The 142,151-nt window shown below is 46.3% G+C and overlaps 5 protein-coding genes and 1 pseudogene across 12 annotated transcripts in view; 3 read left to right on the top strand and 3 right to left on the bottom strand.

Annotated features, from left to right (window-relative positions):
• Positions 1 to 7,811: 7,811 nt before the first annotated feature.
• Positions 7,812 to 16,736, top strand: TSGA13 (testis specific 13). The gene is made up of 5 exons (XM_073332109.1): positions 7,812 to 7,865; positions 8,492 to 8,698; positions 10,074 to 10,183; positions 13,304 to 13,416; positions 16,540 to 16,736. The coding sequence occupies exons 1-5, from the start codon at positions 7,812 to 7,814 to the stop codon at positions 16,734 to 16,736; spliced, it is 681 nt and encodes a 226-aa protein (XP_073188210.1).
• A 1,461-nt stretch (positions 16,737 to 18,197) lies between these two features.
• Positions 18,198 to 18,982, bottom strand: LOC140911089 (tubulin alpha-3 chain-like; annotated as a pseudogene).
• A 3,833-nt stretch (positions 18,983 to 22,815) lies between these two features.
• COPG2 (COPI coat complex subunit gamma 2) lies at positions 22,816 to 62,294 on the top strand. Of its 3 annotated transcripts, none has more exons than XM_073328904.1 (25): positions 22,816 to 22,954; positions 27,123 to 27,175; positions 28,002 to 28,082; positions 31,981 to 32,052; positions 36,211 to 36,290; positions 37,184 to 37,259; positions 37,814 to 37,906; positions 39,336 to 39,422; positions 43,641 to 43,798; positions 44,578 to 44,711; positions 45,702 to 45,769; positions 46,564 to 46,752; positions 47,900 to 47,995; positions 48,183 to 48,344; positions 48,496 to 48,739; positions 50,841 to 50,916; positions 52,504 to 52,607; positions 53,557 to 53,682; positions 54,695 to 54,757; positions 55,255 to 55,394; positions 55,786 to 55,957; positions 58,864 to 58,961; positions 60,055 to 60,193; positions 60,653 to 60,751; positions 61,851 to 62,294. In XM_073328904.1, exons 1-25 carry the CDS (start codon positions 22,918 to 22,920, stop codon positions 61,979 to 61,981), a joined length of 2,778 nt encoding a protein of 925 aa, XP_073185005.1. In that variant the 5' UTR covers positions 22,816 to 22,917; the 3' UTR covers positions 61,982 to 62,294. The 3 variants fall into 3 exon arrangements, with proteins under 3 accessions (XP_073185005.1, XP_073185006.1, XP_073185008.1); XM_073328907.1 differs by having other exon boundaries at positions 22,851 to 22,915; XM_073328905.1 differs by lacking the exon at positions 48,183 to 48,344.
• On the bottom strand, positions 62,245 to 94,897 carry MEST (mesoderm specific transcript). Of its 5 annotated transcripts, none has more exons than XM_073328910.1 (12): positions 94,819 to 94,897; positions 88,401 to 88,555; positions 85,318 to 85,397; positions 83,705 to 83,782; positions 82,521 to 82,657; positions 81,086 to 81,144; positions 80,209 to 80,249; positions 78,428 to 78,498; positions 75,803 to 75,904; positions 68,244 to 68,320; positions 66,244 to 66,307; positions 62,245 to 63,803 (listed from the first exon to the last, which is right to left on the bottom strand). In XM_073328910.1, the coding sequence occupies exons 2-12, from the start codon at positions 88,552 to 88,554 to the stop codon at positions 63,686 to 63,688; spliced, it is 981 nt and encodes a 326-aa protein (XP_073185011.1). In that variant the 5' UTR covers position 88,555; positions 94,819 to 94,897; the 3' UTR covers positions 62,245 to 63,685. The 5 variants fall into 5 exon arrangements, 4 of the variants coding, with proteins under 4 accessions (XP_073185011.1, XP_073185010.1, XP_073185009.1 ...); XM_073328909.1 differs by lacking the exon at positions 82,521 to 82,657 and adding an exon at positions 91,248 to 91,452 and having other exon boundaries at positions 83,553 to 83,782; positions 94,819 to 94,881; XM_073328908.1 differs by lacking the exon at positions 82,521 to 82,657 and having other exon boundaries at positions 83,553 to 83,782.
• Positions 94,898 to 110,946: 16,049 nt separating this feature from the next.
• On the top strand, positions 110,947 to 136,526 carry CEP41 (centrosomal protein 41). 2 transcript variants are annotated; one of them, XM_073328912.1, is made up of 11 exons: positions 110,947 to 111,026; positions 111,858 to 111,921; positions 115,713 to 115,760; positions 121,129 to 121,190; positions 122,332 to 122,401; positions 124,042 to 124,186; positions 125,498 to 125,664; positions 126,136 to 126,203; positions 128,280 to 128,394; positions 129,677 to 129,892; positions 131,605 to 136,526. In XM_073328912.1, the coding sequence occupies exons 1-11, from the start codon at positions 110,994 to 110,996 to the stop codon at positions 131,748 to 131,750; spliced, it is 1,134 nt and encodes a 377-aa protein (XP_073185013.1). In that variant the 5' UTR covers positions 110,947 to 110,993; the 3' UTR covers positions 131,751 to 136,526. The 2 variants fall into 2 exon arrangements, with proteins under 2 accessions (XP_073185013.1, XP_073185014.1); XM_073328913.1 differs by lacking the exon at positions 115,713 to 115,760.
• Positions 136,527 to 139,140: 2,614 nt separating this feature from the next.
• LOC140911131 (carboxypeptidase A1-like) overlaps positions 139,141 to 142,151 on the bottom strand; it is a 19,041-nt gene continuing 16,030 nt past the window's right edge. The window contains exons 9-11 of the mRNA XM_073343561.1: positions 142,100 to 142,151; positions 140,839 to 140,923; positions 139,141 to 139,328 (exon numbers count right to left, since the gene is read on the bottom strand). The exon at positions 142,100 to 142,151 is cut by the window's right edge and continues 148 nt beyond it. Of these exons, the coding sequence (XP_073199662.1) occupies positions 139,141 to 139,328; positions 140,839 to 140,923; positions 142,100 to 142,151 (325 nt within the window). The remainder of the gene's footprint in view (positions 139,329 to 140,838; positions 140,924 to 142,099) is intronic.

Below are 142,151 nucleotides of genomic sequence, written 5' to 3' on the forward strand. Positions count from 1 at the left end.
GGATTTACAGAATGTAATATTAATAGAAATATTTTCATAGAATCATAGAAATGTAGGACTGGAAGGGACCTTGATAGGTCATCTAGTCCAGTCCCCTGCACTGAGGCAGGACTAAGTATTATCTAGATCATCCCTGACAGGTGTTTGTCCAACCTGCTCTTAAAAACCTCCATTGATGGAGATTCCACAACCTCTCTAGGTAATTTGTCCCAGTGCTTAACTACTCTGACAGTTTGGAAGCTTTTCCTAATGTCCAACTTAAATCTCCTTGCTGCAATTTAAGCCCATTACTTCTTGTCCTGTCCTCAGTGGATAAGGAGACTAATTTATCACCCTCCTCTTTGTAACAACTTTTTATGTACTTTGAAGACTGTTATCAGGTGTATCTCCCTCCCCCCATCAGTCTTCTTATCTCCAGACTAAAGAAGCCCAACTTTTTCAATCTGTCCTCGTAGGTCATGCTTTATAGACATTGTATCACTTTTGTTGCTCTCCTCTGGACTTTCTCTAGTTTGTCCATGTGATGGGATGTGCTCCCCACACTCACTCTGAAGGGGTTAACATAGGCCAGAGGCGCCAGTTAACCTGTTAGGCTTCAAACCAGGGAACATCTGAGCTAAGAGGAAAGTAAGGGAAGTTCCCTGTGCAGAAACAGGTGGGGCTTAATAAAACCAGAGAGCTGGTAGGAGAAAGGAGGTACTCTGTTTACAATGGCACCAGTGTCACCGTGGGGCTGGGCCCAGACTCAGAAGGGGCTCTGGCACCTGGACTGTGGTCTCACCCCTGCTCCGCTCATGTTCCGCCCTGAGACCTCCACCCCTGCTCAGCCTCTTCCCCCCCGTGAGGCCCTGCCCACCGCTCACTCCTCTCCACCCCATTTCCCCCTGCTTGCTCCTCTCTGCTTCCTCCCACCCCTTGTCAGTGCCGGGAAGGGCCTTGGGGAGAAGAGGCCAAGCATGGGTGGAGTAGGGTTGCCAGCTGTCTGGTTTTTGACCGGAATGCCCTGTCGAAAAGGGACCCTGGTGGCTCCGGTCAGCACCACTGACAGCTCCATTACAAGTCCAGTTGGCGGGGCTGGCAGGCTCCCTACCTGGCTCCGTGCAGCTCCCGGAAATGGCGACATGTCCCTCTGGCTCCCAGGTGGAGGGATGGCCAGAGGGGCTCTGCACATGCTGCCCCGGCCCCATGCACCAGTGCTGCAGCTCCCATTGGCTGGGAGCTGCGGGGTGGTGCCTGTAGGCAGAGGCAGTGCACACCATGCAGAGCTGCCTGGCCGCCCCTATGCCTAGGAGTCAAGGGACATGTTGCTGCTTCCAGGGAGCACCCTGAGGTAAGCGCCACCTGGAGCCTGCTCCCTGCATCCCCTCCCACACCCCAACCTCCTGTCCCAGCCCTGAGCCCCCTCCCACATCCAAACTCCCTCATGGAGCCCGCACCCCCTCCCACACACCATAAGAATGGACATACTAGGTTAGACCAAAGGTCCATCTAGCCCAGTATCCTGTCTAACAGTGGCTAATGCCAGGTGCCCTGGAGGGAAAGGACAGAACAGGTAATGCCCATTCCCAGCTCCTGGCAAACAGAAGCTAGGGACACTATCCCTGCCCATCCTGGCTAATAGCCATTGATGGACCTATCCTCCATGAATTTATCTAGTACCCCAATCCTCTGCCCCAGCCCTGAGCCCCCTCCCGCACACAAACTCCCTCCTGGAGCCCACACCCCCACCTCCTCCTGCACCCCAACCTCCTGCCCCAGCTTGGATCCCCCTTCTTAACCCTAATGCCGTCCCGGACCTTGCACTCCACACCCCCTCCTGCACGCCAACCCTCAGCCCTGAGCCCCCTCCAACACCCAAACTGCCTCCCATAGTCCATAAGAACACCGTAGTCTCTTTCTCTTCCTCTCCTAATCAAACATTCTTCAATACTGTCTATGAACCCCAATCAGGGCCCTACTGTGCTAGACACTGTACAAAAATACACATAAGACAGTTCATCAATACCTATTAGCCAGGATGGTCAGGGATGCAAACCCACGATTTGGTTGTCCCTAAACCTCTGACTGCCAGAAGGTGGGACTGTATGACAGGGATAGATCACTCAATTTCCCTGTTCTTTTTACTCCCTCTGAAGCATCTGGCACCGGCCACTGTCAGAAGACGGGATACTGGGCTAGAAGGACCACTGGTCTGACCCACTACAGACGTTCTTATCTTCTTATCTAAGCACTCCCAGGCCATAATCAATATCTACTATTTTTCCCCCATGAAAATGTGATGATGTAATGATCTGAAGCTGCTGGCTCCAGGACCTAGTCTCCTCCAAACTTCACAAGCTTTGTCCACAATTGCTATGGGTCAGTGTTATTTTGAATAGCAGGAAGCAACAAGTGTAGAGAATAAATACATAGGAATCCTTATGCCAGGATCAGGCAAAATTTTAATCCTAATCAGTGTCCCACACTGTTGTATCAAAGGCTGGAGCATCTGGGGAGATAGCAATTCATGAAGCCTAGGGTCCATTAGTGAGAAAATCTTGGCCTGGAAGCCAGCATGAAATAAACTGGTCACAACAATCTCTATATTCCGAGGTAAGGTTATTGGCATTTCACGCTAGGTCGGCCCAAGAGGAGCAAGCTTGGCTCAGAACCGCCCCCTGCAGGTGGGGCTTGAACTGTCACTTCCAACTGTCATAGAACCTTCTGGGCCCAACATTCAGCTTCTGAGTAAACAAGAGAGAGAGTCAAAACAAGCCCTCTCCCCCGCCCCCTCCGGGGCTCTGAGGTCTCTGCCTTGTGTAATAATATGATGCCCCAGGATGAGGTGCCAGAGGCAGGGATTGAACCTGGGACACCTGGATCAGAAAGGCTCTTTCCTCCCTCAGCTCACAGCCAGAATCAAATTCATAAACGTCCCTGTGCTCCAGACACTACTGGAAGTCAGAGAGGCACCAGTGACTTGTGTTACACCTGCATTACACACAAACAGGACAAATGCATGGGAGGATCTCAGTTCAATTGCCTCCAGCCACATGTCCACATCCCCAGCCCAATGGCAAATATCAGCAACACAACAGATGCTTTTTGGCCTCTTTAGTGGCTTTCCCAGCATAAAATCTGATGCCTAGTGTGAAATATTTCCTCCTCCCTAGAGGTTGGTTGGGGATAGTATGAAGAAGCTTGTACTGCTGTTTCCTGGGCCTGTCCATATTCCATGGACAAATATAGGACTTCAGAGCTGGCAGTCTGGTACTTTTCTTCAGTGTTTATTTCTACTTTAAAAATACAGGGATATGGAAGAGTTAAAAAAAAAAGCAAAGTTTATTTAAATGTGCCAGGAAAAATGAGTAAATCCAAGTAAGTATAATCTAATTCTGCTACCTTCATGTAACTGTTAACTTATGTGGGGTCTAAATTGAAGATCAAATTTGGCCCTCAGACATTTTTCTTTTTTTGTGTTCCCTCTTTTCCCTTGGTCTCCCACTGTATTTTCAAATCTCTCTCTGGGCTCTGCACCTTTTGTCATCCAATTGGTTTCTCAGCAACTGAGTTCTCTCTTTTTCTTATTTCCCCTCTGAATTCTTTCCCCCCCATGAACCTGTTTTTCTCTCTGGATCTTTTGCTCCTCCCTCTGTTGTCTGACCTGCTCAGCTGCTATTTCAAACTGTCATGGAATGAACTTTCAGACCCCAACAGTCCAGCTGCTTCTTTTTAAAGGGGCAACACCTGAAATACACCCTTGTTCGATGCCCATTCAGTGTTGTTTGACCAGCAGGTGAGGAGGAACATGTTACCTATTGTTAGAGAGAGGTGTATGGCCCCACCTACCTTGGCAACTGTAAATTACATGAATTACATCCAGCAGCTGGATTCACCCTGCGGGAAAGCAGGTAGTCTTGCACCTGTCCTCCCCCACGATTTAGTTGTCATTTGTGGTCTGGGCTCCCTGGGTCTTGCTGGTGGATGCTGCTGAGGTGATGTCCTGAACCTGCATGTTCTATGCTCTCACCCTAGCCAGTGTCCTCACTTTCTGGGTATTTCTGGCCTACTATTTGTGAGGAAGGTGCAGCTTCTTTCCACCAGGGAAAACCTTCTCCCTTGTGTTCACACTGGCAGAATCTAGCCCATCGGCACACACTTTAAACTTGCTTGAGGCCAGACCAGGTAATACCAAGGACTAGCTGGCTGGTTTGGACAAGGTCAAAGGCTGTTAAAATAGCTGTATTGTCCTTTGGTTGGAGCACCTGTACGAGACCCTAATGTGGCTAAAATTCAGTAGTTTTTGCCATTGCATGGTGTGCTGGACACTTTGTAAATGCAAAGGGGCCAGTCCCTCCCCATCCTTATTCAGGCATTTCAGCGGGTATTTTATGAACAGCCACTGGCCCCTGCAGCCACTATGCTAGAGCTCAGCCGTGCACCATTTGGAGGAGAGACGATGTTCTCTGGTGGTGGGGGAGACAGAAGAAGGGAGTGGACGAGTGTGAGAAACAGCCACTCTACAAGTAGTGTTTCACCTCCCTGAGAGCAGTGTAAAATAGTGCTACTGCCATGAGCAAGAGTAAGTCCTTGTCTGTCCTCCTCATTGTAGATGGCTCCCATTACCGTAGCATCTGAGCACCTCACACTCTTCAATGTATTTACCCTGAAACCACCTGTAGGGCAGTCCTATTTTCCCCCATTTCACAGATGGGAATCTGAGGCACAGAGACTCTAAGAATCACACAGGACATCTGTGGGAAGCAGGGAATTTAATACAGGCTTGCCGAGCCCTAAACTAGTGCCCTAATCACTGCGCCATCCTTCCTCTTCCAGAGTTTTTAGACACTGTGGTGATATACTGATGAAGGAAATAGGATTTAAGGCCAGTCCACGTCTCTATCCTTCACTCTCTGCCTGCAGGTTCACGTGTTCCAACTAGTCCTGCCATCAGTGCTTTACCAGTCGTAACTAATTACGACATCTTGGTGAGGTAGGTATTATTGTCATTTTACAGATGGAGATACGGTGGCAGAGAGGAGTTTGGTGACTTTATCCAAACCACTAGCAAAGCTGGAATAAGAATTCAGGAGTTCTTGGTTCTCACCACTAGCATATGTTACCTCACCACTGGCCTCAAGGTCCAAAGAAAAGATGGTACAGGAATGTCATAATCCCTGATTTAGAAATGGTACATGAGGGTAACCAAATGTTCCAAGTAACCCCCTGGCATCCAATCTGGATCAGGTTTAGCCATAAATATTTTCTAAATGGAGAAGCCACCAGCCATAAGGTCTTCTCATTCTCCTGGAACTATGCCATTCCCTGGATGTCCTCATAGGTATGTTATGCCAATGTCTTTTGGCTTTCTCAAAGACAATCATGTTTTTGTTAGAATTCAGTTAATATATGGAGAATTGTTATATTGTGGGAGTTAAAAGAAGTTTAATAAAATCTGAGTGGACTGGATAGCTCAAGGGATTTGTGATGATTACAGAATCGTTCACCTATAGCAGTTGACCCATTTAAGTCAATGAAAGTTTGTAATTGACTTCAGTATGCATAGAATCTAGCCTATAGATCACAAGTTTGAATGCAGCATGGGTCAATAGTGACTGAAAATTGCTGTTAAGGGACCCTGGGTAAAAGTTTTAAATGCCTAAGTAATTTAGGGTCCTAAATCCTATTTACTTTCAGTTATTTGTATGGCTCCTTCTAGCTTGCCAAACCAACTATAAACTACATCAATTACACTAACTTTCAATGGGATTAAGGCTCCTAAAACAGAGGCACTTTTGAAAATTTTAACCCTTATATGACATGAGATAAGTGATTCTCAGCTATGTTTGTTTCATCGCACCCTAAAGTGTGGTATGTGCTTCACAGACTTACAATTAGACAGTTTCCTGTCCTGAAGATCTTTAAATTTAATCAGTCAAAAAGGCAAAGGATGGAAGAGGAGATAGAAATATACAAGCAAGTGACTGAGGTGATATTGGGCACAACTCTTGTTAGGTCTACAATATTTTTTCTCCCTCCAGAACTATCTGCTTCCAGTTTCTACATATAGGGATTAATTCATTCATCCACCAATACATACCTTCCATAGGTGGGGTAAAACATCGCAACTCTTTAAAAGTGCACAACAGTTGTGATATATATTTTGTAACTAATTATTTTATTTGGATTTAGTCTGTTGGCCTTTTTGCAAAAGCATATACCTTGAAGCTGGTGTCCTGGCCAAAATTTCCAATTTGGGTAGTTACCATTAGCCTTCAGATATTCCTACTGCATTCTTCTATACTTACTGTCCTAAACTGCTATGTGCAGTTAAACGGCTACCACCTTACACCAGAGGTGGCCATACCTCCATGGTGAGAGAAATGATTGTGACATATACAGTTTGTGTAGTGATTTGAAATCCTTTGAGTTGAAAGATGCTATATAAAAGGTAAGATGATAATGTAATAGGCAGCAGTAGATGAAATGCAAAGAAACAAATATTCATTTCTATATAAATATGGTTTGTAAAATATGATGGGGAAAATATTAACTTTAGACAAAAGGTTTGATCACTTTATATTAAGTTTCCATTTCTAATAGTGTGTAAAGGGTTAATAAATGATTAATGCATATTTTAAAGTTTTGTACCAACATGAGTAGTGTGGGGGTGTGCATTAGATGGTTTTATACATATCAGTCAAAGGTGTTATAGAGGATATCTCCAAAAGAGGTAGGGAAGAGCTTAGAAGAGTGAAATAATTTAAATACCTAGGATCAACGGTTGCTGACAATAATGCCTTCCTTAGAGATGCCCGGCCTTGTACTAAAGCTGCTTGGTGAAAATGACTTGAGCTGATTCCAGTTCTGTGTGACAAAAATATGCCAATAAAGTTAAAAAAAGATAGAACGTATAAAACTGTAATTCGACCCATCCTAATATATGGAACAGAGACTCGGCCAGCCACAAAAGCAATCAATATGTTCTCCTCAGTTGAAATGGTCAAATGGTTGGCCACTCCATGATAGAAAACAAAATGAGGTTTGTAAGAGGCCTAATGCAGGTTGCTCCAACTGAAGGCAAGTTGAGGGAAGATAGGCTATGTTGGTATGGTCACATCCAGCAGAAACCCAAGAGCCGTATTGGTTGGATGGCTTTTGCAACATTTGTGGATAGAAGACAACCAAGGGGGAGACCAATGACTTAGTAGATGGACCAGATATAAATCAACCTCAGAGAGACCAATCTGGATGACAGTCTGGCATACAATCATAAATTTTGTAAGAAGGCTATAAAAGTCGCCAACTCCAGATAGGGAAGCAGAAAGAGTCAAAGGGTGTAAGCTGTGATTATAAGCAATCTATTGACCTGCTGGTCTCTCCGTATCAATTTATAGCAATTGATTAATCATTTAAGACCCATGTATAACCTACTTATTAATTGAACCATAATATAAAGGGTAACCAAAGGTTTTCTTAAACAGAAGAAAAATGTATTGACCATTGACAGTAATTTAGGTGGACATATTTACATTGCTAGCCTGGTCTGCTGAACATGTAGCCACAGAGGCTAGCATAGCCTACTGGTGAGTGTGTTACAGATCTCCCGCTGTGCCTGATCCACAGAGGATATAAATCATTGCAACTAGCAGCTATAAAAAATATAGACTATAGCTCAAGCTGTAGTCGCTCATGTTTTCTGTATCGGAGTCAGTGGTAAAATCCACTATCTGTTGGCTAAGACAGTGGCTATCATACTAGCACTGCTGGGAAAAGAGCTTTTGGGATCCAGATAATAAATATTATTTAATTTCAGTTTGATTTAGAAGAACATGAGCAAGTTTTTTCTACAAAATGAGGAGCAGTATTGTTACCATCCCAAACTGGTAAGTGAACCACTTTGTAACCAACACTACGGTCTACTGGAGCATTAAAATTCAAGCACTACAAGCCTACTGCTGTGAGTCCTATTCCCCCTGTGCAAGCGTTATCATGAATATCATCATCACTGTTGGTACTAAGTGGCCTCTTTGTTGGCATTTTTAGCCTAGGCTCCAAGTCCTGAGGGCTTATTTCATTGCTACTTCAGAGGTGTTCCTTCAGCTGTAAGACAGGGTTTGGGCAATGGAGGTAGCTCACACTGCCACTGCCCATGATATTCCTCTTCTGTGGATATTTGTCTAACCTGCTCTTAAAAATCTCCAATTAGGGAATTCCACACCTCCCTCAGCAATTTGTTCCAATGCTTAACTGTAGTTCTGAGGTTCAAACCCTGCTGATCCCACCCCTGATGTGGATGTTATTGTGGGTCATTACACACCCATAAGGAGGCAGTTAGTAGTTTGTGTGTGATGTTTGTATGTATTGCTATGGGTTCATTCTGTCCAGCAGAGGGAAGTGGGGAGCAATTTTTTCTGAAATGCCGTTTTCAGTGAGTTTAATAGCAATTATATCCTGGAATAAAATGGAGGTGGCACTTCTAACCCAGACATCCCACTTTACCCCTGTACAGGCAAAGTACTTTGTGCCACTGACCGATGCTAAATTTCAGGACTATCTCAATGGCCGCAAGAGATGTGCCAAACTTATGTGCAGATCTTCAGAGTTCAATCAAGACAAGACAACACTGATAGTGACTAATAATCCCCTTCCTGACCTGAATTCCAGTCAAAGAAAGGACACCCCCATGAAGTTTTTCTGCAAAGAGCACTTAAGAAGGGTAAAAACATTTCACTGCTAATTTTTAAACTGGGAAAGGACATGGCCCTTGTAATGCTGAGATTTACAGAGGTCCAGGGTTGCACCTTTGAGTTATGAGGAAGTAATATCCAATGATTAGAGCAGAGGATGAGTAGTCAGGGCTCTTGGGATCTAGTCTTACCAATACCACTAATTCCTGATGTGACTTTGGGCAAGTCACTTAATCTAATGTGCCTCATTTTCTCCATCTGTAAAATAGAGATATTGATATGTAGCTAAACATATCTAGATACTTATATGGCTCCCATCACCACAGAATCTGAGTGCTTCCCAAAAGTTAAGTGGTATGACAATATCCCCCATAACTCTTTCCCTTCTCCACCTCTAGGAGTAAAAATGTATACTGTGTGTGTGTATTTGCAAACACTCAGGTTCCAAGCACTTTTTCTCTCCCACCATATCTATGCTTGTTTTTATTTGCTGTTCATGAATATTGGCATGACCAGGTTTTTGTTCATGTACAAGTCCTGCCTGTTTGCATATAGTCTTCCAATCAGGGAGCAGAACCACCACCAGGTGATGTAGGTGAGCAGTCAAATACCACAATAGCAAATAGTCTAAGTGACCAGTTTGTGAACAAGACACAGGTTCAAATGTTTGCATGAACTGGTCATGGAGAGCAAATGAGTAAAACTGGTCATTTGTTTGGAGAGCATTGAGGCCCAGATCCTCAAAAGATACTTAGGTGCCTAACTCCTTTTGATTTCAATAGACATTAAATGCCTAAATACCTTTGAGGACTGGGCCTGAGATCCTTGTGTGAAAGGCACAGCAAAGGTGCCAGAAATTATTAATTGAGCATGTGGTGTTAGACTGCAATGTGGACAAGGAGTTGGAAGGAAATATCCTCAGTTTTGTCACGAGGATCACAATATTTGATTTTTTCTTAATGCCCCAGCTCCTCAATTTGTACAATTACATGATAATCTCAACTTTCATATTTCAAAATATAAGTTTCAAGTCCTCATAGATGCAAATTAAAACCTTAGAAACATGCAGCAAGTGTATCCCATAGGCTCAGAAACCAGAAGTCAGATTAAAGAGAATTTGACATTTATTTTTAAATCATGATTTTTGGCAACCTGACTTATTTTTGAGGTTGGCGTTAGCAATACACTATCTTTGTCTTTATAAGAATTCAGCCTCTTTTGCTCTCCATTCACTGTATTTGCTTTTACTTCCTCTGAGAGATTCCTGCTTATCCAAGCCTTCTCTTCCCTGGGTCATGACTAAGTTCTCCTTGCTGACTGCAAAGTCTTTGCCTTTCCTCTTAGGGGCCAATTTTTATGACTCCCCTTGCAACAGATCTGATTTCTTTTCCATTTCTCCCAAAGGGGATCGATGCCAGGAGTCAGCTTCATTTACCCCCGCTGAAGAGACAACAGCTGACTGAAGCAGGCATAAATTTTGATGAGGGAAAAGTTGGGAAATCACTCCAGTTCAGGTGAAGTCAGTGCCCCATTTCTTTGCTCGCTGGTCCTTATCAGTCCAGTGACATGGTATCACATGTTGGAGTGCAATCCAGACTAGTGAGAGGTTGTCTCTCCACCAGCCCTGTTCCCCTATCTGCTTTAAAATGCTCTGCTGCTGTAGCTCACTAGTCTGGATGCTCCCCACCAGAATACAAGCATGTGCTAAGTGTCTGAGACAAGCAGCCACGGTTCATTAATTTGGATCCCATCAGCATGCTTATTACACTACAGCCACATGTGGTCTCTGCCTACTACTAGCCAAGTGAACCTGTGGCGTAGCCAGGTGGAAAAAACAGGGGGAGCGGAGATTAAAAAGGGCGCCACACCCTGATACTCACCCAGCGGCGCTCCGGGTCTTCAGCAGCACTTTGGCGTTGGGTCCTTCACTCGCTCTGGTCTTTGGCACTGAAGGACAGCCCCCCCTCTCCCCCCGCCACCGCAATGCTGCGGCAGTACTCTCCGGTCTTCAGAAGTACTGCTGAAGACCCGGAGCACTGCTGGGTGAGTACCAGGAGATGGGGCTTTTTTTTTTTTTTTTTTTAATCTCCACTCCCCCTGACCCACCACCGAAGACCCGGAGCGCCGCCGGGTGAGTAAAAATTTAAAAGGCGCCAAAGAATTAAAAAGGCACCAGTTCTCCTCAGTGGGGGAGCAGTCGCTGCCCCACTCCCCCCAGCTACGCTACTGAAGTGAACCCTACACCCACCCACCTCCAGTCCTGAATTTCCCCAAATCCATCTACCCTGAAGTGTCCACACCTCTCCTCAACTACTCAAAGAAATAATACCGTTTGTTTGCTCCTTTAAGGAGACTATACCCAGCAGCTTGCCACATTAACTGGAGTTAACAATCACTTCAATTCAAACACAGTACTGGGTGTGGGGGGGGTTAAATTTATTTTAATCTATTAATGACAGGACATAGGTTGAATGATGCCAAATAAAAGAACTAAAAGTGAAAACCTGCATCTAATACAATCTAGCAAGGTACGGTCTTTGTTTAAAATGGTTTTGCTCATCACTTACTCTTGGTCCACCGTGGCTGACTATCCTTCAGTCAGGACCTTCCACAGAAGTACGAGGTGCTGATTTCCCTTGTCGTCTTAAGTGAAAAAACTTAGAGGTTCACTGCCCCTCTCTTTATAGTCCAGTAAAGCTTTGAAAAGCATCTCCTAAAGTTCATGAGACCCTGTTTCAAGAACCAGGAAGGCTTCCTCGGGGTGTGGTCTCCATCCCCCAGTGATAGCTAAATCATTACGTCCTCCCTTTAGCTTGATGGCTTTGTTTACCTTGTATGTAAATGTGCCTTCAATGTGTCTGCCTGATGCCCAGGCTGGTTAGCCAAGCAAATACACAATTCTTTATTATCTAGACATACTGACTCCCAAACCACCTCATGAGCTTTAATGGTTCTATTTACTGCCTATGTAAATTGTAATTCTATTGTTACTGGTCACATGGCTTCATTTGTATTCAAGACCTGGACAGTCCTGTTTCTACTGTCTTCAAATACAGACTTTAAAAACACAAAATCAGAGAACATCCATAACTCCATATGTAGCATAGTCACACATATCCCACAATGATATTATTGACCAGTGTGGTGTTAGTTTTCAAATGATACCTCACAAGGCACAGGTTGTACCAATATCATTGCAGTAGTGTGTAGGGTGTGAATACAGAGGTGCTTAGGGTCAAACATGGATCTTCTTAGACTGAAGAGTTACTTTATCTTCTTTGTTCCAGTGACTCATAGGTTGGAGGTGAGCCTGGCACAAGTAGCAAGACTATGAGCTGCCATGGGGGAGGGAGAAAGTGTTTTGAAGATGAAATCTGTGTATTAAATTTACTCACCAGTAAAAAATTATTTGCATGACTCAAGGTAGCAAAAGAGAACAATTCTGCACATTCTGCTTTAGCCCTGTTTTGTATGGTTTGTCATTATATCCAAGCTCTGCATTTTCATATCAGAGGGGCCTATAGGGTAACATCCAGTCCTTCACACCCTGGGCTAGTGTAGTATTGTTTTCTACAGCACAAATTCTGGTACTTACAATTTCTGTAGCGCAAGGCCCTCCCCAAGATGGGTTGTTAACACGGATTCCAGTAGGGACCTTCAGCACCACAGGCCCTTGAGCTAAAGGAATAACTCCATTCATAGGTGCCAACTCCGTGGTGCTCCAGGGCTGGAGCACCCACAGGGAAAAATTAGTGGGTGCTCTGCACCCACTGGCAACCAAGCTTCCCCCACCCCACGCCCCACCTCCTCCCTGAGAGCGTGCGTCCCAGCTCCTCCGCCTATCTCTCAGCGCTTCCTGCCTTGCCGCTGCTGGGAGGTGTTTGGCGGCATGCTGGGAGGGAGGGGGAGAAGCAGGGATGTGGCATGCTCAGGGGAGGAGGCAGGGAGAGGTGGGGCCAGGGCAGGGATTTGGGGAAGGAGTCAGAATAGGGGCATGGAGCGGGTGGGGACTTTGGGGAAGGGGTTGGAATGGGGGCAGGGCAAGGGCGGGAGTGGGCGAGGCAGGGGTGGAGGGGTCGAGCACCCACCGGCTGGAGCAGAAGTTGGTGCCTATGATTCCATTGGCTGGCAGCAGTAGGCGGCTGCTACCCCTTAATGCATTAAAGGAATTTTGCTTTGGGTTATGCTTCATCTTAAAGCAGCAGTCCCCAAAATTTGAGGATTGGACCCCCTTTTACTCCTGTCCACGCCCCTCCCCAGAGCTGGCATTGGGGCCGTGGCTCAGGGGGGAGGACACAGTCAGGGTCATGGGGCCAAGGCTGGGGCTGCAGCTGGAGGTGGGTCTGGGACCAGGAGTGGGACAGAGGCTGAAGGTGGGGATGTGAGCAGAGCTGGGGAGGGAAGGGCTGGGTGGTGCTCCCTCCCTGCCACAGTGAGGGCTGGCCCAGGCCCTGCCATGCCCCCCTCAAAGGTTTCTCCCCACCCCCTTAGAGGGCCTTGCCCCACACTCAGTGGACCTCTGTCTTAAAGCAATATCATTTACTGAGCCATGCAGCGTTTGGGCTTGCTACAGAGATCTTCAAGCATAAATTGGTGCAGCCCTTCTGAGTAAGTTTTTCCATTCCAAACTGCAGGTTTTCCACAGACAATGATTTCAAGATTGAAGGACAGTTTTCCAAAAGCTATGCTGAGAGGCGATTGCTAAAGCTATATCCCCATCTCCACTTTCAAGCTTTCCCTAGACTAGGTAAGAAGTTACCACACGTGCCCCCACCCAGAATTGCTACTTGGCTAGTATTGAGCTTACTCACACAGACTGAGCATGCTCAGTAGCATCTGCTGAAGCCACTGTCCTCCCTCCCCCTATTTGTAGGTATGGGTCATGTCTGGGTGGGAGGAGAGGGAAGTATGATAGATGCCCCCACCACCCAACCCTCCTCTGTTAAAAAGGGGGAAGAGATTACTGAATCATTACAGCAGGGTGATGCACTTGGCTTCCACAGAAACACAACCAGAGCTGAGTACCTGTGTACAGGATTTGTTCTTGGTGTTTACATTTTTCACAGGAGAAATGTATGGAGCTGATGTATCTAAGAACTGCTCTTGTTCTGGGTTTGTCCACAGTCCAGAAAGTAAACTGCCATGAGAAGAGCAGCCCTTGTGCTATCTCGGCCCTCTAAATAGTTCCTCAGATATTTAAAAAGCCAGTACAAAATGTCAGCACCAATGCCTGTGCATATGCGAGCCCCCTAGTAAGCATGTTACACAGGCTCACTTTTCCCCTTCCTTCCCTTAAATATACAGGGTTTGATAAGCTGCATCGCTCTTCAGCCGTGTGAGAAGTAGTCCAGTATATTATGTATTGCAGTAATGTCAATTTATTTGCAACATCAAGCTGATATGGCTGATTCCTCCTGAAGATGCCACTTCCCTCCCAGATCAGTTGCCACTCCTCCAACCTTCAAATAGTACTGCTCCCCAGAGGTTTTCCTTCCTTACCTATATCAAATTACTGTCCAAGTCAGTGGATGGGGAAGTTTTGGGCCTTGTAGCCTCCCTTGGCAAGTAAGTAGGCCCCTTGTCTCCATCTCACACCCGCCCTCCTCTGATTCTCCCCTCCTCAAATCCCAAACCCCTTATCTCAAAGCTCCCACTAGGTACCATTTGATCTCCCAAGCTCAGATCCCAACCTAAGTTCCTCAGAAGCACAACCCCATGCACCTAATAACCAGAACTCTTACCAAGAAAGGCCCCAAGGCCTACAACTTCCCCATCAACTGAAATATTGTCTAGGTGAAACACCAGCAGGGCTGTCTTCTTGACAATCCTCCTTCTGAAGGCAGCTGACCAGCAGGAATCCCTCTGCTGACCAGGGGGTCCTCTAGGAATACAAGCTTAATGGGCTTCCCCTCTCCCATGCCGTGGTGGCAAGTTTTCAGAGGTCAGCAAATCAGTAGGATTCTCCTCTGTAGCAGTTGGTGTTTGGAGACTCACTAACAGGGTCCCATGCACTAGAGCAGTGTTTCCTCAACAACTAGTTTTTCGACCAGTGCTGGTCCCCGAGATCTCCCTGTTGCAGTTTAGGGGGGCAACAAGCCAGTCCCTGGTATCAAAAAGGTTGAGAAACACTGCCCTAGGGCACTTTGTGCCCTATTCCATCAGAGCAGGAGGGAGCAGTGGGCAGTTCTTTGGGATTCTGCCCTAGCCTGAGAGGAGAGGACAGTCACTAAAGGACTGAGTTACTCAAAGGGAGGAGATAGAGGGGTGTGATGATTTGCGGGTTCTGTCTGTACAACTTAGGACTTCCGTGATACAGCAATTTTCATAGTAACAACTTCATATCATCCAGAATACCTCTAGCTGAATGTGGAAGCCACCTGGCAGGGATGTGTCATATCTTTGTCAGACCAGGGACGATGGTGGAACTCAATGACTGTCCCACAGTGCTGCACCCTGACAAGGCAATGGGCTAGCTGGGGGTTTGGACAGTGGAAATAATAAAGAGAAGAATGAAGAAACACAGGTGCAGAGCAGTTTATAAAAAGAGTCTTTGGGGAGAAGACTCCTGGAGAGATACATAGGAAGTTCTGGGCAGGAAGAAGGAAGGTGCTGGAGTGGCCAAGGTCAGAGGTAGTGAGCTATGGGGAGAAGACATGTGCTGGAGCCGAGGGGGCCACCCAGGGTCCTGACAGCTCGGACTCCCATCCCAAAGAATGCTCTGTAGTGGTGAGGAAACTGAGGCAGGGCAGGGTTTATTATTTATGTATAGATCTCTGTATTTCTCATGCAATTAAAGAGCAATAGGGTTTTACAACCCCCTGCAAAGCAGCTGTGTGTGTTAAGCATTAAACCTATCCCATGCCTCCTTGAAGTAACCCAGAGAGCTCACATCTTTGACTGGAGGTTTTTAAGGGGGGGCCAGAAAGCAGATCTGTGCCCTGAGAGGGTCCCCAGAGCTCTGAGGCCCTGGCAGTGCCTGGGCCCCATTTAGACTATGGGCTTAAAACACCTGGGGATTCAACAACTAGATCCCCTCTCAGCAGTCTGGTTAGTGATCAAGAGGGAGTGCTCTACTGGAGCTGTGACAAGGAGCTGCACCCAGTGCCATGCTGCCAGGATCAACCCCTTCAGAGCCTTCACAGGGGACGAACTGCTACAAGAGGCCACAGCATGATGTGCCAAGATCCTAAACCGAGAGTTGGATCATCCTTCCTCTCTGACTAGTGCCCAGGCAACTGGGAGACCCAAGTTCAGGTCCCTAGCAAATTACTTAGTTGCTCTGTGCCTCAATTCCCCATAGGTTGTGAGGATAACTACACTGAAGACTGAGAGGCACTCATATTTTAATGGGGGTCATAAGTACCTAAGATAGATGGAATAGTAGAAAAGAGACTTGAACACTCACTGGTAGCATGGGAACATGGCCAAAAACAGTTGTATGCTACTTTGATGCTAGCTCTGTGTGTTACCTAGCCTTGCCAAGTTCAACTCACCCACTCTGAATTTGTCTCTTTGAACCAAGGAAAGAACACCTTTGTTCCCACTGCCTTCCCCAGACGGCACAGTAGAAGGTGGGAAGTAGAGTTTGAACTTGGGCTGGTAAATGCTGATTAGAATTTTGCGAGGCTCGTATAAATGTATGTTCCCAAACATTATTGGTTCGTATATTTAAGCAACTCCGGTTAGTCTGTTTACAGCAAGCTCTTGACTCCTGTTGTAACCTACTCCTTCTGAGGTTTATTTGAGGGGAGGAGGAGAGGGATTAAAAAGGTATTTACCTCTGAATAATTTGGAGAAGAGAGGAGCCACTCTGTATATCAGCCTTTCCTGTGCTCTGTCTCCCTCTGACACACCCTGTGCTTTGTTGTAGCTACAGAGGATGTGCAATCCCTTCCAAGAAAGGATAGCAAGCCCACAAGAGAAACAAGCTGCCAGTGGGAACCATTAACTCTTTCCTCCCTTTTTGAGGCAAAGCCCACTGTCAATGCACCAGGGAAAAACGGCTTCCGGTGTGGGAAAGTCTCGCAGTGGGTAGTAAGCAGTTCTTTTGTAGATAGTTCCAAATAAAGCTTTCCATTGAGTCACTGCTATTTGGATGAATGCAGCCATCAGACCACTAAACGTTCTGGAGCCCAAAAAGCTCAGCTGGCCCCTGCAAAGACACTTTTAACAGAGGTTGCATGATTTGGGGTTTACTGTGGAGAATGATGCTGCAGTGAACGTTTGGGGGACCAAGAACAAGGGTCGTTAACAAAATATTAGTTTTTGGGCTATGAACGTTGCCTTAGAAGGGGACACGGTCAGCTCCATCTTTAGCGTTATGGCAGCAGTCAGCCATTAGGATTACACTGAATTCTTTAGCCAAGTGAACTCCCATGCCTGGCAGAGCTCCCAATAGCATCTCACATTCTTTATAAGAAAGAGCACCTACCCCAGAGCACTTATTCTGGTTCCAGTTTCATAAACTAGCTCTAGTCCTCCAAGGCTTTGCTTGTGGCTGGGGAGAAGTACATCAAAAAGCAGCAACACTGGGAGTTAACACATTTCCCCCTTATTTACAGAGGAGATCTTAACATAAATACCTACATGGGGAACAAAAGTTTGAGCAGGGGGCAATCTAGCAGCCAAAGATAGAAAATCCAATGCATGTTTGATGTTGAAGCTAGTTAAATTCAGCCTAGGAAGACAATTTAAAATATAACCCTGATTGTTTAACCATTGAAACAATTTTCATGGGGGTGTTTTGGATTCTCCATTGGTGGAAACTTAAATCAAGACTGGCAGTTTTTCTAAATTATATGGTCTAGATCAATGGGAATTAGTTCAAGAACATCCTTTGGCATGTGTTACGCAGGAAGTTAGACTAGATCACAATGATCCCTTCTGGCCTTGGAATCTATGAATGTGAGAGTTTGAATAATACCCCTCACTTCTTCCCCCTGCCCTCCCACCCCCAAAACACAGTATGGAAATACTACATTTGATTCAAGAATTTTGAAAGCATTACATCTTTTCCAATGGTAAATTGCAAGAAGATACAAGGCTTAAGATGTCTTACAGACCGCATGCTTAACTTTAGTCATAACACAGGGAAGGCCTGCGGTAGATTAGAGGTTTGACAAGATCTTAGTGTCTTAACTGACTCCACCAAGAGCATGCTGTTGGGAAGGTGGGATGGGTTGTTGGGTTAAAGAGTGAACAACAAGAGGCCAAACAGTGAACTCCTCAGGAGAAGTAAGCTGTGTTAAGCAGACACTGTTAGTATGTCATTCTCCTGTGTATGCAGTGTAGCTGTAGCTGTGTCGGAACCAGGATATTTGAGAGACAAGGTGGGTGAGGTCATATCTTTTACTGGCCCAACATCTGTTGGTGAGAGAGACAAGCTCTCGAGTCACACAGAGCTCTTCTTCGGATCTGAGAAAGATACTCAGAGCATCTGTCCCATCTTGCATTTAGCTGTGATGCTTGGAGTACCTTTCCCAAACCTGAAAGAAGAGCTGAACTTTAGCCAGGTCTCCCACAACTACATCACTGGTAGTTGATAACAACCTTAAACTCATTTGGGCACCAGTCCACAAACTAGTTGGACCTCCTGGTTTTGATGGTTGATATATAGCTGCATTCACATCCTTGGGCACCTGGTACAGCAGGCAGAAAGCCATGTGTTTGCTTTGATGAGGGTCACATTGCACCATCTGGTTGGAGAACTCAAAGCAAGCGTTGGTGATTTCAGGCACTGAGAGCTGCTCATTCTAAGCTTTTTCTGCCAAAATTATGGGCACATAGGTAGTGATGGAGAAGTGCATCCAGGGATAAGGTACCAAGTTAATTTGGAATTCAGCAAGATCCACATTCAAAGGACCATCAAACCTCAGGGAAGCAGTGATAGACGACACTATCTGGGCTATTAGCCTGTTCAAGTTAGGGTAGGAGGGACACTCGATATTGAGGTTATGGTTGCAGATGGTGTAAATGACCCCATGAAAGAACAGTCAGAATGCTCCAGCATGATATGGTAGGTTAGAATGGAATTGTAAGTTCTCCCACTGCAGTGGAGACCTGTAGGCAGGATACACCAAGAACTCCATGTTGGATTTCTTACCAAAGTCTACTGAGAGTTGTTCCATCAGGAGGAATGTGAATCCAGAGCCGGTGCCACCTTCAAAGCTGTGGAAGACTAGGAACCCTTGAATGCCCCTAGATTTCCACGTGGCTTTATCCAAAGTACTGGCAAGAGAGAAGCACTCTTTTTGGGCAGCAACGAAAGGTCTTAGTCTGTCATTTAAGGCCTCTTCAATTCCTTTCTCATCCATAGTCACTAGATGCATAGGAAATGCCTAGAAGAATTTACTGCTTTCAAAGCACAGGCCTTGCAAGTGACAGTTCATGGGAGAATGCTCCTGGGTCTATGCCCTTTAAATAGAAGATTCATTGGGATTGTAAAATTCACTTTTTAGTTTTAAGATGTGTTCATGAATGTCACCCCCATTCACGCCAGCGTTTTCAATCAGCAAAAATTAAACATCAACCTCGAGTCAGCAATTGTTAGCTAATAACCGATATGGTGCCAACATGCAGCTATGTATAATCATTTGCAGGACTGGGGTCACAGTTAAGCGGAAGTCTTTAAGAATGCAGACTAGGAAAAGAAAAGGTGTATCAGCACCTTAGCTAACACCTCATAAAATCCTAGTGTTAACAACACAGTAGCATCTTAACACATAGCAAGTCAACATAAACATTAACTTGTTGGCCGGCCACTAGTGTTAACCTGAACCAGATAATACATGTTAGAACTAAAATTGTTTTGTCCATACTAGGTTTCCACCACAAGCTAATCATCAATCCATGTGATAGTCAACATGTGGTAAAACACCACACTTTTTCCCTAGTGAAGACAAAGCCCCAAATTAGTCAGACATCAAGTAGGTCTTATTAGTACACCATGCCAATACCTCCCTTAGTTGCACCAAATCCACAAAGTTATTTAGGCTTCTATAGCATGGCTGATGCACCTTTCCTCCTCCATGGGGTGATGGGGGTGTATCACAGCCCCACAGTCAAGTTGAAAGGGCTGCCCCACATGTTGGGCAGCACAGCTTTGTAGCCTTAGTCCTTAATATGATCCTTGCTCTCAGGGCAGTGCAACCCAATGGCCAGTCAGTACTATAGCCCTCATTCTCAGGGCAGTGCAACCTAGCGGCCAGAGTCCATAATACTGGTGAGTGGGGCCACTACCCTGGGGTGGATGGTGGCCAGAACAGGGGAGGACTCAGGCCCACCCTCTCCACTGGGTCCCAACCCAGGGACCTATCGGTGGCAGGGTTGCCCACCACCAGCTTGGTGGGGCTCCAACCAAAACACACTGAGCCTTGGTCTGGTTCTGTAACCATTTCCCCCCAATACTTCCCTGGGTTACTTCCTACCCAAGTCTCTGGGGTTCTCCATCTCTGGGATTCTCCAGCCTCTCCACGACATCCCATGCCGTGCGTCAGGGTCCATCTCCGACAGCCTAGCTTCAGCATCTTGGGGTGCAGGTACTCCTCCCTCAGGTACTAGCAACACACCTCCTTCCTCACAGGTAGTCAGCCCAGACTGAGCTGCTCTGCAGGCTTTTATATCCTGCTTCCAGCTTGTGGGGGGAGGCCTCCCAGGCTAAGAGAGAAGGGTTAACCCCTGCTGTACCAGTGTGGGGCTGATACACCCCATCACAGCTTCTAACTGCCATAGGAAACAATCTTAGTGGATTTGGACCCAAGTAACTAGCATGCTTAATGCCAAGAGATTATTTAATGATGCATTAGTAATTTGACAGGGATGATTTGCACAACTGGAATGGTTTATAACTTATTTAGGGAGGATCAAGCGGGCAAAAAGGAAGGAGAGTGGCACTCTATGTCAAAAATGGCATCACCTGTTTCTGAGTCAGCGAAAACCCAGAAGAGAATGATCTGGAATGCTTATGGATCAATGTCCTAACTGATAAAGCACAAGAAGGGGTTTTAGCTACTGTCTATTACCGACCACCAGATCACTCCAGAGAACAAGATTGACCGCCTCCTTAAGCACTTATTTATAATGTGTAGGGGAAATAAACTGTGTGATCTTGGGGGACTTCAATTTGAGTGACATACGCTGGAGGTCTCATGCTGCCAGTGCTAAAACATACTTCAAATTTCTAAACATTATATATGACCATTTCCTAACTCAAAAGGTATTGCAGCCAAGATGGGGAAATTCTATATTAGACCTTGTCCTAACAGATAAAGAGGAACTGATCACAGAACTAAAAGTTAATAATTTAGGTACAAGTGATCATGACTGACCACATTGATCATGTGCAAGCAGAATAAAGTCCAGACCAGCAATATATATACTTGGTTCTTTAATAGGAATAATTTCACAAAGCTGAAAACAATTATGAGCCAAATCAGCTAGGAGGAAGAATTTAATCAGAAAAATGTGAATGATAATTGAGAATAATTTAAGAACACCTTACTAGATGCTCAAAAAGCCACAGTCCTACAGTTGATCTAGTGGAGTGGGTGGGGCTCAGCAGAACGGTCTGACTGCAGGGAGCTCTGGATGCAGGGAGTGAGACTCAGCAGGGTGGGGGGACTCTGTGCAGGGTCTGGGTATGGGGGGGTCTGGATGCACAGGGGTTGGTAGACAGGGGAACAGCTTCCCCATAAAGTGCCCCCTCCCTCTGTGGCTGAGGAGCGATGGAGGCAGAAGCAGGGATGTGTGTTTGGAGCCTCCTACAGCCAGAGGAAGTTTCTGGGGATGGGTTTGACCCTGCCCTGGGCCCGGCCCTGGCAACTCCTTACAGGGGAAGAACAAGTCCCATCCTCCTCCACCCCCAGCCCAGCCAGGACTAGCAGCTGAACCTGGTGCAGGGTAGAAGCCACCAGTGGGGATGTCCCCAGCCCCCACAGTGATTTACCTGTCTGCTGACTACTTTGGGCACCTGAAATGATGCACCAGAGTATCTGGGGAGGGGCACATGATTGCTCTTCCAGCTTCCCTTTGCTTCCCCATCAGAAAGTCATTTTTCTGTGGGGAAGCAAAGAAATCTGAGGGGCACATGAATTCTGTGCACAGAATTCCCCAAGGAGTAACATCTAGGAACAAAGAATGTAGACCATACTTACAGGATAGGTAGCTCTATCCTGAGAAGAAGCAACTCTGGAAGAGATTTTGGGAGTCATGATGGATAATCAGCTGAACATGAACTCCCAGTATGACTCTGTGGCCAAAAGAGCTAATGCAATCCTAGAATGCATAAACAGGGGAATCTCAAGTAGGAGTAGAGAAGTTATTTCACTTGTGTATTTGGCACTGGAGTGACCGCTGCTGGACAACAGTGTCCCATTCTGGCACCCACAATTTAATAAGGATGTTGATAAATTTGAGAGGGTTGAAAGAAGAGCCAAGAAAATGATTAAGGATTAGAAAACTTGCCTTGTAGTGATAGATTCAAGGAGCTCAATCTATTTAGCTTAACAAAGAGAACGTTAAGGGGCGGCTTAATTACAGTCTATAAGTATTTTCGTGGGGAACAAATATTTAATAGTGGGCTCTGCAATCCAGCAGAGAAAGATATACCAGGATCCAATGGTTGAAAATTGAAGCTAGACAAATTCAGACGAGAAATAAGGTGTAATTTCTTAACAGGCAGAGTAATTAACCATTGGAACAACTTGCCAGCCTTCATGGTGGATTCTCTATCCTGACAATTTTTAGATGAAGACTGGATATTTTTCTAAAAGGCATGCTCTAGGAATTATTTTGGGGGAGTTCTATGGCCTGTGCTATATAGGAGATTAGACAAGAATCTTCTGTATTTTCCACAGTAGGCATCCGATGAAGTGAACTGTAGCTCATGAAAGCTTATGCTCAAATAAATTGGTTAGTCTCTAAGGTGCCACAAGTCCTCCTTTTCTTTTTGTGAATACAGACTAACAGGGCTGTTACTCAGAAACCTGTCCTAAATATGGGCTCTGTCCCTTTAAATGGGAACTCCCCCGCCCCCTCTTTCCTGAGACACCCGGAGAGCGAAGGGGGCGTGTCCCGGACATGGTTTGTTGCTGCCAGCCTGGGAGGGGGCGTGGCTCCATGGTGACTGGCCGCTCCGCGGGCCAGTCATGTGGCGCGTAGCCGGGTTTGGAGGCGGGCCTTCCGGCGGGCGCTCCTTCCCGGCTCCGGCGGCTGCTCACGGCTCTGAGGGAGGCGAGCGCGCGGGCCCGGTATGATTAAGAAGTTCGACAAGAAGGACGAGGAGACCGGTACGGGGGAGGGGCCGCGGCCTGGGCGGGCAGGGGGCGCGTGTCCAGCCGGCGGCGGCTGAGAGGCCCGCCCGGCTCCGCTCCCGCCGCCCCTTCCCCGCTCCCGGCGGCCCCGGCCGGGTCCTCCTGGAGCGCCCGCGGGGGGCGGCAAACCGGGACCCGGCGCCTCAGCTGCCCCCGTGGGCGGCCCGCACGGGGGCCTAACTAGCTCTGCCGGGCTCCGTGGCGCGGCCACGGGGAGGGCGGGTCTTTCCCCCCGGCCCGGGCGCGCTGCCGGGGAGGCCACGGCGGTTAACGCTCCGCCCTGCGCCGGGCGGGGCCGCGGGGCCGCCGCGGGCTTGGCTCAGGCCGCTAATCCGGAGTGCGCCGGGCGGCTGCGTGGTGCCCGGTTTATCCCCGTCTCCCCGGGCTTCGCAGGACAGTGGTTTCGGAGGGCGTTTTTCCCAACCCGAGCCCCGCCCCCCGGGGCCGGAGCCCGCTGAGCGCGCACCGTGACCCCGGGTGTCTGCAGAGCCCCCCAGGGGGCTGCCTGGGGCAGGCTGCTGATCCCCGGGTAAGGCCGGCCTGTCGGCGGGCAGGGTCGCACCGGGGACTTCCGGGGCTTCGTGCAGGAGCCTCCACCGCATGAGCGAGAAGCCACCTGGCTGTTAGCAAAGGCTGTGGAGCGGACTCACTAATCTCTCTCTCTCTCTCTAAATGGTCTGGGTGCCACTAGATGGGGCAGAGCATCACATCCCTGCAGACACCAGGGCAGCCAGGAGCAGCAGCTGGGCACCGCTGGGATGGGCCGCTGCTGCTCCCCTGCCCTCCAGCCTCCACCCAGGAGGCTGTTGTGGCCCCGGAAAAATCCCCTGGTGTCCAGTGCAGCCACTGTGGCCGCATGCGAGAAACGCTACAATACCATGTGTGGAAGAGGCTGGTGGCAGCTGGGATGTTCTCCATAGCCAAAGAGAAATATGAACCAGTAGGGCTCATTTCTAGTGAGGTGTGCTGTCAAATTAATGCTGCTAAACAACCCAATGCTTTTGGAGTTCCTAAGCCTGGGACGACCGGATGCTGGGGACTGGAAACGGTGGGAAATAATTGCCCTGTTCTGTTCATTCCCTCTGAAGCATCTGGCGCTGGCCACTGATGGAAGACAGGATGCTGGGCTAGCTGTACCAATGGTCAGACCCAATATGGCCATTCTTACGTCCTAACCTATCAGTGTGTTGGGCTGGAGGAACTGTGCTGTTTAAACTGTTTCATAGTGAATTTAAAATACCGTTCATTGTTCCGAATAAAGCTGTTGTCACTTTCATGGTTTGGTCTCACTTCTACTGGGCAGGTATGCAGTGTAGTTGTAGCTGTGTCGGTCCCGAGATATTAGAGAGATAAGGTAAGAGACGCAAGCTTTTGAGCCACACACAGCTCTTCTTTAGGTCTGGGAAAGGTATTCAGTGTCACATCTGTTCCACCTTGTATTTAGCTGTGACACTGGGAGTATCTTTCCCAGACCTGAAGAAGAGCTCTATGTGGCTCAAAAACTTGTCTATCTCACCAGCAGAAAAGGATCCAATAAATGATATTCTTGTCCACTTTGTGTCTCTGCTGGGCAGGGGTCAACATCATAAAAATAAAACATAGCAAGAGTGGCAACTGCAGTCAGTCTTGGTGGCAGCCCCTCAGCGGTGAGGCCAAGAAGGAAATGAGTTTGGGGTCCAAATTACCTTGTCCATCTATTACCACACTCGCTGTAGTAATTAAAGTACACTGTCTATTCTGTGCTCATTACCATGGTAACTTGCATATGCTACACAGATCATTCAGTTGGTGGTGTAAAATTCTTTGTGGTCTAGTAGACATGTAGACAATTATGCTAGGGTTTGGAAAATAAATCTACTCACATGTGGGAAGCTTTCATGGGTGGCTAGGGGGAGCTAAGTCAGGAGTTTTTTCAGAATTTAAATTTAAATTTAGCAAATTCTTCTAGACCCTCTAGTTTTTAAGATAATCTTCCAACAGGGAATTGTCATTTCTTAAGTCTGCAGACACCGTTCCATTGCCACTTTTGTTCCTCTGAGCTTTGCTGAGAAACAGAAGAGTAGAATTAACAAGACTGCACAATTTTACTTCTGCTTTTCATAACCCTTTATACACCAATGAAACTGTTGAGAGTCTTATCAGTTGCCTGCTACTCTTGGTGTCAAGTATCATGTCTACACTGCAGTTAGACACCTGCAGCTGGCCCCTGCCAGCTGACTTGGGCTCACTGGGCTCAGGCTAAGGGGCTGTTTAATTGCTATGTAGCCATTTGGGCTCGGGCTGGAGCCCAGGCTCTAGGACCCTGGGAGGTGGGAGGGTCCCAGAGCTTAGGCTGCAGCCTAAGTCACAATGGGTATATCTATAGTGCACTTAAAAACCCACACCCGGCCAGCTGGCTCGGGCTTGGGTTTACTGGGGCTGCAGGGCTGTTTCATTGCAGTGTAGACTTCCAGGCTCAGGTCTGGGACCTTCCCACCTCACAGCCTGAGCCCAGAAGTCTACAGTGCAGTGAAACAGCTCTGCAACCTGAGCCCCACAAGCCCAAGTCAGCTGGCATGGGCCAGCTGCAGGTTTTTGATTGCAGTGTAGACATACCCAATGTCTACACCGCAGTTAAATAGCCCCTTAGCCCAAGTCCTGCAAGCCTGACTCAGCAGGCACAGGCCAACCATGGGTATCTAATTGCAGTGTAGACATACCCTTAGTAGCTGTAGAGCACAGTTAATCAATTATCTTTTGTCAAGGTCCAAATTTCTTGGTCAAGGTCCAGACTCCAGCGAAAATAATACAAAAATAACAATAATAATGATGATAAGTAGAAAAAAGATTTCGGAGTCCGTTCAAAAGCATCTGATGGTCTGGATTTGGCCCACGGTCCTCCTAGTGACTACCCCTGCTATGGAGGCAGGAACTGGGATTATTAGCTAGAGAAGATGATCTAAAAGTCAGAGGTTAAGAGTGCCTATAAGCAGTATTCAGGGACAAGCACCCATGGTAGAAATGCAAGCACCTTTACCCTTCCTAGAGCTGGAGGTGACACTAGGGCTGGATTTTTCAATCAGATCGTTGTCCTTTGATCTTGCTGCTGGAGTTCCTCTTCCAATTTTTCATACTTACCTGTGGCTGGTAGGTTTAGTCTTCTGGTCAGTAGGTATCTGGTAACTTTTCAAGGACTAGGCATGTGCTATGGAATGTAAGTTTTAATTTTCTAAGGGCAGGTTTTTTTTTTATCATGCCCTATATTAATGTTTTGCTAAAGCTGCCCAGTGTTAGTGATTATTCCAGGTGTGGCCAAACCGAGGCGCATGAGCTCTTTTACAGTTGAAGTGTGGCTTGCAGAGCCCCCCACTATTCTCCAACTACCAGACTTGGGGAGAGGGAACTTGGGGCTTCTGCCCTGTGGTGGGGCTAGAGGCTTCTGGGGTCTTGGGGCTTTAGCTCCGTGCCCCAGCAGGAGCCCCCCTGTAGGGCAGATTGTGCCTGTCTTTTGGCTCTCGAACTTCTGAAGATTTTCATATGTGGCTCAGAGGGTCAGTAAGTTTGGCCACCCCTGGATTATAGCGTTGTAGTGGCAGTGCTATTTTGGCAGGTTACAAGTTTGTGTGAGTGAGGGGTAATGTATCAACCAATATGTGAGTGTTTCCAATGGCAAGAAGCAGCCTTATCCTAAGGTATTCCCTCCTTGTTACATCTAAGGCACATAAAGCAGTTGGGGTGGGAAGAAAGGGAGCTAGCAGCCTCACTTGGCGCTGATGCTGTGATAACTTCACCAATTAGCTAGCTGGAGACACTGTATTGAAAAATTTCAGAGTAACAGCCATGTTAGTCTGTATTTGCAAAAAGAAGAGGAGTACTTGTGGCACCTTAGAGACTAACCAATTTATTTGAGCATAAGTTTTCGTGAGCTACAGCTCACTTCATCGGATGCTGTAGCTCATGAAAGCTTATGCTCAAATAAATTGGTTAGTCTCTAAGGTGCCACAAGTCCTCCTTTTCTTTTTGCGAATACAGACTAACATGGCTGTTATTCTGAAACAGTTCATAGTGAGATAGCTTATGGAAGTGTAAGAGTTGGCATTCTGTGCATTCAGTTCCATGGCGTCTAGCACGTGGGTAACCATCTATGATTTGTTTTATTATTTAGGTAGTGGCTCCAATCCTTTCCAGCATTTGGAGAAGAGTGCTGTCCTTCAAGAGGTATGAACAGAAAGTTTATTATGTAAGTTGCTATAGCTTTGGGCTGGATGCTCTAGTGACCTAAGCAACAGATTTGAAATACCTGGACTTTGTGCAGCCAGTGGTTAAAAGTGATGCACGGTCAATTAATCCTTCCAGGATAGATACAGTAAATTGAGTGCACATGCAGTTTACTGTGTGGGGATCTTTCAGGAAGACAGAGGACCTGTTTAATTTGCATGGACACTAAAGATCCAATGGCCCTTACTGAAGAGGCTTTTTTTCTGTGTCCCTATTGTCATGCCATGCAGCATGCTTTTCAGTAGTTCTTCGCCTGGCTACATCTGTGCGCCTGAGAGGTGGCTAGCTGTATGTCACTGCAGTTATATGTATAAGGTCTGTGAAGTGTTTGGGGCTCTTTTTGGATGCAAAGAGCTATAAATGTGAAAACAGATTTGTTAATTTCACTTTCAGGTTCCCTTGCACTAGTACAATGCTTCTGAGTTTGGTTGCAGATGCTGGAAAGGAAACTTTTAAAATCTAAACTAAACTGGCATACAGAAAACACAAAGACTTCCAGTATTGCCCAAGCTTTACCACTGATTGGCTATATGATTAGAACCTAGGAACCTGAGATCCAGTCCCTGGTTCAAATCACTTCAAAGCCATCTGTCTAAAACTGAGTCCATTTTTCAGCTAAGTGCTTTTACTAATTGGCATTCATGTTAAGGTGCAGTATACAGTAAGACTGTTTGGGTGAAATGAGTTATCCTGATCCCATGGGATGAGTGGGTAAATTGTTACCAATGAGTTATGCAATAATGCAATTTTTCTGCTGTGTCTGCAGGCTCGTATCTTTAATGAGACTCCCATAAATCCACGAAGATGTCTGCATATACTTACCAGGATCCTTTACTTACTGAACCAGGTAAGTGGATCTTCCTAACCCAAACGATCCTCTACAGCAAACAGGGAAAGATTAAGAATGAGCTCTCAAAAATGGATACTCTCATAAAGAACCAACCTTCCACACAAACTTCCTCGTGGCTGGATTTTACTAAAACTAGACAAGCCATTTACAACGCACACTTTGCTTCTCTACAAAAGAAAAAAGACACTAAACTTTCTAAACTACTACATGCTACAAGGGGCCACAGCAATGGTTCCCTCACCCCACCTAGCAATATTGTTAACCTATCCAACTATACTCTCAGCCCAGCAGAAGCAGCTGTTCTATCTCGGGGCCTCTCCTTCTGCCCCTCCACCCCCACGAACATGATACAGTTCTGTGGTGACCTAGAATCCTATTTTCGACGTCTCCGTCTCAAGGAATATTTCCAAAATACCTCTGAACAACATACTAATCCACAGAGGTCTCCCTGCCAACACTACAGAAAGAGGGATTCTAGATGGACTCCTCCTGAAGGTCGAAACAGCAGACTGGACTTCTACATAGAGTGCTTCCGCCGACGTGCACGGGCTGAAATTGTGGAAAAGCAGCATCACTTGCCCCATAACCTCAGCCATGCGGAACGCAATGCCATCCACAGCCTCAGAAACAACTCTGACATCATAATCAAAAAGGCTGACAAAGGAGGTGCTGTTGTCATCATGAATAGGTCGGAATATGAACAAGAGGCTGCTCGGCAGCTCTCCAACACGAGTTTCTACAAGCCATTACCCTATGATCCCACTGAGAGTTACCAAAAGCAACTACAGCATTTGCTCAAGAAACTTCCTGAAAAAGCACAAGATCAAATCCGCACAGACACACCCCTGGAACCCCGACCTGGGATATTCTATCTACTACCCAAGATCCATAAACCTGGAAATCCTGGGCGCCCCATCATCTCAGGCATTGGCACCCTGACAGCAGGATTGTCTGGCTATGTAGACTCCCTCCTCAGGCCCTACGCTACCAGCACTCCCAGCTACCTTCGAGACACCACTGACTTCCTGAGGAAACTTCAATCCATCGGTGATCTTCCTGATAACACCATCCTGGCTACTATGGATGTAGAAGCCCTCTACACCAACATTCCACACAAAGATGGACTACAAGCCGTCAAGAACACTATCCCCGATAATGTCACGGCTAACCTGGTGGCTGAACTTTGTGACTTTGTCCTTACCCATAACTATTTCACATTTGGGGACAATGTATACCTTCAGATCAGCGGCACTGCTATGGGTACCCGCATGGCCCCACAGTATGCCAACATTTTTATGGCTGATTTAGAACAACGCTTCCTCAGCTCTCGTCCCCTAAAGCCCCTACTCTACTTGCGCTATATTGATGACATCTTCATCATCTGGACCCATGGAAAAGAAGCCCTTGAGGAATTCCACCATGATTTCAACAATTTCCATCCCACCACCAACCTCAGCCTGGTCCAGTCCACACAAGAGATCCACTTCCTGGACACTACAGTGCTAATAAACAATGGCCACATAAACACCACCCTATACCGTAAACCTACTGACCGCTATTCCTACCTGCATGCCTCCAGCTTTCACCCTGACCACACCACACGATCCATCGTCTACAGCCAAGCTCTGCGATACAACCGCATTTGCTCCAACCCCTCAGACAGAGACAAACACCTACAAGATCTCTGTCAAGCTTTCTTACAACTACAATACCCACCTGCAGAAGTAAAGAAACAGATTGATAGAGCCAGAAGAGTTCCCAGAAGTTACCTACTACAGGACAGGCCTAACAAAGAAAATAACAGAACGCCACTAGCCGTCACCTTCAGCCCCCAACTAAAACCCCTCCAACGCATTATTAAGGATCTACAACCTATCCTAAAGGATGACCCAACACTCTCACAAGTCTTGGGAGACAGGCCAGTCCTTGCCTACAGACAGCCCCGCAACCTGAAGCAAATACTCACCAACAACCACATACCACACAACAGAACCACTAACCCAGGAACTTATCCTTGCAACAAAGCCCGTTGCCAATTGTGCCCACATATCTATTCAGGGGACACCATCACAGGGCCTAATCACATCAGCCACACTATCAGAGGCTCGTTCACCTGCACATCCACCAATGTGATCTATGCCATCATGTGCCAGCAATGCCCCTCTGCCATGTACATTGGTCAAACTGGACAGTCTCTACGTAAAAGAATAAATGGACACAAATCAGATGTCAAGAATTATAACATTCATAAACCAGTCGGAGAACACTTCAATCTCTCTGGTCACGCAATCACAGACATGAAGGTCGCTATCTTAAAACAAAAAAACTTCAAATCCAGACTCCAGCGAGAAACTGCTGAATTGGAATTCATTTGCAAATTGGATACTATTAATTTAGGCTTAAATAGAGACTGGGAGTGGCTAAGTCATTATGCAAGGTAGCCTGTTTCCTCTTGTTTTTTCCTACCCCCCCCCCCCAGATGTTCTGGTTTAACTTGGATTTAAACCTGGAGAATGGTCAGTTTAGATGAGCTATTACCAGCAGGAGAGTGAGTTTGTGTGTGTATGGGGGTGGGGGGGATGTGAGAAAACCTTGATCTATGCAGGAAATAGCCCGACTTGATTATGTAAAGAGTTGTCACTTTGGATGGGCTAGCACCAGCAGGAGAGTGAATTTGTGTGGGGGGGTGGAGGGTGAGAAAACCTGGATTTGTGCTGGAAATGGCCCACCTGTTGATCACTTTAGATAAGCTATTACCAGCAGGACAGTGGGGTGGGAGGAGGTATTGTTTCATGATTTCTGTGTGTATATAAAGTCTGCTGCAGTTTCCACGGTAAACATCTGATGAAGTGAGCTGTAGCTCACGAAAGCTCATGCTCAAATAAATTGGTTAGTCTCTAAGGTGCCACAAGTACTCCTTTTCTTTTTGCGAATACAGACTAACACGGCTGTTCCTCTGACACCTAGGATTAGTCTTTTCTGATAAAAAGTTTAGCATGAAAGAATTACTGTACTTAAGGATAGTAAAACAACTTGTACTTTATGCTGTCAGTCTAGAGGGCAGCTTATTAAGGGTAACAGAAATTGAACCCTATTATATAATGTTATGATCTTAGTTTTGATTTTCAGCTTTCCTTGGTGGAGATGAGACACAGCTCACTGAAGCTTTTAAGACTTTTTATGATAGACTTCTGGGAGCTGCATCCCATTTATTCCTGTTCTCAGTGATGCCGTATTAGCCAGAACCAGCCTTCTCTATATTGTAGAAATAGCCATGTTTAAACAAGAGTTTGAATGGTAAAATGGTTGGGTAATGATTGTCACATGGTTCTTTCTTTGCCTATGTAGAGAACAGGACTCCATGTTGAGGAACTATGTTTAGCTTAGATACCTAAATGTCTGTGAGTACATGAAATATGGCCTGACGGGGCAATATTTAATACTCGGGTGTGACCAGCAGGGATTACAAGGTCCAACACATTCTGCTGTATCTGAATCAGCACAGGTTTTGTGTTGGGGAAATCCTAGGAGACTCTTCTTCTCAGTTGACGAAAACTTAAAACAAAAACCATAACCCCTGCTGCTGTAAAGGCAGCAGAGGGAGCACAGGTTAATTAACAAACCCTGTTCCTGTTACTTTGCTGGTATCATGGATGATGCTCCTGTTGAAACAAGCTACGTAAAAAGTGTAATTAGATTGTCGTGTGCTCTATAAGAAACACAAGGTGAAGAAGGGAGTGTTTCTAAAAAAGATTTTAAAAAAGAAAAAGGTTTAGAGGCAGAGGATGGAGTCCAAGGATCTAAGTGGGCATTATAGACGAGAGAGAATTAAAAAGAGAAAGCTACTGGACTTTTGATTGGTCTCTAACGTCTGCTGCTTGCATGTTATCCTTAGGGTGAACATTTCGGAACTACTGAAGCCACAGAAGCCTTCTTTGCAATGACCAGATTATTTCAGTCTAATGACGTAAGTCTCTGTATTTAAGGAAAAATGTTTCACGTGCTGCATTGTACTCTCAGTGGGATCTTTGTGAACCCTCTGATAGTAGCAGAAATTGTGAAGTGTTCATATATGGTCCCATTGCTCTGATATAAGTAGCTTAGATAGAGGAATGTGCTCAATTTGAAAGCACCATATGGGCCTTAGTTTCTTGCCTCTCAAAATTAAGAAAGTGTTGTTTACAGACTAGAGCTCCAGCATTCCTTAGAAAGGCGTTTGACTCAACCTGCTAGAAGTAAAGGGATTAGAATGTTCTCAAAGCAATGGGTTAAGTCTTTGGCTAAGATGTATGTAGTATCCATTTAATATGTGATATGTTCTTCTTCGAGTGTTTCCTCATGACCATTCCAACATAGGCATGTGCTCACCCCGAGCACGGCCACAGGAAAATTTTTCCCTCGGTAGTATATGTCAGTTCAGCTCTGGTGCCCCTGGAGTCACATGCTCGTAGCGCCGGTATAAAGGGCCCTGCTGACTTGCCACCCCCTTAGTTCCTTCTTTCAGCCCATGACGGTTGCTGGAACTGTGTTTCGTTCTTGCTTCTGCAAGTACTCCCCAGTAGAATATCTCTACTCTTGGTGTATATAATTTGTTGTAGTTTAGCAGTAAGTTTCAGTTATTAGTTAGTTAACCCTGCTAAGTGGGGTTAACCACCCCTGAGCACCGGGGCATGCCTTGGTCTCTGGGCTTTAAGCCTTGTGATTCTTGTCATAAGCCTATACTTGTGAGTGACCCCCATTCCAGCTGTCTTAAGTGCCTAGGGGAAGCTTATGTGCGGGAGCAGTGCAAGATTTGTAGGGAATTTAAGCCTTGCACCAAGAAGGATAGGGACACTAGACTTCGCTCTGTCCTCCTGGAGACAGTGCTCCAACCTCCAGCACACTCGGACTCAGCACCTACTACCTCAGCCTAGGTGAGGAGCACCCTGGGTTCACTTCGAGACACCTGGTGTCATTCCTCATCTCTGGTTCCGAGGAGAGACACTCCGACTTCATCTAAGGAACCCCAGCACTGACAAGCATTTCCAGGGCCCAAGAAAGATGCGCCGGCAAGAGACACTAGGCGCTCTTCAACATCGCCAGTGCCTCAGTGTCAGGCCGATCACCAACACTGAGATCGGTGCCACAGAGGGATACTGTCAGGGTACGACCCAGGTCGGGCCACCCTGTGGCATTGGCATGGCATCCCATGCCATGCCATTGATTCCAGTCCTGGAACGGGAGCTGTTGAGTCCAGCACGGATAGACTCGCCATTGCGAGAGAGGCACCAGAGCCCCATGATCCTACCGGTGTGGTTGACAGTGCAGGCCTTCATGGCAGCAAGGGACTTACTGGTGCTACTGGTACAGTCGTCCCCAGCCATACGGGAACTGTTGAGGGCAGCACCGACAGGGCAGACCTCTGCAGTCTCGAGGCCAAGGATAGTTTTGAAGGGAAAACCAGCCATGATGGCTCAGTCCCTGTCCCCTTCCTCCTGGCACCGTTCACCGGCACCGGTCAGCACTGCTACAGCCTGGTCTTTGGAGGGATCAGTGATGGACTCGGACGTGGAGTCTTACGTCTTGTGAAGGAGCTGGCACTGCCAGTCTAGATACTATCTGGCTGTGGCCCCGAGTCAAGGGGTCCCACTGGTGGCATGGTCACCGGGGCAGTGGCAGTTCCCCATGCAGTGGTCTTTCTGGAACCCCTTGGCATTCCCAGTGCAACTGGGGTCCCATTCCAGGAGGTCATGTTCAGTGGCTTTCGAGCCCGGACAACCTCCAGCACCAGAACATGATCCAGGCTCCGTTACCAAGACCAGTGCCATGTATCATGAAATGGTACCACAGGATCTGGATGGTGCCGAGGGCAAAGAGTAGAGCCGGTCCAAGCATCCTCCTCTTCCCCCAATGAGGCTGTCACGTGAACTGATATTCTGTCCCTGCAGGAGGATTATAAGGCACATGAAGAGCTTCTAAGGAGGGTAGCTCAAAATCTGGGGATCCAGGTGGAGGAAATTAGGGAATCCTCCCACTCTCTTGTGGACATAGTGGCGGCAACGGGCCCTGCAAGAGATGCGCTGCCCCTGAACGATGGAGCCCATCAAGGTTATGTGGCAGACCCTGGCGTCCCTGAAGCTGATGGCAAAAAGGACTGAGAGGAAATATTTTTTCCCGGCAAAAGGGTTCGAGTTCCTGTACATGCACCCACCACTGGGTTCGTTGGTGGTGTTGGCTGCCAATGAGCGGGAAAGGAAGGGCCAACAGGAACCAACACTGAAGGCCAAGGATGCCAAAAAGTTAGACCTTTTGGGAGAAAGGTCTATTTGACAGGGGGTCTCTAGCTTAGGATTACCAGCCAGCAGGCACTCCTGAGCAGGTACCATTTCAACTCCTGGGACTCTGAGGAAAAGTTTATGAGAGTCGCGAACTCTTGCTTCCTGAGGTGGCAACTCCTTAAAGGAAGGCATGGCTGCGGCAAAGGCGTCCCTGCAGGCATTCCTGGGTGCAGCGGACTCAGCAGCCCACTCCAAGGCTTCGGCGGTCACAGTGCGCATTCGTGGCACAGGTTCCTATCCAGGACATCTGTAGAGCAACAATGTTGTCTTCAGTCCACACTTTTGCATCTCACTGTGCCATCACTCAGCAGGCCAGAGATGACACTGGATTTGGCAGAGCAGTGCTACAATCTGCTTGTCAATGAACTCCAAACCCACCTCCTACACATGCTTGGGAGTTAGCTGCGTTGGCATGGACATGAGCAAGCACTCAAAAAAGAAAAAAATGATTACTAACCTTCCATAACTGTAGTTCTTTGAGATATGTTGCTCATGTCCATTCCAAAACCCACCCTCCTACCCCTTTGTCGGAATTAGTCAGCAAGAAGGAACTGAGGAGGTGGCGGGTTGGCAGGGCCCTTTATGCTGGCGCTTGAGAGCACGACTCAAGGGGGCAACAGAGCCAACACAACAGGTACCACTGAGGGAAAAACTTTCCAGTGGCGGTGCTCAGGGCGAGCATACACCTACATTGGAATGGACATGAACAACATGTGTCGAAGAACAATGGTTATGGAAGGTTAGTAACCAAATTTTATCTGAGGAAGCATGGGAAAATCGTATCGTCTCAGAGAGTGGACTGAGTCTGATGGGTCTTTTTCATCCCTGCTAGAATTCTAACTTACTGGTTTTTTTAGTGTATTAATCATAGGGAACGTTTTATAAGCAACCTTATAAGAACATAAGAGTGGCCAAACTGGGTCACACCAATGGTCCATCTACCCCAGTATCTCGTCTTCTGATGGCCAGCGTCTGGTGCTTCAGAGTGCTTCGGCCCGGACGCAAAATACCACAAATGTCAGATTTTTGTGACCTTTCTTAAATCCAGATTCTGCAGTACCAATTTCTCTTGTACCATGAGCCTATTTGGCTTCATCAGTTGCCTTCAAATAGTTAAATTTAGAGTGTAAATCATTGATATTTTGTGCATATTTCTTCCATTTGAAAATTGGAAATGGGGAGACTTGCTGAAAAGTTTCTAATTTAATTATAATACACAGTACGAGCGACTATCTCAGTACTGAACAGTCTTAAAATGTGATTTCTGTCATGGCTAACCAGTGAAACCTATTGCTTAGCCAGTGAAATCTCTTGCGGTTCTCTATGATCTGCACAAAGTCCCATTTAAAGTAATATCGCATTGATTTAACTTAATGATAATGAAGGGTCAAAACTTGCTCTGTTAAAACTCTAGCTACTGTAGATTAAAATAACCAAAAAAATTTAACCTTGAAAAATGAATAACCACTTTAGCAAGTTTCACAAAAATTTTATGCTGGTATCAAAAGTATACAGGCTAAACTAACAGTAGTCTAGCCTAGTTTGCCTCACCAGTGTGAACAGGCATATTGTACAAGCCAAGTTATTCTATGGATTTGGGCAATAGCATGAAACATGGCGGGAACCCTGTGTAGCTTCCAAGTTTCTAGTCTCTGTATAAGCAGTTTTCTATGAAAGTTGCTACAGTGGTTAGTATTATTTTTAAGATCATATAATTGGAGGGAGGAGTATTTGTCTATAGTAACTAGAGTTAAATATTGTTTCTGAGTAGGCAAGTCTTAATGCTTTTTGTGATTAAACTCCCACAGCAAACCTTAAGAAGAATGTGCTACCTTACTATCAAAGAGATGGCCAACATTTCTGAGGATGTCATCATTGTCACCAGCAGGTATGAGAAAAATCGAGCTACAGGTTTCTGAAGCAAATAATTAAATGTTACTGTATTGTTACTTCAGCTGCAGCATTTTTCACAAGGTTGGCTCCCTGATCTGTATAAAGTGGACAGCCAGGGAAACTAAATATGTTCTGTGAAATCAGGTACATCATCAGATCTACAAAGTGAGCTATTAACTTCTTTAAGCTGTGGTTGTAAACAGAAGAGAGACTAAAGCATAAAATGATTATTTCATGCTAAGCATATCTTCTCCCTGTCATAACTGCTTAATGTTTCTGACAAAAACGAGCTTGTACCTTCCTGTTCACCCTGCAGAGACAATGCAGCTGTGGGAGATTGAACTGAGTTATAGTCTGACTGACTTCATCAACAGAACTGTCAGGTTCTGGCCACAGAATTTTTGTCACTGTATGTAACTAATGTAAGAGCCAGACTCCAGACAGATTTTCAGATCCTAGATAGAATGGGTAGCTTGGCAGTTGGAAAGAAGTAATATTTTTGACTAGTAAACCTAACAAATTAGCCATTAAACATGTTGTTTTTAGTGTCCACATCCATGGAACTAGAGGAAACAGGAATACAGGAGGACAGCCAATCTTGTCCAAAAAAATCAAGTCCTAGACTTATGGCAATTGAATCTTTTTAGTTTATGTTCTGTATTATGGATTTGTGTACTTCCGCTCTGTAGCGCCAAATGTTAATAATTTTCAAATGACTCTCAGGTGCTGTCTAGCCAACAGTGGGTCTTAGCAGTTGCATGGTAATAACTTGAATGATGGCTTATAAAAATAACAAGCTGTGTTTTTTTAGAAGGGATGTGGTACCGTAATATAAATATTTAATAATATAATAACAATGATATTAACAGTCTGTTTTAATTATTCTAGTTTGACCAAAGACATGACTGGGAAGGAAGATGTATACCGAGGCCCGGCCATTAGAGCTCTCTGCAGAATCACTGATGTAAGTATAGAACAATCCTATGAGTGAGGGAGAGAATCGGTTTGGGTGGGTTTGGAGAAGAGGAACATCTCTTTTGCAGAATGCCCTGTGGGAGTAATGAGCAGCCACCTTGGGCAGAACTGTTTTTAAAGAATCAGGTTTAGATCTAGTTTTACCACTCCAACAGATGTGCCAAAACGTCTCTCTAACTCCACAGAGAAGCATCTTGGCTAGCAGACTGAACATGGGATTAGGAGACAAGAATTTTGGAGTTTTAATTCCAGCTCCAACACTGCCTTGCTCTGTAGCTTTGGTCAACTTAACTTCCAGGGAGGAAGCACAGTCTGCTTGGCTACCTCACAGAGGTGCGTGTTGCAAGGATTGACTGTAATGTCATTAAAGCAGTCTGAAGGTGCCATCTTCAAGGTGCATGTTTTGTTCCTTTGTTGTATTTGTAAATATATGCAAATACTATGTATATTTTTGTGTCTCTTTGAAATTACATTGGTTAGTGCATTGGTCACCTCCTGCTTCTAGAAATGAACATCACGTGTTGCTTTTCTTTCCTTTCATAGGGTACAATGTTGCAGGCCATTGAGAGGTACATGAAGCAGGCCATTGTGGATAAAGTCCCCAGTGTATCGAGTTCTGCTCTAGTGTCTTCCTTAGTAAGTGCAGAAATAGCATTACATTAATCTGGTTTATTTAGTTGTGACAGGGGAAGGGTTGTGATAACCCTGTCCTGATAACCCTACAGTCTAAGACGAACATAGAGAGGACAAGATGCACTGGGAGCCCTGGAGGAAGGAATTAGCTTTATATTTGTATTGTAATCTCCCTCCCTCCTCCTCCTTAAGCAGTGTTGGGTGGGAGAAGGTGCTTGGCATGGTGCCAGGGGGAAATGACGGTGAGGGCCTGACTCGCTGTATTGTAGTTTGTATTTAACATGTTTATTATGGTAGTGCCTAAGGGTCACCAAAGCATAGGCCCCATTGTGTTAGGCACTGTATCAACACAGAGTGGGAGATGGTCCCTGCCCCAAAGAGCATACAGGCTGAATAGACAGACTCAGTGTGAGGAAAGTGGTAGAACACACCAGCAGAGTGAACAATGTGATGGCTGCAAATGTCAGGTTAGTTCCGCAATTTTTTGGTATGTGATTTTACTTAGGAGGGGATCAAGTAAATGGAAAGAAAGCAGAAGGGAAGGTGTATGAGGCGGGCAGGGCAAGGGAGAAGAGGGGCAGCTGTTGAATGAAGCTGAGGTGAAGACACTGGCTGTTTGCACCATCCTTCTTCCTCCCTCACAATCAGCGGAGGGCAAAGAAAGGCCAATTAAAACTCTATAGTTCTCTGAATGTGCAGAGGTCCAAAGGTCCCTGCTTTGGCTGGTTCTGCCCCTACCAGCTAGAGTCTCTGGCTGGTTCTTCTCAGCAACCCACATGGGTGGGAGGGGAGGTATCACTTGGGTCCTAGTGCCCCAGAGTTTGGAGGGTCTCACTGCACAGTTTCGTGTGCTGGCGGGAAGTGGTGGCCCCAGCTGGGTTCCATTGTACTCCATTAGCCCAGGGCAGCAGTCCCTGGGATTGGGAGATGCACATAAGGAAGGCATGGGGAGGAGGACATGTAGGGCAATAAGGCTGGCGTCATCATTAGAGCAAAGGGGAAGAGGAGGAGCATGGTACACAAGGCCCAATAGGTAGGCAGGAGTAGAGCTCTGCAGGGTCTTGAAAGTTGGAACAGAAAGTTGCATTTGTGGCCAGTATTAGAGCTTTCTATGGGGCTAAAGGGGTAGGGGTGATAGACAGTTTTAGTGCTTTCTCCTCTCTTGTTCCAACATTAATAAAAGCCCCCAACTCTTAGTTGCTTTTATGTACAGGTGTCAGCATTTAACAGAATGCAAAATACAAATTAGTTATTGCAGGGGATCTTATCTCTTTGTCTCAATGGCTTGGAGCAGAGTCCTAGATAGATAAATCATGTTTTTTATGCTAGTAATTTTTCTTAAAACTTCCCAGTAAATTATCATTATAAAAAAGGTGCTTGTAAACGTCCGTGTGGTTGATTAGTTTATAACGTTCTTTGTTTCTACTCCTAGCACATGATGAAGATAAGTTATGATGTCGTCAAACGGTGGATCAACGAAGCCCAAGAAGCTGCTTCTAGTGACAACATCATGGTGCAGGTATGTTTCAGAGCATAGGGTTGATGTATCATGAAGTGCGATAAACATGCCATACCATGCTTGTGGTTTTCTGTAATTTTTTTAATAAGTCCATGGAGTCTGTATTTCAGAGCTTAATTTAGCTGATAGAACAATGCTTAAATAATGGGAAGCACTGCCCTTAGACCCTGATCCTGCCATGTGATGTGGTGGGCAGATGTCCATTAACTTATGTGGGAGAGGGTGGGTGAAGGGGTCATACAACACATTACAGGATCAGGACCCTATTCATTTGTTCATTCAGTGTCACTAATCACTGTAAGTAGCAGAAAATGTTAAGTTATTGAAGTAATTATTGCAATTAGTAAAATTCATGACACCAGTCAATGGGATTACACTTAGAAAATTGCCTCTAACTTGCCATTCACACTAATGGAGAATTTTTAAAAACACATGGACTTTCAGCAAAAGTAGGCATCCTTTTCATTTTTAGGAAATCGTGAAAAATGAGTATAAAAAAACTATATGCAGTTTCTCCACAATTACAATGTTAGCTTCTTAATTATATGTGCAGTTTGGTATAGCCGTCTACCTTTCCCCCACTAATTTTCTCTGGTGGTTGGGATCCTATTTTGCTGAATTCGTGACCCTTCCAGATAGAAGGAGTTTTGTTTTGAATTTGAAATCTCTTCAGGGATTAATCTCAATGAATCAAGACAAAAAACAAGAGATGTAGAGATTTTTTTGGTAAGAAAACTTTGTTAGGATGACTGGAATGACCTTAAGTCTGGCCTTTTTAAAAGATCTGTTTGTGTGTTTGTATAGGGACAGTTTTTAAATAAGTCTCTCAGGGAGCGAGGGAATGTAAAAATAATCATTGAAGGTTTAGGGCATAATTGAGCTGACAACAGTTGGTATTTAGATCCTTACCTAAACACACAAACCTACAACTATGGATTTTTGACTTTCCAGATTCAGCTATTTATTAAACCTTGATATAAATTAGGGTTGTCGATTAATTGCAGTTAACTCATGTGATTTAACTAAAAAAATTAATCGCGATTAATCACCTTTTTTAATTGCACTGTTAAACAATAGAATACCAATTGAAATTTATTAAATATTTTGGATGTTTTTCCTACATTTTCATATATATATTGTATTCGCTGTTGTAATTGAAATCAAAGTGTGTATTATTTTTATTACAAATATTTGCCCTGTAAAATGATAAACAAAAGAAATAGTATTTTTTAATTCACCTCATACAAGTACTGTAGTGCAGTCTTTTTGTCGTGTAAGTGCAACTTACAAATGTAGATTTTTTTGTTGTTACATAATTGTAGTAAAAAAAAACTATATAAAACGTAAGAGCCTAAAAGTCCACTCAGTCCTACTTGTTCAGCCAGTCGTTAAGACAGATCCAATTTGTTTACATTATAGAAGATAACGCTGCCCTCTTCTTATTTACAGTGTCACCAGAAAGTGAGAACAGGCATTTGCATGGTACTTTTGTAGCTGGCATTGCAAGTTATTTACATGCCAGATATGCTAAACATTCGTATGCCCCTTCATTCTTTGGCCAGCATTCCAGAGGACATGCTTCCATGCTGATGACGCTTGTTAAAAAAACAATGTGTTAATTAAATTTGTGACTGAACTTCTTGGGAGAGAATTGTATGTCACCTACTCTGTTTTACCCACATTCTGCCATATATTACTTGTTATAACAGTCTCGGATGATGACCCAGCACATGTTGTTCATTTTAAGAACACTTTCACGGCAGATTTCACAAAACACAAAGAAGGTACCAATGTGAGATTTCTAAAGATAGCTGCAGCACTTGGCCCAAGGTTTAAGACTCTGAAGTACCTTCCAAAATCTGAGAGGGACGAGGTGTGGAATATGCTTTCAGAAGAGCAACACTCTGATGTGAAAACTACAGAATCCGGAGCACCAAAAAAGAAAATCAACCTTCTGCAGGTGGCATCTGACTCTGATGATGAAAATGAACATGCGTTAGTCCATGCTGCTTTCGATCGTTATTGAGCAGAATCCGTCATCAGCATGGACGCATGTCCCCTGGAATAGTGGTTGAAGCACGAAGGGACATATAAATCTTTAGCGCATCTGGCACATAAATATCTTGTAACCCGTCTACAACAGTGCCATGAGAACACCTGTTCTCACTTTCAGATGACCTTGTAAACAAGAAGCGGGCAGCATTATCTCCTTTATTGTAAACAAACTCGTTTGTCTGAGCAATTGGGTGAACAAGAAGTAGGACTGAGTGGACTTGCAAGCTCTAAAATTTTACATTGTTTTATTTTTGAATGCAGTTTTTTTTTATATAATTCTACATTTATAAGTTCAACTTTCATGCTAAAGAGATTGCACTACAGTACTTGTATTAGGTGAATTGAAAAATACTATTTATTTTGTTTGTTTAGAGTGTAAATATTTGTAATCAAAAATAAATATAATGTGAGAACTGTACACTTTGTATTCTGCGTTGTAATTGAAATCAATATATTTGAAAATGTAGAAAACATCCAAAAATATTTAAATAAATGGTATTCTATTATTGTTTAACATTGCGATTAATTTTTTTAATCCCTTGACAGCCCTAATATAAATTAATCTACTCAGGAGAAAAAGCTTGGGCAGTAATTAGAAGGCAAAATAAAGCAATCCCACTTTGGGATCACTCTATAAAATGGGGATAATACTTCGCTGCCTCAAGGGCGTTTGCTGAGTTATTTGATGTTTATAAAGCTGTTGGGAGCCCCTCAGATGGAAGGTGCATTGGAAATGCACATATCGTTTCTATGCAGCCTGGTTTTGTAAATGGGTACATTTGATGTTCCAGTGGCAAGCCCCATCAAGGTGGTGGACGGGTTGGTTTTATAGATCTTTCCCTCTCTAATATCTGGTTCTGACATCCTTACCCGTAAGGACCATGCGGGAACAGCTGGAACTGTAGTTCTAATCATTTGTGAGTAACTTGTTTTCATATAAATATGACAAGGTACTTTTAGGAAACAGGTGGTCTGGTTACTTGTGGCACTCAGAAAACGTGGCAATATCAAATCCTTCCTAAGGGAACATGTACTATAAGGTGGGTAGAAAGTTGGCTAGATTGTCGGGCTCAACGGGTAGTGAGCAATGGCTCCATGTCTAGTTGGCAGCCAGTGTCAAGTGGAGTGCCCCAGGGGTCGGTCCTGGGGCCGGTTTTGTTCAATATCTTCATAAATGATCTGCAGGATGGTGTGGATTGCACTCTCAGCAAATTTGCGGATGATACTAAACTAGGAGGAGTGGTAGATACGCTGGAGGGAAGGGATAGGATACAGAGGGACCTAGACAAATTGGAGGATTGGGCCAAAAGAACTCTGAGGTTCAATAAGGATAAGTGCAGGGTCCTGCACTTAGGACGGAAGAACCCAATGCACAGCTACAGACTAGGGACCGAATGGCTAGGCAGCAGTTCTGCGGAAAAGGACCTAGGGGTGACAGTGAACAAGAAGCTGGATATGAGTCAGCAGTGTGCCCTTGTTGCCAAGAAGGCCAATGACATTTATGGGATGTATAAGTAGGGGCATAGCGAGCAGATCGAGGGACGTGATCGTTCCCCTCTATTCGACATTGGTGAGGCCTCATCTGGAGTACTGTGTCCAGTTTTGGGCCCCACACTACAAGAAGGATGTGGATAAATTGGAGAGAGTCCAGCGAAGGGCAACAAAAATGATTAGGGGTCTGGAACACATGACTTACGAGGAGAGGCTGAGGGAACTGGGATTGTTTAGTCTGCAGAAGAGAAGAATGAGGGGGGATTTGATAGCTGCTTTCAACTACCTGAGAGGTGGTTCCAGAGAGGATGGTTCTAGACTATTCTCAGCGGTAGAAGAGGACAGGACAAGGAGTAATGGTCTCAAGTTGCAGTGGGGGAGGTTTAGGTTGGATATTAGGAAAAGCTTTTTCACTCGGAGGGTGGTGAAACACTGGAATGCGTTACCTAGGGAGGTGGTAGAATCTCCTTCCTTAGAAGTTTTTAAGGTCAGGCTTCACAAAGCGCTGGCTGGGATGATTTAATTGGGGATCGGTCCTGCTTTGAGCAGGGGGTTGGACTAGATGACCTCCTGAGGTCCCTTCCAACCCTGATATTCTATGATTCTATGTATTTAAGGTATTTAGTTTTGTTAGGGACTGTCCTTACGTGTCTTTTCCCTCTGATTTTGTAGTATCATGCATTGGGGCTGCTTTACCACCTCAGGAAGAATGATCGCCTTGCAGTTTCCAAGATGCTGAATAAATTCACCAAATCTGGACTGAAATCTCAATTTGCATACTGCATGCTGATCCGAATTGCTAGCCGGCTTCTGAAAGAGTCTGAAGAGGGGTAAGAGGAGAATCAACCATCTAAAAATACGGTGGTGTATAAACACTAAGAATAGAGAAATGAGTTGGGGTGATCCAACAGAGTGTAATTAGGAGCAAAGGGATAGATTAGACTGAATTTCAAAAAAGAGCTTCCTGACCGTGTGCTTTTTCATTGTGGCAGAGTCTCCCAAGGGAATTGGGGAGCCCCTGCTATTTGGGACACTTAAAACAAGACTGGACAGCAATAAAAAAATCCATTAAGAATCTATCTGTACTGGCAGAGAGATGGACTGGTTGATCAGAGGTCTCTTTCCATCTTTGATTTCTCATCCGAGTAGAATAAAGGTTGTGCTGCTTAGGACTTTAAACTCTGGATTGAGGGTCCTGTATCAGTGAAACCTGTTGCTTACTGGGTGTAACATACAATAAATATCAAGATGTTTCTCTTCTAAATGTATCCCTTCTGACTTGTTGAATATGGAATGAGTGTCTGGACATATTTAGAGATTAATATACTCTCTAATAGAACCATACTATAGTGTGCTATTGGGTATCCAAGCATTAGTCTTGTATTACAAGTGGGGAAACATGGTAATGTGAATTGTTTGAGCTATGTTCTAGCAGAGTCAATACTGTAACTTATGACTTTAGCTTAAAAAAAATCTGATTGCATGTCAGTCCCCAGATAAGAGATCCGTATAGTGTTGTAGCAGAACTTGTTAATAAATATTTCATCACGTTACTATGAAATAAAGAGTGCCTCTGTTTGAAATTGTATGCACTCCATTTCATTGGCAGGCACGAAAGTCCGTTGTTTGACTTCATTGAGAGCTGTCTGCGAAATAAACATGAGATGGTTATTTACGAAGCTGCCTCTGCAATCATCCATCTTCCAAACTGCACACCAAGGGAGCTGGCCCCTGCTGTGTCAGGTCAGTCAAGGAATGAACCCTTTGTGCCCTCTGCTGCTGGGATGTTCTGGAAATACTTTATTGCTGCACGATTTGTTGGCTAAGATATTTTAACAGTGAAGGAGATCAGGGTAGGTTTGGTTTGTCATACTGTAGGACTAAGGCTAGGCAAGGTGGCAGATCACACAACCAGGAAATTGAAGTGTAACATCTGCTATACTATACATTAAAATATTAACTACTAAAAAGAATACATTTTCTCTCTCATATTTGCAACCGTAATTTTTCCTGACTCTCTCCTAAATTAGAAACAATTGGATGGGAAATGACTTGGACTTTGGGTGAAAGAGAAGGGTCAAGAGCCTGGTCACCAAAAAGGGACAGAATACTTTATCCTCTCCCTAACTAAGGGAAGTCAGGGTGTGGGGAGGGGACAGAGGAAGATTTTGAGGAGGGTGGATTGGTAGATATGAACTCCAGGTGGTAGAAAAGCTCATGTCTTTGAAATAAGCTGAAAACTGGGAGGTGAAATTTAAATTGGATTGGGAGACTAGGAAACTGTTGATGGATGGTGAATGTAACAGTATGAGGAGATAGATAGCAATACATATTTGACTAGAACCTTTAAATGCCCCAACAGTAGAGCCAACCTATGTGTGCGGACTACTGGACATTCTTCTCTCTAGTTGCCCCTGCTTCTTCCAGGTGTATCTCTTTCTCAGCATCAGATGTGGGTGAAACTGACTGGAACTGTGCGATGCTTATGTGTTTCGCTCTGTGTACTAGAGTGTGGTCCAGTCTGCATCATTCAGAACCTGTTACCCCTTGTATGTCATCTGAAGTAGTTCTCTGCTGCACTCTTGAAGTGTATCCTGGTCACAAGGTTATTGGTCTTTTCTCCCAGGCATGTTAGTGTCTGGATTTGCAGCACTGGAAGCCAGTGACTGTTGAAACAGTCTACTCTGTAAACTCCTACATCATAAGTCACTTCTCTAAATGCTTTATTTTCAGTGTTGCAGCTCTTCTGTAGTTCTCCCAAACCTGTCTTGAGATATGCAGCTGTAAGGACCCTTAACAAGGTGAGTTTCTGAGATCTCTTAAGCAAGTGTTAAGGTATAAATCTTAGTGTGCAAAGCAAAGCATTAAAGGAAACCAAACTTCTGTGCTGAAAGGTGTTTCCTAAGGAAGTAGGACTGTTACTCATGTAATTACTTTATGAGCAGTCTCTCCATGCTGACAGATCAGCCTTCCACTACAACAAAAAACTATCCGATAGTAGTCAGGCTAGTGATGCTCAGTTGTGGATCAAGGGACTCATGACACCTTATAGTTGGATAACTTGTGATCTGCTATGGCTGTAAATCAGTGCTTTCTACCATAGGAAAGTAGGGATTCTGAAGTTTGGGGTACAAAGCATTAATCGCTAACTCTTGTGGTTTGGCTGCCTGTATTTAGTGTCTGAATTGGAAGTGTGTGGAGTGAGTAAAACAGTAATCTGACCTGATTACAAGCTGGCAAACTGCAAAGGTTAGGAACACATAAGTAGAGCAACACCAGTGCTTACACACCAACCAACCCTTCCAAGTGTCCAGCGCTGGTGTAGGGCATGTAACCATGTCTCCCTCTACTTCTGGTTCCGCTCATTATAACTACCTGCTATTTACAGCTAAAGGAGTTTTCTGCAGCTCAAGTGAGAGCCTGAGGCCTGTGTGTTTTGAAGATCAAGGGGTCTGGTGTGGTCCCTGCTGACAGCCATGGCCTATGTATATGTGGCCAGTTTATTCTGCAAGCAGTAGGCCCCGATAAATGAACAGAAAGCAAATGTTCTGATCCTTGCTCTAGTATATTATTGACAGATTTTTTTTCTTTCCAGGTGGCTATGAAGCACCCATCTGCAGTAACTGCCTGCAACCTGGACCTGGAAAACCTGATTACTGACTCAAACCGCAGCATCGCTACTCTGGCCATCACCACACTCCTGAAAACAGGGAGCGAGAGCAGTGTAGACAGGCTCATGAAACAGATCTCCTCCTTTGTGTCAGAAATATCAGATGAGTTTAAGGTGAGGCATGGGAGGCCTTTGACCTTTACTATTGCAGATTTTCCTCCTCCTGTTTTGTGAAGCTTTCCCAGTTGCAGAGAAGCCTTCAGTCATTTAGCCTTATACCAGGAAGCCAGCTGGCGTTTCTTGAGATACAGTCTGTTAAAAGCAGAGGGCCACCTTTCTGCTTCTCTTCCTTTTCCCCAAAGAGCCTATGGGATAAGAAACACTCTCTCCGTCTGCTGTTGACTGAACTACAATGCACTCTAAGCACCATTGTAGCAAGGAACTGTCGATTGTAACGGTCTTGTGGGAGGAAGGATGGTTTAAGTTTTGATAATGATCTTTATGTATATCCAGCACATCTGACCCAGGTGTACCCCAGCACACTTTAATGTCTGATAGTTCACACAGTCTCTAAACTATATCAAATTCCAGAAAAAACCTACTAAGGCAGGTCATTTGACAGGAAATACCAAAATGAAGGCTGCCTACACATTCTTACCTCTGCCCCCTGTGTACTTCCGATCAGTCTTTAATAGCAAATCACATCCTATTCCTCTGGACCCCAGAATGAGGCAGAGATCTGCAGGAGATGCTCCTCTTAAAATCATTGGTTAATTTGTCCCCCATGGGGTATGGGAGGGGACACACTATAACGATACAGGAATTGCTTCACCCGTCACACACACCCAGTGAAATGTAGTTGCTGAGATGTGGCAACTGTCTACCTGTGCACAACAAACCTATGTAATCATTGTTCATTGTAAGACAGGAGAGGGGATGAATGTTAGATGTACTTGAAACTGCAGAGGGAATGTTTATAACACAACACAATTACCCAAACTGAAATTGGGCCAGGCTCTTAGAAAATCATTCCTGCCCTTTCCAAAAGCATTATAGGATCTCCCATTACTAAGTGGAGAGGCCTATGACTTCCAACTCAAAACCGCTCCTCCAGCATCATGCTAGCACATTGGCTCAGTACCGAGCTGGAGGTAAGAGTGCCACCTTCTGAATCACTAGCACCTAGCTTTTCCTGTCTGAGTGCTGAGCTTATATCTGGCAAGATCGCAGCTTGAGGTGATGTGTCTGCAAGAAGCTTCTTACGTCTCATAGAGAATTTAATGCATGATACTAAAGTCCTGTGTCCTCTTCTGTCTTGCAGGTGGTGGTGGTGCAGGCCATCAGTGCTCTGTGCCAGAAATACCCACGGAAACACAGTGTAATGATGACCTTCCTCTCCAACATGCTCAGGGATGACGTAGGTTTAAAGCCTTTCTTATGTAGTTACTAGCATGTAGTTGTGGTGGTATAGGGGGAATCCGATGTTGCTAGTGTTTTCCTTTGGTGGTTGTACAGCATCAGTGGGGCTTGATTGATATTTCTGAACAAGACCTTGCTTATTTCGGTTCCTGAGCTATCTGATATGTGACTTTGCCACATTTCAGATCAGCCGACATAATCGCTTGGTACATCAAAAATTGGCCTGGATAAACATTTATAAAATGTATTATCAAGAACAACCCTGCGCTGGCCTCAGGGAGCTGGGAAGGACCTATGAGGACACCCAGCCCATCTCCTCCTCTTCCTCCTCCTCCTCCTCCGATTCTGTGTGTATATGAACACTTTTGTTTCCTTAATGGAGGGAAACTGTATTCATAGCATGAGGGCAAATGAGCACCTGTTATTGTACAATAAAGGACTGCCTTTGCATTCTGAGCAGCACCTGCAGGATGAGCATCCTTTCCTTTTCCGTCCTAGGGTGGCTTTGAGTACAAGCGAGCCATTGTGGACTGCATAATCAGCATTATAGAGGAGAATCCTGAGAGTAAGGAATCAGGCTTGGCTCACCTCTGTGAGTTCATTGAAGATTGTGAACACACTGTTCTAGCCACAAAGATACTTCACCTGTTGGGCAAAGAAGGGCCAAGGACCCCATCCCCATCCAAATACATTCGCTTCATCTTCAACAGGGTAGTTCTGGAGAACGAAGCAGTGAGAGCTGGTAAGCTACGCAATTAAATACTTGATTGGCTTCATGTGTGCAAATTTGGAGTCTGGAACAAGGTGCTGGGGTGGGAGGGAATGGGTGCTCTAAAGGAAAAGTCCATAGCTGTCTCTCACTGTGCCTGCTCTTGGCTGTTTGCATTAACTCTTCTCATGTCATGTTAGCATGAATGCTAAATATTGCTACTCTAGGTGGTGTGATCATCATCTGCTATGTATAGCTGTTACCTTCTGACTCTTCCCTTGTGAGCATCAATGTCAAAAGTAAAGTAGCGACAATGAGTAAGGAGGAGAAATGTTACCCACTCTTTTAAGTTGATGCATGAATCTGTACAGGTCAGACTTGGCATCATAAAAGCCACACTATTCAGGACTTGAAGTGTGTGTCTCTTGTTTCTGTGGAAAAGTGATTTTTCTTCTGAGAACTCTCCTCTTAAATCTGTTGCACTCCTTTCTCCCACAGAGAATCTTCAGACTGTTTTTAAAGGCAGTTGCCTTTCCCCCCTCCACCTTCAGATTAGAGTGGAATATACTCAAACCCCTTAGATCACTCCACTCTGAGCCAGTAGAGGAGTTAGTATGTTAGGAAGGGGAATTAAAATTGAGCTTACATTTCTGTTGTGAAACAGATTGTATTGTATTGAATCCTATTCTACCGAGTGCCATTGTTTTAGCACTGAGGCCTGGGGCCAGATACGCAGCATCCGATGGGAGCCATAAAGACCTTGTCATGGGGTGCGCCACTCATTGATAGGACGCCACCACTTCCTGGTCGACGCCCCTATCTGCAGTTGCATGCCGTCCTCTGCCTCTCTTTCTGCGTCTGCAGCCCCACTCTCACTCCAGGGGCGGCTGCTGCTGCTGCCTCTTCATGACTCAGCCCTCTGGCCAGGTCACGTCATGTGTTTTCCCTTTCCGGAATACCAAAGTCTTTCTCCAGCAATCCTGGGCAGTCTTCCCATTCACTGCCTCTTAGTGCCACTCCCTCAGTGGCTGGCAGGGGAACCTGGGCCTGCCCTCTATGCTGGGTTCCAGCTCAGGGGCTCTCTCAGCAGCAGCCAAGGTCGGCCCTAACCCATATCTTGCTGAGTTTCCCCTGAGCCTTTCCTACCTTTCTGGCTCTCCCCCTTCCCTGGGTTTGCCAACCCAAACTCCCTCCTCCCCAGGAGTGACTGTAGGCTACTCTCTATAGCCCCCAAAACACCTCCCTTCACTGTAGGAGTGACTGCAGACTACTCCCATACAGCCCCTTTCTGCTTTCAGCTCCTGAGCTTTATACAGGTTCCTCCACTTCCAGTCCAGCTGAGCCTCCTGTCTAATTCCCTGCTCCCAGGTTGCTCCTCCAAGTGCAGCATGGGCAGTTAATTGGGGGTGGACACCCCAACACAGACCTGTTGTACAGAAACTTCAGCATCGTAGCCACAGATCTTTCTATCAGAAGGATCTTCAAAAGTGAAATTTAATAAAGAGCTAAATTCTCTCCTTTGCATATATAAAGCTCCCTCAAAACCAGAGTTGAAGTCAAATTAAGTTGGGGTTTTTGTATTAGCTTGGACTGGCTGCTTTAGGGGATAGGTACTGGGATACAGAGCCTTTCATCTTGAAGTCATTGGTTCCAATCTGGTGTCCCAGGTCAGTAGCGAGGAAAGTGACTGCCACCTATGGAAAATGAGCTTGCTTCAGTGTACTTTCTAATGGGCACGTGTGTATGAGCAGCCAAGGATTGGAACGTGCTATGGAGACTGAACTACCCTCATTGCTAGATAATTCTTCCAGAACTGGTTTGAGGCAAAGTAGTGTGGTGGGGTATGATGCCGAGGAAGATTGTATTGGTGCTTCCCATCCTGACCCTCTTCTGTGACTGAAGGGCAGGCCCCAGGGTTGTTGGCCAGGTGCCTTTTAGTATTAAAGGATGTTTCTTCAAACCCTTGTGTGAGGGTCTACAATTGGTGAAGCACAGATTTTAAGAGAAACCTCCCTAATCGTAGCTTCAGGACAATCGCATACATGCTTGCTTTAAAAATCCTGTGTGCATGTTTTGGAATAGACTTCTGGCTACAGATTGAACACCTTTTCTATCCCTTTGTTTTCTCGTCTAGCTGCTGTGAGTGCGTTAGCGAAGTTTGGGGCCCAGAATGAGAGCCTTCTTCCAAGCATCCTGGTGCTTTTGCAGAGGTGAGCAGAGTAAATGCCAGTGCATGTGCTTTGTTCTTTAATACACTAAACAGGGTCAAGCCAAGTCAGTACTTGACTAGAAGTGAACCAATATGCTGAACAGGAGATAGAGTTGGAAGGTGGCATTATTCCCTTTGAGTCACTCCTGGTGTTGAACTTGTTCTTAAAACATGCCATTGTGGGTAATTCACCTAGGGGGTGACTTACAGATGTTTTTGCTTTCGTGCCCCAGGAAGCAATAGGTACTAACTCACTTTACTGTTATGTTAAGTAACATGCCCAAGGCCAAATAATGACTGCTAGGACTGGAACTCAGATGTTCCAGGCTCCCAGTCCTGTGCAATGTCCAGTAAAACCATCCAGCCTCCTTAATATTCTCTGTACAGTCAGTTGTACTTGTCACCTACACTTACGTAGCACTGCTGTGTATTTTAAAACAATTAGCACGTTTCACTTCAGTGGTGGGCAGCAATTCAATGGGTAATGAAATGTGCTTTGAGGTCTTTTAGGGTGAAAGGTACCCTGTGTATATAGTAGTAATATTCCTAAAAGATGACTGGATAGCCATGTTGATGTATGTGTCCCCGTTCTGTGGTTCATGTATCTGACAATAAAACTTTTTAAAACCCTGTTGGGATTCCCTCCATGACCTCTTTCCATTCGGCTTCCCAAGAACTTGTTTGACTCCAGCCTTCATCTCTCAGATATCATTGTTTGGCATACAGCAGTGCTATGCTGAGTTGACCAAACTCAAATGCAGGGGGGATGGATGCAGGATACATCACCGCTCCAAAGTTATACAGAAACCATCTCCCTTTTTATACATATTTTTGGATTGGCTTTATTACTTTGCAGGCACCAATCCCTGTGCACCATGTGTTGTCCACGTATTGACCGTGGTTTGACTTCCTCTTTACCTCATCTTTACAGACTAACTTCCCTTGTTATCTATTTCATATTAAATAATTCCCTGCGTGTTCTCCCTCTTATCTTAGCTGGCTCAGACATTCAGTCAACTTAGCCTACTGACCTATTTATTTATCTTATTTAGCATAAACATTCTGTTTTCAACCTGATGAGTCATTTATGTCCCTAATTCTATCTTCCAAAAAATGAGGCCTCCCTCCATGTGTTAATTATTCATGTCAGGCCAGGCCGCAGCTACAAACCGCTGTCAGAATCAGTAGCCCCAAAATATGGGCTGCAGGAGTGTTCTTTATGTAACCTGACCCAGGTTTACAGGGTAGCAACCCAATTGTTGGTCTCCTCAGTTCCTTTGATATGTTGCACTTGAGTATGAACTCTTTAAGTGACTGCCGTATACATAATAGAGAAGACTCTTGTGTGCACAAGGAAGCCAAGTGAATTACTGTGCTAAACAGACTTGGATTTTAATATTTTAGAGATGGGGGATGGCACAGAGTATTTACATAGATCACAGCTATAATATTGTGTGAGGTTTTTTCCCGTGTAATCTGTAAATCCATCAGAGGGGTTAGGCTAGCATTGCAGTATCAAGCGCAGACTTTCGTCCATGGTGCTGGATTTTGAACCATTTTGACCCCAACGCGCTCATTCCCCAAACAGGTGTATGATGGACAGCGATGACGAAGTTCGTGACAGAGCAACATTCTACCTAAACGTGCTGCAGCAGAGGCAGATTGCACTGAACGCTGCCTATATCTTTAATGGTTGGTAATAGAAGTGAATGCAGCACGTTTCGTATTGTACGTTGTTGTTGTTGTTGTTTCATCTTCTGGGTTGATTCCATTACAAATAGCAGTCATTTCCAATGCAACCCGGATAACTCCAGTCAGGATGCCTGGAATGAACAGAGCCAAACATATGTGGCATTAACACGTCTGAGTAAAGTATCTGAATACTACGTAATGTATAGTTGCAGAGGGAGTATTGTCTAGTGGCTAGAGCATAGGCACTGGTAGTCAGGATTCCTGGGTTCTGTTTCCAGCATTGCTGTGCTGTGTGACTTTGGACAAGGCCCCTATCCCCCATTTTACAGCTAGTAAGGTGAAAAGGCAATCTTGGTGAGGGGGCTGGTGGTTGGCTGTAAAGTGTTTTGGGGTCCCTGGATGAAATGTTGTACATGCAAAGGATTTATTATTAAGACACAATGTATTTGCAGAACAGTTTGCCATTCCTAGGACGATGTATTCATGCTGCATGTCAACCCTTTCCATCCTCAGGTGCCATCTATGTGCCAGTTTTCTGTCACTGCCTTGTTGAGAGCAGACTTTTTAAGCTCTTTAACATCTGAAGGCATTTGCAGTGCTCTGCTCACCATGGGGTAAAATGCTTTTTGCCCTCTTCTCTTAAACTAAACCTGGATTGTATTTATGCCAGGCTGTTCCATGCATCCAACTCACTGACACAAACCAACTGCAAGGATGTAGAGGAGTTTTAAGCCCTTTCTAACGTATTCCTTGTGTGGTTTCAGAAGAGAGGTAGTTGAGACACAGGCCTGATGATCAAATTCTGGGACTGTTCAACAGTTTCCAATTAAGTAGACAGCCCTAAATTCTTACCAGTGTAGTGAGCACTGTGTGTTCTGCTTCCTCCCTGCACCTTGTAGTTTCTAACGTGAAGCAGACACCCTTTGTATTAATCACCTGTATTTTGCAGGGTTGACCGTCTCTGTTCCTGGGTTGGAGAAGGCCCTGCACCAGTACACACTGGAGCCTTCTGACAAGCCTTTTGACATGAAGACAGTTCCATTAGCTACTGCACCAATCTTTGAACAGAAAGCAGGTAATATTCAGGCTTCCTTTAAGTAGCACCTACTAGAGAAGGGGCTGGCTTCATATAGACCAAGCATCAAGGTTATGATCCCAATACTTGGGGGACTTCTGAAGCTGCATGCTCCAATCACAGTGGGGTCAGCACAGCCATCACCCTTTGGAGATGGATACATTTAATACCACCTAGCTCCTGGTGTGTTTGGTCTGATGAGGTCCTGTTTGCGTCTCCTTGACACTGGAAAGCAGGGCATTTTCCATACGAAGAAGTGGTTTGCCTGCCCCAGTGTCTTTGGCCCAGAGTCTTCTCTCCTACTCTAGTGCAGTGTTTGCTGCTGCCTTCTACCCCAGAGGCGCATGCGTATCCGAGCTGCTGTGTGTGTAATTTATGAACAGCTTCTGGATCTTTAAAGGGTTGGAAGAGCTATGTAAACCAAAAATATTTAAAAGGGTTTTGCTAGTTTTCTGTTTCATGCTTAACACATTTCTGATCTCCCAGTGTTTTAGAAATAACTTTTATATAATTCTTTCGTGCTAGCCATTAGATCTTGGAGGCTGGGGGAAATTAATGATTTGGAATCAGATTAATGATACAGTCTCCTGAGAACAGAGTAACTAGTAAGCTGGTGCCTTATGAGAAGTGGTAGCCTGTCTTGTGCAATGCTGTGTTCATACAACAAAGCTCAGCTGCTGAATTATGCACAGTAGCTGGAGTGGGCGTGGAGTCGGAGTCAGACCTGCATTCCGAATATGTTTGGTGAAGGCAACAGCGTTTAATTCCTGGCCAAAGGTGGGGTTCTGTTACCGTGATTCACTAATCTCTCTTCTCTTGGGAGGCCACAGACTGCGAGGAGAAGAGGCGATGCTTTGATTAGTGCGTGCAAAAAAGTGGATGAGAAACAACATGCAGTACAATGTGTGGAACACATGACTGCTTAGTGAATCTGTAGGGGAAGATTTAATGGGGCCTGAAATGAGTTTCTGAGGAACTTTACCACACAGTATCTTTGCTTCTCTTCCTGCAGAAATTGCACTAGTGGCCAGCAAGCCTGAGAAAGTTGCTCCGTCCCTCCACGACATATTCCAAGGTATGGGAAGAGGGGATCAATAGTGTCTCCAAAGCAGTGGTCCCCAAACTGTGGGGCATGCCCACCTGGGGGGTACGGAGGGACGGTTCGGGGGGCACAGCAGGGCCCAGGTCAGCCCTCAGGAGGGAGGGGCGGGTGTGCATGGAGGGAGCCCCCCAGCTCCACTCCAGCCCTGCCCCCTGTCATAGCTGTGGCCCCAGCTGCAGCGCCGCTCCTGGCTGCAGCTCGGCCCCTGCCCTCTGCCCCTGGTTGTGGCTCCACTCTCAGCCTCCAGCCCAGCTGCAGCTCCACTTCTGGCCCATGCGGGTCTGGACACATGCCATTACTGGGGGGAGGGGAGACGTGAGAGGAAACGTGTGGGCACCGCTGCTCTAATGCTTGAAGACCAGTGGAGGGAGGTGTGGATAGGCCAAGTATTTTACCACTGGTAGGGAAGGAGGTGATTCTCAGACCCGTCACCGGAAGGTGTCTAACACTGTCCATCTGTTTCTGTGCAGAGCAACTGGCTGCCATTCCCGAGTTTAAGAGCTTGGGTCCCTTATTCAAGTCGTCTGAGCCAGTGCAGCTTACAGAGGCAGAAACAGAATACTTTGTTTGCTGTACTAAGCATGTGTTCACTAATCATATGGTTTTCCAGGTAAGACAAGTACATTTGCTGGAGTTCCAAAGGGACCCTTCAGAGACTGGGTATTTCATGAATGCTTGGTATTTAGTGTGTGCTGGAGAAGAACATCCTGTCCTAGTGGGAGCTATAGTGGTGACCAAGTTGAGTCTTTGTGACACCTGGAGACCTCCAGTCTTCTGCTTCTAGGCTAGTGAAGAGCAGTCTAGTCCTGAAAATGAAGAGTGTGGGAGACATGAGCCAGTCTGTACCGAGTTCTCCCTGCCATCAGGACCACAGAGAGCATGATTGGTAATGAGGTGGGATGTTCTCCATGTTTATGGCAATACGGTAGCTGATTTCAGAAAATGTTTAATGAGAAGTGTTTGCACTCAAGTCCCCTCCTCTTTATGCTTCACTTTTGCAGTTCGACTGCACAAACACTCTAAATGACCAGTTGTTAGAGAGGGTCACTGTGCAGATGGAACCATCGGATGCTTACGATGTGATTCGCTCTATCCCAGCAGCCAGCCTTTCTTACAACCAGCCGGGCATGTGTTACACTCTCGTCCGACTGCCCCAGGATGATCCCACTGCAGGTACCAAATGGAAGGATAATGTTTTGCATGTGTAGGCCACTTGAATGACTTCTCAAAGAAACGCTGGCGAGATGCTTAGGATTTGCATTTAATGTGTTAATTTTGTATGTCTTGATGTTAGATTCTACCATTGTTTTGTTTTTGTTTTCAAGTTTCACTATCACTAGTATAAAGAACAGGAGGACGTGTGGCACCTTAGAGACTAACCAAATTTATTTGAGCATAAGCTTTGGCGAGCTACAGCTCACTTCATCGGATTCCACTGAATGCATCAAATAGATGTTAGTCTCTAAGGTGCCACAAGTCCTCCTTTTCTTTTTGCGGATACAGCCTAACACGGCTGCTAGTCTGTAAACTATCACTAGTGTTCTGTGTAGGATCTACAGTTAGTCAAAATAATATATACACTTCGAAATACATACAGCTACACTGGATGATGGAAAGAAAAATATGTTAAAGGAGGAGGAGCAATGCAGTTAATAACAAGGGGACACTGAGTTTTCCTTGTTGTCTTGAGGTTATTAAAGCAGCAAACTGGAAAATATGGACACTGCCTGAAACGAAACACAGGAACAGAATCAGCCTAATGTTGCCCTTTTTCGACCCGAGCAGCTTTGGGGCCGTGGGGAATGTTGGGAGTAGAAATTGTGGCTAGGTGTTTCTTCAACACAGGTTTGTGTATTTACAAAGAACGATCAAAGCCCTGCGTCTCTGAGTGCAGAAGGAATCAAATAGCATGAAACAGCTTCTTTTGCTCACAGCACCAGGAATGCTCTTTTCAGCCTGCCCACATCCCCCTGACCCAAAAACCTCTACCCAGGTTTCTTCCGGGGTTGGACGCTATGCTTTCAGCTGTTCCTTCTGTATGGCTACATCCCTCTCCCCGTCTTAGCTCCACCCATTGTCCTGTTGGCGCCCAAAATGGTGGCGGCCCCCTATATGGCCCGTTCCAAACAGAAAGAAAACAAACAGTTTAACAAATTACAAATGATACAAGGTTAATTATTTACACGTGTGCTCTGTCTTTCTATCAAGATGTTCTCACATCACCAACCCAAATTGATTCCTTATTTCCACCCAACCCGCTGTGGGATATTTCGCTCTCTGCTGGACTTTCTTACCACCACCACCAGGGTGTGAGGGAGCAGGCCTCATTAAGCCAGCCCCTCTGGAATGTCATTTCTGTGTCATTTACTGGCTGTTCTATTTGAATGGGGGAATTCACCTCTGGAACTTTTCCAGACTCAACTTGCACAGCTACAGTCTCAGATTCAGGAGAGGTAGCCAAGCTGTCCCCCCAAACTGTAAGCAGTAGCATCTGTGTCCAGTATGAAGGGGGTTTTGAACCAAGGATAGGCCAAAACAGGAGCAGACCCAAGAGCCTTTTTCAGCTCTAAAAAATGCTAAATCCCGCCCTGCTGACCACTGAAATGGTTTCCCTTTTTCTTACTATTTTCTGCTTGTCAGAAAAATTCAGCAAACAAACAGGGATTAGTTCTTGTTTCAGAGCTGCAAGAGCTTTAGTAGCAAAGATTGCCCTTAAACCCTGCGTCTCAAAATGGGTTTTAACAAGCCTCTATCTTTCCCTTGCTATGAAATGCAAGCCAATTATTAGCTCATCCACTGTTTCAGCCACTCAGATGTCTTGTTCAAATTCAGTGGTCCAAGCTTCAAACCCAATTTTCGGATAGGTGCCCTTGTCCCAGTCACTGTCTCCATTTGAGACCAATTAGGTGGTTCAGTTTTGGATCCCCTGTTCCCTAGGCTTTTTAGTATGCCTGGTCTAATAACTTGTCAGTTATTCCTGTACACATCATGGATCCTGTTACTCACTCAATAGCTAAACTTTTGTTACTGTTGTTTAACTGCCCACATCTAAACAAAGACCGCGGTGACTGATCTTTGTACCTCCACCAAGCTTTGCCCCTTTAGCCTGGTGCTACCTCTTTTCCCGAACTGGGAGAGAGTCATTCCCTAGACGCTTGTGATACTGTCTTGGCCTGCCTTAAATTTGTAACCGTCCTCCTTTTTGTGGCCCATTTTGCCAGAGTATCAGCATTCAGCTGAACTGTTTCCTTTAATTTTTGCATTATTGCCAATTTCCCTTGGTTTATGAACTGAATGTATCAGTTTTTGTAATTGTTCGATAAGGTAATGAACCAGATCAGAATCCCCTCTTCCATCAGATGTATTAGACATAGAGCTGTAGTGACAGGGCTTGTAACACTAATTCAAACTGAAATGAAAAGATGGCCAGAAAGATGGGCCTCACAGTATCTCTAGGTGTAAAGGAGATTGAGATGTTTTACTGTTGCAGTTCTCTGTCCCATACACTGGGTTAAAATCATTGATGTATGGGATTGAATTTTCTTCCAGGGTAGAAGAGGCTGTTTTTTGCCTTTCATTCATAGTAAAAATCCCACTGGGCTTGAGGTTAGTTTAACTTGGTTAAATATTGTATTTGGGACTGGATTTTTTGTTACACTTTAATGTCATTAGGAAGTTTTAGAATTAGGCTGGACCACTGAAGTGTGGTTCAGGTTTCTAGATCATAGTCGGTATGGCAAGAGAACATTGCAGTGGTTTCTAATGGCTATGAACACCTATCTGATCTGACTCCAAAGTCTTAAAGGGCATTGGCTGGTCCCAGTGTGCTTTAATTTCTGCATATTACCTGTCTGGGAAACTTCCCTTACCCTAAATTTAGTGTAAAATTCCCCAATAAACTCTCTCTCTAAATTGTGGTGTTAATTCCCAGGCTACCTGGGGAACCTGCTACATCTCTATCTTGGGGAGGAGATCATTGGTATGGTGCTATTGCTATTCCCTTTATGGGAAAGGAGAGCTTCAGCACTCAGTTTAGACAAAAGAAACTACACGCTCCTGATTCTCTCCCCTTTTCCCAGTCGCTTGTACTTTCAGCTGCACAATGAAATTTACAGTCCGAGACTGCAACCCAAACACAGGGGTGCCAGAGGACGATGGCTATGATGATGAATATGTGGTAAGTTCAGTCTTGTTTGCCGCACCTAAAGTGTGTGCGTCTTCCTGTCCCTGTGGGATTCTGATCACTCTGCCATAGTCTCCTTTCGTGTCTTCCCTACCCCCCACTCTTTTCTGCTACCCTCCTGCCTGGAACACTGTCCCAAAATCATTCCAGCTGTTCACCCTTTGCCTTGTTCAGATCCTTCCTAAAACCTCGCTTCTGCCAAATCTTTGTGCGGTGACTCCATTTAGGTGTACTTTGTTCATCTTATTTGTGTGACCCTGTCCAACCCTACCCCCACCCTATTTTGTTTGCCTGCACTCTTGTGTCATGTCTGCATTCTAGATTAGAAGCTCCCTGTGGCTTGACTCTCTGTTCAGCAAGGTGCATGTGTTGGCATACAAAGTAACTCCTCAGGCTTTGGGGAGTTGAAGTCTTCCCTTGTGCTCTTGGCTTCTTGCAAGGTAACTTCTCCTAGTTTTATAATAGGATCTAGAACGTGTCCTCCAGTTGTAGTAATTGAGCATGCTTCTTGGATGGCACCTCTGCTAGGGAGCTCATTTCACTGACATTTGTTTAAAAGTCTTAAGTCTTGCTAATAAAGCCCACAAGCATTACTTTGCCTCTACTTTCTAGGGCCTTCATGCACATGTTAAACTGCAGCTATCCTCTGAAATGAGTCTAGAGTACTGGGCCTGTACCAGTCATAACTATATCCTATGCTGCTGTCTTCCTCCCCGCTCTGTAAGCCTATGTCTGCACTTCAAGCTGGAGGTGACATCTGCAGCTGCGGTAGACATGTGTGTGAACTCTTCCAAGCTAGTGAGGTAAAAATAACCTATTGCTGTGGTGGTGTGAGCAGCGGGATGGGCTAGCCGCCCTGAGTACAGTCCCCCTTGGGACCCTGGGGATGTACTCAGGCAGCTACTCTGTCCTGCCGCAGAGGCTGCAGGGCTATTTTTAGTGCAGTAGCTCAATCTGAGCTAGCGTGTGTACATCTGCCCAAGCTGCAAATTACACCTCCAGCTCCAAGTGTAGACGTACCATAAACTGAAGAGCCTTTTGTGTGTGATTCTGTGCAGCCCCAAATTCTCCCTTGTTTCTCTGCCAGCTGGAAGATCTGGAGGTAACAGTGTCAGATCATATTCAGAAGGTCCTAAAGCCCAACTTCGCAGCTGCCTGGGAGGAAGTAGGAGATGACTTTGAGAAAGAGGAAACCTTTGCTCTCAGTTCAATTAAAACCCTTGATGGTGAGATGATCCCTTCTCCCTAATTGTTTGGTAACCCAGGCGGGACACTGTCCAGCTGCGGAAACAATATGTGTGGTGTTCGGGGAGAGACTTTTTATGCTAGTTTAGAAAGATCCTTCTGGGGCCTGGTAAATTTGAGTACCCATAGTGTGGCTGCTGCATGGCTGTGTGCTGCAATGATGGGTTTGGAAACCACCCACCTCCCTTCTGAAAAGTAGTGGCTTGGGGGAAAAGTTGCACTTTTCAGTGACTATTTGTGATGGGGGAAGAGGTAATGAAAGGGTGGCAAGTCCCTGAGGCTTCACACCCCACTTAATGAGCTAGATTGGCTAAACCCTAAGTCATGCTCAGAACATGTTCTCTAACTGTGAATTAAAGTTGCACAGGAAACTTGACATCAGAATGTTAACAGACTATGTAAAAATAACCTTTTTTTCCTCTTTAAATCTCTCAATGCAGAAGCTGTCAGTAACATCATCAAGTTCCTGGGCATGCAGCCATGTGAGAGGTCCGATAAAGTGCCAGAGAACAAAAATTCCCACACGCTGTATCTAGCTGGTAAGCATCCACCACTGATGGGTTTGTTTCCATACTCCTCTGCAACACAAACTTATTACACTGAAATTTCCAGGGGGTCAAGAGATTGTTTTCAAATACTGAGAGAGAATGGATTACAGAGCTATGTACAACAGCATGTTGCCTTTACAGGGTGCTGTTAGGTGCACCTCAGCCTAGACCTTTCCATCTTTTTTTCCTTGCTGCTTTTTGTCAGCAGGAAGTGTATTAAACCCCTTTCTGAAAGGATCTAACCTGCAGTCAAATGCTTAATCTAAGCTCCTTACCCATCTCCAGGGGCAGGCCAGAACACCCCAGAGCACTTCTCAGTTTCCTGGTGCATCTTCTTGCTCACTAAAAACCTGCCCTAACACTCCAGGCACTTATTTGGTGACACACTCCCTGTTCCTCTCACATTTTGGGGATACATGAAATGGGAAAGACTCAACTTATTTCTACTCTCTTATTCTGCTATTAACAGTAAAATAGAAAATTGCATTTAAAACTATAGTATCCAGTTCTCAGGGCTCAGATTCTGTATCTGCTCCATGCACAGAATTCCTAGTGACTCCAGTGGGAGTTTGTATATACAGTGACTATTAAATAGGGTTTGGAACACAGTTCTGTGCATAGAGCCCTAATCCTTAGGAAAATGGCTAATTCTCCAGGGTTGCTTTAATGTCGCAAGGGGCACAGTGGTAGGAGGAAAGGCTCAAGTGAGTCCTGACAGGCTCTTCCTTTCTCAGCTGTGGCTCGGAACCCAGAGCAGCTCTGCTTATGGGCATGTAGCAGGAATGATCACTACCTCTTTGGAGGGGCCTGGGCTTCAGGTGCTAGCCCTGTGTTTAATCCACTGTGTCACACATTTTAAACCTGAATCTATTTGACATTAGCAGTCTTTAAGGAGGGTGTGTCTGAATCTTGTTACTTGGCTGAAAGCATTTGCTCCATTCTGTAGGTGGCTGCAGCTTTAACTAATTCTTCCATTATTTAGGCTGTGGCTGTACAGCTGTCAGGTTCACAGGCTGGGCTTTGAGTCACTGAAGGGTAACTACTGGAGCTATTTCATTAATCTACTCAAAATCCTGCTCTTTGTCCCCAGGTGTGTACAGAGGTGGCTATGATGTGCTGGTGAGATCCAGGCTGGCATTAGGTGATGGAGTGACCATGCAGGTGACTGTCAGGAGCAAGGATGAAACACCAGTAGATGTCATCTTGGCCTCTGTAGGCTAAGTCATGCTATTTTTAATACCTGCAGGGGGATTTCACCTCAAGGATCTTAAACAGCCTGGCTCTGTCCTGTCTGACCTTCTGCATGGAGTTTTTATTCTTTGTCATTTTGTATGAGGTTGCAGTAAGGGCAGCTCTGGCTGGTCTCTGTAACATAATACTGGATCTCACCCCTACCCTGGTCATCAGTTATATGTTCCTCTGACTGATTGCATCTGTGGACCTTACAAGACTTGATAGGGGATAAAAACAAACTGGAATTAGTCTTTTGTCAAAACAGATTTTTATTAACAGAAAATAAACATTGATCATTCCAGTTTCAAGTTGTTGAATTGTTGCTAATAAAATAGAATCGTTAAAAGTTTTGCCATAGCAATTGACAAACCTCAGTTCAGCACAAAGCAGCCCCTACTGGAAAACCTTTCCTCTTGATGGGATGCTAGTAACTAGAAATCTGTTCAGTTGCAAAAAGCAGTGGTTCTCAGTCCTCCTGCCAACGTGGCTTGACAATCAGTTTTGTAATGTTTCTGCCTCTGGTGCTGTGTGAAGGACATACAACTTCAGTGCTGGAACAACTAAGTAAAGTTTAGAAGTATGACATGACTTCAGTTCTGAACCTTCAGTCTAAAACTGAGTTAAACACTGTCCCTTTTAAGGGCAGGACTTGCAACTCTTTAGGAAAGATACTACTTTCCCCAGTAGGTGGTCACATAAAGCCTCTTTGTGCAGCAGAGCCCCTACTTGGGGTTTTTTAAAACTTGCTTTTAATACTTTATAAATTCCTGGGGTTTTAAGTAGTTATTGCTTTAATAGTGGCAATCAGTTTTAGGATTGTTAAGCTATGTGTATACTACACAATTTATCTAACACTTCAAGTAAAGAGCCCTCTGACTTTATGCTTCAGGCTGATTCTGGCACTGTAGAGGCTACAGTGCAATTTAATTTGCCCCTTATTACGTTATGGAGTTGACTACTACTAATAGTGGTTAAGGAAACTTGCCTTTTAGGACTGTTCCACACTTACATTTTACTGGCATAACTGGGCTAGTCAGGGGAGATGCTGTGCCAGTAAAAGCCCTTCTGTAGACAGTTCTACCAAGAGAAGTGCTCCTACCCCAGTATAACTATTCACACGAAGGGGATTTTGCTGCCCTAACTAGAGCAGTATAGTTAATGTGTAGACAAGCCCTTCCAATGAAGAATTAGGTAACCATGCCTGACAACTAATTATAATGTAGATATTTTCCCATTTTAAAACTTGTCTGTTCAGTAGCTCAGTTAAATGCACTTTCAGAGAAGAGAAAGATCTACTGTGCCCTTTACTGTTCTAGAAACAAGCTAATTGGCATGTGGCTTCCTGGAATAGGCCGGGCTTCTTCTGGCCACAAGGAGAGGGAAGGAGTCTTGGAATAGCATGATTAGCAGTGTTGTCTTTCCTCCCCCTGTGACCTACCACTAGTTCCCTTCTGGCCCAGGACCAGCACTACTATCAGTAACTTCCCTTGGATGTTCAGTGTCTTTCACAACTCCCTCGAGGTTAATCCTTCCCAGTGTCCAAAGGTTCAGTTCCTTACACATATGCAGCAGTCTAACATACCCAAAGATGACTCTGCACAGGAAAGGTAAGTGTCCGGTCTGGAAATAAAAGCAGGATCTTTCCCAAACACCTCTGAGCCAAAGCATGAGAGGGAAAGACCACGTAGCTGCTCAGAAGGAGTTGATGAAGTTCAAATATGCATTCAGGAAGCCCATAGGATCTTCAAGCTGTGGATAGTGGCTAATGTGGTCATCCAGAACAGAGACTGTAGACATGGGAAGCACCTTCCTGTTGAAAGAATGGAACAGCTAGTAACTGCAGGCACTGGAGTAGACAAGTAATCAGACTAGGCTTCAAGACTGCTCCAAGAGGTGGAGTGGTCCATACAACTGCAATAAGATCTTGTGATCCTGTGTGGCCATTCTTAACCCAAGGGGTACCTCTATTAGCATGGGCATTACATTATCACCCACTTAGTCTGCATGCTTTTATACCACCACTGTGTTTTTGCCAGGCACTGTGCCAAAGAAAAAAATCAATTGAAATATAAATATTGTACTGACATTCCAGTGAATATAGTAGAGCAGTATAAACAAGTCATTGTCTGCATTCAATTTGTTTGTACTAGAGCTGTCAAGTGATTAAAAAAATTAATCGCCCTGTTAAACAGAATACCATTTCTTTAAATATTTTTGGATGTTTTCTACATTTTCAAATATATTGATTTCAATTACAACACAGAATACAAAGTGTAGAGCACTCACTTTATTTATTACAAAAATTTGCACTGTAAAAAATAGTATTTTTCAATTCACCTAATACAAGTAGTGTAATGCAATCTCTCTATCATGAAAGTTGAACTTACATAGAATTATATACAAAAAAACCTGCATTCAAAAACAAAATGTAAAACTTTAGATCCTACAAGTCCACTCAGTCCTACTTCTTGTTCAGGCAGTCGCTCAAACAAATTTGTTTACATTTGCAGGAGATAATGCTGCCCACTTCTTTTTTAATATCACCTGAAAGTGAGAAAAGGCATTTGCATGGCACTGTTGTAGCCGGCATTGCAAGATATTTATGGCCAGATGTGCTAAAGATTCAAACGTCCCTTCAACCACTATTCCAGAGGACATGCTTCCATGCCAATGACAGGTTCTACTTGATAACTATTCAAAGCAGGCAGACTGACACATGTTCATTTTCATCATCAGAGTCAGATGCCACCTGCAGAAGGTTGATTTTCTTTTTTGGTGGTTCGGGTTCTGTAGTTTCCACATTGGAGTGTTGCTCTTTTAAGACTTTTGAAAGCATATTCCACACCTTGTCCCTCTCAGATTTTGGAAGGCGCTTCAGAGTCTTAAACCTTGGGTCAAGTGCTGTAGTTATCTGATAGAAAACTCACCTTGGTACCTTCTTTCCATTTTCTCAAATCTGTAGTGAAAATGTTCTTAAAACAAACGTGCTGGGTCATCATCCAAGACTGCTATACCATGAAATATATGGCAGAATGAGGGTAAAACAGAGCAGGAGACATAATTCTCCCCCAACCAGTTCAGTCACTAAATAATTAACGCATTATTTTAACAACGAGCATCATCAGCATGGAAGCATGTCCTCTGTAATGGTGGCCGAAGCATGAAGGGGCATACAAATGTTTAGCATACCTGGCACGTAAATACCTTGCAACACTGGCTACAAAGTACCAAGCAAATACCTGTTCTCGCTTTCAGGTGACATTGTAAATAAGAAGCAGGCAGCATTATATCCTGTAAATGTAAACAAATTTGTTTGTCTTAGCAATTGGCCGAACAAGGAGTAGGACTGAGTGGACTTGTTAGGCTCTAAAGTTTTACATTGTTTTGTTTTTGAGTTCAATTATGTACCAAAAAATCTACATTTGTAAGTTGCACTTTCACAATAAAGAGGATGCACTACAGTACTTGTAGGAGGTGAATTGAAAAATACTATTTCTTTTGATTTTTACAGTGCAAATATTTGTAATAAAAAAATATAAAGTGAGCACTGTACACTTTGTATTCTGTATTGTAACTGAAATCAAAATATTTAATACATTTCAATTGTATTCTACTGCGATTAATAGCCCTAGTTTGTACTCTGCTAGTGCTTTTTATGCAGCCTGTTGAGAACCACTGCCATAGAGTATGGGCTATACCGTGATGATACACCATGCGTGGTCAGACGTCCCTTAGACTGAGTGAGAGCCCAACTAAAGTGTCCACTGCCAGAAGCCACCCCAGGAAGAGAGCTGCTCCTTCAATTTATAGCAAAGGTCTCAAATTTTTCAGGCATGTTTTACTTAATCCTAGCCATTAGATCAATTACAAATTTAAGATCCTGCTCAGACGATAGTTTAGCCCAAACCTATTCCTTAACTGAATCCACACCAGACTGGAACTCTCATCTCCCCTTGACAGATTCTTCCAAATTCACATTCAGCAGTGGGAGATTTCCAGTTATTCCTGGTTATGTACTGAAACACTGAACAATTTAATGATCTCATACAGCGATGAAGAAAAGTCTAATGCTGTCATTTTCAAATGGATGATTAGTTCGGATCCTAAACTCAAGCCATCTAAAATGAGTGGTGTTTTGAGACGTGTTGAAACTACCACAGCAACCAGTGACTTCCCGTGCTTTCACCACAGCAGCCACTGCATCAAAAATCAGTCTCTAGCGGTGCCTAAAATGTGGCCATGAGACTTACCTGTAGAGCTGAAGAAACTCTGGATATGGATTTACAGGATCCAAGGGCCCATAGATTAGATGCACTGCAAACGGGAAGAACACAAACAGCTTCCATCCACCAAGTTGTCCACATGCACAGTACCTTTACCCACGCAAGAAATCCCTCATTAAAGCCAGCAGCCACTGGAGACGTGAGAAGCTTTCTGCCTTGGAAGTATATTCTCAAAAAGGCACAATGAGTGTTTACAACCAGTCTGAGTGGGGTATTTTTCACTAGCTTGTGTGGTAGCCAGGAACCATGGCTGGCATGCAGCTGTAGCATAGCATTTGAGGGGGGTGAGAGTTCAGTGCTCCGGAAAGTGACGGGATTGACCGACTATCTAGGGGGAAACTGTAAGGCACATGCTTGACACAATCAAAGTGTAACATGCAAGCCTGGGCTGAGCACAGAGACTGCACACAAGTGAAACCTCAAGAGTGAGACCCTTGCACGCTGAAGAGAAAAGTCAGGCCCTTAAAGGCTTGTCTGCTCACACAGATTGTAAACACTTCATACCAATATAGTTAAAGCAGCACAGCCCCCTTAGGGTGGGTGCAGTTATTGGTATAAAGGTGCCTTCTTGAGCTATAGGCTTCTTAATGAGAGCAAGTTCTACCATCGTAAGGCACCTTTACACCAATGCAGCTGTGGCCACTAGAGGTTTTACTGCTTTAACTGGAATCAGTTTAAAAAAAAGTCTCCTCTCAACCATGATAGTGCTGGTACCAAACCTATGCACAGCCCAGGCCTAACTTCATCAGCCCTAGTTAACGAGTTCATTTCCATGCCGCGAGCAGCGTCAGATGCCCACCCGGAGCCGTAAGTGAATCTCATTTTGCCTTGCCAAGGGCAGCTCCCTTATACTTTGCACTGCTCTAGCCCTTTTCCCCCTTGGATCTCAAATCCTCCGATGTAGATGTGGGGGTTCACAGAGGTTCTCCACCCTCCACTGAAATGCAGCCATCTCATGGGGCTGGGGGATGACATTGCAGCTGTTTAACAGAGCAGCTGAAGGCAGGGAATGACAATACACTAAGTTGGATTGTAACGTTCCTATTTCTTCAAGCTGCCCTTCCCCAAAGCACATTACACGCAGCTAAGCAACTGTCTCAGCAAGCTCCCTCCTCCCCCTCCCCATGTAACAAGGCTAATCAGATTAAACAAATGACCTATAATAAAGTCACAGTCTAGATGGGAAGTCATAGGAGATTGAAGATGCTTCTCTATCTTCAAGGCAGGTTCCTCTGAAATGAACATCCCCACCCCAAACGGCACCCAACCTTTCCCTGGGGGCCTGAAGAGTCTCCCGAGTTTGAGGAGTGCCTAGGCTTTTCAGGGGCAAACCTGACACCCCCAATAGGTGTTACAGATCTGCAATAGGATCCAAAGTGCCTCAAAGGAATTGGCTTAGACGAGAATTACACTGGTTACAATCCTGCCACTGGCTCCCCAATGCCTCAAGTTCAAGCTCCTTATCCTCATACTCCAGCCTCTATCACCCATTCCCCTCCCTGAACCACTGCTGCCAGCCTTTGTTCCCTTCTCCCACTCACGTCTGTGCATTCGTCCACACTACTGGCCTCCCTAAACGATTTCACCAAATCGTCCCCATGGCTCATTCAAATCCCTTCCAAGAACTCACTTCTGCCATGGCATTTACAACTTGCTATAGACAGAAAGCAGGGCTGATACCCTGGCTGCTCCAAAACTTCAACGGCCCTTGGGTACCAGTCCCTGCATTTGGCAACTCCAACAAGGATGTGTAGAAAAAAATGCAAGCTGTAAGGCACAGTCCTGCAAGGGAGCAAAGATACGCTCCAGTGTCACATGGGACTAAAATCCTGGCTGGTCCCAGTGTGAAAGTGTAAAGGTCATACATCAAGTGCCGTGCTTGGAGGCTTGGACTCCGCAGGCTGGATAGACACCAGTCAAGGCATTTCCCCAAACTAATAACTCAGAGGAAACTATTTCCTACTTACATGGAACAGAGGTGGATGTCAGAGCCCCAATCCAACGGTCTCTGTGCTTCTCTCTTTGATTTATATACTGTAAAATACTAAAGAACAAGTGTCTCATTAGAGAGATGACAGGGCTTGATCAAACAAAGGGACATTTTAAACTTACACTTTCAGAATTGGTCGAACAAGGATTAGCAGTAAAGACCTGCCCATGGTCATGTCATCCAGCAGCAGCACAGAATCCGAGTGGAATCAGTGTCAGTTACCTGGACAGGCTGCTAAAGCTGCAACAGAAGTGCAGTGTTTCCCCCTCCTCACCTCTCCCCGTGACTCCGTAGTGCTGGTGAAAGCTGCTGGATTCAGAGGCCTGGAGACTGAATTCTTCTGTCCCCAGAATAGGTGCAAGCTTCCCCCTTACTGCTCAGAGAGCACGTCTCAACCCTGCCCCGGAGAAACCAGCTCTAAATGAGAGAGGGAACTTCCATCTCCAGGGCCACACAGGTCTTGGTCTCTCTGCTGAGATTGCCATGGGGATGCCAAGTGGTGTGGTGTGGTCATGGGTCCCCTAGGACTGGACTGAGACCAAAGCTTCCCTACACTGAATTCTACCGAGCTGCAGCATTAGTTCAAGCATTAGTTCTCCAGGCCAGGAAGATTCCTCTGCGTTTTCTGCCTGGAGAGACGTGCTGTAATAAGAAAGATACTTTCCAATTCCGTCTAAGGATCATGAAGCCCTTTACAACCAACCACACAACTCCCGTGTAAAGTAGGCATTAGCCCCTACATTTCACACAAAGCATGTAATAGTCTGATCTGCAGGGTTGCTGTGCTCCCCCGGCCCCCACTGACTTCAATGGGAAGCACAAGTGCTCAGCACCTCTGAAGCATCCAGTCACAAGTGACTTGCTCAAGGTCAAAAAATGATTCTTTGGCAGAGCCTGGGTCTCCTCACACCCAGTTCTGTATTTGAACCACAAGAGCATCCTTCTTCCCTGAGCCCAGCTCAGGCAGTTCTGGAGATTATTTTTAACTGAGCCCTTAAAAAGGGGCCCAACAATTTGATAGAAAAAATTAAGAATCCCAAACAGGCTGCACAGTCTCCCATTGTACAAAACGCAAGTGGGTGGTTCTGCCAAGTACGCAGCGTCTAATTAGTGTTAAAACATTTCAGAGACTTCACCAGGTCTGGGTAGGAAGTGTGTTTTCTCCTCTGTGTGTTAGAATTAGCCCCATCTGCTCCTGGCCTGCCTCAGTTTGGACTGGAAGTCACTGGCCTCTGATTCTCCCACAAGCCGTTCACAGCACAACTGGCTAGGAACATTATTTGACAGGTGGCTCAGGGATGAAGCAGCAGCTGAGGTGGGGAAATGTGCCTACATCCAAAGCAGGAAATAAGGATAATTGCTGGAGTCAGGATACCACATCAGAAGGCTCCATAGTGTGTTCCCGTATGGCAAATCCTGTGCTCCTAAAGCTCTAAGTGTCTTAGCCAAGACTGCTGCCCAGAGGCGAAGTATAATGTAGTAGCCAATTCCTTTTTGTGTAGAAGCAGGGAGTCAGCATATTCCAATGACTGAGGGCCTGTCTACACTGCAAACTTAAGGCAACCTATGTTAGGTTGACTTACAACCACCCTAGTAATTACTGCAGTGGTTCATGTCCTCACTACTCTCCTTCTGGCAGTGCTGCATGTCCTCACCAGGAGCGCTTCCACTGACCTAAGAGGGGCAGTATGGAGGGCTGAGCCTAGGCTTGCAGCTCCACACGCAACTCCCCGTCGGGAGTTCGGCTGCCCCGCAGGCTCCCTGCCCCCCTAGCCTCTTGGCTCCCTGCTGGAAGCACGGCAGCCACCCAGGCTCCCAGGAGGGAGCTCTATATCTGGAATCCTGGCAGGGAGCTCCATACCCGGAACCCAGGTGGCTGCCAGGTTCCCGGCAGGGAGCCAGGAGCCTCAGTGCAACCGGGCTCCCAGCGGGCAACAGAGAGCCTGGGCAGCTGCCCATCTCGGAGCCAGGAGTCCAGGCAGCAGCCCAGCGGGGAACAGGGAGACTGGGGAGCAGCCTGGTCAGGCGCAGGGAGCCCAACAGCAGCCAGGCTCTAAGTTGGAGGTCCCCACCTACCCCAGGGTGACAGCCCAAGCTGGGAACCTTGTTTTCCTATCAATTTCACAGCTCCAGCAGGGTGCCATGAAATTGACAAGAATGACAGCCAACAGCCAATGCAGGTAACCCACAGAGTCTACACAGATACTGTGTCGCCCTAATTACACCGACATAAGTCCTACGCCTCTCGTGGAGGTGTAATTATGATGTCGGTGTAGTTGGGCACTTACATAAGCAGGAGCAAGGCTGTAGCACGTACACCATCGTAATTAGGTCGACAGAAGCTGCCTTATATCGACCTAACTCTGTAGCATAGACCTGGCCCGAGTCATGGGACTGGACCTTGGGCCTCAGTTATACCAACAGTAAATGGGGATAATGGTACCAACCTACCCTGCTGAAGTACTTTAGCTCTACATTACAGAAGTACAAACCTGCTTTTAAACATACAAGACTCAACTATTATATCCACATATGCAGCTTGATTACCACTGTGAAGCACAAACTCCCTCCTCACACGCCCCCGGGCTGCAGACCAAGGGCAGTAACTGAGCTCCCAGCTATTGGTTACCACGAGGCTGCTTTAAAAACCCACAAAGTGCTCGATTCCAGCCATCAATGCAAAACTAGGAATCCAACATCTGAAATGAGATCTCTCTACTGTGCTGGCATTCTTGTACTGTCTGAATGGAGGAAACTGAATCGCAGACAGTCAGATCTGAAAACTCTGGGGTTCATATTACAGGCAATACACTGGGTTCTGTGTTGCCTTTTCACCTAGGTAGGAAGTGGTTTCAGTTTACTACAGAAGAGGACATGGTAGTAAGGCACCTTCACAGGGAAAGGGCATGTGAGAGAGGAAATATAATCACAATATTTGGCTCTCTCTATCTTACTGTTACAACTTTAACTCCAAATACTTCTAAGCCCCCCTCCTCTCAGTGACAACCAGCTCCTCAGATCCGTGGCTCTCGATCTGACAGCTACAATGCTGTTTTATGAGGGCCATACCATTTTCTTACAGGAACTAAAGCTTGCATTTAAAAAACAAGGTTTCCAGTTGTTCTGGTTGCAGAGACCCATCCAAGCATGGATATCCACATTAGTTAGGTTTACTGAACATACAGCGCCAGGGAGTGCAAATCCATATCACGATCAGCCAAAATCCACGGAAAGTCCTCAGTAGCCTAACACAGGGTAAGAGACATGAATGGAGTTTCTAGGCTATGGACCTGGCTTACAAAACCCGCTCTGATCCCATCCCTGCCTTGTCTTGGCTGCATTGGTCTTAACTAGCAGAGCTAGTTAATGCAGCCATCTGGGCCAATCCCAATAATCCTCTTTCACCCTCCTTGTTTGATCAGGGCTCAAATCCTACTAAAAGAAGCTAGATTTACTATAAACAGCCAATTGCCGTACAGCCAGTTCCTGTTTATTGAAGGCAATCTATCTGGGTCATAATTAAGAGAGTCAGTCTGGTTCTTCCATCCTCCAGCAATGGAGGCATGCAGTACACCGCAGCAGGGACGGGCAACGCAGACACCATGACAAAGCAACGTTCAGCTGGGAAAGGAAATGCACGATGAACTTTCAATCGTAGTGCTACAGGAGAGATTTCTGCACTGAATTTCTTGTTAAAATGTTGAATCAAGTTGCATGCCAAGGAGACACGACAGGAATACATTGCAATGCGTGTGCAACGTGTGCAGAACTCCAGCTACACACACACAAGCTAGTGCAGGTGCAAATTTGCTACTTGGGTTGTTTTTCCTCTACTCTCTTATCATCCTACTTAATATACCTTCAAAGTGCATTACAGACACTGGCTTATTCCCCATCACAGCCTCTCTACACAGGAGCGAAGTATGTATTAGCCCCATTCTTTAGATCTAGAAAATGAGGCAGTAGTTAAAGAGCAGCAGCAGAGGAAAAAGTCATTGGGTTTCTCCCCCGTTTTGTTTCCTCATTATATATACTGAAGGCCTGAAAGGTATTATTACTAACTTTATTAACAGAAAGGGTATTTTTCTTGGGGGGGGTTTGGGGAAGAGGTTACATTTTTCCTAGAAGACACTAGGCATGACTGGAGAACTAGAAGATTTATGCCAAAGATAAAGTGAAGTGAAGTGATAAGAAGTGAAATCCAATTAACCCACGAGGGAGGTGATTTTTATTCTGATTACAACTTTTGCTTGTTTCCATTTAACAACACTTCCATTTAACACTCTAACACCTGCTGAACAAACAGCTGGAAGAACAGCTCATCCATTGATGATTTAATACTTCCTTCCCTGTTACTGATTAAACTGAGAGCCAAAAGAGCTCCCAGCTCCCACTCCACATCTCTGTGTTGTCCAAGAAAAGCCTCCAACCAAATCAGAGAGGAACCCCCTAATTTATTCTGAAGAAAAATGAAGTCAAGCTACATCATACATAATCAAGAAAAAGAAAAAAAGCACAAGCCCGTTTCCCCCCTTGGGCTAGTTTAAATTGACTTGTCCAAAGCTACAGGAAAAGTCAGGGGCAGAGCTAGATCTCAGGCATTCCTGGCCCCCAGACCACACTTCGGTATTTTCCATCATCCACAGGAATGCTCATGCAGTTTTACCACTCCTATAGAGCAGAGCTGGTCAGACTCTTTCACAGTGTGGACCATGCCTCAGATCTTCTGTGGACCACCTCCTCCCTTCCCCATTCACAAGTGCATGGCCTATCTCCTCTCCAAATCTCAATCCCATTTACAGCTAAAAGAAAAGGAGGACTTGTGGCACCTTAGAGACTAACCAATTTATTTGAGCATAAGCTTTTGTGAGCTACAACTCACTTCATCAGATGCATACTGTGGAAAGTATAGAAGATCTTTTTATACACACAAAGCATGAAAAAATGGGTGTTTACCACTACAAAAGGTTTTCTCTTCCCCCACCCCACTCTCCTGCTGGTAACAGCTTATCTAAAGTGATCACTCTCCTTACAATGTGTATGATAATCAAGGTGGGCCATTTCCAGCACAAATCCAGGGTTTAACAAGAATGTCGGCGGGGGCGGGGGGGAGGAAAAAACAAGGAGAAATAGGTTACCTTGCATAATGACTTAGCCACTCCCAGTCTCTATTCAAGCCTAAGTTAATTGTATCCAATTTGCAAATGAATTCCAATTCAACAGTCTCTCGCTACAGTCTGGTTTTGAAGTTTTTTTGTTGTAATATCGCAACTTTCATGTCTGTAATCATGTGACCAGAGAGATTGAAGTGTTCTCCGACTGGTTTATAAATGTTATAATTCTTGACATCTGATTTGTGTTCATTTATTCTTTTACGTAGAAGACTGTCCAGTTTGACCAATGTACATGGCAGAGGGGCATTGCTGGCACATGATGGCATATATCACATTGGTGGATGTGCAGGTGAACGAGCCTCTGAGAGTGTGGCTGATGTTATTAGGCCCTGTGATGGTGTCCCCTGAATAGATATGTGGGCACAGTTGGCATTTACAGCTGTGCAACATCCGCATGCCAACAGCTACGTTGGCTAGTACAGATAGGCTGGCCTCTCCTCCTGGATTCCAGCTATTTCTACAGGCATTCATGCTCTTCCTTCACTGCCTGGAGGAGGGCTCAAGGAAGACAAAGCCTTTGTGGAGACACTAAATGAATTCTTTGCATCAGTCTTCATTCCAGAGAAAGTGAGGGAGATTCCCACACCTGAGCCATTCTTTTTAGGTGACAAATCTGAGGAACTGTCCCAGATTGAGGTGTCAATAGAGGTGGTTTTGGAACGAATTGATAAACAGTAATAAGTCTCCAGGACAAGAGGAGATTCAACCAAGAGTTCTGAAGGAACTCAAATGTGAAATTGCAGAACTACTAACTGTGGTATATAAATTTTCACTTAAATCAGCCTCTATACTAGATGACTAGAGGGTAACTAGTGTAAGGCCAATTTTTATAAAAGGCTCTAGAGGCCATCCTGGCAATTACAGGCTGGTAAACCTAACATCAGTACCAGGGCAAATTGGTTGAAACTATATTGAAGAACAGAATGATCAGACACAAGGACACGCTATGTTGGGGAAAAGTCAACACAGCTTCTGCAAAGGGAAATCATGCCTCACCGATCTATAGGAATACTTTGAGGATGTCAACAAGCATGGGGACAGGTGGATCCAGCTGACACAGTGTTCCTGGACTTTCAGAAAACCTTTGACAAAGTCTCACATCAAAGGCTCTTAAGCAAAGTAAGCAGTCATGGGATAAGAGGGAAGGTCCTCTCATGGATCAGTAACGGGTTAAAAGATAGAAAACAAAGGGCAGGAATAAATGGTCAGTTTACAAAATGGATAGAAGTAAATAGCAAGGCCCCCCAAGGATCTGTACTGTTCAACATCTTCATAAATGATCTGAAAAAGAGGGTAAACAGTGATGTGGCAAAGTTTCCAGACGATACTAAATTACTCAAGATAGTTAAGTCCAAAGCTGGTTGAGAAGTCTTATAAAGGGATCTCACAAAGCTGGGTGACTGGGCAACAAAATGGCAGATGACATTCACTGTTGATAAATGCGAAGTAATGCGCATTGGAAAACAATAATCCAAACTATACCTACAAAATGATGAGGGTCTAATTTAGCTGTTAGTACTCAAGAAAGATCTTGGATAGTTCTCTAAAAACATTTTCTCAATGTGCAGGGGCAGTCAAATAAAGCTAACAGAATGTTAGGAACAATTAGGGAAGGAATAGATAAGATGACAAAATATAATGCCATTGTATAAATCTATGGCATTCCCACACCTTGAACTGTGTGCGCAGTTCTGGTCGCCTCATCTCCAGAAAGGATATTAGAATTGGAAAAGGTACAAAGAAGGATAAAAAAAATGGTTAGGAGAATGGGACAGCTTCCATAGAAGGAAAGATTCAAATGCCTGGGACTGTTCATCTTAGAAAAGAGATGACGAAGGGGGGATATGAGAGAGGGCTATAAAATCATGACTGGTGTGGAGAAAGTAAGTAAAGAAGTGTTATTTACCCCTTCACATAACACAACCACCACCCAATAAAATTAACAGGCAGCAGGTTTAAAACTAATGTAAGGAAGTACTACTTTACACAATGCAGAGTCAACCTGTGGAATTCCTTGCCAGCGGATGTTGTGAAGGCCACAAGTATAACTGGGTTAAAAAAATTAGATAAGTTCATGGAGAATAGTTATTAGCCAAGATGATCAGTGACAAACCCCATGCCTCATGTGTCCCTAAGCCTCTGACTGCCAGAAGCTGTGACTGGACGACAGGTGATGGATCACTCAATAAATGACGTTTTGTTTATTCCCATGAAGCACCAGGCATTGGCCACCCTTGTGTTCTTATGTGACCAGGCAGCTCTCTGCAGACCACCAGTAAGTGCTCCATGGCTCTCAGTTTGGAAATACAGGGATGAGCTGGTGTGAGACATCAACAGACAAGGAAATTAGAGAGCAACATACCTGCCAACAACAAGATTTCCATCATTTGTCCGGATTGCTGTCCACATGTCCCAGTATTCCGCAGCTGAAGGCTGCGTATACGGACCAAAGACTGCTCCAAGTCTGAAAAAAAATTCAGAGAGGCATGAAGATCTTTACAGCATGTATCCCCTTCTGGAATAAACAGGATATAACACCACTTAATATCAGACACAAAAACTAGTTTCAGGGCAAAAGTGTCAAATGATTACAAGATTTGTTTGTAAAATACACACTCTTGGAGCACCCCAAATTATCCAACTTAAAAGAACAGTGTCAAATTTAGCAGTGATCCCAAAGTGGAGAAGGAAGGTGTTTCATAGCATCTAATATGAACAGAAATGTTTGTTCTAATTTCAATGAATTATTTGTGGGAGAAGACAGTAACTTTGTTGTTGTTGTTCCCCACGCAGTGCTGGAAAACCAAGTACAACAGCATTGTACTAGTGTGAAAACCAGCTGTGGCTCACTAATCTCCACGCAGTGTTGGGGATGAGGTGGCTCCATGAGCTACCCCTGGCCACAGCACCATCCCTACAGCTCCCATTGGCCGGAAACCGCTGCCCCCCTTCCGCCCCAGGGGCCGCAGAGGCTTGCCAGCAACCAGCCGCTTCTGGGAGCGGCATGCACCGCTGACCAGGAGCCGCCTGTGGTAAGCGCCTCCTGGCCAAAGCCTGCACCTCGCACCCCCACCCCAGCCTGGAGCCCCCTCCGGTACCAAACTCTCTCCCAGAGCCCACACTCCTCACCCTCTCCTGCACCCCAACACTCTGCACCAGCCCGGAGCCCCCTCCCACACTCCAAACCCCTCGGCCCCAGCCTGGTGAAAGTGAGTGAGGGTGGGGGAGAGTGAGCGACGGTGGGAGGAGGGAATGGAGTGAGCGGGGTGGGGCCTCGGGGAAGGGGGGTGCAGATCCTAGGTTGATCTGAAATTCAAAAAGCGATCTTGTGCGTAAAAAGGTTGAAGAGCACTGACCTAGGCATTCTGAACCTAGGGTGAAATCCTGGCTCTAATGAAGTCAATAGCAAAACTGCCACTGACTTCAGGAAGGTGAAGGTTTCACCCCTAATGCTTAAACTGCAACTCTGCGTGGCTACAGCTGAGGGAATCCTGGGACTCCCTCTCCACTTTTCCTGTTCCAAGTCCTGACTGATGTGTCTTTAAAGGAGTTATATTTGTTGTTTGCAGGCAGCACCTTTAAGAATCATAGAAATATAGGGCTGGAAGGGACACTGAAAAGTCATCTACTCCAGCCCCATACACTGAGGCAGGACCAAGTAAATCTAGAGCATTCCTAACAGATGCTTGTCCAACCTGTTCTTAAAAACCTCCAATGACAGGGATTCCACAACCTCTCTTAAAATTAGAAAGTATTTCCTAATATCTAACCTAAATCTCCCTGGCTGCACGACTTCTTGTCCTACCTTCAGTGGGCATGGAAAACAATTGATCACTGTCCTCTTTATAACAAAGCTTAACATATTTGACCACTGTTATCAGGCTCCCCCTCCCCGACATCCTTTCTCAAGACTAAACATGCTCAGGTTTTTATATTTTCCTCATAGATCAGGTTTTCTAAACCTTTAATCATTTTTGTTGCTCTCCTCTAGACTCTCCCATTTGTCCACACCTTTCCTAAAGTGTGGCGCCCAGAACTGGAAACAGCTCTTCAGATGAGGCCTCACCAATGCTGAGCAGTGCAGGACAATCACCTCCCATGTCTTACATACGACACTTCTGTTAACGGACCCCAGAATGATATTAGTCTTTTTTGCAACTGCATCATATTATTGGCTCATTCAGTCTGCGATGCGATATAACCCACAGCTATTTTTCAGCAGAACTACCACCTAACTAGTTATTCCCCATTTTGTAGTTGTGCATTTGATTGTTCCTTCCTGCTCTGCACTGGTCTTTACTGATTTTCATCTTGTTGATTTCAAACCAATTCTCCAATTTGTCAAGGTCGTTTTGAATTCTAATACTGTCCTCCAAAGTCCATGCAACACTTCCCAGTTTGGTGTCAGCTACAGATTTTATAAGCATTCTTTCCATTCCATTATCCAATTCATCAATGAAAATACTGAATAGTACTGGACCCCTATGGGACCCCAATAGATATATTTCCCCCCCCCAACCCCCATCTGAACTATTGATAATGACTCTGAATAGTCTTTCAACCAGTTTTGCATCCACTTTATAGTAATTTCATCTAAACCACATTTTTCTAGTTTTCTTAGGACAATGTTGCGGGACCAAGTGTAAGGCACAGGGTCAGAAAGGAAAATAAGTTGTTTAGACATTAACAGTGCTTCCAAGTGAAGTCTGTCTCAACTTCAGAATATCTTCAGCATAATATGGTACATCCACCTACCACCGAAGAACTGGATGAAACGATAGTGAGCTACTGTCCTCTACCAGATGAAACATGCTCAAGTGTGTGTGAACAAGCAGCCATCTAGTAACTACAGACTATAGAGGACGCATGACTTAATACTTTCATACAAGTGAGAGTGTTTCCTGGGTTATACTCCAACCTAATCTATACATTTGTCACAACAGGGTTGTCCTCTACAGTGTGTGTAGTGCTCAGAACACCAACTCACCCTCTTGAGAAGAGGCAGTAGTTCATTAGCCGGGTGATGATGGGGGACAGTAGGCCACCATCCTTGAGAATCTTTGGCAGAAGAAAGGAGAAAAATGCCATTAAATGCCATATAGACAGCAATGATTCCTTGCCTGTTCAGAGGGCCTTTCCTACAGAGCTACCAGGCCCCCATGAACCAGCCGTCTTACAGAACAACCCTTCCCCACAATCACTGAAGTAAATCCATTATTACCACTAGATTTTTCAAAGTTATTAATACACTGAACCAAAGCACCTTCAGCCACTGACCTCTTTAGGCCATCTGAACCTCAGATCAAAGACACTAAGACCAAGACTTGAGACAAAGACTAGGCTAGTAACCGGAAGGCAGTAAGTTTTTTTTTTGAGGAGCTGTCAGGGAAGGATAAGCAGCCTTGCTGGGATGAGCAGCTCACCCATCACTAATGAGAATGGGAAAGGTGATGGGATTCCTATAAGAAGCTCCATCTTTCACATCAGCACCTGGACAGTCGGTGTTTGATAAATCTGAATCCCTTCCCCCTTCCAAGTCCCACCTGCTTATTATTGTACAGAGATGGAGCATTTCCATTCTCTCTTTCCAGCCTCCCACCCCAGAACCTGCTAGTTACTGCAAAGAGTGAAGGTGTCCACTAGTCTACCTCTCCCTCTGCTGTCTGGCTGCTGCAATGGGGAGACATCTGTTTCTCTGACCCCTCCTCCAGTCTCCATTTCTGGGTCCTCCCCCAGTGAGTTCCAGCACCTGCCTCTGCTGCTGCTCACAGCTTTCCAAAAGCACCAGCAGCATGAAATTGACCTGCTTTTGGTCAATTTCCCACAGTGTGGTGCCCAGAGCTGGACACAATGGCTTCCCCAACAACAGCAGTGAAAGTTGGGGTGGCTCTGCTCAGTCTTCACGCTGAGCAGCAGCAGAAATTCAAGAACAGACTGCAACCAGGCTAGTGTGTCTTGGAGATGCCGAGCACATGTTTGGTGTCTAAGACTTTTTTTTTTTTTTTTTAAATGGAAGCTTAGTTTAAACTGCACCAGTGGGGGCCGTCAGTTTTTAGGACTCATCTGAAAGAACTGCTTGTCCAGCAGCATAGCAGCCACTACCACCAGATGAGACCACTGACTCCGGGCAGAGTCAGAGGGAATGACACCCCCAGCGCCTGCACAACCCTCGGTGTTTCCAATAGATATTCCACCCCAATAACCCTGACCTGACCCTGCAAGTTCTGGTAAGATCAAAGCAAAAGGTGGTACAATGAAACAGAATGTTTAACGACTCTTGTTCTCTGAGACTGTGTCTACACTACCATTTAGATCGCCAAAACTTATGTCACTCGGGGGTGTGAACAAAACCTCCCTCCTGAGTGATGTAAGTTTTGCTGACGTAAGTGGCAGTGTGCACAGCGCTATATTGGCAGGAGAGCTTCTCCCGCCATCCTAGCTGCTACTGCTGCTCGTGGAGGTGGTTTTACGACGTTGCCGGGAGAGCTATCTCCCATCAGCATAGAGCAGTTACACAAGTGATCTTACAGCGGTGCAGCTGTGCTGCTCTAAGTTTGCTAGTGTAGACGTGGCCTGAATAACTGCTCCCCCCTTAACTGCAGCTAAACATTTACATGCAGTCATTTAAAGTCAGCCAACAAATTACATTAGCTGGAAAAGGACACATTCTAGGACCAAAAAACGGCACACACTCAAACTCATGCCTAGAAGTTTTATTCTTGATACTTGAGTCCTGATTTCATAAAACTAGAGACCAAAGCAGCTCACCTTCTGAATGAATCTGGGGTAATGAGTTTCTGGGAAAATACCTGAAAGTGTTTCAGAAAACAGCCATTGCAGTTACTTAAGTTTGCTCTGACATTTTCCAGTCTCCCTCTTCTGCCCTCCCTCCGCACCTGCGCAGCCTCAGGGAATGCATTTGCTGACAGCCAGATACCAATATCTTAAATGGGGATTGCTGAGTCTTTTTTTATTTTAAACACCTCTCAATAGAATTTACTTTTGTGCATGGAAGAGAGGCGGCGATGCCACCATTATAGACTATAAATGCCATCAAGGCACCGAACCAGCCACATCAGGACAGGCACCTACTCTCACAAAGAGTGGCCAAAAAACATGTCCTAAAGAAGGGAAGAAATTCTTACTCCTCAGTCGCAGCACCATTCAGAAATGGGCCACAATAGAGACCATCTGCCCTTACAAGCTGCATTAACAGGATCAATCTGCTACTAATAAAACAAAGGAGGGAGACGTATCTGTTGTCCAGTTTAATCAGCCTTCCCATGTTCTATAACCAGCCATTCCCCCCGCCCCATCTTCCCCACTTAAGAGTGAATTTTGGTGTTGTGAAAGGTGCTGCACTGGCAGCACTAAAGCCTTCCACTAACCATAGAAAAGGGAGAGCAGTGAAAGCTTCCCCACACTGCTCCACCAGTGTGCTTCATCCCTGGCCTGGAGGGACCCCTCTGTGGGTCAGAGGGGAGTTCAGTCTCTATTGCCCATTCAGCCCCTGGCACCGTGATGAGACTGCCAACAAAGGGACCAGTTAGTCTCAGTGGTGATGTAGGCACCGATATCAGGGAAGCAGATGGAGAGCCACTAATTTATTTTGCACAGATCATGTTACTCTAAGCAAAACAGTTACCTCCATTGGATAAACAAAGGCTATTGATCAGGACACATCCAGTTTTATTGTGTTCATACCTGGAGAACAAGAGACAAGACTGAATTAAACTGGAGCAATTCTCAGGCAATTCCAAGAAGTGACTGACCAACAGACTGCAGTAATATTGCCATTTATTAAAACGTAATCCAGGATGTGAATTAACCCATGAGATGTGATTTCAAAAGTAGCATAGGAACAGCAGTATCAAAGTACTCCCTACAGCTCTCCTTCACTGTACAACTCATTCACATTGCAATAATCACTGTTAAGAGAGTAAACAAGACCTTCTCTAATGCATGCTTTATGAAACAGTCTCAGCAGCCTTGGGGAACGTCTTCTCTCCCAGGATCTCAAGAGGGATACAGAAAATAGGCACACTGGATTTGCACTACTGGATGTTCTATTTGCTGAATAATTTTCACTTTAGACTAATTAAAAAATCAGCAGTGCTTGCCACCCGCCCTCCCCCACTCATATCATTAACTGGTTAGATTGGGAACTCCACAGCATGCTAAGTTTTTTGTACTAAATAAGTAAAACATAATTTTAAAAAAACCTTCTTAAATGCTAATACAATACACACACATTTATACATCTGACATGTACTCATTAGCTAGAGATTCCACACCACACCATTGTAAGGAGTTCTGTGTGGAAGTTACACCTTGCAGCACTTCCCAGCCACAGGGAGCCTGATCTACTGATTAGAACAAGGGATTGCACATTAAGAAACCTCGGTTCTGACTCCTCCTCTGCCAGTGACTTGCCTTCGGACAAATCCCTCAGCCACTCTTTGGTTCATTTTCCCCATCTGTAAGAGGGGCATTCTATCTGGTCCCTTCCTCATAGGGGGGTGGCAAGGCCAAATCCTTAACATTTGCCACCGACTTTGAGGTGACAAGATAAAAGGCAAAGCCTCATCAGCTGCTGCTAAATTTCTGACGGGAAGAAAAATGTTAACTTAGGCAGAGTCCTTCCATCTGCGACTAGCCATCCCCTGTGGTTTCACACAGACCCTGGTCAATGGTGACAGAAGATGCTCTTGGCTTGTGAAGACTTGCCTTGTTCAATCCTCACATCCTTGACAAGCCTCCAGGTCTCAAAGACAAAGAGTATGTTGTGCATCTAGTTTTGGAGATGGCTAGACAAGACTCTTCCACTGTATCTGCGTACACAGCTTCCACTGAAGTCAATGGAGGCAGCATATCAGCTTCCCTCCATCTATCTACCTAGGCTCTTCTACTACTGCATCCTTCAGCGTGGTATCACACTGGTACCTCCTGCTGTCACCCTGAATCTCAGATGTGGGATGGGGAAAGAGGGGGCTCTCCACCATTTACTTTTACTTAGCTTCAGGGAATTAAACCCTAGGAGGATGACGAAGAGCGTTCAGAGCTTTAGTGCTTCCAGTGACCTGTGGAGCAGTTCCTGCGCAACTGTGTCTCCATAGTCATGAGACAGGAGGTTGATCCTCTGATTTCGGAGACCCAGGTGCCCCAGCAGCCCCTCGACGATGTTGGCCTGCTCAAAAATGGAATAGTGATGGGGCCTCTGTTTAAAAAGCAAAGCAAGAGAGCAGCTCCAGTGAGAGCAACATCATACACTTCTATCTTGTTAGTTACAGAGAGCTGGAATATCACTGTGCAGGTTCTTCTGAACAGTCCACCTGGCAGTTCCAGTCTGACTAAGTTCAGTGCCTGGACACAACTAAGCACCAGTGTTCGTGGACAACTGCAGAAGCGTGAGACAAGCCCAGGACTGACAGCCAACAACTCAGATTCTTGTCCAGGCTCCTGCTGATTTACTGAGATACCTTGGGCAAATCATTTTGCCACCATGTGCCTCAGTTTCCCCATGTATAAAATGGAGATAATGAAACTCAACTCACAGAAGGTCTGTGATGATTACCTAGCGTGTGTAAAGCTCTTTGAAGATGAAGAGCTAAGTACTATCAAACTCACTCCGTGATTTGTTTGCAAGGTTACAATTACACAAGCGTAACCACAAGCTAGTAACCCTTCACCAGCATTTTACTTGTGTCAGAGCTGCCTAATGTGACAAGTGAAGCAAACCTGTTCTACAGAGGTGAGCCAACACTCCAGTGGAGTGTGGTCACTTTAGAGACCATTGCATCACGTCCCATTTCTGATGTTTGATTTTGACACCAATCATATTCTACAATTGTATCTTTATTTCTGTTGCTGAAAAATATTAGACACACAAGGTGGGTGAGGTAATAGCTTTTACTGAACCAACTTCTGCTGGTGAGAGAGACAAGATTTCAAGCTCTGTGTAAGCTTGAAAACTTGTCTCTCTCATGAAAAGAAGTCGGCCCAATAAAAGCTATTACCTCACCCACCTTGTGTCTCTAATATCCTGGGAGTGACACAGCTACAACAACACTGCATCCTGGAAAAAATGTAAGTGGATAAAGACAGAAAGCAACCTGAGAAATGAACTGATTTCATCAAAATCCATAGTAAATAAAATCCATCTTCTCAGGCATGGCCTTGTGTGATGCCATTGGTCTGGATGTACTTTCATCATTAAATTCCTTTTCCAAAAGAAACTACATAATCGTCTGTCAGGATCACTTACAGGCTTGTCACTAAAACCAAATCCTACAAAATCCAGAGCGATCACCCTGTGAAATCGCTGGGTCAGCCCTTCCCAAATCTGTAAGAGAAAGACAGGAAATCATAAGAGCAGCTACACTCATATCTCTGAGGCCTACGCACCAAGATGGACAGTTCTACACCGTAATTTCTTAAAGCTCCTCCCAGACACCCATGCTGCAAACACAAATTGAACTGCAGTGGATTTGAGTTATCATAATAACCAGTATATTCATGACAGCAAAAGCCAACAGATCTTCTAAAAAGTTATTTCCCCCAAGCCCCGCGGTGGGGTTTCTCCCTGCAAAGGCCATATTGGCTAGATTCTGAGGTTCCCCTCCGGTTTGCATCTCCCTCCAACGTAAGACCCAGTTCTATAGCTATATCCTCTGGCCAGATGTACTATATGGGAATTTCCTTCAGAACCTGTCAAACTGACACCACAATCATTCAACAGGGAAGTCCACCTGCTCATCCATTACAAGGGTAGTGCCCTTGTTCCCCAAAAAATGTGAATATACCAAAGGACTCAGATTTTGAGACGACAGCTGCGCCTCCCCACAAGAGGCCTGTATGGAGTTATTTTTAAAAGAAAATACCAATATTCATATAGGCCAGTTGGGAGAAGCTGCCTCCATCACCTTGGAATCCGTGAGTAGCTAGAGATGATTTTTGCTCCCTTTGGATCTTACAAAATCCAGCATCTGGTCCCAGGAATGCCACACTGATTACCACCAAACATTTACACAGCACAGGAAATGGACATCGTTCTTCACACATACAAAAGAACCCTGTTTATCCGACCTTCCATTATCCAGCTCTCCATATTAACCAAACAACCAGCACACACAGGTCCAGAAGCAGGTGATCTCTCCTGTAGCCACTAGATGGCACTACAGCCTCGCACTTTCCCATTCTCTGAATTATATGAATTTTTGATTATCGGATCTGGCCCCAGTCCCAATTAGATCAGATAACAGGGTTCTGCTGTATAAAGACAAGTTTCCTGCCCCCAGGAACACACAAGCAAAATAAATCATAGGACAAAATCTTAGGAGCCGAAGTGCCAAGGGAGTAGAAGGAATGCTTGAAAGTGAGTCTTAAGGAGAGAACTGAAGTGGGGCAGGACACTTGGCAGATGAGAAAAGAGCGCTCCAGGCATGGGAAGCAGCATTAGAACAGGCATGAAAAGGGGTGTGAGATGAAGGAGGAAGTGGTGAGAGAGAACTGGGAAGAATTTAGGGAGAGGAAAGGACATCAGAGACATAGGTAGGTGGAAACAAGGTTACATAGGGTCTTGTAGGTGATGACTTTGCCACACTTTGAAAGCTATGACAAATTGTGCCAAGTTTCACCCCAGGGCAAAGTCTTAGCTATGAGGAAAAAAAAAGAGTGAAGTGGGCTGGGAGAGCCAAAACAAGAACTCTGCCATAAACTAGGGAAGCCCTGTCACTCATCGATCTCTCCTCCATGATTCACTAGTCAGACAGGCCCATTTATTCCTCCCTGAGGGATCCCCCTCTGGTTTCCAGGGGAAGTGAGAATCACCGATTTTACTCACACAGTCCACACTTTGTGCTTACATGGTCCCCTCACCTTGTACCAATCATAGCTGGAGGTTGGGAAGCCGTGTAACAGAACCACAATATCTGAACTGCCGAGTGCACCTGATGAATCTGAGGAGAGAACAGGACATCAGCAAGACGCGCTACACTCCAAGGATGCTTTAACTTTAAAGCAGCTGTACAGGAGACCGTATCAGGGACCCAACAGTATAGAATCATAGAATATCAGGGTTGGAAGGGACCTCAGGAGGTCATCTAGTCCAACCCCCTGCTCAATGCAGGACCAAACCCCAATTTTTGCCCCAGATCCCTAAATGGCCCCCTCGAGGATTGAACTCACAACCCGGGGTTTAGCAGGCCAATGCTCAAACCACTGAGCTATCCCTCCCCCCCTAAAATTCCAAGGGAGCACCAGTAACATCAACCAAGTTGTGTTCCAGGCTCCCAATAAGAGTTTTGTTGATTTTTTAACACTAAAAAATCAGATCTCTCCAGCCACAAAGGCTCCCTCACAGTAAACATTCTTAGAACCTAACACACAGACAAAACCCCCGAGACTTTGCCATTCAGAGACTTCTCAGCTTGCACAAAAACCTGTTACTAGGGCTATTGTTCCTTAAGAGCTGGACAGAGGCACCTCGAAGAGGAGAGAGTTTATACTGTTGATGTAATGGCACCAGGTGGAGGCTCACCACATTAGGCTATCAATCAGTCTATGTACACAAACAACTTGGGAGCAATGAGTGAGCTTACATTTGCATAACACCTTTCATTTTGAATGATCCCAAAGCACTATGCAAATTTTAAACTGATAGGGAAACCAGGAATCAGACACTCAAATGCAGCCATCCCTTGGGTAAAACATGACAGCTGTTTCACAGCACATAGCAGCAGGTTAAGGACAGGAAGTGGAGAAAAATACTGCTCCCAACTGAAACTGCGACATGGGGAAGACTTGGGAAGTAAGTATATTGTGAGCATCTGTACTTAAAACTGGAATTTGGCCACAATTTGGAGCAAACACCATTGCTCTCAAGAAGAGATTTGTGGGATCTTCAATGACAAGCAGCTAGGACATCATTTTTACATCTCATCCAAAACAACAGCACCTCCAACTACACGGTGCTGCTTAACACCAAGTGCCCACAAACGCAAGTGTGCCATTTGAATAAACCTACCACTTCCAGTTCCTGCGGGACCTAACTGTTCCTGAGAGGAGTCTAATGCAAGCTACTCCTGGGGGAATTTTGCACCACGGCACGTGCACAGAATTCACATCCCATGCAGATTTCTTTACTTCTCCACAGAAAAATTACTTTCTGATGGGGAAGCAAAGGGAAGCCGCAAGAGCGGTCACATGCTCCTCCCCAGCAGTGCAGGCACATTGTTTCAGGTGCCCGGAGCAGCCAGTGGAGAGGTAAATCACCACAGGGGGAAGGTATGGGGGGCTGGGGGCACCCAGGATGGTCCTGGGTCAGACACACCCCCTAGGGCCAGGTCAAACCCACCCCGTCCACCCAACCCTCATGCATCCGAACCCCTCCATACCCAGACCCCTGCCGCTGAGCCTCACTCCCAGAACACCCCCACCAAGCTCCCCGCACCCAACCCCGCTGAGCCTCACCCCCTGCATCCAGATCCCCCCTGCACACAGGCTGGGACACGGACCTCTGGGGCAGGTCTGGCTCTTGTGCTGTCTCAGGGTCGGGTGCAGCTTCACCATGTCCTGGGGTGGGGTGGGGAACAGCAGGGTGATCTCCCACCTCTATGCAGCCAGTGGCCTGTGCTCCCCACTGCCATGCTGGAGCCTCCACATTTATTTATTGGCAAATAAAATTTGCAGACTTTTAAAATGTTTTGCACAGAATTTTTAGTTTGTTGGCGCAGAATTCCCTCAGGAGTAGTAAGTACGGTCCCAGTTTAGCTTATTAAACACAAGGGGATAAAAACACAAGTTTGTACAGCTACAGACACAAGTTGCATATTTTGAACCAGGTTTTTCTCCAACAGAGCTTAATCATGGCTCCAAAAATTCTCTCTGAGCACAAAAAGTGCAGGCAAAATGCCATCACTGACTAAATACCCCAGCAACCGGGGTTCACAACTTTTTTCTTACTATTATCCTGCACTCAGCTACCCATAACCAGGCTATCAGAGGCACCCAGAACCTTAGCATCTGCTCCCACAGTGCCTAGAGGGGGGTACTCCCACAGTGCCTAGAGGGGGGTACTTCACAATGTGGCCCAACCTGCTTGTGGCCTTTACGTACTACCACAATACAAATGTTTCATAGTAATGATACTGACCCTGGTCCTAGACCCATGGTCCATTCCCCCAGAAGTGAATTAACTGACCTACATTTGCCACTTAATTTAAGGAGGCCAGACGGCTCCATTTCAGTGTAGTGTGGAGAGAAAACACTTCAAGAGCTAAGGAGCAAGGACTCCCCGTATCTTCTACTCAATCATTACCATAGTTTCAACACAGTTTTAGCTCCCCTCTCACAATGGACTGGAATCTGCATGCCCCTTCAGGCCACATCCCAGTACAAATGCTCCCATCTCACCCGTTTCTGTCCAGTCTGTCTCTAGTCAGTCTGTCTCTCTCCACACCCCAGTTTTATTTCTCTATGTGTTTGTTTTAAAACTTTTTGCTCTTCTCTCTCTCTCTCTTCTTTGTTTTGGGCTCCTTATCTCCCCTCAGTGTCTATGTTTTCCTTGATTCTCCAGTGCTTTTCTAGCATGCCTTTGTCTTTACTTTCCCTTAAGTTCTTCCGTGTCTCCCTCCCTCACCATTCTTCCCCATGCGAGTCTTGCAGGGGATCTCCACTCTGTGCCAGGCAACCAGCTTCTGTATGTTCCTCCCCATCCTTCTCTCCCAGTGCTTTCAAAGCTTCTCTCTAGTATTGCCTGGTGGCACAGACCAGCAGCACTGGAGAGAGAAGCAGTCCGTAGCACCACCCTGGTGGAGGACAGCGAAGGTCCAGCAGCTCTCAGTCACAGTGCAAAGGTCTGTCTGCTAGTCTGGCACCCCCAGCCTGAGGAACACAGGATCTCCTCAGTGCTGCAGAAAGCTCCCTGAAGCTATGGATACACCACTCCCGTCAGGCCTCACCTCTGTAAAAGATGTTCTGGGTCTTGTATGTGAAGTACCTTCCTGACGCCCTCCATGAGTGAAGGGCTGGGGACAGCTTAGGCGGAGGGATGTGCAGGTAGACAGCAAGGAGGGGTACGCTCAGCAGCCCCACCTGAATCCACCACTCTTTCATCCTGCAGGAGAAAACAAACACAGAATGAGCAAACACAGCACAATCTGCCCATCTGAACAACTGCACAGTTGCATCAAGCCTCCTGTGTCTGCCTCATTGTGACACACACCACTGGTTTAGTATGAAAGCTCTGATTACCCAACATTCACCGGGAAATTCACCTTCAAACCACATCTTTCCACCAGTGTCTGTTTTTCACCTTCTCAAGATACCAAGATATATTAGTCTTGAAAGCTTTCTTTCTGCAGCTGTTAAAATTGAAAGCCTTCCACAAAACTACTAGTAAGGGAATCACAACTCAGACCAAAATTAAGCAGTTTTGTAGCAACCACAAGACCAGATTGACTGCTCCCAGGGTTATACAGTCCTTTTCCGATCAGTAGTGCAGTCCTGTACTTCATCGGATTTTCAGCCCAGGTTGGCAACAATCAAAGGTTTGCCTATTTGGTATTCTTCTAGGCATTAACATGATTTTCATCTCTGTGCCTTCAGCCTGTGTGAAATGAGTTTGGTGTGTCAGTCAAGTTCCTAATGCTCAAGTGTCTACATAACATCACCACCTTACAACTTCCGCCAACCAGAGAAGTGCCAATCTTAGCCTAGAGACCAAGGACTCAATGGGCCATGGAGATTAAACTGTCCCCTAACCCCTGGTGCCTCCAAGTTTGCACCACAACTGTATTTATTCTGGGATTAGAGAGAGGACTTCAAATTCCAGGACTCTCAAGCCATCAACTTCCACAAGCATTAAATTCACACATGGATTGTGAATCATTCAATTTTTTCAGTTACTCAAATCTCTGCATTTTTGATTGTTCTCAAGTCAATGGGAATTTTACCTCAATCAGAGCAGGATTGCGCTCTTTGTACTATTATCTATATTGTGTGACCGTTCTGTATAATTGTAGAAATTCTGTAAATATCACTTGAAATTATTTATCTACTTTGGGATCTTAACAAATAGAAAGTGACATTAATGCATTTCATCACTATGTCAACCTCCAGCCACCACGATCAGCTCCCTCACTGGCATGAAAATTTAATTCACACATACACAGCACTTAGTGACATTATTAAGAGGATTTTCTTTCTTACGAAGGTGCTGGGCTCCACCTCCAGTTTTGGATTTCACACAGACACCACACTGAAACACAGAAAAGAAATGCACCAAGATCACACTGTTGTTCTGACTAGCAAAACCCTGGGCTATTCCAGTTTTGCCGAGTACTAGTCCACCCATACTGTCAATGCACCTGAGCCCTGACATGCACCAGCCACTGCTTTTCCAGTCCTGAATCCACACTCACGCATCTCAATCTAATCTGCAGCACTTGATGTTATTCCAAATCCTGACCCCCACAGGGCTTTGTCAACACATCTAAATGCAGAGTGATTTGCAGCATCTCCGGCTAGTCCAGTCCAGCTTCACACACAGCTCTACCAGTGCACTTCCAGACTGACCGGGCAGCAGCCCACACTATTCATACCTGGGATTTCCCATACGCAGTTCTTCCAAAGCATCTCAGTGTTGATCTGCAATATCCCATGCTACAGGGTCGGTCTTAGGGAAAACAGCACCCTGGACAAACTTGTATTTTGGCGCCCCTAGCCCCAGCTGCCTTCCCAGGCTCCCCACCTGACCCCCATCGCCCCAGCCACTGCTGCCTCTCCCCCGCCAACCCATTGCCCCAAACTCCCATCCATGAACTCGCACTCCAGCCCCACTCTGCTTCTTGCCTCTGAACCACAGCACCCCCCTGTCATAAATATAAAGGAAAGGGTAAACACCTTTAAAATCCCTCCTGGCCAGAGGAAAAACCCTTTCACCTGTAAAGGGTTAAGAAGCTAGGATAACCTCACTGGCACCTGACCAAAATGACAAATGAGGAGACAAGATACTTTCAAAAGCTGGGGGGATGGAGAAACAAAGCCTTTCTCTCTGTCTGTGTGATGCTTTTGCCGGGGACAGAACAGGAATGGAGTCTTAGAACTTAGTAAGTAATCTAGCTAGATATGTGTTAGATTCTGTTTTCTTTAAATGGCTGAGAAAATAAGCTGTGCTGAATGGAATGGATATTCCTGTTTTTGTGTTTTTTTGTAACTTAAGGTTTTGCCTAGAGGGGTTCTCTATGTTTTGAATCTAATTACCCTGTAAGGTATTTACCATCCTGATTTTACAGAGGTGATTCTTTTACTTTTTCTTCTATTAAAATTCTCCTTTTAAGAATCTGATTGCTTTTTCATTGTTCTTAAGATCCAAGGGTTTGGGTCTGTGTTCACCTATGCAAATTGGTGAGGATTTTTATCAATCCTTCCCCAGGAAAGGGGGTGTAGGGTTTGGGAGGATTTTTGGGGGAAAGACATTTCCAAATGGGCTCTTTCCCGGTTATATATCTCTTAGACGTTTGGTCGTGGCAGCGATAAAGTGCAAGGGCAAAAGGTAAAATAGTTTGTACCTTGGGGAAGTTTTAACCTAAGCTGGTAAAGATAAGCTTAGGAGGTTTTTCATGCAGGTCCCCACATCTGTACCCTAGAGTTCAGAGTGGGGAAGGAACCTTGACACGCCCTGACCACATCACCCACCCGCAGGGCCGGTCTTGCCCTGCAGTGTGTCACAGCTGGATGCTATGGTGACAGGAAACCCCAAAGCAGTCACTTTGTCGCCCCCAGCCAGTGCTACAGGGAACCCTCACCTGGTTGTTGGGCAGGACAGCCAAGATAACGTAGCAGCGGTCTGCCGCACTCTGACAGGGTGTGCAGGCACTGGGGCACAGTCATACCCCTCCCACTCAGCACAGCATCCAGCTTCTCTGACAGGGCCCCAGCGGGTTGGCAGCCCAAGGCGAGGCAGTGACAGGAGGGCACCAGAGGGCTGTGGTGGCAAGGACGCACGGTGACCTGAGAGACCCAGAAAGAGGGGAGGGAACCAGAGGTGTATAGATAGAATCACACTGGTGTGGGGATAATGGGGGGAAAGGGAGGGTGGTGACAGGGGGGCTCCAGAAGGGCAGATCTCCCCCCACCTCAATACTGAGCATCCCCAATATTCAAGTGCCCCTCCCCAGTCCCAGGTAAGGGGGTTATTAGGGGAGGTGGAGGCTAAAATGCTCCAGCGCACTGAAGGTAGCTAAGACGGGTGGTGATGGTGGAAGGTTCGCCCCCGAAATATCCCCAACCTTAGGGTGGGGAGAGCCGACTTGCAGAGTGCGGAGGCAGGACTAGGAACCTGGTTGAGAGTGACACCATGTCGGGCGGTGAGCAGGGGGCCTCTGCTCAGGAGTAGGGAAGCGGGCATTCCTGTCACACCGGGTTGCACCCTGCAGGCAGTGAGAGGAAGCCTGAGCCCCTTGCTTCTGCACCAGGAGGCTGGCTACAGTGCCCTGGGCGATGGCCCAAATTGCCCAGCCCTGCATGCTGTTTCATTTGTATTACTGCATAGGGTGACCAGATGTCCCGATTTTATAGGGACAGTCCCGATATTTGGAGCTTTGTCTTATATAGGTGTCTATTACCCCACACCCCGTCCTGATTTTTCACACTTGCTGTCTGGTCACACTATTACTGCACACCCTTGCAATTGCCATTGTGAAATAAAGCAAGCAAACAACTGCAAGCAGAGGGCTTGCAACAGAGAATCAGTTTTAACCAACCTTTCCCTGCAGGCTTTTCAGGACTATGGAGGTTTTGTTGAAGCTTCCTTTGTACCATCCATGTGCACTTAGTGTAAAGCAAAAAGTGCCATTCTCTTTCCCTTAAGGCTGCCCAAAGTGCAGCACATAAATAAGCAATGGTCACATAAACACCACCCTATACCGGAAACCTACTGACCGCTATGCTTACCTACATGCCTCCAGCTTTCATCCAGATCACACCACACGATTCACTGTCTACAGCCAAGCTCCACGATACAAGCACATTTGCTCCAACCCCTCAGACAGAGACAAACACCTACAAGATCTCCATCAAGCATTCTTACAACTACAGTACTCACCTGCTGAAGTGAAGAAACAGATTGACAGAGCTAGAAGAGTCCCCAGAAGTCACCTACTACAGGACAGGCCCAACAAAGAAAATAACAGAACACCACTAGCCATCACCTTCAGCCCCCAACTCAAACCTCTCCAACGCATCATCAAGGATCTACAACCTATCCTGAAGGATGACCCAACACTCTCACAGATCTTGGGAGACACGCCAGTCCTTGCTTACACACAGCCCCCCCCTCCCCCCAACCTGAAGCAAATACTCTCCAGCACTAACCCAGGAACCTATCCTTGCAACAAAGCCCGTTGCCAACTGTGTCCACAGATCTATTCAGGGGACACCATCATAGGGCCTAATCACATCAGCCACACTATCAGAGGCTCATTCACCTGCACATCTACCAATGTGATCTATGCCATCAAGTGCCAGCAATGCCCCTCTGCCATGTACATTGGCCAAACCGGACAGTCTCTACATAAAAGAATAAATGGACACAAATCAGACATGAAGAATGGTAGCATTCAAAAACCAGTCGGAGAACACTTCAATCTCTTTGGTCACTCGATTACAGACCTAAAAGTGGCAATATTATAACAAAAAAACTTCAAAAACAGACTCCAACAAGAGACTGCTGAATTGGAATTAATTTGCAAACTGGATATAATTAACTTAGGCTTGAATAAAGACTGGGAGTGGCTGTGTCATTACACAAAGTAAAACTATTTCCGCATGTTTATTCTCCCCCTTCCCCCCCCCCACCCACCCTGTTCCTCATACATTCATATGGGCTGGAAATGGCCCACCTTGATTATCACTACAAAAGGTCCCCCACCCCCGCTCTCCTGCTGGTAATAGCTCACCTTATCTGATCACTCTTGTTACAGTCTGTGTGGTAACACCCATTGTTTCATGTTCTCTGTGTATATAAAATCTCCCCACTCTATTTTCCACTACATGCATCCGATGAAGTGAGCTGTAGCTCACAAAAGCTTATGCTCAAATAAATGTGTTAGTCTCTAAGGTGCCACAAGTACTCCTTTTCTTTTTAAAGGGAAATGTAATTGTGATCTTTTTATTTAAGCCATCAACAGAATCCTAGAACTGATCAGTACTGTTATGTTGTTGGTCTGCTGGGGGGGAAGGGGGGGAAATCCGCCTCGTGTAAGGCTATATCACAAAACCAAACAATAAATTGCTTACATCAATTTAAAAATCCAATGAATTATTTTAAAGCGAACAGTACAATGTCAAATTATTTAAGCTGCCAAAGGCTATAGTCACAATATTTAAGCTTGGTTCTCCCCACACATTCTTGTATACTGTCAGACAAAGCACCCTCTCAGCCTCCAGAGCGAGTCTTAGCCTTTCATTATTACATTATTCAATGTTACATGCATTCAGCAGAATCTACAGAAGCGTCTTAAAAATGCAAACAAAAGCATAAATAATTAACTTTACGCAGACCCCAAACCAGACCCACACCGAGTTAGAGAGGCCCCTAGAGAGAGCCCCATGCTGCGGGAGTCTCTCAGAGAACGCTAGTGTAACGATGCAATTATAGAATTAACGATCGATAGGTCACCAGTCCCAAGCCCATCCTGCACAGAGCTGCGTGATATGCCCCCGCAGACAACTCTTTACAAGACCAAGTGCTTAGTATTTAGCAAGAGAGAAAAACAAAATGCTGTCAGAACAGTTTGGGACAGGGCAAAGCCTCACCTCCCACTCCAGGGGCTACAGCCCTCCTCCACCCCACCATCACCTCTGGGGGCAGGAGCACATCCCCCCATGTACCCCCTTCAGGGGGCACAGTCCCTCCAGGGGCCACAACCTCCCCCCAACTCCACCCTCACCTCAGGGAGGGGCAGAGCCCCCCATGCACCCTCTCCATGGGGCACAGCCACCCCCTGACCCCACCCTCACTTATGGGGTCAGGGGCACAGCCCCCCCATGTAACCCCTTCAGAGGAAACAGCTCCCCCACATCACCTCTAGGGGGGCAGAGCACTTCCACCAGCCCCCCCCCAAGATATTAAGCCCCTCCCCCATACTCCTCCCCCTCTGGGAGGCAGAGCGTCCCCCCACCTTCCACGCCCCCTTTCCAGGGGCACAGACCCCTCCCCCCCATTCGCCCCTCCCCAGGACACAGCCCCCCCCAGGGGCAGCCCAGGTTCCTGGGGCTGCGGGGGGGGGGAGCAAGGCCCCGCCCCCCGGGACAGAGGAGCCGCGCCTCGTCCCCGCTGAGGGGCTCCTGGGCGCGCGCGCTTCGCACCCCCGTTACCTGGGCTCAGGGCGGAAGGCGGGTTCCCTGCTGCTGGCGGGGCGGCCCCCCCACCCCCGCGGGCGTCGGAGTGCGCATGCGCGGCCCACCCGGCAGCCCATCCCTCCCATAGAGCCTCCCCAGCGTGGCTAGAAAGTCCCGCAACGAAGGTCGGGCGCCATCGACACCTGCTGGGGCGCGGTGGTACTGCCGCAGGCTTCTGCGGCTCTGATTACAAGGGGGGTGCCTCCTGGATGCCGGTAGCAGCATTTTGCACTGGAAAATGCATGCCATCGCTGCGGGTACAGCTCCTTGCCTTATTGGGATCCAGGAAATGGGCGGGCAAGATACAGCTCCTTGTGCTAGTCATGCAGGCCTTTTCCTGCATCCCTCTGCTGCTGCAGTTCTTTGCACTAGGCCTGTAGGAATTTGCATGCACACCTCTCCTGCTGCAGGTCTTTGCACTAGGCATGCAGGTCTTTGCATGCATCCGTTAGCAGCTGCAGTTTTTTGCTCGAGGTGTGCAGACATCCCTCCAAGTTGCGGGTCTTTGTACTAGGTGTGCGGGTTTTAACATGCAGCTGCTGCAACTCTTTGCCTCGGGCAAACCAGTCTGCGCAGGAACTATCTGCTACTGCAGTTTGTGCACCAGGAATGGAGTTAATTTCCATTGTACAGGTACCACGAAGAAACTTCAGCACTGACCTAAGAGGTCAATCAAGCTGTTGCCGGCACCCAGTGCCCAGAGGCTGAACAACAGCTTGAGTTGGTTCGTTACCCGGTGTGCTGGACCCAATAATCACAACGGGGTGGAGAAGCAGAAAAGTTTATTTGCAGCTGCACAAAGGTACAGGGAGAATAAAATCTCAAATCCTGCACACAGACCAGGAAGTTACACAGGCTTTTATACATCCTTTTTCCTAGCATACTTATCCAATAGCAAGCTGCCCCAAGTATCCATATAGCCAGCCAATCCAGTTCCCAGCTAGTTCCCTGATTCTCTGTATCATTTGTTAAACTATACATAAAGCTGCTTTATTCAGCATTGTTCTTCCATATCTGCCCTGTTTGGCCTTGCTTAGTTTCAGGCAGTCTGACTCCGCAGCATATTGTTGCAGATCCTCAGCATAACTGCTGTGTGTGCCTCCAGGCGGGGGGGCCAAGGACACTTGGGACTAGTACGCAGAGCTGCTGCGAGTGCCTCCAGGCGGGAGGGGGGACCAAGGACACCTGGGCCTAGTGCGAGGGGGCTTCATCGACACTAGTGGTCTTCCATCCCCTCGAGTTACCTAGTGGCCATGCCCCAGTGTCCCCAACAAAGCAATTCAACAGTATTCCAAACAAGGACTATATTGAAGTCATAGCAAATCTTGTTGCTGGCTTTAGTGGGGGCAACGTCATCAGGCCTTAAGGATATATTTTCCAATATTTACTTTCTAAAATAGTCTGGTACCCAATGGAATGTGGTCTGATCACATTGTCTAAAAACATGCGTGCACCCTGCTGCTAGCAACAGTACTTGGGATGCAGACTGCGGTTGCAGCTCTTCATTCTAGGCATAGAATCATAGGAATGTAGGACAGGAAGGGACCTCAATAGCCTCTCTAATCCAGTCCCCTGCACTCAGGCAGGACTAAGTATTAGAGACAGTCCCTGACAAGTGTTTGCCTAAACTGTTCTTATAAACCCACAGTGGCAGAGATTCCACACACGCCCTAGATAATTTGTCCTAGTGCTTGACTACCCTTATTGTTAGGAAGGTTTTCTTAATGTCTAACCTAAATCTCCCTTGCTGCAATTTAAGCCCATTACTTCTTGTCCTATCATCTTCCTCTTTATAACAATCGTTTGCATACTTTAAGACTGTTATCAGATCTCCCCTCAGTCTTCTCTAGACTAAATAAACTCATTTTTTCAATCTTTTCTCATAGCTCACATTTGCTAGACCTTTAATCATTTTTGTTGCTCTCTTCTGGACTTTTTCCAGTTTGTCCACATCTTTCCTGGAGTGTGGTGACCAGAACTGGAAATTGTACTCCAGATGCAGGCTCTGTGTGGTGCTTACCTCAAGCAGCTCCCAGAAGCAGTGGCATGTCCCTTCTCCAGCTCCTATGCAGCGGCGCAGCCAAGCAGCTCTGCACGCTGCCCTGTCCGCAGGCACTGCCCCTGCAGCTCCCATTGGAGCACCAGAGGGGGCCACTGGAGCGCGTAGGAGCTGGAGTGGGGCCATGCCGCGTCTTTTGGGAGCCGTGTGGTGCACACCCCGACCTCACTCCCCTGTGGGAGCTCACGGGCCGGCTTAAAACGGCTCGCAGGCCAGATCCAGCCTGCGCGCCATAGTTTGCCCACCCCGATCTAGCTTTTCTTTCTCTAGTGTCTTTAGAGATGGTCATGTGAGACAGTATCAAAAGCCTTACTAAAGTCAAGCTATATCATCTCTACTACTTCCCCCATCCACAAGGCTTATTACCCTGTCAAACAAGGCTACTATGTTGGTTAGATATGATTTATTCTTGACAAATCCATGTTGACTGTTACTTATCACCCTATTTACTTCTAGGTGCTTACAGACTGATTGTTTGGTTATTTGCTCCATATTCTTCCCGGGTACCAAAGTTAAGCAGACTGGTCTATAATTCTCTGGGTTGTCCTTATTCCCTCTTTATAGATATGTACTCTGTATGCCCTTTCCCATCCTTTGGGATCTCTCCTATCCTCCTTAAGTTCTCAAAGATAATTGCTAATGGTACAAAGATCTCTTCAGCCAGTTCCTCAAGTATTCTAAGAGGTCAGGCCCTGCTGATTTGAATACAACTAACTTGTATGCATCCGATGAAGTGAGCTGTAGCTCACGAAAGCTCATGCTCAAATAAATTGGTTAGTCTCTAAGGTGCCACAAGTCCTCCTTTTCTTTTTGCGAATACAGACTAACACGGCTGTTACTCTGAAACTTGTCTACAGTTGAAAACCTACAGTGACACAGCTGCAACACTGCAGCTGCGCTACTGTGTCACTTCAATGTAGACACTGCTGATGCCAACAAGAAGGGTTTTTCCATCACCATAGGTAATCCACCTCCCTGAGAGGGAATGGTTGATGGAAGAATTCTTCTGTCAACCTAGCACTGTCTACACCAGGCTTTAGGTCATCATAACTACACCAGTCAGGGGTGTGGATTTTTCATACCCCGGAGCAATGTAGTTAAGCTGATCTAATTTTCTAATGGGAAAACAACTCCCATTGGTGTAGTTAATCCACTTCTGTGAGAGGCAGTAGCTATGTTGACAGGAGAAGTGCTCCCATCGCCATAGCACTGGGAGTTAGGTCAGTATAACTGGGTTACTCAGGGGTATGAGCGATGTAGTTGCACCAATATACATTTTATAATGTAGACTTGGCCTAATAATTAGAGGACACACCCTTTGTAGTTTATGTAGGCTGAGCCGTACATCTAATGAGAGAAACCCTGAGGGCATTCTGCGCCAAAAAAATAAAACTTCTGTGCACAATATTTTTAAATTCTGCACATTCTATTTGTCAGATAAATGTGGAGGCTCCAGTATGGCATTGGGGAATACAGGCCACTGGCGGCACAGAGGTAGGAGATCACTCTGCAGCTTTTTTGTTCTATGTTCTATGCTCCTGCACTGCAACTTGAGACCGTTGCCCCTTGTTCTGTCATCTGCCACCACTGAGAACAGCCTAGCTCAGGTAGTTGAAGGATGCTATTACATCCCCCCTCACTCTTCTCTTCTGCAGACTAAATAAGCCCAATTGCCTCAGCCTCTCCTTGTTAGTCATGTGCCCCATTCCCCTGATCATTTTTGTTGCCCTCCGCTGGACTCTCTCCAATTTGTCCACATCCTTTCTGTACTGGTGGGCCCAAAACTGGACGCAATACTCCAGATGTGGCCTCACCAGTGCCAAATAGAGGGAAATAATCACCTCCCTTGATCTGCTGGCAGTGCTCCTGCTAATGTAGCCTAATATGCCATTAGCCTTCTTGGCAACAAGGCCACACTGCTGACTCATATCCAGCCTCTCATCCACTGTAATCCCCAGGTCCTTTTCTGCAGAACTGCTGCCGAGCCAGTTGGTCCCCGGCCTGTAGCGGTGCATGGACTGCTTCCACCCTAAGTGCAGGACTCTGCACTTGTCCTTGTTGAACCTCATCAGATTTCTTTTGGCCCAATCCTCCAATTTGTCTAGGTCACTCTGGATCCTATCCTCCAACATCTCTACCTCCCACCCAGCTTAGTGTCATCTGCGAACTTGCTGAGGGTGCAATCCATCCCATCCTCCAGATCATTAATGAAGATGTTGAACAAAACCACCCCAGGACCAACCCCTGGGGCACTCCGCTTGACACCGGCTGCCAACTAGACATCGAGCCGTTGATCACTACCCGTTGAGGCCGACGATCTAGCCAGCTTTCTATCCAGTTTATAGTCCATTCATCCAATCCATACTTCTTTAACTTTCTTGCAAGAATACTGTGGGAGACCGTATCAAAAGCTTTGCTAAAGTCAAGATCTATCACGTCCACTGCTTTCTCCATATCCATAGAGCCAGTTATCTCATCATAGAAGGCAACTGGATTGGTCAGGCATGAATTGCCCTTAGTGACTCCATCATGGACTGTTCCTGATCACCTTCCTCTCCTCCAAGTGCTTCAAAATGGATTCCTTGAGGACCTGCTCCATGATTTTGCTGGGGACTGAAGTGAGGCTGACTGGTCTGTCGTTTCCCGGATTCTCCTTCTTCCCTTTTTTAAAGATGGGCACTATATTTGCCTTTTTCTAATCGTCTGGGACCTCCCCCAATCGCCACGAGTTTTCAAAGATAATGGCCAATGGCTCTTCAATCACATCAGCCAACTCCCTCAGCACCCTCGGATGCATTGCATCTGGCCTCATGGACTTGTGCATGTCCAGCTTTTCTAAATAGTCTTTAACCTGTTCTTTCACCAAGGAGGGCTGCTCACCTCCTCCCCATGCTGTGCTGCCCAGTGCAGCAGTCTGGGAGCTGACCTTGCCTGTGAAGACCAAGGCAAAAAAAAGCACTGAGTACTTCAGCTTTTTCCACATCATCTGTCACTAGGTTGCCTCCCCCATTCAGTAAGGGTCCCACACTTTCCCTGACCTTCTTCTTGTTACTAACATACCTATAGAAACCCTTCTTGGTACCCTTCACAGCCCTTGCTAGCTGCAACTCCAGTTGTGCTTTGGCCTTCCTGCGTACACCCCTGCATGCTCGAGCAATATTTTTATACTCCTTCCTAGTCATCTGTCCAAGTTTCCACTTCTTGTAAGCTTCCTTTTTGTGTTTAAGCTCACAGAAGATTTCTCTGTTAAGCCAAGCTGGTCGCCTGCCATATTTGCTATTCTTTCTGCACATTGGGATGGTTTGTTCCTGCACCCTCAATAAGACTTCTTTAAAATGCAGCCAGTTCTCCTGGACTCCTTTCCCCCTCATATTAGCCTCCCAGGGGATCCTGCCCATCAGTTCCCTGAGGGAGTCAAAGTCTGCTTTTCTGAAGTCCAGGGTCCGTATTCTGCTGCTCTCCTTTCTTCCTTGTGTCAGGATCCTGAACTCGACCATCTCATGATCACTGCTGCCCAGGTTGCCACCCACTTCTACTTCCTCTACCAATTCTTCCCTGTTTGTGAGCAGCAGGTCAAGAGGAGCATGGCCCCTAGTTGGTTCCTACAGCACTTGCAACAGGAAGTTGCTCCAACACTCTCCAAAAACTTCCTGGATTGTCTGTGTACCGCTGTATTGCTCTCCCAGCAAATGTCAGGGTGATTGAAGTCCCCCATGAGAAGCAGGGCCTGTGATCTGAAGACTTCTCTTAGTTGTCCCAAGAAAGCCTCGTCTACCTCATTCTCCTGATCTGGTGGTCTAGAGCAGACGCCCACCACAACATCACCCTTGTTGCTCTCACCTCTAAACTTAACCCAAAGACTCTCAACAGGTTTTTCTCTGGTTTCAGACTGGAGCTCTGAGCAATCACAGTGCTCTCTTACACACAGTGCAACTCCTCCACCTTTTCTCCCCCACCTGTCCTTCCTGAACAGTTTATACCCCTCCATGACAGTGCTCCAGTCATGTGAGTTACCCCACCAAGTCTCTGTTATTCCAATCACATCAGAGTTCCTTGACTGTGCCAGGACTTCCAGTTCTCCCTGCTTATTTCCCAGGCTTCTTGCGTTTGTGTACAGGCACCTAAGATAACTAGCCGATTGCCCTGCTTTCTCACTATGAATCAGGAGGCCACCTCCTTGTGCTTTCTCCCAGTATCCCACTTCCCTACTTACCTCTGAGCTTAGGTCTCCACCCCCGGGCGAACCTAATTTAAAGCCCTCCTCACTAGGTTAGCAAGCCTGCCTGCGAAGGTGCTCTTCCCTCTCTTCGTTAGGTGGATTCCCTCTCTTCCTAGCAATCATTCTTCCTGGAACCACATCCCATGGTCGAAGAATCCAAAGTCCTCTCTCCGACAGCACCTGCGTAACCATGCATTCACCTCCACAAATCAATGGTCCCATCCTGGCCTTTTCCTTTAACAGGGAGGATGGACGAGAATATGACTTGCACCTCAAACTCCTTTATCCTTCTTCCCAGAGCCACGTAGTCTGCAGTGACCCGCTCAAGGTCATTCTTGGCAGTATCACTGGTGCCCACATGGAGAAGTAGGAAGGGGTAGTGATCCCAAGGGCTTGATCAGTCTCGGCAGACATTCTGTCACATCCTGAATTCTAGCTCCAGGCAAGCGGCACACTTCTCGAGTTTCCTGGTCTGGAGGGCAGATGAATGACTCCGTCCCCCTTTGGAGGGAATCCCTGACCACCATCACCCGTCTCCTCCTCTTTGGAGTGGTGGTCATGGAACCCCCCATCCCTAGGACAATGCATCCCGTGCCTTCCAGTCAATGGGGTCTCCTTCTGATCCCTTTTCTCAGATGACTCTTCCAAACCATTCTCCACTATAGTACCTGTGCAGAGAACCTGAAAATGGTTTCTTACCTCTATCTATATTGGGGGTACATGGGTTCTCCTCTTTCTTCTTCTGGAGGGCACATGCTGCCAGTTTTCTTCCCTATTCTGTACTGCCCTCTCTGATTCTTCAGCATGCTGTGCCTGCATACCAATGTTGGATCATATTAAAGAAGTTCTGTATTAAAATCACAAATGAGTTTGATTCCCCAGAGTTTAAATTCCAGGGTATTACTAATTGAGAGGTCTCTTGGTTTTTGGTGCTGTTTCTCTCCCTCTATGTGTGAAACTTGCAAGCTGCTAATTGCCTTAGTACATTCTAAGACAGAGTCTGTTCTCAAAGTAATTCACAGAGAGAGAGACCCAAAGCAATACTCTAACAACAGAAACAGCACCCAGAGACTCCCCGCCCTTTTGTTGTATTAACCATTGTGATTAAAATAGAGATAGAGGATGTATGTGGATGGATGCTTGGTGTGGATAATAACTGAATGATCAGGGAGGTGCCAGCCTAAGAATCCAGTGTCCATCAGCTGAAGAAGGCGTCAAGTGGAAATAACCAGAGGACCCCCAGAGGGCAGACTGGAATCCACCCAACAGCCTCAAGAATGGGAGAACCAAAGAACAAGATAACATCTAGCAGCACGGAGCTGTCAGGAATGTGCTAGCTGCTGATTGATTCAGCAACAGCATGATGAAGCAATTCCCATAGACTGGCATAGGAAGAAATTCCTATAAAAATAGACTCTAAAAAGTGAGAACTTTGGGGTCTGATTCTGCAAACCAACTTCCAGGAGCATCAGATGAGCATCTGACAAGGCCCTGCTCCCTCCTCATGTCCAGGCCACCTGGCCAGTGGCTTGGCATGAGCAACTCTAAGGCTGGTAACTATGATAACAACCTTGCAGAACCTGTGTGTGTGTGTGTATGAATGAATGTGTGAATAAATATGAGATTGAATGGAATGTTGTAGCTATAACTAACTGTATGCATCCGATGAAGTGAGCTGTAGCTCACGAAAGCTTATGCTCAGATAAATTGGTTAGTCTCTAAGGTGCCACAAGTACTCCTTTTCTTTCTTCTAACTGCTTACTATGATTCTTTCTGTATTCACAATAAATGTGGTATTTTGCCTTTTTCCCTTTAATAAGATCCTGCTGGTTTTTATTTTGTTGGTATAACACCAAACGCTGACTTCTACCCAGAAAGTCTTCATTTTCTCTGTTGCAATGCAGGGTTGATACTTGGGTCTCTAGTCCTTTAACCTTCTCTTCGAATATGGAGACCAGCTTGTACTTTGTACAGACAAAGTCGCTTCTATCCTCTGGGAGAAAGACAAACATGGCACATCCTGTTCCGGTCACAACAGCTGATCGCTCACTATCCATAGCGTCTTCCTTCTAATAGCCTCTTCAGACATTGTATTTACTGCTCACAGAAGACTGAAAGGCAAAAAAACAAACAAACAAAAAAAAACTCTGTGGAAACTCCCCCTAAGCGAACTCCCAGGCAAACTCCCTCTGTTTATAAATTAAGTTAGGGCCAGCTATCCCCAAATGTCAATCAAATGGTCATTAATTGGCTGATTTCTTTGACGTTGTGGCAGAAGGGTATCTTGAAGGACTAGCAAGAGGAGAAGGCAGAGGCCTTCAGATCAATTCAGGGAGCATATCCCTTGCGTGAGTTATTACCAAATGAGGACTTATTTCTTGCAACTAAGATCTGATGACCCAGCATCCCCACATGGTGTGATGCGAGCACTGCTGTCATCTGACGGATTGGACAGAAAACAGCAGTCCTGACATTTGTGGCTATTATAGACCTCCAGCACTTTTCTCAAGAGTTGATGGGTTGTCAGCATTTGAAAAGTTTCTTTATGCAGCTTTCTTCTAAACATCTGCTAGACCTCTAGCCACCAGAGACTTGTTTATTCATTTTGATGAATTTTAAGTCATTATCCTTCTATCGAGCTCTAACGTGCTTCCCCCGGTTCACCTTCCAGTCTCCTCCTGCCCACTTCACCTTCTTCCTTGAGGTGTGCTAGTTGTCTGTTTCAGTATTGGCCTTCCACCCCAGAACTGGCTGCATTTCAGTAGCAGGTGACGTGATCCCTATATGTATGAACCAATTCTGTAGCAGCTCCATTGGAAGATATTTACATGGATGTCAAGAACATCCAGAGCTATCATAATTAATGACAATAACAATTTTGGAAGGGATATTTAAACTTTATGCTTCAGGGCTTATGCCAGTCTCTAACTATTGGAGATCAGAATGAGAACCTATGTATGGGATAGATTATCCCACATCTGCTCCTGCAAGTTTTTTGCACCATACTCTGAAGCAACTGGTGCTGGCCACTGTCAGAGACAGGATACTGGGCTAGATGGACCTTGGGTCTGATGCAATCTGACAATTCCTACTGTGATGCAAGCTGATCAGGTGCGAACTTATGCCAAGGCCCGAGGCCTCATTGAACACTGACAAATGCATAACTGGACACCAGTCTTGCTTATCTTTGTGTTACCCATATCAAAATAGATTTTAGATGTTAAATTGATGTGTTTAGACTTTATAAAATGCTTGTAGGATGCTGCATGTATTGATCTCACTTATAACCTCTATAGCTCATGCGTAAAGTTATACTGAGTGTTTGCATTGTAAACCTCTGTAATTGTGTAACTCACCAAATGGGAAAAGAAACATTAATTAAGGTAAAGGGCTTGTCCAGCGTACAAGATGAAGGGAAAGGAGGTACAGGAGAATCCTGTTTATCTGATCTAACTGGGACCAGGGCCAGATCGGATAATCAAAAATTCGGATAATCCGGAGAATGGGAAAGTGCGAAGCTGCAGCGCCAGCTAGTGGCCACAGGAGAGATCACCCACTTCTGGACCTATGTGCGCTGATTGTTCGGTTATGGAGAGCCGGCTAATGGAGGGTCAGATAAACCGGGTTCTACTGTATTGTGTAGCATCAAAGGAGAGAGGCCCTGTTGATTGTATTCCTAACTTCTTGCAGGGAGGAGAGACCTACACATGAGTTTATCCCATCAATTTGGACTCTGGAATGGAAGGGATAAAATCCCTGACAAGGAGAAACTCAATCTCTTTTATGCTGGCTGGAGCCTGAGGGGCAAAGATTCCTAAACATAAGTAGGGCTGCCAACTATCTAATCACACAAAGCCAAACACTCTTGCCCCACCCCTTCCCTGAGGCCATGCCCCTGCCCCTCCCCTTCTCCCCACCCCCGCTCACTCCATCCCCTATCCCTCTGTCGCTGGCTCTTCCCCACCCTCACTCACTTTCACCAGGCTGGGGTAGGGGGTTGAGGTGCGGGCTGGGGGGGTGGGGCCAAGGGGTTTGGAGTCAGGAAGGGGGCTCTGGGCTGAGCCTGGGGCATAGGGTTGGGGTGCAGGAGAGAGTTTGGGCTCTGGGAGAGAGTTTGGGTGTGAGAGGGAGCTCAGGGCTGGGGCAGGGGGTTGAGGAGTGGGAGGGAGTTTGGGGTTTAGGCTCAGAGGGAGTTTGGGTGCGGGTGGGGGGTCAGGGCTGGGGCAAGTGGTTGCTGTATGGGAGAGGGTTTGGGGTGTGGGCTCCGGAGAGAGTTTGGGTGCAGGAGGGGGCTTAGGGCTGGGTTGTGGTGCGGGAGGGACTTACCTCAGGCAGCTCCTGGAAGCGGCGGCATGTCCCCATGGCTCCTAGGCTCGGGGCAGCCAGGCGGCTCCGTGCGCTGTCCCTGCCTGCAGGCACCACCACCACAGCTCCTATTGGCTGTGGTCCCTGGCCAATGCAAGCTGCAGAGATCCCCGGCTTCCCCTACATCTAGGAGCCAGAGATGCCAATCCCTTCCGAGAGCTGCACGGGGCCAGGGCAGGTAGGGAGCCTGCCTTAGCCCTGCTGCACCACTGACCAGACTTTTCACCTATTAAAATCTCCCGGGTTGCTTTCAATAGCAACTGGGAGATTGAGGCCGATTCCGGGAGACTCCTGGCCAATCCAGGAGGGTTGGCAACCCTAAACATAAGCAAAGAGATCCCCATGCTGCTTGGCCTGGGTTAGCCCTAAAAGACATTCAGTGGACAGATTACAGCATCTGTATCACTTTTTGGAACCACAGACTAACTCATTTGTGCATGTATGTTGCCTGCTTTAACCTGTAAATAGGTCTCTCATCTCTTCTTGGTTAATAAATCCTTAGTTAGTTTACTATAGGATTGGCTATGAGCATTGTGTTTGGTGTGAGATCTAAGGTACAAGTTGATCTGGGGTAAGTGACTGATTTCTTGGGACTCGGAGCAACCTGAATATTTTGGGATTTTTGGTGTATAGCAACCAGCTATCACTAAGTCACGCTTGCCTGGATGGCAAGGCAGACTGGAGAGCACCAAGGGGACAGTCTGTGACTCCATGGTAAAACTGCTACAGTGATCCAGGAATTCACATTTGTTACTGGGTCGGTGAAACCTAATTATAGAACATGCCACCGGCGTGGGGTATGTGCCCTGCTCTTCGATAGTCTGCTGTGAAGTTGGCTCTCACGGGCATGAACCATGCCAGACCATGACACACCTATGACAAAAACTGACTGTGCCAATGGGTGTTCCACAGGCAGAGCTGCGGCAGAATGAAGTTCTTAGTTTTTAAAGCTCTTTGCAGTGAAAGGTGCTGCATAGATGTAGGGATTTTTATTCTTAAAGCATAGTATCCTCTGACTCGACAGCACAGGGGAGACTGTGAGAAGCCAGTATGGTGAAGCAGTGCAGTCTAGTGGTTGGTACAGAGGCTAGGGACTCCTGGGTTCCAGTCTCATTCACTCACTGACTCACTCTGTGCCCCCAGGCAAAACATGCCACCACTTCATGCCTCAGTTTCCCCATATGTAAAACGGCATCTAGACATGATGATACGATGGTGCTGAGCACTAAAGAAAACCCTTAAGATAGATAGATACTTCACAAAGGGTTTGGGTGGCTGAATGAAACTTTGTAAGGCAGTTTGAAATCCTCACATAATGAGTGCTATATCAGTGCAAAGTATTGTTAGCTGGGATTTTTAGGAAGAAACTCCAGTCAAAGATAAATAATTTGGTAAGAAAAGGAAATCAGTGAAGGGGAAACAGTCTGTTTGGCCTGGCAGTGCTGAATGGAAAATCAAGAACTGAAAACTTTCCAGCATTCCAATCTGCCAAGTTGCACTTATTTTGCATTCATTTCAATGAAGGGCCAGAAGCAAGTGTGGGGTCCTTCAAGTCTGGAATGGTTTGATGGCCATCGTGCCAAATCTGTCCTCTATATTTTAAAGCTTTTTAATGTGTTTTTTAAGTTAAATCTTTACTAAGATCTTTGTGCAAGTGGAGAATCTGCAGGGGACCTGAATTTTTAAACCGTCTCCCTAGAGTAGTATAATATGTTGCCCTTACTGTATAGAATGCCTTTCGTCTGAGGATCTCAAAGCACTTTTCAAACATCAGAGTCTGGTCCAAAGCCCATGAAGTCAGGGGGAGTGTTTCCCGTTTGAATTAGGCCCACAGTGAATTCATGCTTACAGATTCCTTCTGAAGTGTGTAAGTATCATTAGCCTCAGTTTGCAGCTGACACAGACCGGCCAACATACTGAAAAGCGACCACTGATTTTGGGTGCCAAATTTGAGACAGGTGGGCCCTGATTTTCACAGGTGCTGAGCTCTCCTACTTTGCATTGACTTCATTTGGAGTTGTGGGTGCTGAGCACCTCTGAGAGTCAGGCCCAGATTGGACACCTACAAACAAGAATTATACTCCGGCCGTGACAGAGCCAGGGAGGAAACTAGACTCCTGATTTCCAGTCTTTTCTTCTGCCAGGAAGAAGGATTTTGCTATGTGCTGCCAATGAGATATTTAACATCTCAGTCAGACTTTCAAATCTCTGCCCACCTCCTTTTCCAATGAATAATCCAGGGGAACAGGCATGAAATTACACTGCATCAAGGACTTGGTTGGAATTGCCAGGACCCAACAGAGGTGAATGATTCTTAGGGGAAGTCAGCAAAGCGAGCTCGTTTGCACAACTTTTTGTTCCCCGTTGTTTCTCCCAGGGAGGTTCAGTTGGGTTTCTAGATAAGGGGAAGCCTGTGCAATGTTATATCAATAGAATTACCCTTCCCAAGAACTGGACTGGCTCAAATATATGGCTCTGTAGGTGATATATGAAGTGTGTTTACTTCCTCAGTAGAATTTTTCTTTCCCACTTTCTCATTTTTAACAGCCTGTTTTTCTTTAATTTTCTAACCCCCCCATTTTCTATATATATTTCCACTGGATTTGTTTTCTCTCCCTTCCCCTCTTTCTTCAGTCTCTCCTAGGCAGAATGTGAACACAAAAGTGCTCACGCAGCCCTTCCTGCCCTGCCATGTCCCGGGGGACTGGAATTGGGGCAAACAGATTTGTCCCTCCCAGTAGATTATACACAGGCTTGGGTTGTCTGGGCTGGACCTGTGGGGGAGAGTGCGGATGGAGGGTATGCCAGTGCAGGATGTAGCCTTAGTAGTTTAATTGATGGGTGCAGAGTTGGTTTCTAGTGGGTGATCTGCAGGCAGCTAAATTTTGACTGCAGGAGATTATGGGGTGCAAGTAGGGGTGTTGGAGGGAGCACCCATTTGAGTTGGGTGTGCCTGGGTTTGCAATGGGTGGAACTGCCAGGAGCAGTTGAAGGAAAGGAAGGGAGAGTTGAGTTTACAAGTATCAGGGAAATGCAGGAGATGGGGCCAGCTGGGCCTGCAATGGGATGAATCTGCAGGGAGCAGTCACAAGGGATCACTTGGATGAGTTAGCTTTGAAAGGGAAAGAGAGGGAGGTGCTGCAGGGAGAAGCCAAAGGAGATGGAGGGAGGCTTGCCGTTGAAATGAGGGGTAGCTGCTGGGCGCAGCCGTATAGTATTAGTGGGCGATGTAGATTTGCAAATGTGGGGGACACAGGGAGCAGCTCCCACAGTGTTAACGGGGGGGGGTTGCAATGGGGGGAGCGGCAGGGGCAGCCCTCAGGAGGGGAGTTTTCAATGGGGGGAGCAGCAGGGGATGGTCCCGAGCGAGGAGGGGTGTTTGCAGTGGGGGGAGCGGCAGGGGACAGCCCCGGAGAAGGGGGTTGCCATGCGGGGAACAGCAGAGGGCAGCCCAGGGGAGAGGGGTTTGCAATGAGGGGAGCAACCCCAGGGAAAGGGGGGCTTGCTATGGGGGGAGCGGCAAGGGGCAGCTCCAGGGAGGCGGGTTTGCAATTGGGGGAGCAGCAGGGAGGGAGGGTTGCAGTGGAGGGAGAGACAGGGAACAGCCCTGGGAAGGGGGTTTGGCAGTGGGGGGGAGTGGCAGGGGGCAGTGCCAAGGAGGGGGGAGCAGTGAGGGGAGCGGCAGGGAGCAGCCGTGGGGGGAGTTGGAATGGGGGGAGCAGCAGGGGACAGCCCCGAGGAAGGGGGTTTGCAATGGAGGGGGCAGCCCTGGGGAGGGCGGGTTGCGGGGGGGGGGGCGCAGCAGAGGACGGCCCCGGAGGGGGGGGTCTACTGTGGGGGGAACGGCAAGGGGCAGCCCTGGGGAGGCAGGTTTGCAATCAGGACAGCAGAACCGGGGAAGGGGGTTTGCATGTGGGGAGTGGCAGTGGACAGCTCCCGAGAGGGGGGGATGCAGTCCCATGGAAGGGGGTTTGTAGTGTGGGGAGTGGCAGGGGCCAGTGCCGATGGGGGAGGGTTGCAGTGGGGGGAGCAGCAGGGAGAGGACAGTCCCGGGAAAGGGGGGTTGCAATGGAGGGAGAGGCAGGGGGCAGCCCCAGGGCGGGGCGGGGGGGGGTTGCAATGGAGGGAGCGGAAGGGGGCGGCCCCGGGGCTGGGGGGGGGTTGCAATGGAGGGAGCGGCAGGGGGCAGCCCCAGGGCGGGGCGGGGGGGGTTGCAATGGAGGGGGCGGCAGGGGGCGGCCCCGGGGCGTGTTGCAATGGAGGGGGCGGCAGGGGGCGGCCCCGGGCCTGGGGGGGGTTGCAATGGAGGGAGCGGCAGGGGGCGGCCCCGGGGCTGGGGGGGGGTTGCAATGGAGGGAGCGGCAGGGGGCGGCCCCGGGGCTGGGGGGGGGGTTGCAATGGAGGGAGCGGCAGGGGGCGGCCCCGGGGAAGGGGGGGGGTTTGCAATGGAGGGAGCGGCAGGGGGCGGCCCCGGGGCTGGGGGGGGGTTGCAATGGAGGGAGCGGCAGGGGGCGGCCCCGGGGCTGGGGGGAGGGTTGCAATGGAGGGAGCGGCAGGGGGCGGCCCCGGGGCTGGGGGGGGTTGCAATGGAGGGAGCGGCAGGGGGCGGCCCCGGGGCTGGGGGGGGTTGCAATGGAGGGAGCGGCAGGGGGCAGCCCCGGGGAAGAGGGGGGGGGTTTGCAATGGAGGGAGCGGCAGGGGGCAGCCCCGGGGAAGAGGGGGGGGGGGGGTTGCAATGGAGGGAGCGGCAGGGGGCAGCCCCAGGGCGGGGGGGGGGGGGTTGCAATGGAGGGAGCGGCAGGGGGCGGCCCCGGGGAAGAGGGGGGGGGGTTTGCAATGGAGGGAGCGGCAGGGGGCGGCCCCGGGGCTGGGGGGGGTTGCAATGGAGGGAGCGGCAGGGGGCGGCCCCGGGGCTGGGGGGGGGTTTGCAATGGAGGGAGTGGAAGGGGGCAGCCCCAGGGCGGGGGGGGGTTGCAATGGAGGGAGCGGCAGGCGGCGGCCCCGGGGAAGAATGGGGGGGGGTTTGCAATGGAGGGAGCGGCAGGGGGCGGCCCCGGGGCTGGGGGGGGTTGCAATGGAGGGAGCGGCAGGGGGCAGCCCTGGGGGAGGGGTTGCGGGGGGGCCGCAGGGAGGACGAGCCGGGGGCCGGGGCCAGCCACACGAGCTGGGCGCGAGCCGCTGGTGGAGGGGGCGGGGTCCCCAGAGCGCAGGGCGCCCTCGGCGGTTCTGCTGCGGCGCGAGACAGCCGCCAGCCCCGGGCGCGCGCCGGCCCCGCCGCACAATCTGCCGGCGGCGGCGGCGTCCCGCGTTGCCAGGTTACCATTGATCGCTGGCCGCGCGTGCCGGGCCCCACCTCCCGCTCCGCGAGCAAGGGAACGCGTGATTGGTTCGCGGCCCGGCGGCCGGCCAATGGGCGGGCGGGTTGTTGGAGGGGGGGGGCTCGCTCCAGGCGGAGGGGGCGGTGCTGGGGGGGGGCTGGTGTCACTGCTCAGCTGCCAGTTTGAAAAAATGTCGGGAAGGAGGCGCATCGGGGACCCGGAGGTGAGAGAGCGGAGCGCGGGGGCCGCGTCTGCGACCGGACCGGACCGGACCGGGGATCCCTGGGAGGGGGCTGGGCTGGCCCCGATCCTGAGGGGAGTGAGAACCGAATCCCATGGGGCGGGGGCCGCGCTGGATGACCCCGGGGGGGGGGTGAGAAATAAATTCGTGGGAGGCGGGGAACAAACCCTGGGGGCTGGTCCTGGGATTGGTGCTGGATGATCCTGGGGCGGGGGGGGTGAGAAATGAAGCCCCTGGGAGGGGGAGCTCAGGGCAAGGGGGCTGAGGCTGGGTGATCCCGGGAGAGGGGCTAGAGGTGGAAGCAGATTCAGGCGGGAATCCCACGGGTCCCTGGAGGAGCTGGGAGAGGTTTCTGGGGGGAGGAAGGTGAACATTGCCAGCAGACGGCTGTCGGGGGGGGGGGGGAGCGTTGGAGGGAGAATCCCCTGGGGGGCCCTGTGCTGCGGCCTCTTTGTATGGGTGAGGGGGAGAAATTATTACTGTGGGGGGATCATGAAATGGAAGTTGAGAGCTAAAAGGGTTTTCCTTCTTTTACCCCAGAGCAAGGGGCCTTGAGGTGTTTCACCATCAAACAAGCTTGCTGACTGAGGTACTGAGGCTATTTAAAATGAGTTCAGGCTTTCTCTGGCTATAGTTATCTGTAAGGGATGTGGTGGCCCAGCTCTGTGTCCCCCCTGTACACATTTTTTTTCTACAGCTGTTTAGGGCCCTTCCAGAGAGACTGGTTGAAGCAGTCTCACTAAAGGGCTGCAGCACCTGCAGCCAATACATGGCAACATAGTCAAGGCCTGTCTTTTTTCCACCCCTAAACAGTGTTTGACCAAAAGAATTCCACAGAATCCTAAATATCAACACATAAAATCTCGCCTTGACACAGGTAAGTGAAAATATCACCTTGTGTAAGAATCAGCTAATCGGATGTCATATTATACCCAAGTACGTTATGTTACACCTCTAACTGCCTGTGTTCAGCCAGCTATTTAAAATTTGCACTGAAATAACTTCAAATTTCTGGTCATAATTGGAGCCTTTCAACTGACTGTTGATGTCAGACCCTTGATGTAACAGTGCTCGGTAAAATTCATGGCCCTGACTTTTCTAGTGTATCCTTTTTATAGATGCTATTGTTTTACCCATGATTTGAAATTACAGCTAGTATTTTAATGGCTCCTGTTAGATTTCCCCCTTCCATTTCCCCATCCTTTTCCTTGCTAACACAGAATTATATTTTGTGCATTTCATGTGACTTGTCTGATGATTTTTTAAATGTCTTAAGTAATGATGCTTCCACCACTTTCCCTTGTAAATTATGCCACCAGTTAATAGGTGCCTGTTAACTTTTTTCCTGATTATACAACCTAAACTTTTGCTCCTTCATTTTCATTCCACTACAGCTAGTTATGCCCCGTTGGACCATCCTAAGTTATTTTCTTGCCTTGTTTTTTCACGATTTGAATATTTGTAGATATGTTACCCTCTCCACTATCTTAGCTGTCATTTAATAGCCAGGGTCTACCTATTGTGTGATGGGTTCTTTACAACTCTTGAGTTGTAGTCTTAATGCTAGTGTACATATGTGGTCTAGTTCAAACAGGCTTTATTTTGGGGAAGTTCTGTGTATGGCATGTGTTAGCAGTTGCAGGTCAGACTAGATGACAGTCGTCCCTTCTAAAGTAAATGCACAACTGGGGGAGCGGGAGAAGGTGGGATGAGTTCCCATGTGACTGACTATAGAAGTTATGATCATATATAATCTTTAGCTGTCATGAAGTGATCCATCCCCTGTCATCCAGTCCCAGCAACTGGCATTCAGAGGCCTAGGGACACCCAGAACATGGGGTTGCATCCTTGACCATCTTGGCTAATAGCCATTGATGGAACTATCCTCCTTCTCTGGATTCTTAAGAATCTAATCTTGGTCCTTTTATCTTTTCCCATTATGAAATGTCATTGGATGCTGATTCTAGGGCAGATACTCCCGAATGCATCTCCCTCAAACGAGTATAATATGCTAGAAATTATTAAAGCATCACAATGTAAGAAACAAAACAAAAGGCAGGTAAAGAATTAACTAAATGCTAGGCTAAGGGGATGGGTCTTCAATATCTCCAGATTCTCCTCTGTTAAAAGGACCCAGATTTCACACAGTCATTTCTTGACCACACAATATTTTCAGTTAACAAATGTGTCAAAGACTGAACTCTTTGACTTGTATGAGTGCCCTTTTTATCTACCTTTTCAGCCCATCTCAGACCTTGTCTTGGGAGCAAATCTAAAAATCTAACCTCATTTCCCAATTCTTTTCCTCCACCACCTCATCTCTGTTGTCTCAAATCCCACATCAGAACTTTCAGGATACTTCCAGAATTAGTTTTCTTCTTGAGCCTGTTTTTACCTAAATCCCTATTTGTATCTTAATTGTTTTCTTATCTTAACTGTTGCAAATGCTCTGTTAATAGTCTTCCTTTCACTCCTCTAAGGGATCTAGAATGCAGAAGCCAAGTTAACACTGGAAACAGGACTATATTGCTTAACCTTCAGTGTCTCCCTGTCCATCTCAGGATATGTCTACACTAGAAATGCTAAGCGCTGCTGTAGCACTGTAGTATAGATGCTCTCTACAGCAAAGGAAGGAGTTCTTCTGTCACTGTAGTAAATCCACCTCTCTGAGAGGCAGTTGCTAGGTTGATGGAAGAATTCTTCCATTGACCTAGCAATTCCTCCTCCATGGCTTTGGTTGGCTTAATTACATTGCACAAGGCATGAAATTTTTCACAGGCCTGAGCAATGTAGTTAAGTCAACCTAACTTTGTAGTGTAGACCAGTCCCCGGGTTATGGCTCTGTCTAAGCTATAGATGCTACCGTGGCACAGCTATGGCACTGCAGCTGTGCTGCCGTAGCACTGTAGTGTAGACACTTTTGCTATGGCGACAGCAATGGTTTTCCGTTGCTGTAGTTAATCCACCCCCGCAAGAGGCAGTTGCTGTCTTCCATTGACCAGGTGGTGTCTACGCTCAGGCTTAGGTCAACTTAACTATGTCTCTTGGGGGGGTGTGGTGTGTGAATTTTTCACACCCCAAGCAATGTACATCGTTCGACCTACTTTTCAGGTGGAGACCAGACCTTTGAATGAAATTAAAAAATATTCTCCTGGTAGAGATCAGACTTGCTCCATCTGACATAGTATAAACTGTGACTGTATCCGAGGGGCTCCAGACACTTAAGATATTTATTATAAATTATGTAGGTTATGGTAGTGCTTAACACACCTTGAATACTGAACAAACACATAGAAAGACAGAGTTCCTGCCATAGGCGCTGACTTCAGCTCCTGCCAGTGGGTGCTCGACCCCCTTCTGCCCCCGGCCCTGCCCCGACCCCACCCCTTCCATGAGGCCCTGCCCCACTCCCATTCTAACCCCTTCCCCAAAGTCCCCACCCCAACTCCACTCCCTCCCTGCCCCATTCCAACTCCTTCCCCAAATCCCGGCCCCGCCTCTTCCCTGCCTCCTTCCTGAACGCGCCACGTTCCCGCTCCTTCCTCCCCACCAGAGAGGCCAAACAGCGGCCAAATGGAGGTGGGGGAGGAGGTGGGGTGGGAAGGGAAGGGAGCTTGGCTACCGGTGGGTGTAGAGCACCCACTAATTTTTCTCTGTGGGTGCTCCAGACCCAGAACACCCATGGCGTCAGCACCTATGGTTCTTGCCCAAGAAACCATAGAATCTAAATTGAGACATGAAACATCTAAACTTCAGTCCCTCTGTGAGGTAGGGGTAAGTAGCGCTGGGGAAAATTCTGATTCATTAATTGGTGTAAATGAAGAGTAACTCTGGAAGTCAAGGAAGTTACTTTGCATTTACACTGGGGTAACGGAGCAGAATCTTTCACAGTAATACTTACCCCTATGTCACAGAATAATGAGAAAGAAAACGACTTAGAAGTAGTGGTCAGAGCCAGGAGTAGAACCCCAAAGTTGTGACTCCCAGTCCCCTCCTCGAATCACATTGTAGATGTCCCAGATAACATCCTTTGTAACGATCACGTCTCCATTCTGCAAAGCATTGCCAAAACCACGTGTGCTTTTAATTGGCTGGGGAATTCTGGGTGGAACCAGTAGTCTGCACACAAGCCCTCTCGGCACTTATAAGCGTGCTGCTGTTTTGGTTGGCAGACTGTGGATGCCTTTGTATCACTTTACTGCAAATTCTTCTAATAAATTAAGTGGAATGCTCACTGGCTTACTACATAGCAATTAAACACATCCTTTAAAAATAAGGTTGTGCGAAACAATTTGAGTTCCTGTGAGCCACTAAGCCTCCCAAAGACCACCTCCTCCCAAGTATTTACAGGCTTGGACCTACTGAGCACTGCCCATTCCGTGGATGCTTGCCTGCGTCAGTTCAGCCTGTTTTCTGTCTGACCTGGCTGTTCAGCTAGACCCCTCACCATGAGAGATCTTTATTAAGAGGAGAAACTCCTTCCTGTTCCTTTTTGGTATTGGGTGGACTCATCATGGTAAGGGGGGAGCTGGTGCAAGCATTGCTTCTCCCAGAGTTGCTAGGCTGCTAGAATCCAGTCTTCTCCCTTTATAAGCGTTTAAGCATTCATGTTATGAAAACTCTTATTATAAAAACAATCTGTTACAAAGTGCTTGTTTTCTGTTGTAGGAAACAGCCTGACCAAATACATTGAGAAATTGGAAGAGATCAAGAGAAGTGAGTAACGTATGCGGAGTGGAGGTTAACTCAAGGGATTTGTTGAAAGGTGCACAGTGAATCCTGACCCCTTCATTGTGAGTGGTGTAATCTGCTCTTGGGACCTGTGCCCAAATCCCATTAACTACAAATAGGTGCTGTAAGCATTCAGAGGGTGTGGTGCAGAGATAGTGTACCAAAATCTCTTTTGGATATCTACCCTGTTTCTGCATCTAGCACCTTTAATTTCCCAATGTGATTACCAAAAGCCTTTACAGTTAGGCTTTTAAATAAAGCACCAGAGCAGAGAGTTCTGGGAGCTAATCCAGAAACAGTCAGATGCCTGGTGCACATTGCATTACGGAGGACAAATGCGGATAGATTGTGGGAGGGAGGGACCAAGTACAAAGAATTCTGCAGATGGAAAAGACAAGTTCAGGATTGGCTTGGTGATGAGGGACCTTAGTCGTCTAGTACTGTTCCTGTGGTGCTGTAGACAACGATCTACGTTTATTCCTAAAGCCACCCTGGCCAGGCTTAGAAGGACATGTGTTATTTATGCCCAAACTCCTGTTTTTAGGTTGTATGTTGGCTTGTGCTCGCTTCTCCCAAAACCTTGGAAATTGTCTTTTCTTCTTCTTCCTCAAACCATAATAATTCCTTCTCTCTTCTTCCTCTCCTGCCCTTGCTCTTCTGGATTATCTGTACACCACGGCCACTAGAAGGTGACCTTACGCACACTTGGACAGGTCTGCCAACCTGCGGCTCCGGAGCCACATGCGGCTCTTCAGAGGTTAATGTGCGGCTCCTTACCTAGGCACTGATTCCAGGGCTGGAGCTATAGATGCTAACTTTCCAATGTGCTGGGGGCTCACTGCTCAACCCCCTGCTCTGCCCCAAGCCCTGCCCCCACTCCACCCCTTCCTCCAAGGCCCCTGCCCCTTCCCCTGAGCCTGCCATGCCCTTGCTCCTCCGCCCCATAGCCTCCTGTGCATGTGAAACAGCTGATTGCAGTGGCCGGGGGTGGGGGAGGGCGCTGATTGTTGGGGGCTGCTGGCAGCCAGGAGGCGCTGGGGGCTGGGGAGCTGATGAGGGGCTGCTGACGTATTACTGTGGCTCTTTGGCAATGTACATTGGTAAATTCTGGCTCCTTCTCAGGCTGGCCACCCCTGTTCTATCCAGTAAAGGCAATTTTAGGTTTGATAGACAAACTGTTCCACAGGAGTGGTAGGAGGTAATTGTATTAACCATAGTGAACCTAAGCCGATTGTAAATGGCATAACTAAAATACCTCCCTCTACAGGAGCTATCTGTAATCTCTTTAGAGTTAAATGGCTTTTGTTTCTACTTCAGCTGGTTGTGTGCTTGAACTTGAGGCCTTGATTTTGATATAGTTAGACTTTTAACAGGACACCTTGTTAAAAAGTAAATGAGCCGTGTTCATCCCTGTGTAAACCCACTGAAGTCAGTGGCGTTATTATGAGGTGAATTTGCCCCAGCATATCTTAACTCTGTAGATTTTGAAGCTGATGAAACCCTAACTACTCCTCACCACTTAGTGTCTTTCTGTTGCATTTCACTTAGTTTGGCCAGTGAAACTAGGCTAGTTACTCTCAATTTCTATTTCTAGTCAGTTTTGCTTTCTTGTTCTCAATCTCCAGCACTGCTATAAATGCATGAGAAGGCAGGAAAATTATTTAAATCCAAATAACCCTGCTTTTATTGAGAAGTGAAGAAAAAAGTCACAAAACACTAAGGTCATTAGGATTTTGTATGCCCATTTTCAGGGTTTTTTAAAACTATTTTATGCTGTCCCTTTAACATTATAAAGTTCAAATTACAAGGGAGATCACATATCTGAAATACAAAAGTGTTGGTTGCTGATTTGGTAAAAAAATGTTCTTTCACTTTTTGCTCCCTCTTCTTTGTTTTTAGTTGTGAGTCTCTTGGTAAAACGAAAAGGAAAATTATCTTGTTTCACGCTATCCTTTGTTGATCAATTGGCTAAGATTTCAGTATGTACAAAGCAGTGGCAGTCCAATGGTATCTGTACCACAAATCTTGTTGTGTTGCTGTCTTCAGTTTTAACTCTGCTGTGAATCTAATTTCCTTTTGTGCTGAAGGCGTCTTGTTTAAATCCCAGTTCTAGAGTACAGTAGAGGTTTTCTCATCACATTTCTGCTGAATGGGCACCTTGTGTTCCTGGGAAATTTAGAAACTTTTTCCCCCTTGATTTCTCATGGATAGATGACACCAGTTGGACACAACATCAGATGCCTAGAACAGTCAATTCTCTGTCTCTTGTGTAACTTGAGAGAGTCAGACTCAATACTGTCAACCTGCTGGAAAATCAAAACTGATAAGATAGCTGAAACTCTGATTTTAGTCCTTTGAAGCAGAGACTTGAGAGAAGCTGCTGCAAGATCTGATCCGTTCTTAAATATATATTGCTTCGCTCATTGCTGAAGCCCAGGGAAACAAGGCTTTGTAAATATTCAGCAGGACAGTTACAGTTTAATACCAGATCCTTGATTCATAATGTCAGAAAATCGAAATGGATCTTCCGAGTCAGAGCCAGGTAAGTAATGTTGATATTGCAATCAGAAGCAGCATTTTCCTGCGCTTTCTGCTGTTCAGTGCAAATCCCCAACAAAATATTTGTTATGATTTGCTCCATTTCAGATACAGATTTGGTAAAAGTGATAGTCCTCTGAGCTCATATGAACTGCTAGGGGATAGAACGAAGTCGTAAAGATTTGTGACAGCTTCTTTTTTTGTAAATAAACTTGGTTTGAAGAAGATTAAACACCATCCAGTAGTTGCAATATGTAATTACTGTATTAGTCATTACGATACAAAAAATAGGATCCGTTGACTTTTATACATAAGTCTTCAAAACCTTTTTCTTAAACTATAATTGGGCTTTATCTTCACTTCTTTCATCCAGACAACTGAAATGAGGGAGGGATCATCTCTGAGCCATGGCTGGGGATCTCAGCCTTGGGATACAAATTACATTGACTTCAGGGGTTTTGAGTTTTGTTGCATCAGGCAAGAGAAGCAAAAGCTGTTCAGAAGAAAGATGTTTCCATTAGTTATGAGTCATGTTGGTGTTCAGGACACTGGCTAATAAGAATGGAGGTGTAGGAGGTGGCTTAATGGTCTAAGCATAAGGCTTGAAACATCTAGTCTTGCTGGAACCACAAGGGTCACCCCAGTCTTTCATATGTCCAAGGTAGCTCATTTCACAGGATTTATCTTATGTGAAGATTTTTCATATGAAACTTTATAACCAAGGTTTTGAAGGCATGTTAATGGATCCTATGGTCACCTTTGTAAGAGGGTTTCAAGGTTTTACACCTGTATTTTTTTTTCTGCTCTACTTTGGCACAGACCAGTATGGGGCACTTAGGACCTAGTAATTACTCTCCATGTTTCAACAGATCTCGTGTAGGGCAGGATGCTGAATTTGTGGATTCTTCCTGCTCTAGGGTAGTGGAAATGGCTCTGCCAAATCTCCCCCAGGAAGTGTGTGTTTGAGAGTAAGCAAATAGCGAGGATGGAGAATGTTTCAAATTGTGTATGCAAAAGCTGGTGGGGATGCTCTTGGGGTCTGTTTTATGTGACTGTCAGGCTGAAAGGTGCCCTGGAGATTGAAGGGCAATTGTAGACACTGACAATGCAAGACTTCTCCCCACTCCCACTCCATATGTAGTCAGGACCTATGGATTGTGAGGGGAGTTCAGTCTCCCTGGCCCACAGTCTCCATAGTCTTCTCAACCGAGAGGATGTCAGCAAGAGAGCTGACTAGTACTAATTCTGTTGGTGATCTTGTGGTGTCTGCTGGGATCTGGATTGAGACTCAGCAAATTCCTTTACATAAACCATGGAATAGTCAACAGATGGTAGCAATTTCAAGTCCCTAGCAGCCTGGATTTGATAAAGGGTCTGCATTCCATTATCAGTCCCCAGCTGGAGTGAGATTTCTGGGACATGTTCTTAAAATTATTAACTTCCTTCTGACGGTGATTCCCTGACCTGTGACTTCAGTGGGGAAGAAGTAAAGGAATGGAGGAATGATTGGCCCTATTTTGGTTTTCTTAAAGGGCTACAGCCCATAGAGTGTGGATGAGGGAAAGAAACATGGGTTTTGAGTGTTTAAAAAGTTGTGTGCATAATAATCTTTTGTAACAGTTGCAGACCCTAGAGACGGTAAAGCCTTATTAGGACATCTGGTGCATCCCCCCTGCCAGTGCACGGTTGTTCCTTACTGGACAGTCTCCAGTGTTCTGACCTGTCTAGTTTTAAATGCCCCAAGGAAGGAGGCTTCTACAGCTTCGCTTGGGAGACTTTCACATCCTAACAGATTCACATCAAGAAGTTCTTCCTGATATTCATCTTACATTTTCCTTTCTTACCTTTTACCCCATTACTCCTCTCGTATCACACTAAAGAATTTCTCTCCTCCTTTCTATGGAGGCTTCTCTGTTCACTGTTATATTGCCCCTCTTAGTCATCTCTTAGGCAGATGATCTATATTTAGCTCTGTTAATCTTTCTTCATAAGTCAATCCTTCTGATCACTTTTGTGGCTATTAGAGAGCTTGCCTAGTCCTTACATACAATTAGTCCGATATCCTTCTGGTAACAAGGGTTCCAACCCTGAATGCGGTGTCCCCGTCAGAACTGTGTAATGTTCACTTGTCTGTACTCTAGTGTCTTGTGAGAATCGCACTCTTCTGTAGATTGTCATACTGTCATAACCAGTGGGGTCCCAGATTTGACTTTTATTGAAAATAAAGTAGGAAAACCTGAAGGATTTTCACCAATCAATTATAGTATGCAAATTATGACTTGTACACAGCAATTTCTTAAACTTAGACCCATCTCCTATCTCAGAATACTTGTCATCTAACTCTGCTATAAACAAAGCATGGGATAAAAATTTAGGTCGTAGGGACATTGTCTGTGGCTCAAGAGGCTTTGCAGCAGCAATGAGTTTGAACCGAACAGCAGGGGAGATTAGCTCACCGAAGGTAAGGGGGGCTTGTGGGGAAGGAGTCTGACTGGTGCAGTGTCCTTTCTTCTCAGACCTGCCATAAGAATGCTGAATTTGTGAACTCCTGCGCTGGAGTAGTGGAAATAGCTCAACCAAACGTCCCTCAATAAATGTGTATTTAGAGTAAGTAGGACAGGATCTGTCCGAGGTGTAAATTCTTTTGGACCTTCAGGTTTGTTCTGACCTTCCCATCAGTTACAGCAGCCTGTATCACCCAGAAATTCTAGCCTCTTTATAGGTTCGATTGTGTGCTAATGGCTCTCGCTCATTCTCATCATTTTGATGCTGTGAATGGATGTGGGAAAATACATACTCTTTCTTTCTGTTAAAGATTACAGATACAAAAAAGATGAGCTATTCAAGAGGCTGAAAGTGACTACTTTTGCCCAACTGGTACGTATGGCTATTTCCCAGCTGGCTTCTGAACATTGCCTGCTTGTGATGAGGTTCTTGTTAGCCCCACTCTTATATTGTGACTAATGTTATTTTTGTTGCACTTGAAGCTTTTTCTGGAGGACAGGCTGTTGCCATTGTTCCCCTGTACACACTTGTTTTTTATATCAAGTAAATCACTTAGGCCATAACTTTTAGAGGTGCTGAGCACCCTTCGCTGCAACTGAAGTCAATGGAAACTCTGAGCTGTCAGCACTTATATGGAGCTTCCGAATTAGTGAATGCTTTAGAACACTCAGTTCTGTCCATCTGTAAAATGAGTTTGTAATAATAATGCACCCTTTGTAAGGTGCTTAGAGATTGCCTAATGAATGGGGCTGTAAGTGGTTTAAATAAAGTAAATGTAGTGCCCAGTTGAAATCATAACTCTAAAAGACTGGAGGGTTGTTATGTTTAGAGGTTTTTGTGTGTTTCTTTGTGGAAAAATGCAACATACCAATGAAGTAAAATATTAAAAAATGAAACAAAGCATGATCAGAAAGTACAGAAGCCAGAGAACATGGGTCAAGGTAACTAGTAAAAACCTGAAAGGGAAGACTCCTTCCCCTCCCCTTCCTAAAGTAGAACATGAATTTGCTTTGGTAGAGGCCCCCTCCTTCAATCCTTATATAGGATTAGTTCCACTACCTTCAATAGGATTACATGTATGAGTGAGGCGTGTAGGGTTGGCCCCTAATTTATGAATGCATTATATTATATTAAATAAGGCTTCTTGCACGATTACAGATTAATGCTACAAGTCTTTTTCGCTGAGTTAGTGAAGGCTCTGCAATGTGTAGATCACAACTTAGAGGTAATGTTCTATAAATGTCAGAACCCGCTATGATTTTCAAGGGATACGTCAATGGACTATCTGGGGTACCTTCATTCTGAAGCTGAGTGGCTTTTTGTTTTAATTAAGATGTGAGACCTCCGTGTGACGTGGGGGCATGGACTCACATTCGCAACCTTGGCCCAACAGAGAGGATGTCCTCACTCTCTGTGTTCTGATGCGCAGAATGCTCTGATTATTTGAAAAGCCAGTGCTGCTGCCCCTGCTCCAACAAGACACTTGTACCAGGTTTATTATTGTTTCCTACAGGTCATCCAAGTTGCTTCTCTATCTGATGAAACATTAGAAGTGTCAGCTGAGGAGATCCAAAAGCTGGAAGGTAATGATATTTATTGTAGGAATGAGGAGACGCGCTGAATTGCAGTATTTGAACTTGAGCTGTGTCCTCTGATTCTGGAGTTCAGTGTCTTAGAAAACATCATGCTTGCAAACTCACTTGACAACTTGCTGAATTTTGTCTAATTGGAGAGAAAAACAGTTTTAGTCTGCAGCTGTTTTGCCGTGTGCTATGAGCTAATTAAGCTAAGCAGGTTTGGATCTGGTCAGTTCTTGTATAGGAAACTTCCCACTATGGCACTCTTGGGAGTAGTGTTGCTGGCCCAGTACATGGCCCTTTTATTACTGAAGCAGGTATTGCTTTTTGGATAATAATTAGAACTGAGGTCCTGAGCCATTAATGATCACCTGGCCACTTTTAGAAAGATTGGGGTGCTGGCCCTACTATTGTGATCATAATTCTCTGGTACAGAATGTGTTTGGCTGATTTTCCTGGTAGTTTCTATTGGATATGTGCTTCTTTACACACTTCCTTTCAAGCTTCTTTTAAAAAAAAAAAAACAAAAAAAACCCCAGAGCATCCCCCTAACTCCCTGTTCTCCTGTCTAGTGTTGCAGGTTGCCATAGGGGGCAGCATTTCAGTAGTGGGAGAAGGATCCTTATATCTAGTAGGAATGGGCCTGACTTACAAAATCAAGGTCTAGATGCAAAATTCTCCCAGTGTTCTGAGATGTCTGGCTCCTGGTTTTGATTTGGCCCATTACAGAGATGAAGTACTAATGGTGAAATTTAGATACATGTCCAAATTTCCCCCAAGTTAAGCCATGATGAGATCTGGGGTTTGGTTCAGGACCAGTGCTTAGACTTTTTTTTTTTTTTTAATGACTCTTTGGGATCCTTTGAGAGAGCATGGTGTCTTAAATGTAAGAGATTAATAACAAACACCAAATCCTGCTACACACATGCTTCCAAGAATGGAATTTGGTCTTTGAGTTCACAAATATGTGACAGGTTTCAGAGTAACAGCCGTGTTAGTCTGTATTCGCAAAAAGAAAAGGAGGACTTGTGGCACCTTAGAGACTAACCAATTTATTAGAGCATAAGCTTTCGTGAGCTACAGCTCACTTCCTCAGATGCATATCGTGGAAACTGCAGCCGGCTTTATATATACACAGAGAATATGAAACAATACCTATTCCCACCCCACTGTCCTGCTGGTAATAGCTTATCTAGTTTGTGTGTGTATGGGGGTGGGGGGGATGTGAGAGAACCTGGATTTGTGCAGGAAATAGCCCAACTTGATTGTCATGCACATTGTGTAAAGAGTTGTCACTTTGGATGGGCTATCACCAGCAGGAGAGTGAATTTGTGTGGGGGGGTGGAGGGTGAGAAAACCTGGATTTGTGCTGGAAATGGCCCACCTGATGATCACTTTAGATAAGCTATTACCAGCAGGACAGTGGGGTGGGAGGAGGTATTGTTTCATATTCTCTGTGTATATATAAAGCCTGCTGCAGTTTCCACGATATGCATCTGAGGAAGTGAGCTGTAGCTCACGAAAGCTTATGCTCTAATAAATTGGTTAGTCTCTAAGGTGCCACAAGTACTCCTTTTCTTTTTACAAATATGTGAGTCATTCATGCACAAGCAACTTACTTTTCCATTACCTTTTTGCACTTTTAGATGGTGATACTGTTATTTCAGAGACTGATGCTGAGCTCACAGCTGGGACTAACGGGAAAGGAAGCCCCACAGAGAAGCCAGCCAGTCCAGTCCTGTTCATAAACAACACGGGAGCAGGGGAATCGTATCGGTCTACTCTGCAAAGGTACCTTATAGCAATGCACAAAGAACGGCTTTCCTCTCCCACCTACTATATTCCTCCTATTTCCCCACCAGCTGTGGTACACTCCACCTGTCCCTTCCAAATGTCTCGTATAAGAAGTCTCAGTTTTTCTGGTACTGTAGATGGCTGCTTTCATGGACTTGTCATCAATTAACAGCTAATCCCAGTGAGATCTCAAGTGACTCAGACACCATCTTTTGTCAGAATCATTTGTTTGCAAATAATTCATTGTTGCACTTCTAGTCATTGCAAAACATCCCCAGTAGCAGGTTAGGTTTGGAGTTAGAAATCCTAATGCCACAGACTTGGGGTTGCAGTGGGAGGCAGAGCTTTTCAGGTTTGAATCCTGGCCTGAATGTTAGGGACTGGAAGCTGTTACCATCTGGCAGCTGTCCAGTGACCGACCTGAAATGAGATTCAGTCCAAATCCTGCTGTTCAAGAATCTGCATTACGAACTGCCACCACCAAACTAAAACTAATGTGTCCTTGTTGATGGTCTTAATGGAAGTGCTAGTGATTGGATCATGGAAATTAAGCTCTCGTCTTTTCTAGATGTGGTCACTTCCAGGTCTGAGGCATATTAGAAAGAAGTAGGGGGGAATCTTGTACCACCACTACGCATAGTCTGTCTGGGTTAATGGAGGATTTGATCTCCAAGGCTGTCAGGCTGGTACCTTGTGTATCTTGGCTATCAATCAGCCTATCTTGAATAGGACCCAGTGGTATGATCACCATGTAGATCTTCACTCTTGAGCATCTCGCCTCCAGCTTGGTGATGGCATGTACAATCTGTGCAGCATGCTGCTTGCAGAGAATAGGCAAATAATTTACTGTGAATGAACTACCAAAAAATCTCCATTTTGGTAACCTATTGAAGTACTAGAGCTTTTAACCACTCTCCCCTTAGCAAATGATGCAGCACACTCTTTCAGAAAACCTTCTCTGAAAGGGGCCTTGCTGTGTTTCAGAGGTACTGAGTACTCCCAGACCAGCCGCTGAGACTGTGGGAGTGCAGAACCGCTGAAAATAAATATCCTAGATTTTTAAGAAGTAATCGTAAGGAAAAATCTTAAAATCTGATCTCTAGCTGTTCACTTGACTCCTTAAGTTTATTAATGAATTTTGAAGAAAGGTGGCAATAGCCTTTTCAATAGTCTTGTGTGATAACTTGTTGTGTTAGGTTGTGAATGGATCAGAAAGAAACTGAAAAGTATCCTGATCTTAATACAGAGGAACAGAAGTGCTTACAGAAGGAGAACTTGCATCAAAATTTGCTCTCTTTCCTTTTGTAGTGTGATCAGTGGTGTAGGTGAACTAGACATAGGCAAAAACCTGCAGAAGAAACCTGATGCTAATGCTAAAGACACTAACGCTAAAGATCAGCCTTACCCTGACTGCCCGTTCCTGCTGCTTGACGTACGAGATCGAGATGCGTATGACCAATGTCATATTGTTGGAGGTAAGGGAGGGAATCACTGCAGGATTCTCTGAACCTTGATCAGTGTCAGCTGCTTGCATAATATGTTCAACACTTCTTGCCCCAAAGATGGGCCTCAATGAATGCAGCAGGATGACCCTGCAAAATGAAAATCGAGACAGCCTCACTGTCTGTGATTAGAAAGCAAAATAAACCAACATAAGCAGAAAAGGAAACTGGCGGGGTGGGGTGTGAGGCGGGATGAGGGATGGACTCCTTAGTTTGAGAGATCCCAAAGACATTGTCTCCACTATTTCTCCCAAGCAGCCACTCTTATAGCCTCTCCTCCTCCCTTCCCAAAGCACCTGGGCAGAAGAAGGGAGTAGCTGAGTTGAAATTAACCCTATCTTCACTGCAAACCAGGCCTCTGTACTCTGACAGGTCCTAATCAGGTCACTCTAGGCTGTTTGGTAGGTGTTCATTCCCTAACCCCTTTTTCTCCTGTATCTGCAGCTTATTCCTACCCTATTGCAACGCTGTCTAGAACCATGAATCCTTATACGAATAGCATTCTGGAATACGTATCCTTTTTAAAGCGCGGGTGCGCTAGAGAGTCAATGTTTTGGCAGAGAAACTCCATGACTCCTGCATTGACTGAACACAGAGCCAACTCCTGCTCCCATTACATTCAGTGGGAGTTTATCTGGGACTTCAAGAGGGGGCATGACAGGGTCATCCCACGCTGACGGTGATTTACCTGATGTTAGGATTCTGTGTTACAGCTGTAAAATGCAGGTACTAAGCACCTGTCGTTTGCAAAGCCCATTGACTATAGTGGGAGCTGTGTGCATGCTGCAGCTCTCAGGATTAGACCATTTTGTGCTGATGTGTGAGCCAAGACTTGAACAGCTTGGATGGCTACCCACTGCTGATGCTGAGGTGCCACACTCTTTGGCTGAGGCACTAAACGGTGCTCCATTTGCTTCCCCACAGCAGGGGTTAGCCTTTCTCTGGAGAGTTTAGGATTAAGTGGGCAATATCTCAAACTATTGACTTCCATGCCCACAGGGGGAAGAATGGCTGTGTGTAGACCTCACTTCTTACTGCCAACTTCTGTGTTTCTACATTAACCAGCAGAAGGGTGGTGGCACAGGTCAGACTAGCAGAGGATTTTCCCTTTCCTCTGCAGGATGGGGTACGGGTCAGTTGCTAGGATCATCTGGGTATCTCTCACTAAATCAGTTCCCTGCCATTGCAGGGGCCTTGGGCACTGGTGCACCTCTGTCCCTCCTGTTTGCTGCCTGTGGCACACAATGGGTTAGTCTCCTGAAGGGTGTTATACTTTGGTCTAACTCTGGTGGTTGGTCTGAGTGTGGCAGAGGCTGGATAGCATCAATGGCTGTGATATACAGGAGGTCAGACTGGGTGATCTGGTGGTCCCTTCTGGCCTTAAATTCTATGGGCTTGTTTACACTTGAAATGCCACAGTGTAGACATTACCTATGCCAACAGGAGGGGTTCTCCCATTGGCACAGGTAATACTGCCTCTTGGGGAGCTGGATCTGGGCTTCTGACAACCTAGCACTGTTTACACCAGGGGTTAGGTTGGATTAACTATGTTGCCCAGGGGTGTGGATTTTTCGTACCCCCTGAGTGGCATAACTTTTTAGTGTAGACCAGGCCTATGACTCTAGGATTACTCTCAGGGCTTGAGTCCCAGCATGAGAAAGTGATTTTTGCCTTTCCTTGACTAAGAGTCCCATCCACTTGCAAAACTAGAATCAGTAGGGGTGGGGGAAGCTTTTGAGCTTGGTAATAGACAGGAGGTTGGGAGTTCAAGCCCAAACCTTTTGGCTGCTTTCAAATCATAGAAGATTAGGGTTGGAAGAGACCTCAATAGGTCATCTAGTCCCAATCCCCTGCTCAAAGCAGGACCAACCCCAACTAAATCATCCCACCCAGGGCTTTGTCAGGCCGGGCCTTAAAAACCTCTAAGGATGGAGATTCCACCACCTCCCTAGGTAACCCATTCCAGTGCTTCACCACCCTCCTAATGAAATAGTGTTTCCTAAGATCCAGCCTGGACCTCCCCCACTACAACCTGAGACCATTACTCCTTGTTCTGTCATCTGCTACCACTAAGAACAGCCGAGCTCCGCCCTTTTTGGAACCCGCGCACCCCCCCTTCAGGTAGTTGAAGGCTGCTATCAAAACCCCCCTCATTCTTCTCTTCTGCAGACTAAATAAGCCTAGTTCCCTCAGCCTCTCCTTGTAAGTCATGTGCCCCAACCCCCTAATAATTTTTGTTGCCCTCCGTTGACTCTCTCCAATTTGTCCACATCCTTTCTGTAGTGGGGGCCCCAAATTGGACGCAATACTCCAGATGTGACTCACCAGTGCCGAATAGAGGGGAATAGTCACTTCCCTCGATCTGCTGGCAACGCTCCTACTAATGCAGCCCAATATGCCATTAGCCTTCTTGGCAACAAGGGCACACTGCTGACTCATATCCAGCCTCTCGTCCACTGTAATCCCCAGGCTAATCATGTCAATTTGTCTCCGCCACTTATGTAGCATCAAGAAGATGACATCAGACATCCAATTCATGTTAAGTTTAATAAAAAATATACAGGATCTTTAACATCTCTGCCTATCAGAAAAATGCACATGGGAAGATTATCATCCTGTATGATGATGATGAGAGACTCGCCAGTCAGGCTGCCACTACCATGTGTGAGAGAGGCTTTGAGAACGTATTCATGTTATCTGGAGGTGAGTGTGATTTCCTTTTGCAACAGAAATGTGGGGACTTGGCTTAAAATTGAGAGCTGGGGGCGAGGCTTGCCCGAATTAAATGATGAGATATGGACTAGAGCGAAGTACACGGCTCTGCCTGTGTGTTCCAGTCCTGGCCAACAAAGCCATGGCTGTTCCAGTCTTGGGCCTCTCTTAGCCAGAGACTGCCATCAATTTGGCTTGGCTTTGGCAAGTGTCTCCTAGGCTTTGTCTACATTGAGGATTTTAAGGAATTCTTTCACCCGCTGGGAGTTCTAGACTGCCATGTTCGTACCCCTGTGACATCCAACTCTGCTCAGACCAGGTCAAGAGGATGTGGGAACTTTTCTTTCTTTTTTTTTTTAAAGCTGATATCTGGTCTATACCAAATGCTTTTCTAGGGCTGGTGGAAGAATGCCCTGCACATACTGCTGCTCCTGCCATTGCTAGTACCACTGGAGAGGCACTTGTGCTAAAGTAACAGTGGGAATAATCTCTGATAATCCTGGGTGTAAACAAGGGTTGGGGGGGATAATATATAGTCATGCAACTTGTTTTCACTTGCCCTAAAATAGGTCATTCTTTAACCCAAGTCACCAGTGGTGAAAGGCTGGTGTCAAATCCATCCCACCGCTGAGGGCCCACTTTGATTCCACGATTTATAGTGTCAGCACCATGTAAATAGCTTTTACCAAGAACAGCCTGAGACAGCTAGCCTCTGTGTGTTCTAAGCAAATTGAAAAAGCCCATCACTTCAGGACCTAGGAATCCTGGCAGAGGTTGGCTCTCCTAGCTTCATTAACATCCCTTATATCAGTACCCTCCTGAAGAGCGTGTATGATAAGATGGGGGGGGGGGCACTTAGACTTTTATTTTCCTTTTCATGCTTTGCATCATACATATTTATTCCCTAAATATGCTGCAGTCTCCAAAGCCCTTTTGAAAACCTGCATCTTGTAGCTGCTTCATGAGACTTGCTGCTCCCAAGAGCAAACTCTAGGAGCTAATCCTGGAATGTGCTGAACCTCCAACTTCCACTGAAACCTGTGGCAGTCGAGGGAGCTCAGTACCTCTTGGAATATGACTTGAAATGCTCCAGCAGTTGAGAAGAGTGACCTCTATATAGGTGTCTCCTGAGCCTCACCTCATAGTTCCAGAGTAGTACTATCAGTAGCTCTCCTCCTGCCACTTCTGATCCGGAGATGAAAGTTAAGTTGAGTCTGACCAATCACGGCAAATAACTGGCCATCACTAACCATATGATCTGTATTGTCTCCAGGCCTGAAGGTCCTTGCACAGAAGGTCCCTGAAGGACTGGTCACTGGCTCATTCCCAACGTCTTGCCAGTTGGCAACCTACACTGGATCTGCCCGGAAAAGGGCCACCCCAAGGGGGACACCCGCACGTGCTGAGAATAAATGGAGATTTGCCTCAGAAGATCTACAAAAGATAGAATACTACCTGGAAGAGGAGCAGATCCCCTCAGATACTGCCAGTAAGACTCCTTGACAAACAGTGGGACTGCCCTGGAGTCCTTATGCCTGCAAAACTCCCATAGACTTCCCCTGAGCTGGCTACAGCACCATTTTATACCAGCTCTCTGGGGAAAGGAAGTGCTTTTTCATACTGACCACGGATTGTAGGCTGGAACTTGTGCCATGCTGATCCAATTGTGGACAGGGGCTTTTCTTGTGTGTATTTATAGAGCACTAAAACACCCACTGAAGACAATGGAAGCTTTGCCTGAGTAAGGACTTCAGGATTTGTCCCATAGACTATTAAAAATAATCCAGGGGCCAGGGGATTGGCCGGCACGTGCCACACCGCATAGTACCTGTGAGCCCTTATGACAATTTCCTGGTTTTCCCAGTTCATCCAGCCTTTCACTAAAACAGTGCTGTATCACTCCTCCAGCTAGTTGCTGCACTAGCCAAAGGTCTGTGTGGGTGTAGGTCCGTCACAGGGATGCTGGGGGCAGCAGATCAGCAGGGTGTATATCTTTCAGATTGCTGTCTGTGCTCTGCAAGGAGCATCCCCAGCCTGCTCTGGAGTGTCAGAGAGGATTAAACCTTCCGAACGGCAGACTGAGAGCAGTGATGAGGGGACACCGTGCAGGTTTTAGGGGCCCCAGAATGATGTGGGAGGGTTTTCTGGGGAAAGGTGATGAGCCGGGAACAGACTGTGTGGGTGGTAACAAGCATAGCCATGGCAGTCGTGCCCCACCATCCGCCAGGTCCACCTCAGACCCTCTGTGCAGAACTGTTTTCATCCCTTCCCCCTCCCAAGTGCAGGTGTAACATTGACAGACTCCGGTCGGTGGTAGGCGGGATTGAACCTTGGACCTCTGGAGCCTAGTGCATGAGCCTCTACCACGAGCTAAAAGTGAACTGGCTGTTAGCTAAGGCTGTAGAGCAGACTCCTTAATCTCTCTCTAAGTGGTCTCTGTGCCACTAGATGGGACAGAAGACCACACCCAGAAGGTGTGTGGGTTACACAGGCAGGCTGCCTCGCCTTAATGCTGGCATTGGGCAGTCTTGGGGCTGTAACGTGGTGTGATAGGTCCAGCTCTCTCAGTGCTGGGCCTGCATATTCCACACAGCCTGCCTCTCAGGGTATGTCTACACGGCAATTAAAAACCCGCAGCTGTCCTGTGCCAGCTGACTTGGGCTCTGGCTCGCAGGGCTGCTTAACTGCAGTGTAGAGGTTTGGGCTAGGAGCTCTCCCTCCCACTTCTCAAGGTCCTAGAGTCCGGGCTGTAGCTGAGCCTGAACATCTCCACTGCAGTTAAACAGCCCCGCGAGCCCAAGTCAGCTGGCGTTTAATTGCAGTGTAGACGTTCCCTCTGTGGCAAGTCACTGGATCTAGAGCGAAGTACACGGCTCTGCCTGTGTGTTCCAGTCCTGGCCAACAAAGCCATGGCTATTCCAGTCTTGGGCCTCTCTTAGCCAGAGACTGCCATCAATTTGGCTTGGCTTTCGCAAGTGTCTCCTAGGCTTTGTCTGCATTGAGGAAGCGTGAAAGGTGTGTTTGGTACCTGGGCTGTATCTCTGCCTGTCTGGACACAGTTAAAAATGACAGGCAGGTTGTATCTGTACCCCAGTCTCTCACATCAGCCCTGACCCGGCTATCGGCAAAGGAAAATAAAACCTTTCTGTCTGATTGTCTGTTCAGCACAAAATCACATGGGTTTCTGTTCTTCTTCCCCAGGCCGTCTTAGCCGTGCTTCCTCAGGCCGAGAGTCCAAGGCAACGGCTGTACGGAGCAGCCAGAACCTCCCCACCGCCAGTCCAGCTGGCTCCCTCGCCACCCGCTCCTTCAGCAGTAGCAGCCTCCAGAACAAGCCCTGGAAGTAAAGACTGTCTCTTTCTGTTGAATAAACGAATGTCCCGGTTCTGGGAACCCCTGATCAGTACATCCTGTTTGTCATTTTAGGAAGCTGCAAAGAGGAAAATTAAATCAATGATCTAACAACGGCAAGAGGGGTGGGGTGTGGCAGGCTGACATTTAGTAAAAGAAGTAAAGGTATCCCTTTCTAAGACTGATCTAAAGGGATAACGTTGTTTTGTGAAAATGAACTTTTCCCCGAAGTCTCTGACCCACAGAAGTGGGTCCATGAAATTTCTAATTTTAAAAAATGCCAGTGGAATCTGTGTTCTTAGAAAATATTCCCCCTGGGGTCTGGGATCTTAGTAATGCAGCGTTGTGCTAGCACGTGAGAACCCGAAAGGTGGATAGACTAGCCACTGTCTGTAAACAAAAGTCTTGGTGTCGAGCTGAAATACAGAAATGGAGCTAACGAATAGCACAACTAGTGACAAGTGAGCAAGATACCAAAAACACCTTTTTTAACCATCCAAAGTGTTTGTAATAAGGGCATTCTTGTAAAGAATGTACAGAATGATGTTTCACCTGACAGTGGCCCTTTATCCACAGTATGTTTACAAAATATATTTGCATTTAAAATCTTTCCCCCCTCGTGTCCTGAGTACTCGGTCTCTGTTCTGTGTTCCATGCGGTGGGGTAGTGCTCTGGGTCCGAGCGAAGTGATGTAATGATGCGTATCTTGTTTTGTGAATGATTTTAGAAGGTAACTTTGGGCATGGTGCTGAGATGGGCTGAGCAAAACTCCGACTGACTTTGCTCACAGCAGGTGCCGACTCATCTGGCTTCAGTCTCTCCTAGTGAATTTCTGCTTGCAGAGCCGGGTTGCTGGTGACTGGAGTAGTGAAGAGAACCCCAGAGTGACTCTGGAGGAATGTCCTGGTCCTTTGTGGTGATATTTGCCTCATGACATTGCAGTGCTGAGTGAACTGATCACACAGTGATCTGTCGTAAGGTCTCTGTCACAGCCCTGCAATGTCAAGCCTTCTTGTCATTGTCTGGTGACTCCCAGCAGTTCTTCATAACAGTGTTTTCTGCTCCCATCTTGGTGGCTGGGTGTGAGGGAGAAGAGGGTGTTCCTGGATGCTTGGAAGGATCCTGGCTTCTCCAGCCCATTTGGTCAGTGAGTTGCTTTCTGCTGAGTTGTGTGTCGGAGTGGTATGGGGTGCACTAGATGAACAAGGCTCATTCGCTCTACCTGAGACCAGACTCCCACCTGGCATGTGGGTCTCAGTAATGCACGCAGCTATTCTGAGCTGCAAGCTGAAGATCGCTGGTCTAGACAGTCTGAAGGGCAGATATTAATGAGCCTGCTTTCCACGATGCATATGGATCACCTTAAAATAAGGTTAAGGGGCAGAACTCAAACTTGCTCTGCTGAGCTCCTTTGATGGAGTTTGTGGCAGCAGGGCTTGGTCACTAGAGTAGTGAGGGGCTCTGCTTCACTGCGTCTTAACTGCGTCTTAACTGACTAGTGGAGGCGTGAAACTATTGCTGTCTATTGCATGACTGTCTCTCTGCAGCTGCTGTCATAATAACTTCTTGGCGTTAGCGGGGCTAGAAAAAACTGTCCCCCAGTTGTCACAATGATATTCCAGCAAGGCTCCCTGGTGGTGGGGGCTGCCCAGAATTTATGAGGCCATGAATCTGGTGACTTTCTGGGAGCCTGAGGATTTGAATGTAATGTGTATCAAAGCTTAAAACTCCTCTTAATCAAACACAAAGGGTCCCAAGCCAGCAGTATTGGCTTATGCTTGCAATGTCCTTGGTGACTGGCTAGAAGTTGTTTGGAGCCCACTAGCAGTAGAAACCTAGTTGATGTGTTGTCTTCACTCTACATAGGCTGTGTTTTGGGGACTCAGGGGACAGCCACTTGTGGACCCTGCTTTCTAGTTTTTACCTAGTGTGTTGGTTGAATTTAGTCCAACTATTTTATTTTGTCCTTTAAAGCTTGCTGTCCTCTGGCTTCATCTACACCAGAAAAATCAGACCCATAATTCACCACGGATAGTGCTCAGCTGGAAGTAGCAATAGCAGAAGTGCAAGTTTACACAGAGTGCTGGCATATTACCGCAGTGCTGCCTCACTCTACTCTGAGCCGGGTGAGTGATCAACGCTCTTGTACCCTGTCTACACTTCTGCTTCCATCACTGGAAAATTATGGGGCCTGAGATGTGATTTTGCTGGTAGGTTTAGATGGAGGGGAGAGGGTGTTAGTGGAGTGGGGTCAGCACTCATCTAACAGGGTGGTATTGGCCCTTGACTATGTCAAATATAGGCAGCAGTTAAAGCCATGGAAGTAATTCTTTCAAGGCTCTTAATCTGAATCCTCACAGAAAGAGCACTTGCTTGTTTAGGTGACTTTCCAGTGGCCAGGGATTGGTGCTCTAATGCTGATCCTGCTTAGTGCTGTCAGGGCCTGACTCTGCAATGTGCTGAGTGCTCTCAATTCCCATCAACTTCAGTGGGAACTGTGGATGCTCAGAAGCTGCTAGTGACCTTCAAAAACCAAGCTGAAGAACACACCGCTCTGGCATTGTGCAGAATAAGCCCTACCTTGATCTTATTCCTCCTCTGTAGCAATCTGCCAATGTATGTGTATTGCCAACAGCAGCATGTCTTTAAGTGGTGTAAAGATTGTAAATAGATTCACTTCTCTTTCCTTCCTTAGAGAACTAGTTGGTGGCACTGGGACAGGGCATGTATGGAAAGGCGGCTCCCTGCAAACGGGCATCGTCTCACCTTTCTGAGAGAGGCTTTGTTGTCCTGTAGCATGCCAAAAATTCCCTGCTTTCGTTTCTGCTTTATAGCACTGACAGACCAATTTTTATTTAGTACGTGCAATCTGGGTGCTGCATATAGGCAAGTGCCACAAAAACTGCTGACACCCCCGGGGATGCAGGATTTAAGCTGGCCACCTGGACCTGGCTTCCTACAGAGAAGGATGTGATGACTCAGGGAGGTGGGCTGTGTGTGTACATTTTGTAGTCCTGAGCAGGAAAGCAGCCTTCTACACACAGCTCCCATGAATATAAACTATTCCCACACTCTGCTGGGATCAAATGTGCAAGGGCTCTGGACAGAGCCTGCTGAGTGGGGCATTAAAAGTGGGTTTCAGATGCCAGCCAACACCTAACCCAGTACATCTTGCTCCAAGCACTTCTGAGACCCTATGCCACATTTGGCATTATTATACATTTTTAAATATATATATTTTTATATGTAACAAACCCTGATCCCAATTCATAAATTACAGCTCCCCACTTCCCAAGGAAATCCAGGAAGTTCCATTTTATTTAGTCAGAAAGAAAAGGCTTTTTGTACAAATCCTTGACTGTCCAAGGATAGCCTAATACACTGGATTTCTACAGAGTTGACTTCTGTGTGTATCGGACAGTTGGGTTAATCAGATGTGCAGGATTTCAAGACTAGTTGAATTGGGACTTTGAATGTGAGGTACTATCTCTCTCTCTCTCTCTCTCTCTCTCTCGCTCTCCTTTCTGTCTAGCCATAGGAAGCAATCTGCTCAGTAAGTCTTACAATCGTATTAACTGGTCTTACGAGAAACCTGATAACATAAGTCAGGCTATGTGAGAGGTAAGTAAGGTTTTGTTGGTCTCTTTCTGCACTTATTTATGTTTAACGAACCAGCTAGGCGATGGCGTTTGCCAACTCTGATAGTCTTGTCTTTTATTTACTGATCGGTGATACTGTGAGTCAACTGGAAAGCAAAGTGTGGTTTAGTGGTCTGATCCCAGAACTGGGAGCCAGGGACTCCCAAGTACTCCTTGGGCAAGTCACTTAACTGCTTTCTGCCTCTGTTTTCCTATCTGTAAAAGGGGACTGATAATCCTTCCTTACTGCTATAAGGCTTTGTTATTTGATGTCTGTTGCAGGCTTTGAAAAGATTTTACTTGATATTAGGAAAGTGTCATAAAAATGTGAAGTATTTTACTAATTTTGAACATCAAGGCTAAAACTGACTCGTGCTGGTTTGCATGTTAGCTTGATGGGCTGCATTCATCATTCCCCTCCAGGCGGTAAGAGTCTGACTTTTTCAGTCTATCATGAAATAAAAGCTTGAGCTAAATGGCATCTCATACAGAATCCAATCAGCTTTTTGCTTAAGACAATTGACAATAATGTTGTGCCCCTAAAAATTGCTGCATCTGGTCAATGTTGTTGAATGTTTAAAATAAAAGTGGGGGAGGGAATAAAGAGAATGTTTGTTAGTTACATGCTTAAAACACTGGGACCAATGCAACTTAAAAAGAACACATTTTATGTCTGAATACAAGGTATCTAAAGTGTGCAAGCATTCAAAAGGATTGTTACACAAAACACACGCACAGAGTAAAATTGGAGGGGAGGGGAAGGATAGAGTGTCTCAGTTGAAATCAAATAGTGATATTGAGGCAAAGGATTTTTATTATCCAGCTACAGTACTAGGGTCTGAAATCCCCTGTTGCCCTGGGCTACTAGGAAACTCTTCTCTGCATCAGAGGAAGAGTCTGAGCCAGTCAGGGTGGTTTAAGATCCTCTTAATCCTGTGCATCGAAGGAGGAGCTGATGAACGTATCTTCTTATCCTCTTATTGTCTTTGAGGGTTCATATGTTTTGCATCTTAGCTTAACTGTGTCATATGATTAGGCTGGTGCTTTTGTTTTGTTTTCGGGGGGAGGAGGATGGCACAGATTTCTACAGAGTCTTCTGGTTTTTAAATTGTTTGATTCAATAAAAAGCAAATGATGCAGGATGGCTGAGTATCGTTTTAATTGACTCTCTTTCTTTTTCTTTTTTTTTCTTAAGCTAACAGAAAAATCAGTGTGGGGCACTAACTGCAGAGCCAGGGTGCCAAAAAGGGCCTTGGCTGGGGCTATGCTCCAGCCCCACAGTGTGGCAGGGGAATTGATAGTGGGTGTGGGGAGAGGATCGTGCCGGAGACTGTTCTCTGTTTAGCATTTAAAAAAAATACAGCATAGGCAAGCTTTGCCCACCCGCGTGCCTCAGCCCTAAACTCTAGCAATCTCTTTTTATGGGTGAGAGGAGTTAATTCTCTGCTCAATATTTGTGAGATGTGGGCTTATCCATTAAGAACTGAGCCCATCCGGCTTGCACTTAATGACTCTCGGCCTTTGCCAGCCTGTCCTGGCTTTGAACCAGCAGAGCAGAGGATCTAGCCAGCTCTCTGGTCTGTTACAAAGCAGAGCTCCAGTCTTGCTCCCTTGAGGTCCAATGGGACCAAGCTCAGTTCTTTACGTATGTTTAGATGAGTGGCTCATTGTAGATCAAAAACTAGCACCATTCTTTTAAGACTCCCGGTCAGTCCATTGTTAGCCCCTGGATTGTCTCCCAGGACACGGTGTGGACATCGCTCTTCCTTGACACAACAGAGGATACTGATAAGTGATTGGATCCCAACATAAGTTTCCAGCTGTCATAAAGTTACTTGGAAAGCTGGACTCAAAAGAATTGTATCTTGGCATAATCAAGCTCATGTGCGTTGTGCGGAATGAACAGTGGGCCTGGAACTCACTGTAGCTTGGTTTCTCTTTGCCAGCAGTGCTTAAGAGTCCTAACGTTACATGCCCAGTCACTAGAGACAGAAACGGCACAGCAAGGAGTGGAATTATTTTCCTTTCCCCCTGTGACGTTGCACCCCATAATGCTTTATAGAAATATGCTTATGAGTGTAAATATGACATAACTGGAATATATTTTATGCTAGATATGCCATGTAACAGATCTTTGAAAAGGTTATGATCTACTGAATATATTCATCTTATTCGTATGCATGTATCATTTTTATATCTGAAAGTATGAGCGTTGGCTCTATGCTTGAATTTAAAGTGTTTGCTGTAGGAATCCCATAAGGCAGATTTGGACAACATAGTGTGAAGGGGTTATTCAAGTAATTGGGAGTACTTAACTAGCAATGGACTTTGGGAGACGCCAGTCCACATCTGAGCTTTCCTGGGAATGTTCAAACTAACATGTAAACAATGGCGTCAGCCTGCAAAAAGCTGAATCATTCATAGACCTGTGACTTGCCCAGGTGGCTACAGATTCAATCTTGTTGCAGTGATTTTGCACAGGAGAACAAAGGGGTTTCCGCCCACAAGAGAGAGAATATAAAAGGCCCTGGAGACTCCTCCATTTTGTCTTCAGCTGGCTCAGAAAATAGCCTCTCCACCCCAAAGAGATGCCTGAAAGAAACTGGAACAAAGGAATAACTACGGAGGGGTGAGTGATTGCTGGACCCAGACTAGGAAGGAGTCTAATCTGTGAAAGAAGCTTATTGGAACATCTCTGAGGTGAGATTTACCTGCATTTAGTTTCCTACTGTATTAGGCTTAGACTTGCATGCTTTTGTTTTATTTTGCTTGGTATTTTACTTTGTTCCGTCTGTTATTACTTGGAAGCACTTAAATCCTACTTTTTATATTTAATAAAATCACTTATTAATACAGGGGGAGCAAACAGCTGTGCATATCTCTCTATCAGTGTTATAGAGGGTGAACAATTTATGAGTTTACCCTGTATAAGCTTTATACAGAGTAAAATGGATTTATGTGGGGTTTAAACCCTGTTGGGAACTGGGTGTCTGGGTGCTAGAGACTGGAGCACTTCTTAAGCTGTTTTCAGTTAAGTCTGTAGCTTGTGGGCGACATGGTTCAGACCTGGGTCTGTGTTTGCAGCAGGCTAGCACGTCTGGCTCAACAAGACAGGGTACTGAACACCCAAGCTGCCAAGAAAAACAGGCTCAGCACATCAGGTGGCAGTCCCAAGGGGGTTTCTGTGACCCAATCCATCACATCCCCTCCATAGAATAAGTCTTCATAGAATAAGGCTTCATAGAATAAGTTGTCCCCATTGTAGTTAAGGATGCAGCATTCGGCAGGATACAGATGTGTTCAGTCTAAGGTATCAAACGAAGGGGAGATTTCTTGAGGAGGTGCAGGTAAAGGATGGGAGAGACGATAGTGAGGCTGTTCTAGAGGGACACCAAAGAGCCTTCTTATCCGTGGAGACAACAGAAGATCTGCAGGGCAATTCCTATGCTCTTAGGGGAAACGTGCCACCGGCTTTCTTGCCGTGGGTCTAAAACTAGTGGCAGGGACGTCAGCCTTATGAACTGTACTTCTGCAGGCCACTGCATAAGGAAAAGAAGGTGTTTGCTTTGCTTTGGAGAGATTTTGGGATGGACTTGAAGTGAATCCGTTAAAGTTATCTAAACCAGGATGCAAAAATAACATACTCTTCGTTCATTCAATTTTTTTATTTAGTTGTTTGGTTTTGGCTAGTTGAATCACTCACTGGATTCCTCCAGAGAAGTAAACTGAGCTCACAGTCTGTCCTGTTTTAATAGGGATGGTCACGTGTGTACTCCATGATGGTCATCAGTGCCAGCCATGTCTCCTCGGCAGTAGGGATGATCTGGCTGGCAGGCAGTAAGAACCCATAGCGCCCTCTGTCCCGCAGTTCAAAAGTGAAGGAGTATTTAATGCCCTGGTTATAAGTCCAGTCAATGGTTCCACCGCTAGCTTGATCTAGATTCAGGAAACCCATCCAAAAGGGAAAAATGATGGCGAGCATTAGTAATGGGTGCAGAGAGAAGGGGCCAGTTATAAGGTCATTTAAATGTCACTGCCGAAAAATACAACCAGCAAATTGTTGCATAGGTCCTTGCAACAAAGGGCGAGTGTTTGGCCCTCAGTTACTTACACCAAATGAATAAAACAAGAGCTAGGGGCCTACATCACCCTCTGGCTACCAAATTTTGGGGAAGGGGGTTTAAACTTTGCTGCTGGTCCTTAGATAATGAGCTGATCTAAAAACCCAATGCAAGTTTTGTGAACAGCAGGATGTTTTCGATCTGAGCCTTGTGGCACAGGCACATCGCTCAAAGAATAAATTACAGAGGCTACAAAGAGTGGGGAAAGCCCAAGTTCCACTCTCCTCACTGATGAAGCATGTGGGTTTCTCCAGCCCACATCCCTGGCTAGAACGTGACATTTAAAGTGGAGAAATCAGACTTCAAACTTACCTAGGGATGTGGTGGATTTGATTTAGCGATGGAAATAATGGAGAGATTGGATGTGTCCTTTTTTTTTTTTTTTTCAAAGATGTGTTCTAGCTCAACCGAAAGATATAGGCTGGATGCAGAAGTCACTCAGGGCTTAGCTACACTACTGCTTACCCCCCTGAGCAACACAAGTTACATCGACTTAAAGTGGTGTCTGCACTGCACAATGTTGTTGGGAGAACATCTCCTGCCGAAAAGCTTCCGCCTTTCGTTGAGGTGGAGTAATTACGTTAACAGGAGAGCGCTCTCCCATCAACATGGTGTGTCTTCACCATGTAGCTGCACCGATGTAGCTTGGTAGTAAAGACAGGTCCTAAGTGAAATTCTAGCAGCGATCTGTTGATGCAGAGGTCAGACTAGATGACTACAATGGATGGTCCCTTTTGGCCTTCATCTATGAATCCTTCAAGGCTTTTTAAATCTCTTACTGCAGTGGTCAAACAGGGGCGCTCTCACACACACTGCACCATTGGCCAGACGCCTTATGAAGATCAGGTTGCCCTACTTTGAAGTACCACTTATTGCCCTCTGTTGAAGGCAAGATGCCGCCTCTGTGGGGTGGCTGTACCAAAGTACAAACACTGCCTGAGTGGTGACACCCATCATACTGCCAGTACATTACCATGTTCACACAGCATTGATTGAGCCCGCAAAATCCTAACCCAGCATGCACTGGCCTTAGTATGAAAACTAGGATGGATTCACTAGGGCAGCATTTTTTAAAGTTGTTCTGAGGTCCTGGTCAGGTATTTGATGGGGATGTCCTTGGACTTTACAGGGGCTTGAGAGACCAATGGTCTGATATGTGAGTGGCAATGTTCCTAGCAGCTGGACAGTGGGGACTGGCTTCCTGGCATGTCTGGCCTAGGAAAAGGTTCTCACGGTGGTTGTACTTTCCAGTAGAGTGACTAAGCTGTCTGGTTCCTCCCGCACCCACCATGGCTAAAGGGACCAGGTCATCCCCAGTAACTTACAGATGGTTGTGATGATGCTGCCGTATCTGTATTGAGTGTCATAGAGGGAAGACAGGGCAGCGACTGCAGCTTTCGCAATATTATCCTGGAGAAAAATGCAAAGGGGAGAAAAATGAGTTAGATGATGGATGTGAGCGGTGTCTGTGCTCAGAGGGAGCTGGGGTAAGATGCCAGACTGGAGCGGGGTGGGGGGGAAGTTGGGAGCTTGTTGCATCTTTCCAGGGGGAAGAGATGCAAAGGCTGGAAAAATAAAGCAGAGCATTGTTGGGAATATACAACTGACTGGGGCTGAGTGGATCTGCCCTGCAGAACTTGCTCCTGCTTGCCCATCACCCCAGTATTATGGCATTGCAGGAGCTCCCTTTCTTTCCTCTCCCTATGTTTCCCTCCCTCCTTGGGATACTGGGCACTCTTCCTTCTGCCCAATAGAGACGGCAGATTATGACGCTGTTTGAACACTGAGTTCCGGTTTGGCTGACGTTTCAGTGCTTGTATCAGGCAGACAATGTCACCTAGTGCCCCACCTGAGAGAGAAGGTCAACTAAATCATACGTGTGCCACTTCAGTGGGGCCTACAACCTTTGGCTCCAAAGCAGAACAGAGGCACCTGCTACTTGAGCTAAAGGAGGATCTTGGTTTGCTTGCAACAGTAGCCAGGCTCTTACCCTCCCTGGGCTTCAGCCACTAGAGGGCGCTATTGATGGCACATGCTGAGCCAGTGCATTACAGGTGTCTTCTGCCTTATGGGAAAATGGGATTTGTTGCCTGTCCTCCATCGTTCCCTAGGCTCTTCCTTCAACTCACCCCTTTGGATGCCCCCCTCTCACCAGCCTAGCTGGGTCGTTGCAGGCACCAGCCAGGTGCCCTAAATTCTGCTGAGTCAGCCATGTGATTTAGTTGGGGATTGGTCCTGCTTTGAGCAGGGGGTTGGACGAGATGACCTCCTGAGGTCCCTTCCAACCCTGATATTCTATGATTTGCAACTGGCTCCTCTGAGCCCCAAAACCCATTTATGCTGGTTGCAACGCAGCCACGGAGGGAGAGCAAAGAGGCCTTTGGACCAAAAATGTGCGAGAGCAGAAAAGGGGATGTGGTTGCAGAGGAGAAACCCATGCGGGGAGAAAATCCGCAGCTGGGTTGCAGGGGTTCAGGCCGGCCCTGCGGCTGAGTGACCACACAGTCTTCATATCGTTCTGGCCCCACTTTGAAAGATGATACCCCCGGCAGCCACCTCACCCTGAGGGTGTGAGGAAGACCCTACCAGTTCCTGGTAATCAGGGGCCCGGGTTTTGGTGTAGCCATAGGGATACAAG

The sequence above is a fragment of the Lepidochelys kempii genome, chromosome 1, assembly GCF_965140265.1.
Source record: "Lepidochelys kempii isolate rLepKem1 chromosome 1, rLepKem1.hap2, whole genome shotgun sequence".
In the NCBI taxonomy this organism is placed as follows: Eukaryota; Metazoa; Chordata; order Testudines; family Cheloniidae; genus Lepidochelys; species Lepidochelys kempii.

Coding starts and splice junctions, on each gene's coding strand:
- TSGA13 (XM_073332109.1), top strand. CDS start 7,812: ATGAGCAAGTTTTTTCTACAAAATGAGGAGCAGTATTGTTACCATCCC. Junction 7,866..8,491: donor ATTGTTACCATCCCAAACTG/GTAAGTGAACCA, acceptor ACCCCTGTACAG/GCAAAGTACTTTGTGCCACT. Junction 13,417..16,539: donor TCAAGCTTTCCCTAGACTAG/GTAAGAAGTTAC, acceptor GCTTTGTTGTAG/CTACAGAGGATGTGCAATCC.
- COPG2 (XM_073328904.1), top strand. CDS start 22,918: ATGATTAAGAAGTTCGACAAGAAGGACGAGGAGACCG. Junction 52,608..53,556: donor CGCTGCCTATATCTTTAATG/GTTGGTAATAGA, acceptor TGTATTTTGCAG/GGTTGACCGTCTCTGTTCCT. Junction 55,395..55,785: donor CTAATCATATGGTTTTCCAG/GTAAGACAAGTA, acceptor TCACTTTTGCAG/TTCGACTGCACAAACACTCT.
- MEST (XM_073328908.1), bottom strand. CDS start 88,554: ATGAAAGAGTGGTGGATTCAGGTGGGGCTGCTGAGCGTACCCCTCCTT. Junction 85,398..88,400: donor CCAGAACATCTTTTACAGAG/GTGAGGCCTGAC, acceptor TTCTCTCCTCAG/ATTCATCAGGTGCACTCGGC. Junction 78,499..80,208: donor ACCCCAGATTCATTCAGAAG/GTGAGCTGCTTT, acceptor CTTCTGCCAAAG/ATTCTCAAGGATGGTGGCCT.
- CEP41 (XM_073328912.1), top strand. CDS start 110,994: ATGTCGGGAAGGAGGCGCATCGGGGACCCGGAG. Junction 111,027..111,857: donor GGCGCATCGGGGACCCGGAG/GTGAGAGAGCGG, acceptor ACCCCTAAACAG/TGTTTGACCAAAAGAATTCC. Junction 124,187..125,497: donor TATCGGTCTACTCTGCAAAG/GTACCTTATAGC, acceptor TTCCTTTTGTAG/TGTGATCAGTGGTGTAGGTG.